The following is a 143759-nucleotide window of genomic DNA, read 5'->3' on the forward strand; positions in this document are numbered from 1 at the left end:
TCCCTAGCAGAACACCCCTGTGATGGAGAACAACTGGCTTTATATAGAAAAAAACCCCACATTTTCCAGCAGGGATTTATCTCCCCCAAAAGCAAATCACTGTCGCTAATGAGCACTGTCGTTTACACGCCAACACATTGACCGCCAGTAAAAAACAAACCATCAAAAGCAAAATCTCTGGTCTAAGCCAATCCAGCCATGAAGCCAAAGTTCGGTACCAAAAGCCACTGAGGTGCAGCAGAAACGCTTCCTGGCATCCAAAACATGCCTTGGCATGGATGCAAGGCTTCTCTGATTTAAAGGCATAATTTATACTCAGCTCCTGAGTTACTAAAATCCTGTAGCCCTTTCAGGATGGGTCAAAGCACCTCACTTTATGTAGGGGTCTCCAAGGGTGGGTTCAGCCGTTTGCATGGGAAACGTCTGTTCCCGGAGGATCTGGGCTCCCTTAATGGAGCGGGGAGAGGCAGGTGATCCAGGGAGTGATGGACCTCGCTGGGAAATCAGTACCAAAGGAAGGCAGGGTGGAGCTTAACTCTTCTGTAGAGATTATTTGGAAAAAGAAGAACCCAAGTGAAATGTCTCCTCCCTGGGGAGCTCAGGACCTTTGCTTCTCTCCAGACACACCAAGGACAGCTGTGTGATGGCTGTCCTGATGCCAGGTGCCCAGTGTGCCTCGGAAATGGGATTTTGTGCAGGAAAGGGAGAAGACCCGCCAGCCAGTACCTCCTGCATGTCATCGGCAACAAGGCCAGCACTTTGGACCACATGGAGCCAGGGCATCCCCAGGGCAGCCCCAGCTAACACCTTCCAGGGCTGTTCCCATCTCTGTTGAGAGCACAAGCTCGATTTCAGCCCTGACTCTCGCTTCAGCCTCCAGTTAGAGGGACCTTCTTTCCTGTCCCCAACAGCAGACTCACAAATCTCTCCCCAATGCAAACAGGCCTGGACCAGATTATTTCAACCCCTCGTGACCACAGGTCCTCCACCCCTCACCTTCCCCCAGGAACCCATTTTTCCCACCACAAACCCAGGGCATCGATTTGAAGGTAGCGAGAGAAACTACTTTAACTCAAAGAGCGTTCCCACCTCCCCTCTGCCCCACCGCTGCAGCCGGAGGGGTGATGCTGGCCTGACCCCTCTGCCGCAGCCACCACTCTTTCCCACCCATGTCGTCCCCCCCACCGAGACAATTTTGGCCAGACGTTTTCCAAAACCTTTGGGAAAGAAGTTGTCAGCTCAGCTTGAGCAAACCAAGCATGTCAGGCAGAGCTCGGAGGCTGAGCAGGCATCCCCCAGGGGCTCTGCCAGGCTGTGTGCCCCCCTCCCCAGGGGAGAACAGGTAAGGCACGGAGATGGGGGCAGATATGAGCCTGGCCTCCCACTGCAGCGCAACACTCCAGGCTGAGCCCCAGGAAACCCGGCATGGGTGGTGGGGGTCGCTCTTTCTTTGAGAGGGTCTGAGGGGGGGCCAATCTGCAGCCTCGCTGTTGGGAGGGGCATCCCCCATCCCTCCTGGGCTCATGCCCAGGGCGGCCCCGGGAAGGCAGGGGACACCTGCTCTGAGCTTGACTTTTGGAAAGGCACACATCAAAATGTGTATGTGTATATATATATATATTTTTTATATATATATTTATATTTATATATATAAAATGGGGCAGGGCTGCTGGGCGGGGCAGGGAGGCAGGCAGGAGGGGGAGAGCTGCAGAAATTGCTACCTGCAGCCACACGTCTCCACGACCATGTCCTCGTACTGTTTGTAAACCACATTGTTCCCGGAGTCTATGTAGAGGATGCTGATGGGGCTGAGCTTGGAGGGCACGCAGCAGCTGGGGGGGGTGGACTCCGGGTCCATGGAGTTCATCAGGGTCTGGATGATGGCATGGTTGGTGGGCTCCAGGTGAGAGCGCAGGGGGAAGTCGCAGACCCCCTCGCAGTGATACGCCTCGTAATCCAGGGGGGCGATTATCCAGTCGTCCCAGCCCAGCTCCTTGAAGTTCACGTGCAGGGGCTTCCTGCTGCAGCGGGTCTTCGCCTTCTTCCCGTGGCCTCTGCCCCCAGACCGGGCGGCGATGGTGGTCCGTCTCTTCCTCCGCTTGGGGTACACCTCCTGGCCTGGATCGGGGGGCCCCAGGAAGGGGGGGCTGCCCAGAGCCTTGATCTTATCCCGGATCTCCTTGAAGAGGTTCTCCTTCCTCTGAGTGCGGGAGAAGGCCACGAGCAGGGCTTGCTCGTGGGGCTGCGGCCGGGGCTTGCTGAATCCCAGCTGCCGGGGGGGCAGGAGCCGTCCTGACTGATCCGAGACGATCCTCAGCAGGAAGCACAGCAGCTTGCTGGAGGGAGATCTCTCCCTCCAATCCCGCAGGGCTTCCCAGACATCAAACACCTCCCATCTGGAGGAACCCGCGTCTAAAATGTCTGCAGCCCTGGAGTCCAGCAGCTGGGGCTCCTCACCCTCCTGGCTTGGGCAGGTGGAGAGGAGGAGGTGGTGGAAGGTGCCTTCGGGGGACAGGGCCAAGCTCTGGTTTTCTGGGAGGGAGCGTAGGACCCGCAGCTCTGCGCCTGTCACCTCCTCCGTCTCGGGCAGGCTGGAGATGTCGAAGAGGTACCGCTGCTCGGGGGCGGACAGGGAGGCATCTGGAAGAGATAAAACAAAAAAATAAAAAAAACAACAAAAAAGGAAAATTAAAAAATAAAAACTCAGTAAGCTGAAGCCAAGCTCTCATTACGGAGGCACAAGGGACACAGAGCTAACAGGGCAGATCATCGCCTTGCAGCAAGGCACGCAGAGCATCCCAGCAGGGACACAGCCTGTGTGCCCTGTGGCCTGGAGCATCACCCTGGCTGGAGACATGGAAAAAAAATGGGGAGGAGAAGGCGGGGAGACAGGGAGGAATCTCTCCAAGCAAGTGCATTCTCATCAGCACTCTTCCCTGCGTCCCAAGGTGACTTCTCTGCCTCCTCCTGGGTGTTTCAGTGCCCCAACTGCATCACTATCCTGCATCATTGTTTTGGCATGGAAAGCCCCATCTGAACCATCCCCAAGCAGCAGGTTATCACCGATTTTTTCCACCCCCCCCCAGTAAAATGCTGTGAAAAATCTTATCTTCCCTTGCAGGCACACCGATCAGGGATGCAGATGCTATGCCAGAGGGCGTCTGATAGAGGCACTTCCAGAAGCTGAAAGTGAGCCCAGATTGAATTTGTCACTATTTTGGTGGATCTAAAGCCCAAACACAGACTCGCGCAGTTTCTGGCAGTGATTAAATATACTCAATATGAATTAAAAAAAAAAACGACACCAAAAAAAACAAACAAAGGAGGTGGGGTTGGGGAGAAGAGATGAATGAGTTCTGGGAGGGTTGTTTTTTATTTTCCTGTCCTCTAACAAGAAACCTGAGCTGGGCACGCTGCAAACATTGCTGCTGTGCCCGAATCCCCTGACCCACTGCTGGCAGACCCCTGCCCGACACCTCCACACCGCAGCCCTCTCCCGCGGGCAGCGCCGCCGGGCTGCAGCCCGCACTGCCCGCCAGGTGGGCAAGATTTTTCTCCCTGTCATTTGCTATTATTATTATTAATATTAAAATTATTATTATTATTAATATTAATATTATTTCAAAAGCAGATCTGTGAGGAGCAGATAAGGAGATCCCTTTGAACAGTTCATCTGCTTTCGTTTTGTGCTGAAACTTCCCAGGACCTGTGCAGTTTTCCCCCGGCTCTCCCAAGCCGGGCACTGCCCACTCTCCCATCGGAGCATCCTCCCCCCGTCCCGTCTCGCTCCCCCGACGTTTCCCCACCAGCTTTCAGCAAAAATCTCCCTGCAAAAGCTGCCGGCAGGATACGGCTCCTGCTGGGTTTGGGGATGGGGCTTGGGGACGGGGTTTGGGGGGCTGCGGGGGGCTCCGCACCACCAGCCGCCGCTTTCCCACCCCGGGGCAGCCGGCGACAGGCACGGCGGGGGGGGGGGGGAAGAGCAGGGGCTGCTTTTCAGTTTGTCTCTTCATTTATTCGATCGGGATTCTATTTTTTTTTCCCCCAGCCGAGCTAACTTCGCCAGCAGGTCCCAATGTATATATATATGCACGCATATATAAAAATATATCGTTAAGTGCGTATATGTGTTTATTTGATTATTATCATTAGATCCGTGGGCATGAAGGGGCCAAAGGAGGAGGAAGAGGGAGAAGGGGACCGCGATGCCGAGCTCAGCCGGCTCCGGAGCACCGCGGCAGCGCGGGGCTGAGCCGCCCCTCACGGGGCACCGCGACGGGACGGGACGGGGAGGGAGCGCGGCCGCGCTCCCTCCCCGTCCCGTCCCGTCGCGGTGCCCCACGGAGTTTTTCGGGTGCAAAGGCTCTGGCGGGGCTTCTCCCTCCCGGTCCCAGGGATGCTGCTCGGAGAAGCTGTCCCCATACTGCGCCGGGCAGCGCATCAGGTGGCGGGGGATCCCGAGAGCTGCCCGCACCCCTGCCCGCCCTGTCTCGGCTGGGCTGTAACTTGCACCCCATTTCCAACAGCATCTCCAGCCCCCAAAGCCACCCTCGACCCCGACTGCATGTGCAAACCCCATCACCATCCCCGACCCCACGCTCATGCAGAGACCCATACTTATCTCCATCGGCAACACTTTTCTCCAGCTCCTTTGCTATCCCCATCGCAAGTCCAACCCTATGCCCACACACAGCCCCATTCCCACCCCGTCCTCATCCCCATTCCCATGCTCAAACTCATGCACAGCCTCATCCCCGTTAAACTGCTGCACAAGCTCCAGCTCCGACTGCTACCCATCACCACTCCACACAACCACCCGTGCTCAAACCAATGCACAACCCCATTCCCCAACCAACCCCCAAGCCCCATCCCCATGCACAACCCCAGCCCCAACCCCAGCCCAGGCACAACCCCGCGCTCAGACCAACGAGCAAGCTCCATCCCCGTGTACAACCACGTCCTTACACGCTCAAAGTAATGCACAACCCCGTCTCCATCCCCAAACCCGTGCAGAAGCCCCATCCCCAAACCCGTGCAGAAGCCCCATCCCCAAACCCGTGCAGAAGCCCCATCCCCATCCCTCCCGCCCAACGGCGGGTCCCGGCGGGGCAGCCCGTCCCGTCCCGGCTCCCCTGCCCCACCGCGGGCGTTGCGCTGCGCGGCGCTGCGCTGCGCGGATGGACGCGCGTCCCGCACTCACCGCTGCGCTCCCGTTCCGCGAAGCCCGTCACCGTGTCGGCGCGGCGGCCGGGAGCGCGGCGGGCGGCCAGGCGCTGGTAGAGGGCCACCATGTAGTGGTGCGGCACCACGGTGCCGTTGCGGAGAGCCCCGTCCCTCCGCGGCGGGGAGGAGAAGGGGGAGGCGGCGGCGGAGGAGGAGGAGGAGGCGGAGGAAGGCGCGGCTGCCGAGGGTCGCTGGGGAGCGGCCGCCGACGGGCCGCGCACGGCGGCGGCCTCCAGCCCGCGGCGGAGGCGGCAGGCGCCCAGCAGGCAGAGGCAGAGGGCGGCGGCGGCGGCGCGGAGGCGCATGGCGGCGGCCCGGTGCTCGGCGCTGTGCTGCTGCCGCCGCCGCTCCCCGCCCGCTTTTGAACATCGTCTTCGCCCGCCGCCGCCGCCGCCGCCGCTGCCGCCGCCGCCGCCCGCCGCCGCCGAAGCGCCCCCTGCCGGCCGCTCGCCCCTCCCCGCCGAAGCGCCGCCCGCGCCCCGGCCCCCGCCCCGCCTCTGCCCGCAGGTGAGACCGACCCCCCCCTCCCGGGCCGGGCCCCCCTCCGCCCCCGCTGGGCCCCGGTGCAGGGGGCACCTGCGACCCCGGTGGGGGCCCCCGCACCCCTATTTGGAGGGGGAACCTCCGTCCCGTAGCCCCGTGCTGCGGGGGTCACCGCGGCCTTATTTTTTTTTTGGGGGGGGGGGGGGCAACTCTTATTTTGGAGGGCGGCCCTGGGTCCCGAATTGGAGGGGGGGGCACCGCCACCTCTGTTTGCAGGGAGCTCGTATTTCTGTCACGGAACCCCACACCCCATACTGAAGGGAGAACCTTCACCCTGGGTGGGGGGCACCCGCCACCCCGTATTTTGACAGGGGGACCCCGGTCCCATACTGGAGACGGGGCAGCCCCGGCTCTGTTTTGGAGGGAGGAACCGACACCCCGCGTTTTGGACGGCACCCCGCGCCCCATATTGGAGAGGGACACCCCACCGCTATTTAGGAGGGGGGACCCCCGCCCCGGTGTAGGAGGACCCCGCTGTCCCCGCGGGGGTGGTACCGGGCGGCGGGGCCGGGCCGGGAGCGGCCGGGGGAGCGCGGAGCGACCCGCTGCGGGGCGGCCCCGGGGGCCCGGGCTCCGCGCTGCTCCGCGCCTCCATCAGCCCCGGTAATTCCGCCTCGGGAGACCGACACCGGAGCAAAACAAAGCCCCGGCCGGGCTGCGGGCTAATGTTTTGCCTTGCAGAGAGGGTTTCCTTGGTAAAATTCAGATGTTTCCTTGGGTCTCGATTAAAATAACAAAGTGGGGTATTTACTAGGATGTTATTTCAAGTCTCTTAAGTCCCTGGTTATGTCTGTTGCGATTTCTCCGCAAATACAAAAACAAGTGCTGCGATGATTTATTTGAAGGAATGTAGGTATTTCGCCAAAACAAGCACAGGTTTTTTTTTTCCATCTCCCCCCCCAAACAATCGCTTCTCACGAGCATTTGTCACTTCAGCCTCTCAGATTTCTTTCTGCTGTAATTTTACAGGTGCTTTGTCACAATATCGCGAGCGGGTTTCTAATGCCAGCCAGCGGATTTGCTCAGTACGTACACATAGCGCCAAGCCATGGAGGCAGCTCCCGTGACAACGTCCTGAGAAATCCCCGTCCCACGCGGTGTGGGATGGCTTGGCCCCAAGCCATTTGCACGCCTCGCACACCTCGCACAGCACCTTGCGCGGCATTTGCACGGTTCGCACGGGGCTTGCACAGCCTTTGCATGGTGTTTGCATGGCTTGCACAGTGTTTGCACACTTCGCGCAGTTTGCACGGGGCCTCGCACGGTGCCATTGGCACCACCCAACCAGCAATTCATGGCCACCGGGAGCCCTCACCTGGCTGGGGCAGGAGGCAGAGGAAGGGCCGGCAGAAGAAAGCTTCATTAACTGTTTTTCTTCTGCCAGCCCCTTATTAAATCCAGCCTGATGCTGTTCAGACACTAAAGGTCACTTTTAAAAAAAAAAAAAAGCATCCAATAAGACCTTCCACTCCCCAGACACCCTGCTCCCCCCTGGGCAGGGTGCTGGGACCCTGGCTGGGTGCCCCCGCAGCACCGGCGCAGGCGGCAGCAGGGCTGAGCGCTCAGGGGAGCCTTTTTCGAAGATGGGAAGGTTGAAATTCCCTGTCCTGTCCTGCACATCCCAATCCCATCTCTGGACCCGTGCCCCGGACTGGGACTCTCCGCTCCCCTGTGCCCCCACTGTGGGGTACAGCAGTGGTCCCCTCCCCAAGGAAGGGAGCAAAACAGTGGCAGGATGGAAGGATGGGTTGATAGATGGGAAGGACTGCTGAGCTACAGAAAATGGGCAGACAAGTCCATCCATAAACCTCCGGGCTTCTTGCAACTGTTTCTGGAGCCTCCTGCCTGGATTCCTCTTGCGCAGCCACTTTCATGGGAAACAGCGAAAGGTACAAAAAAGGTGAGTGCAGGCCTTGCCCCGGGCCACTCGGGTCTGTACATCGTCCCGCGTGTTGGGTGCGTGTACCTGCCACACGTGAGGAACCCCGGGCTTCTCCAAATTCCTGAGAACTGGAATTGTCACTGCATTTTTTCCATGTATCTTTTAAAAATTAAAATGATATTGATACAACAGCTGGCTGTGGCCCCTGTTTTTTCTTTCCCCCTAACTTTTTCACCCTGGTACCAGTCCTCAGCCCCCAGTGTGGACAGCAGGGCCAAATGCCTGCTTGGTGCAAGCTGGCAGAGCTGAACAGTAGGTTCCTCCACAGTGGTTCATACCACACCATCCTCGTCCCCGTGCACAGCCGTCCCCGTGGCGGAGCCGTGTGTTGCTGAGTGATGAGAGCCACATCCCTGTCCTCACTGTCTGTGTGGAGACCCAAACACAGGCACGCACATACCCACACAACCCGAGCGACACGTACACACATGTCTGCACGCACCAGGCACACATGTCCTCACCAGCTGGTGCACACACACACACGCGCACACGCACGGGTACACACACACACACACACACGGGTACACAGACCCAAGAAGCAACTCCTGCCTGGCTGTGCCGGAGGGGAGTCGTGAAATCCTGCAGCCCATCCTCTCAACCACACAGTGTCTACTGAGGTGCATGAGCGCTGAGTTTCCCATCTGTTCTCCATTGCAGCTTCATCTAAACCCTTTTGGGCTTTCTTGAATTTCCATCAGCCCAGCCCAGTCCAGCTGCAGGACCTTCCCAAGCCGTCCCAGCCCTGCGCAGCGGCACGGCAGCTCCTGCCCCCAGCCCTTCCCTGCTCCGAGGACAGGCTCCCTTCTCTCCCAGTGCAAACCTTTTGTGCATAATTTCACGCTGGCAAAGAGCCACCTTCTACCAGCCCCCTTCCAAAACCAAATTAGCACGCTGCTGCAGCAGCAGAAATTGGAGAGGAAAGGCTGGAGTTTTATTTTACAACTCAATTAGCAAGTTTATACAGAAAAAACACCCATATAACCAAGGGAGATTTTATGTCCATTTGGCTTCACCAGCAAATAGACTTGCTCCTCTTGAGGGCACTCCCCATTGCTGTGAGTACAGCGATGTCCTCCTGCCCATGGTGGCCCTCAACCAACATGGTGATGCTGGCTCCAGCCCTGCTCACTTGCTCCATCTCTCTTTGCTCTTACACTTACAAATCCTCTGGGTACCTCCAGCACAGACTGAAAAACACAGTTCTGAGACTGTCCTGTCACCCTGTCCACTAAGTATTAAACGAACCAGAAGTCTGCCAGAACCTAAGATGAAGATGAAGGGCCACATTTGCCTCTAATTTTTCCCTAAGAACCTGTCCCGAATAATATGAAGCCAATGGCTGTATGCCAGGGAGGGATCCTGATTCCCATACATTAACAGCTCACACCATGTCCCACCATGGTCTCTCCCTTCCTTCACCAACAGGCCCTTCTAGGCGGGTTTTTGGAAAGAAGGGGGCAGTCAGCTCTCTAAGCCTGTTTTTTTCCACTGGGAACATTTTTTGAATGCTCATTCCTTCAGGACGAGGAAGACATCATTCCTGCCTGGCTGAGACTTGGGCTTGTCCCCTCTGTTGCAGTCTCCCTCCATTCCTTCTCTTGATCCCCAGCACTGTCCTGCTTGCCCTCCTGCATTGTCCATGGTGATTGGGAACCTTTGTGTGCGGAGCACAGATTCATTTCCATGCATGAGGTTGAGTCCTGGGCAGGGTGGACTCAACCATGGTTGCGTCCTCTTTTGTAACTGTGGGCAAGGTGCCAGCCTGGGACTCTTGCCTGCCAGAGAGGGGCTGCCCTGCAGATGCTCTTCAGCAAAGGAAATAAAGGGGTATTTGATTTAACCAAACCCCACCAGCTGTGGAAGACCACTTCTCAAAGAAGGAAACTGAGGCAGAAAGGAAATCCTCAAGCAATAACCATGTACCTGGTGTCATAGCCACGTTCCCACAGCCCTGTACCTCCACAGATGTTCACCTTTCCTGTCATCAGCACTTTTTGATGGAATAAAAATAAACTGCAGTGACAAGCCCCCTCCACACTTAAAACTGGAGGTGTTTGTGGCTGTTTCCATTAGCTAAGCCAGTGAGACTCAACCAAATTTGCAAGTCTTGAGCAAGTTCAGAGCGGTCAGAATATTGATGCTAGTGGTTATTTGGAAGAATATGTTTTCATGTAGTGACCACACAAGAAGCCTCTTGTGGTTTCACTTAACAAATGTCTTCTAGCGAGATGGCTACAAGTGACAGCAAGGCCAGCTCAGCAAGTAAGCAAGCAACAACATCATTTTCTTTCCAAATCTTCCAGCAACTCCTTCCAAAACTTACTTAAACTGAAGCCAAGCTGAATTCTCCCTGATTGTCTGCACAGGGATAGCCAGGGAAGATAAGACAAATCAAGGTACAAAGTCCATGCATGAAACGTCAGAGGATTCAAAGACCCCATAGGGCTGCTTCCTTCAGGCCCAGAGACCTTAACATCATCGCAATCTGGACGTCTAAAGCTATGCTTGTCTCACATCATGGTCTGTTTGAACACTATACTCTAGCTAAGGGACAGGAGACTTAAGGAAAAGCTTTGCTGAGAGTTCAATCCTTCTGGAAACATAAAAGCTTCTTGGATTAGACTTTCCATTCCTGTGGGGGGAAATTGTCCTATTCAGCATCCGGTTGACAGGGTCTGGCATAAGCCACCTGAAGATAGCAAGTCAAAACAGAGTTGAGTGCTCAGACAATTTTTTAAAAAGCCCATTTGCTTTTTGAAAAGTGTAGAGTCAGCAGGTCATCTGTCAGTGCACTACGCCACAGATGCAGAGTCGGGGTGATGGCTCATCCCAAGTGTCCTTATGGTGGTAGTCTAGGCTAGCATCCAGTTGGAAGGGGTACGATTCACCTTGCTTCATTTTAGCTTCTTTCTCAGCCTAATTAATCACTTTCCTCCCATTAATAGTTACGGAGAGCCGTACCTCCAGAAGGTGATTCCTACAGTGTTAACCAAGGAGCCCAGCTAAGACAGCTGTTACAGAGGTTTTGGTCTTCCTGTGCAGAAAGACCTCAGCTGCCTCCCTACCCCTGGCTGTCCAGGTGAGATGTCACTCAGGGAAGTGCTCTCCTACAGCTCTCCTCAAGCTCTGCTCCATGCTTCCGTATTTTTACATATTTCACCCTTTGACCTCCATTCAGTCCCTTTTTCTCTCATCTGTCTCCCAGATTATTGTGTTTCTCCCCAACTTCTTGTCCTCCAGCTCCCAGCCCCATTACAAAGGCTTCTCAGATTTGGGAGGTATCAGTCAATCCTGAAGGGGAGACCTGGCTGGGAGAGTGTCTGCCAGCGGGCACTCAAAGGAGTGTCAGAAAGGGACCAACGCACACAGTACTTCACCCCGATCTATCCATTCCCAGCTATTCCCAGGAGACCCCTTCTCTGCCCGCTCCCCATCCCTCTGAGCCAGCACTGCTCATGGCTGTTGTGTCATCCTCAATTCTCTGCCACTTGAGACAGAGAATTTCTCTGTACCAAAACCAAGGGCTTTTGTTTTCTGCTGTAGACCAGCCAAATGGAGCTAAACTCTCAAGTCCTTAAGGTCAGCCCAACAGCTCACCAGTGACAGCAGTCTGGCAAAGAAAGTCCTTTCCCCAAGAAATGATTTCCCTCTCTTTTGTGATCATCACCTTGTGCAGGAATCAACAGGTGGATGCATCCTACCTAAGTGCAGCTAACAACGCAAGGTACCTAGCTTGAGGTATCAACTTTGGTTTCCTTGATAGTTACTCTGAGGACACCGACAAGCCACGGGGTCAGCTGAGGCATGCAGAGGGCGAGAGCAGACCTGCCATCACCTCAGCTGCATCCCAGTCCCCTTCACTCCTCTGTGCCTGCCACTGTGCCGGGCTGGGAGGAGGAGAAGTTATGGAAGCAAGTGGGTGTCTGGGTGGGGGAAAGGATGTGGTCCAAAGTCCTGTTTGATGTCAGCTTTTCATGGTCCGGATCACTTCCCTCAAAGACTGTGTCTTTCTGATCTTCTTGCCAGGGCAGTATGTCCTTCCATGATGGAGGGAATGTGGGTGATTTGGACCGGGCACCTGGCATTTAGGAGAGATGCTTCACCTAAAAGGCCCCACAGAGACCAGCATAGACCATGAGGCAAACTGAGCAGCTCATAAACCACTTTTTATCACCACTGGCCTCCTGTCCAGTTCTGCATTTTAACCCTACAATTTCCGCTTTCCTTTTCCATCTTGCCTCTTCCGACTTTTTTTTGTAGACATTTCATACCCCGGGCCTCTTTCTCCTTCAGCTGTTGAGTAGCATGAGAAGCTCAGAGGAGAAGAAACCATCCCACAAGGCGATCTGGGTGGCTGCAGTGGGGCCCAGCACCAGCAGAAAGCGGAGTACCGGGGGTGTCCCGGCGTGCAGGCAGGGATCACTCCCAGGGCAGGAGCACCATCTCCCGGCGAAGGGATTTATAGCAGCAAGCCTCCCTGTCCCGAGGTACAGATGACGTGTGGAAGGCACTAGCAGTTTGGAAGATACTTTGGTTTCTCTCCCCTTAGGCTGTGAAACATATGTAAAGCAGCCCGCTATAAGTATGTACCGTATATAAGAGGGAGATGGAAAATTGGCTGTGGACAGGAATACTTTATGTGGGCACATCCCTTCTTCTTTGTGCCATGCTGTCAGAGGGATTTCTGAGTGTGTAAGAGTTGCAGGATCAGCTGTTACAGAGCTCTTACTATAGGTGCACCAGGTGAAGCTCCAACTTATTTTGCATTGCTCCGACTCTGTCTCAAAGAGCTCTCAAGTTGATAACATGAGGAAATCACATATTGCTTAAGGGTCCTTTGCATAGTTTTGCTATTTAACTCAGAACAAGATTTTTGCCCGCATATTTTTGCCTAGATAGATGTATTAAGAGAAGATAGGTGCAGTACATTAAATCCTGTATTCGCTGCACATTTATTTAGTGCTCCCACTAAAGTTAAAGGCAGGCCTCTGGGCAGTGACAGCTGCGTGGCTGAAGCATTTGATACACGTTACTGGATGGGATGTCAAATGCCCTACTAGCAACACTCTTGCTTTCCTAATATGTTACAACTATCTACAGCTCTTCGCGGAGGTTGCAAGTTGATGTGGGCTGTGCAGGCATCCGTATTTAGGTAACATACATTTCTGCCTTTAATATTTGATGCGGGCAACATTCTGGCTTTGCCTTGCCCACCTGCTTGTTCCTACCCGCCCAAACACTCACGTGCAGGTTCAGGCACCTGAGACCATCTAAGATGCTTAAACATGAGCATCTGGTGCCACCTGAGAAATCTGGACCTCCAATTGCTGTCTCAGAAAAGACGGGGGACTGTCCTAAGACCTTCTGCCTCATCTGCCAGCACCATGTGGATGTCTTGGGTGCCCTGCAGCCTGCACAGAGACCCCAGGTGCCTATTTTAGCACCTGAGCAAAGCACTTTCCCTTATGAGAAGAAAAAACTATGTAAGATGGGACTTGCTGATATTAAAGAAATCCTTGAAGAGCACACCACTGTGGCTCACTTCAGCAGTGTATGGGGAGCTCTGCCTGTTTCTGTGGTTCACACGTTGATGCCACCAGGTTAGTAAGTCAAAACATGTCATTTTGGGCTCCTCACTCTGTGCCCAGAAGGAAAGTGAAGCTTGAAATGATTGGATATGACTGGCTCCTGTATGAAACAAAATGCCTGGTAGGCAGCTGCCTGTTTGCTAACAAGCCCTTTGCACTTGGAACAAGGAGGTGTTAAATAACAATAATAAATTATAATTTTATATATATATAAACAAAGTAATGCACAAATGCTCACCACATGTGGAAGGGAAAAAACCCCAAAGCCCAGTCTGTTTCCAAGAGAAGATAGTTGCTGCATTCCCCCTATAGCCGCTGGAGAAAAGTAGGCATTTTTAGAGCATAAATCATCATGTCTTGAAGTGAGCACCTGAAACAGATCCTAGTGCTCCCAGAAATGTGTCCCAGAAACACCCTTTTCTTCACTGACTACAAAGCAAGTCTACCAGATCAGCACAGAGGAAGATGCTGAGTAGGTCAAAATCTAATTTTAAGCAGGAATAATCTCACTGTGTGTAACTGGATAGGAAAACTGTTACTGCTTTACTACACCTTTATGATAGCAACCACTAATATCTTCCTCAAAACCCACAGATTTCAGAAGCCGATGTGCATGACCTGGTGAAACTCAGAGACTGACTGCCAGCCACCTTCTAAATAAGAGTCAGAGCATCTGACTTAAAATATTTGTTGTAAAACATCTGCGAGCAAAACTCAGCTCCTGGATTAAATAGCATTGATAGGACAAGGGGTAATGGCTTCAAACTGAAAGAGGGCAGATTTAGATTAGATGTGAGAAAGAAATTCTTCACTGTGAGGGTGGTGAGGCACTGGAACAGGTTGCCCAGAGAAGTTGTGGATGCCCCATCCCTGGAAGTGTTCAAGGCCAGGTTGGATGGGGCTTTGGGCAACCTGGTCTAGTGGAGGGTGGAACTAGATGGTCTTTAAGGTCCCTTCCAACCCAAACCATTCTGTGATTCTATGACCTGAAGAGATATTCACCTTCCTACTACTGCTGTGCATGAACAATTGGTTAATGAGACAGGTTGTACTGGTCACGCTACGATACAGAGGCATACTTTCAGATCTCCTTGGACAACTGGGTGACCCTATCCTGGCTTGCTGTCACCAAGAAATGTTTGGGTCATTGTAATCTCTCTCTCCTACAATCTGTCAAATTACTTATCTTGAATTAAAACAGAGCAGCAGAACTAATGCAACTCAATTTACCAAAATATCTGTATTGTACTTCCCTTATAGTTCCATCCCACACTGGATGTTCATGAGAAGTGACTGACCTACTGGCAAGCCAAACCAAACAGGTACCTGCCGAGTTTATGCTTCAGTCTTTCCCTTAGAGGGACACAAATGCCGGCCCCTCGCCTATCGAGCTGCCAGGTTTTTACAATAGTTGGAGGAGCTGAACGTTGTCCAGCCATCTCCTCTTCTGTTGTATGTGGTTAAAATTGGCCATCGGGTTACTATAACGTTATTAGGCGGGGAGCAGACACTTAGACTGGCATACACATGGAGTGACAGACAGAGCAATTGCATACACTTTTTTTTAGGAAGAGATGCTGAAGAATAGCATACTAACACTCTTTCGCCTCCTACCTCCTTCTCTTTTTCTTGTTAATTCAAAAAGTTGAAATTTTTCCATTTGGGAGAATTTCAGTCAGGTCCAGAATCACTCATAAAATGGAGGAATTGTTCCAACAATGTCCCTGAAAAGTTTCCTAATTTTAAAAAGAAATCCAGGAACAAAATCTGGCCAGCTCTAAGTCAACTGGCTCGAACTGCGTTACGATGGGTAGTTCAGTAGAGGAGCCTGGGTCTCTGTGAACCTCAGCCTTTTCTTACTCCTGCAGGCAGGGTCTTCATAAATGGAGTCATCTCCACGTTTCACGCAGGTAATGAACAACCAGGAGCCAGCACCAAAGCCAAGCAGACCTTGGGCTCTTGTTTATCTCCAACCAAATAAATTAGCATGGATATAAGCACCCCCAGAGCTCATTTGATGGGAGGGAGGGAAACCAAGGTAAAACCCTTGGGCAACAGCTTAGGTCAGGTGTGTGGTGAAGATATACTTGAAAAACTTGGCAACATAGTTTGGTGTCTGCCTGGAAATGTGTGAGATAACTGACTGTGCCTTCACTCTTCCTTGACCTCTGGAAGTACTTTTTTTATTGCACCTATGTAAGAGCCAACTACCCCAAAACTACCCTTTGTCTTTGGAAAGATAAATCTACTATATCTACTGTAGATGTGGTTTTGAATAATATGGACAATTTTCAGTATTGTAAGGCTTGGTTTTATTAAACTGGGGCAAACCCAGAAATCTCATCTTTTCTTCTTCACTGGCTACCATGAAATTTATCCATGATTTACCTAGGACCCCCAAACTCAAGAGAGGTGGAATTTTAATTCCAGGACTGCAGCAGGTCAAGAGCCAGGTTTATCTTTCAACAGGGATTACCTATGGTTTCTACTAGATTATTCCTGACATGTGGCTCATCATATTACAGGTTAACTGTTTAAGGCGGGGGGGGGGAAGCAAGAGGCATAATGAAGAACAGCAATATAACTCTCCTCTCCTCATAATAAATCTATCCTGAGTTTAGGAGGTGTGTAGATTAAAAGACTGCCTTGACAAGCTATCAACAGCCTTACCACATCATATAACAAGAGCGAACTTTAAATCTACCATTTTGGCTACCTTTGAAACTCACAGAGAAGCCCAGTCCTAATATAAAATCTCCTAGTGGTTCACATCTGGGTTTTGTAATTGTCATCTGAAAACAAATAGTGGTAGGAGTGATAAAGTGACTGGTCATCTCACTGGAATCCTATTACCCTAGTGCAGCCTTTTCCAGTAATTAAATAATATTGTATTTCTCCCAATATGAATCAAGGCTGAAAAAAAGGTTTCATGTTCAGCTTTTAAACTGTGTTTTCATAGCCAATTTATTTTGTTTTTAAGTACATTCCTCTGCCCTTGCTTTTTTTCACACCATTTTTTTACTATACCCTAAGCAGGGCTCTGATTTCTCCTCATTCTGCCATGATTACAGGCAGAGTCCTCCGCCAGGGATTCAAAATTTGGTGGACAAATCCCCCTGGGCTTATAAGGTCACTGTTGTTCGCCTGCTGTCTTGGGGTAGATGAAAAGCAAATCCACAAGCTGCCAAGAATCACACCCAGGCAGGGATGCCATGCTGTGGGAACTGGTCCTTGCTCAGTGGCCGGGAGACAGACATGACCCTCAGACAAGTTCATGAGGTCATACCCTGGCCCTGATGGAGACCTCCTGTCCCCCTGTGCCCTCACGGGGAACGGAGAGGGATCGAGCTGTAGGGATGCAGTCTGTTTGCATCGAACTGAATGAACAGAATGGACAGACCCCAGCCACAAATCACTCAATATTTTAACAGGCTTTGGGAGGTTTTTCTTCCTCACTTTAACCTTTTGTGGGAACTCAGGGCCTGCAGAAGATGGCTGGCAGGCAGTCCTCCAGCACACGTGGTGAACAAGTCTACCTGGTGCAAACCCTCTCCTTCCATGTTCCAGCCAGAGCGGAAGGGACAGGGAGAACCATCCCCTTGACCTCTCAGGTGCTACAGCTGCCCTCCAACACACTTCTCGTCGCTGGTGTTTCCCATTGCCTGCTCACCAAATGGGTCCCCAATTTGGCACCAAGCCGTTCCCCAAGGAGGCCAGGACCTGGTTGTCAGTTATCTCACAGGCATGGGACCATAAGCTCTGCAGAGGACCTGGCTATCTCACAGGCATCAGATCATAAGCTCTGCAGCCACCTCCCAGCTCCTGAGCCATCTGAGCCTGTCCAAGTCCTTGCAAAAAACCTCTTTCATGTGTTTTTTAGGTTGCCACAGGGAGGGCCAAGCGAAGAGCTTTTGAGTTGTGTCTGGTAAAGAACAAATGTGTTTGTGCCCCTTTCTGAGTGCTGGGGAGGGAAATAATTTCTCCTTGTATCTCCTTGCCTGCCCCAGGTCAGTGGATGAAGAATGATCTGTTCTCTGGCAGAAAAGCCCTGTGCCAGGTACAGAGAGGGGTTATGAAGAACAGTAGCTGTAGGCTGCTGATTTCTAATCTTTAGCATTTCTTACTTTCCCCCCCTTTTTTCAGCCCGATCCCACTTGGTCCCTCACAACCTTCTTCACATTGAGGCAGGTGGCTGAGAAAACTCCTCCGGGTTATGTGTCAGTGTAAGCCTCTTACAGTTTAGCTATTGAGAGTAAAACTTTGTATAAAAAGTAAATACAAACATCAGCACTAACTGCAAATGCTGTAATATCTGTAGAAAATCCCGGTGTGACTGGTCCCAGAGTCAGGTTTTGAGCATAAGCTGAGGGTTCGACTGGAGTCAGCGGGATTGCCTGTGCAAGAAAATGGTGCCAGACAGGAGCTGGGCATTTGGCTCCCAGAGGGTGAGACACAGCTGGGGATTGCAGTTAGCACCAGCAACACGTCCCTACTCTATAGGTTGTCTTTGAGTGCTCTCTAGTGGACAGAAAAATGAGTCCAGAGGCAAACAGCGCTGATGCTTACCCGCCCTGAGCTGGTCACGCTTACCTGGGTGTCTGAGGCATTGGGTCTGTAATATCTACACCTCCTGGGAGCAGGGTTTTGGAAGGCGGTTCAAAACAGGGTCGTCTTGATCTGTGACCCTGAAGGGCAGAGGTTTGATGTGGGAGAGATGCAGGGTGACGGGGGTGCACGCCTCATTGGATGTCTGTGATAGGAGCTCAGGCACAGAGCGCAGGGTAACATCCCACCCTTCCCCGCTACGCGGCTTTTCGGAGCTTCTCCTTGTGTTGAAGGGAACACCTGCAGGACCTGCTCCTGCATGTGCAGTCAGCAGGTAGAAGAGCAGATAGGTACTGTGGAAGGAGAGTAGAAACCATTTTTGGTCCCTAAGAGGTATTTAGTGAAAAGGCGGGGGGAGGGGGGGAATTATGGTATCAACTCACTTACCAGCTGCTCCAGGAGCCTTCTGCTCTGAGAGAGCCCTTCCAGTGCCAGACACAGTTGCTCTGAGGCAAGATAGTGCTTGTTTGATAACGCAGAGTGATAACCCACTAGACACAGAGAAAAATCTAAACTATTTCAGTGTGACAAGAAGGGGTTTATCCCATGGAAGTCAGCTCAGGGCACAGGCCATCAGGTGATTACATAGTGGGTGCTCCCAGATCAGCAGGTGTATTACTGAACCCAAATGTTCAAAAGGTGTCCCAAAATCATCAGATTTATCAGGATACTGTATTGCAGCTGGAATTTACCTGCATTAGGTGTCTGAGTTTTGAGTTCTGAAAATAACTCATCACATTTTCCTTTTATTTCTGTGAAATAATGACATCTAAAAATTTTTAGTGATGGTGAAAACTGAAACAGCCACTTAACTTATGAAATGGCTACACCAGTTATGGAGGTTTAATGTATCTCTCCTTAAATTCTTTGTTTAAAACCTGGCTTCTCCATTATGCCCATGGTCTGGAGGCTACTATTTTAGGTTTTCAGGAGGACACTGTCTGTCAGCAAGAGCTCCTCTTACACGGGCACTGCCCAATGCTCAGACATCTTGAACACAAATTAAGATCCTTCAACCACCTGCTGAGCTTAATTACTTGTCTCCCATTCATTCTTCTTCACGTTCTAGAGGCCTTTGACTGAAATCAGACTGGCCTGCTTTGCTTTGAGCATCTTCTTCCACTTGGAGCAGTCAATTTTGACCCTGCCTCATATAGTCAGAAACCACTGAGGCTCTAGCAAAGTACCACACATACCTGTAGTAAAAAACCAGGGGATTGTATATGAGCAGTTATACTATGCAAATTCATTAATAGTTTTGTTACAGAGATGCTACAGCTATGCATAATTTAGGCTACTGAATACTGACTGCATGAATATGTTAATTCAGTTTGTTGAGGGTACAGAAAGGAAGGGGGAAAAAAAAAGAATGGATAAAAATAAACAAACCAACCTGCTAAACCAGTCAACACTGGAGAGTTAAGAGGCAGGAAAAAAGCCAGCAGTCCCAAGGAAAAGAGCCCTTAAACTTCAGAGAATTTCTTTCTCTTTCCTTTGCTCATACACAACTGAAGGCAAGGGAGACCCATGAGGGTGAGAGGAGCAGCTGAGGGTAACTTAAATATTGGTAGAAAATAATAATTTTATTAGTGATGATTGTTACTGGTATTGGTTCTCAGATTTGCTGCACATCCTCCCATAAGCCTTCCTCTGCACATCTCCAACTGATGATCAGCACCACTGTGCCTGATGGCCTGGGTGCAGGATCTGGCCAAAGCTCATCGATGTGCTCTTTTCTGCCAGAAAAAAAAAAAAAAAAAGAAAAAAAATTAGTTCAGTGGAAGAAAATTTCTATGTAGCATCCAAAGCAACATGGGAATCAAACTCCAAATATTCTGGGAGGTTGCTTCTGAAAAAGGCAAGATTTTTGCTCAGCTCCAACAGACAGCTCTAGCAGCATATTAGAATTTTCTTCTGTCAGGTTTGATTTTTTTTTTCCACCTTTTCTCCCAAGATTCACTCAGAAATGCACTCTGCACATTCCCCATGTGATTAAAGACCCTACCCTAACGTCATGGGTAAGTCAATTGACTCTTTGCACAACTTCAGAGATTAGAAAAATGGAGGCATTTGTTTTATTTTCCAAACACATGATGCTTTTGATGATACAGGCTGTGTAGTTATAAAAATGCCACATATGATGAGCTTGCTAAGAAATCAGAAAAACGGGCAGTTCTTGGACTTCTCCACACGCATACCAAGATAGCACACACAAGCTCTCCAGGTCAAAGACAGAGCCCAGCAGCATACTGGGCTGAGCAGACACTTCTCTCTGGGGAGAAAAGCCCCAGTTTTTGAAGCATCTTCACAGGCACTCGGTGACGTTTGGATAGACGCTGCTCAGAGAGTGCGACAAGCACTGCCTCAGTGGGGGCTCATGGCTCAGGTCCTGCTCTATTTTTGCTGTCTCAGGCAGCAAACTGCCAGCTGCTTACTCCTTGTTACTATCTGAATAAATTGGATTATCCAGGAAGCCAACCGAGGATAAAAATACCATTAAGTAATTCATTTAGACATATAACTATTTAGGATATACTTATGCTTTCAGAAACTCCAGCCCAGAGTTTTTAACCCTTCAGAGGCCACATGAGAACAATTCACGTTTCAAAAGCATTTTCCAGTGGTTTGCAGCAATTCTGGCAACCGCGATTCCTGTGCCAGGAGGGCTGCAGCCGTGTGGTGATATTTACACTCTGCTTAACAAAAGGTTTCCAGTGTCAATAGCCAGGGAGAGAAAACAACCAGGATGTAGGAAGGAACTCCACTTATGAAGTCTCCCTTTTCTGTTTGTTTTGACTCATGAGTTTTATGCTCCAGACTTCTTGTTTCAGCAGAAGCAGCAAAAGATCTTTCTGTGTCTGCCACCTTTGGATCACTCTTGATTTTTACAGACTTCCATCACACCCCCAACTCCTCCAGCTGTTTCTTTCCAGGATGAAAAGCCCTAATACACTCACCAGGTCCTCTTTTAGGGGCTGCTCTTCTCTGGGGGGGGGGCGGACCCTGGACCCCACTGCATACCCACTTGGGGTGCAGAGCCTGTTCGGGGGGCAGCTGCACTGATGCAGCTGGTTTCTATTGCTCTTCTAATATTTCCCAGCATCTCCTTAGCTTTCTGCTGTGATATTGAAGCATGAGCAGCAGGCAGCAGAAAGCCGTGCTTGGTGCGGTTTTTTTTTTTTTTCTCGGTGCTTCCCTGCAGAAGTTTTGCACACCCGTGCAGAGGAGCACCGAGGGGGAAAAAAAAAAAAAAAAAAAAAAAAAGCAGCACCCAGAAGCACGAAAAGGAAGCTGGGCTCCCCAGGGCAGCCGTGGGTGTCAGAGAGGGGCAGCAGAGGGAGCAGCTGCTTGGTGCTTTCTTTCCAAAATAAAGCTTGGAGCAAACAGCAAGTCGGAGCACCCCTACGGCCCGGGCAGCGGGGGTTTGCAGCACCCTGCGCCCGGCTGCGCTCTTTGCCCCGGCGGAGGGCAAAGGGCTGCCGCGGAGGAGGCGGCCAAGCACCGGGCTGGTTTTTACTGCAGCTAACGCTCTCGAACAGCATTGTGTCGGTTATTTCAAGGAAGATAGAGGGGTACAAGCTATTTCCAGTTAGGGGGAGGGCACACGGATGTCACCGGGAAAATGTTTTGGTCCCATAAGGAAGAAAAGAAAGAGACGGGAGGGTGAATTAGTGGAGCTTCCGTGCCAAGACAGCCGCCCGTCGGTGTAGTCGTGGCCGAGTGGTTAAGGCGATGGACTAGAAATCCATTGGGGTCTCCCCGCGCAGGTTCGAATCCTGCCGACTACGAGCCGGGTTCTTTTTTTCTCGCCCGGCTCGGACGTTTTCTTCCCCCCGCTCTTCCTAGCTATCGTTTTGCACCAAAGCCGCCCGCCAGCAAACATCCGGCAGGGCGGCCGCTGCCAGCCCGAGGGAAGAGAGGCGGGACCCCGTGACAGCCGGACGCGGCCTCTCCGACCGGGCCGGCGCCGATCCGGAGCGACGCTGCTCCCCGCGCCATGCAGCACAGCCCGGCGCCCGCCGTGCTGGTCACCACCAGGTACCGGGAAGGGGCAACGAGCGGCGACCCTGCCGCCCGCCTCAACTTCGCCAGCCGCTATGGGCGCTGCCGCCGCGGAGCCGCCCGTCGCGGCCTTCCCTTCGCGGGACAGGGCCCGCGCAGCCGTCCCCGCGTCCCGGGGAAGGGAAGGAGCGCGGCGGGCGGCGCCTCACGGGGACCCCGGGGCGAGCGCCGAGGGGAAGCGGCGGGCGCGGAGGGGAGGCTGAGGGAGGTGGCGGAGCTAAGGCGAGGCCGAGGGGAGGCCGAGGGGCGGCGGGCGCTGAGGAGACGCTGAGGTGTGGCGGAGCTGAGGCGAGGCCGAGGTGGGCGGCTGCTTGCTGGTGCGTGGATTTGCCCCCGGGACACTTCGGCGTTATGGAGTTCCACGAGTTACGTGGCATTTCACAGCCGGGAGAGATCGCAGTTGTCATCTCGCCCGTCCCGTGTAACGCTGGCCGTTGAGTCCTTTCCTCCTGTGGTAACTTAGGGTCCTTTCCCTTCCGCGTGGACACAGCTGGGGATGCGACGTGTGCTCCCACCCTCCGGAAACGTATTTTCCTTGTCGATATTTCGAGGCAGGTCGGAAGGAATTAAAATTCTTCCCGAAGTGTAAACCGACATCTTTGAGGCGTGGTGTCGGCAGTGCCTTCAGCTGACCCCTGCGCCCCGTCCCTCCTGTCCACCAGGCTGCAGAGCTTGTTGGGCTTGAAGTTAGGCCAGGGATGGGCAAAATAAGTTTCTTCTGTTTTCCCACCTCTTGAAACCATGCCCTGGGTGGGTGCAGCGGCACTGTTTTCAGTTGCATTGAATTTTTAAAACCTGTATTTTCCTCAATGTGGCAAATGAACCTTCAAGAGAAACGCCTCAAGATGAAAATGCTTGTGGCCATCTTTATAGTGAAACGATGGAGACATCTCTCTCATTTTTTTACCCCCATGAAATATTTGAGACCACGTGAAAGCAGTTTCCTGTCACATGTGACATGAGAAACAGAAGTGTTAATTCAGCAAGATCTTGCCTCACACATTGACCTCCTAGGACATAAGTAGCAACTATTTCAATCATGTTAACTTCAAAGCCCTTATTTTAATCCTTAAATATTTGGCTGTATCAGGACCTGAATTCCTTTTGAGCAGTGGCCTTGAACCTTCAAACGTATGTGACTTAACTCACATGTTTTGTAGAACTGTCTTTATATTAGGTTTAGCCTTGGAAAGGGAAATCTGAACACCTGGATTTATTTTACGGTCAATAGACTTTGACACTTGCAAATTGTCCCACTGGTAGTGGAATGCTTTCAGTGATAATATTGGATATATATGTAGGCGTGGGATTAAGGCTTTAGCAAGTGAATATATTTTCTGTCTTGTGAGATGAGGCTTTGGGCAACCTGGTCTGGTGGAGGGTGTCCCTGCCCATGGCAGGGGGGTTGGAACTAGGTGATCTTGGAGGTCCCTTCCAACCCAAACCATTCTAGGATTCTGATAGCTGTATAGTTGTGATCTTTTTCCCTCTTTATACATACTGGTTTTGGGAATAGGGTTCCTGGTTGCTGTGGTAGTGTAAATTAATAATAATCTGTATACTTGTAGTTAGACTATACAGGGAAATAAAAATGTTTGCTGGCTAATTTGTGTCTGATATTTTGCCTTCTTTTAGTGAACAAACTAGTTGTACAAGTTGTTTCTCCCTTTAGTATGACCTGGGTCGTCAGAGTTTGGTCCCTTTTGAGGTCACCCATGGAAGGAAGAGAGTTGTGGGAGCTTGGTGCTGCTGATCGTGCTGACTTTATCATGGCAAAAAGTACAGAGTCCGCTCTCCTGACCTCCCAGGCACTGGAATAAAGTTTCTCCAGTCACAGCGCCTGCATCCCTTAGTTTGTTTTCTTGCTTAGCAATGGCTACTTTCCCACTCTCCCGTCTTGGCCTTTCAGCACAGAAAACAGATTAATTAAAGCACAAAGCCTCTACATTTTAGCAAATCCAAAGACAGGAATGGAAAACTGTGGAAGCTGCTCTGTCCAGCTGGCCTTTATATAGTCTCCCCTTCCTCCATCCCGTGCCACTCCTGCATGATCTGATTGTGCCAGCACAGTGTTACTGGTATGAATGGTCTTGTGTTTTAGGAAAGTTAACCATGTGCCCAACTCTCCCCTGCACCGTCTGCATTGTATACAAAAGTGTAACTTAGAGATACACAAGCTAGTTTTAAATAAGGAGTAGAAGCAGTAAACCTCTGTGTCCAATTTAAACAACCAGCTTTCTCCTTCTTTTTTAAAGCCACTAGTGTAAAAATAATTGTGTTTGATGTGAAAAATGCAATGAAACTATATTCTGTCTTGGGAGTTGTAGGTGCTGCTTCGATTTGAATAACAACAATAACAGTGTGGAAGGAATTGAAACACTGGGGCTGCTTATTTTGAAACTAAGGCGTTACAAGAACTAATGTGGGCTTCAGATATTACACTGTATCTGTCTCAGCCTCCCTGCTGATTTCTGTTCATTTAGAATCATATTTAAAAAAACACACAGTCTTGTTGTTATGGAAGAGATAATAGTGGAAACAGTGGTTTGGTTTTGTGTATGGGATGATAATGAAAGTGATCACAAAGTATAAAGCAAACAAACAAAAATGTAGCTATTCCCCCTCCTGCTAATAGCTTTCTATTACAGTCATTTTAGCTGAGACTTTTAGCAACTTTAAAAGAAAAACTCTGGGTGTAGGTAAGGTACTTATTAACTTCATGACATTTTTAGAGCTCTTTGATGCAGCAGCTCTTACAGTGAAGTTGTTGTTTCATCTCAGTACATCTATATGCGGTTGGTGTTTTAAGCTAAATAAGGCCATTCAGGAAGGATGGTTTTCTGGTGTTTTTTCCTTTTTTTTACATCAGAGGTGAAAAGCAGGTTAATTTGTCATTTATACTCTGTCTGTGGCAGTGTTAACAGAAATAAATCACTCCAGAGTACCAGCTGACAGACTTGTTTGCTGTCAGAGCTGTGGTCACAACTTTTGAGTAACCGCACATCTGGAGAGCATTTCCTCTGCTGCAGGTATGTTCTAAAAAACCCAGATCCAGCTGATTTTACTGCCAGGTATCCTCTGAGCCAGCATTTTGACTGCCACTGCAGAAGGCGACACTCCAGATAATGACTGTAACTTACGGGTTCGACAAAATGCTGTGTGAAAGCCAGGCACCTATGTATTTGTACATAAGCACTATTGATTCTGTTTACAGCCCCACAACGTGTAACTGAGAACAAAATTTTGTCTGTTAGTGTAAAGTCAAGTCCTGGGCTGACAGAAAGTGAGATCAGAATTGGAGCAAACAGAATGGCGTTCAGGTACCTAGTATAAAATCTTGTTGATGGTAGAGCTGTTGGTAAAGCCCTAATGTTTTAAACATGGCTTGCAAAGACAATTAGGTGCAAAATTTGGCCTGTGCCCTTGTTTGTTGCTATCTAATTTATAGAGAACTCTTGAGATACTCTCTTTCAAAAGCTTTTTATCCAGTTTTGCATTGGAAATTCAGAGGTTGCCTTCTTGGGAAAACTCAAGTTTCAAAAGAATTGGTCAAGTTTTAACATGATGAGAGGAGTCTTTTGAAACTTTGTTGGAAACAAGATTGTTTAAACTTCTTTAAAGTGTATTTTAAGTTCATACGCCTCATGTGTCCTTAGGTGAAGCGCACCTGTGTTAATGAATCTAAACTTCCTAAAGAAAGAGGCAAGAATTCCACAAGACACCTCTGCAATCTACAGGAGGTCCAGGGAAGATGGGACTTGATGTTCCCCATATGACTAAGGTTAAAAAAAAAAAGCAGAAAAAATGTTTAATGAAAAGAAAATTGTTTTTTTAAACAGTCCCTCCTGATTTCATTAAAAAACACTCACCCATACAAAGGACACAGTCAACGTGTTCAGAGAGTATTCAATGCTCTGGATGATAAACTTTCTGATTCTGGCAGAGTATTTGGTTCCAATGACAGGAGCAGTAAGGGTGCGGTGGCTTGGCACAGGGGTAACTCTGGGGAAAGGATCACTGTTTTGGTCTCCAGTCTACTGAAACAGACTGTTTGTTTCATTAAACACACTGTTCTCTTGTGCCACAACAACAGCTGCTCGGTCTTACTCTTGACGCTTGAGCATTATAATATGATCCTGGCATTCCTCTTGCAAAAATGGCATAAATAATTCCTTGGGTGGGAATCCAGGGGGAAGATAACACCATGGTTCAGTGGATCTGAAGCTGGCAGGAGAAGAAAATGCGTTGAGTAATCTGCAGCAGTAGCGCCCTTGTTGCATTTTCCTCCAAGAGGAGCCATGGGTGGTTCTGACTCTTGGCAGCTCTAGAGGTTAAGGCTGTGAATCTTTGTCTGGGTATGATAGGACAGGTAATTTTGTTTCCAGAGGGATTTTCTGTGGGAAAGCGGCGTTACTTTAGCTAGTGTACCCTTTCTGCTATTTGGCAACAAGACTATGAGTCAGACCAGAAGGCAGCTCAAAGACATCATGTACTCCTTTAAATTGCTCAGTCCTGGTAGGTATTTGTCTAATTTTCCTCAAGGACCTCCACAGACAGAAACTGTGTGATTGGCCCAGCAGTCTGCTCCAGCAACTTCTTTCTGTATTTCACGCTTTAACCTAATTTCCTGGCTGGCTCTTACAAGCCTCACGTTGTCCCTGCATTCAAGCAAGCTCCTTCTTCCTTTTGTGGCCTCTTTCCGCTATTGTCTCAGCCATTCCTGGGGATGTCCTAAGACAAAGGAGAGGTGGATAGGGCTTGGCATGAATTGTAGTGAGTAGACCTTTGCTTCAAAACAAGCCATGATGAGAGATCGTGGGGTCTTCTCATCTGCCCTGCTGGGTAGGACAGCACCTTCAACTCCTGTGAGTGAAGCACTGTTCTGAATGAATCCCCATCTTCTGTTCCCAGAAATACTATGTTCCTGGCATTTTGTCTGCAGTGGCCAGTGACAGATGCTCTGGGATAGAATATAGGAAGCAGGCCATGTCCAGCTTGGTATTGTTGCAGAGTAGGAACAGTGCTGGGGTAGGGTCTGTCTGGTGTCCTGCTGAAATGGGAGTCTTTACACTGACTTCCTTGAGCTTTGAACTGGATCCTTGGAGAGAGTCAGTTAAAAGTCTTCATGCCGATGCCTGAACTCTGTGTGTGTTTTCTTTCCTAGGCAAATTCAGAATACGCACACGGGACTGGATTTGTCAGTGCCGGAATACCAGGAAATCCATGGGAAGATGATGTCTGGCCATGTAGAGTATCACATTGTTGTTGTTACCCGACTGGCTGTCTTCAAATCAGCAAAGCACAAGCCTGAAGATGTAGTTCAATTTATGGTAAATGTTTAATCAGTGCTGCATTAATAATCATTTTTTTCTTTCTTAATCAGCTTTGATTATTTTGGTCCTGATGTAGCAGATGCTTTGTCATCACAGTCTCCGTGGGTCAAGGTCCTTGGTAGGACAATGCAGTCTGTACCATTCCTGCAATAGGAATATTATGATGTATTAATTGAAATTTTTATTCCAGGAGCTCAAAGCAACTTTACCTGTTTGTTGTTGCCTTTAAGGCATTTTGCATTATGGGTCAACAAATAGAAACCAATCAAGCTTTTTATAAGTCCTGCTACAAAGTTAGTTACTCTGATATACATATCAGTACTGGGACTTGGTACATAAATATGTAATAGTTTACTTGTATGGAGAGAGAATCATGTGGAGCAATAAGAGGAATTAACCTTGCAGTAGGTTAGCCTTGACTGATTAGCCTTGATCTATTAGGCTTGATAGGGTTTTTAAAATCCTTAGTAAAAGAGTTTTACAAGAAAGTATCCATATAAAACATTATTGAGTTGGATTGTCTTTTTCAAGATACCTGCAGAGTAAAGATTTGAAAACATAGGACATGAGATTCATTTCACTTGTTTTAAGTCATCTATATCATTTGCATGTCCACTCGAGGTGCCTCACCTGTGCCTGTCTATTGAGTCGATGGAAAAAAGTGCATTTAGGGTACATTTCATGTGATCTGATTTAGCTGTCTGCTCCCAAGAACTGTGTTTCCCTGTCCATTGACTCTAAAGGGGCTCTAAGGGAAAGTGCCCTGTTGCATGCTGTGAACATCTGCTCTTTTCAGATGTTTTGGGGATAATCGGAGTGATATGAGCACATGGTTACCTGGTAGATCATTAGCCCTAAAGTAACTCATACTCTGTAGGAGACAGCTGATAACTGGATATTTACACAGTCTGATTTGCAGATAAAGCCGTATCTGTCAATGTTGTGAAGAGGTGCATGGTGAGGAAATCTCATACATTTATTGCACTCCTTATGCTATATATGATTTTATAGCAAAAGCAGCAATGCAGGTATAAGAGTCTCTTCTGTTCTCCTTCCTTGTCCCTGACTGCTTGTTTTTGCTCCTGCAGTGCTTCCTTCTGTGTGCCAGTGTCCTGTGGCTATTCTGTAACATCAGCCGAGGAACTGGTCCTGGCTAAAAATGCGTGTTTGGGGGTTTGTTATTTAGTACTAATTTACACCTGTTTCTTGAGCCTGCAAGATGCACAGCCCCATTAAAGTTTGTTTTAGGACAGGAGAAGGGCCAGACATGGGCAGATAAGAGAAGGGGATGTGGAATTGGTTTTTTCCTGCTGTAGTGCTGGCTTATATTATGTAATATTTCCATGCAACTCTCTGCACGAAAGAACCTGATTCATCCCAAGGTGCTCAACTGGCCTGTTGTCATCTAACATTTTGCTTAAGAAAAAGTAGACAAAATCATCTTGTCTATAAAGAGGAGAAACTGCCTTCCTACTGTGGCCCACCTGCTTGTTGAGATTGTCCATTCCCATGTCTGCTCTCTCTAGGAGGATTTTCAGCACTTAGCTGCTCTTCTCAAGTGAAATGAACCTTTCTGATTTCTTCTGTGGTCAGACCTCTTGACATTTTATTCTTCATGAAGAAGAAAACTGGTGTAGTCTGATGGGAATAACATTTATCTCATCAGATACATTTTTTCAGCTGACTAAGTCTGATATATCATGTATTTTGGTGTGTGAGAGTAATTTAAAACCATGAGCTGGGAGGTTGGAGGATGGATGCTTTGCATCGATTCATTCCAATGAGTCTTTTCTATATGTATTACAGGAAGGAACAGACGGATTCACCTGTCCTAACTTATCTTTCTGTAAATTGGATATTTTAATCTGAGTCTGTCCCTGCTTTTATGGTCAGTGGGGAGAACGGGAATGAGGTGATTCATCCTCTGGAAATGCCTCTCTTCTTTGACCGTAAAGGGAAAGCATTCTACATTTTAGATAGCTGGGGTGGGGGGCTTCAACTCCAGGCTAAAATGCTTAAGGCTCAGTTGCATACAACTCACTGTCTATACCACTGGAGGTGCCTTGGGATTTTCAACCTAGCCTTCAGGAGGTTGCGGGTCTCCCATAGGTCCTGTGTGATATTTGCCTGCCCCACACAAGCTCCTTGGATACCCCAAAGCATCTCAGATGGCATGAGATGCCTGTCTTTAGGCAGAATGGTCTCTCTATGATTAGATGTCTACATTTGCTGCAGATTTCTAAGCTCCCATGCCCTATATCAAATTTGTATAGCAAGGGGCAGTGACTGTGTGCGTGTTTTGTATGTGAGCAGGGTGGGAGAGGGGACTTATTTTTGCTGCTGTTGAAATTATCAAATCTGAGAGGTTGGAGGAAGGAGCCAATGTCACACTGCTGAGATGACAGGTAGGTTACAGAAGATGGGTAGGCGTGGTAGGATTTTCATTGGCTCTGGATATGTTAATCCAATTTTGGCTGCCTCAGGAGCCAGGTCGGTGTTTTGAGACTCTTTGTCTTTCTTCTTCTTCCTCCTTCTTCCCCTCTTTCTCTCCCTGAAGTATTAGCTAAATTGATTTTCCTTGTCTAGCTGTTCTTCCACCCGCTCCCAGCTGAAGTGACTGCCTTCCACACTCTCAGGCCCTAGGTGGCAGCAGCGAAACTGGCTTTGAGCAACTGCATGCAGCGATGTGATTGAGCAGCATTTATTGCTCGAATAGCCTCTCTGTATCTCATGGAAAAAGATGGTGAGCAGGACGCAAGCATGCTCTAAGCTAGCTGTGACCATGCTGGATCGAGATATTTGGCCAGGACCAAAACCAGATGAACATAAAAAAAAGATTTCAGATCTGACCTGTGGAGTTCCTAGCCTTTACTGTGGGTCTAAACAATCCAGAGTTCCCTGTTCCCCAGCCTTAATGACACTATGCAAAATCAGTATCATAATGTTTCTAACTGAAATGTTTCTGAAACATAAACAGAAAAAGAAACTCACTTGTGTGGTGACTTTCAGATCTAAATTCTTAAAAACTGGAGGGATTTTTTTTAATTTAAAAAATGCCATTTGTAAAATAGCGCAAATGGGTTGTAGAACTGCTTAACCTTGAGGTTATATTTGATACTTGAAGGAAAACTCAGCTGCATGTCTTTCAAAAGTCAGAATCCTCTTGCCCTGTTGAAACAGTGAAATTGTTTTTATCTTTGGTATTGCATCAGAGATACTGCTGCAAAAGGATGATATAATTATTGCCTGTAGATCTGCAATTTTCTGTGAGAAAAAGAAAAGGCTTTATTTATCTTAAAGGCATTTCTTCTAGAAACATCTTGCCTTTTTTAGCAATTAACTTCTCTCTTCCTAGCCTTATTAAAAGTTCACCCAGTCTATAGTGCTTTCTCTTTCTCCCAGTGCCCAGTTTGCTTCTTTTTTACAAGTTACATTTGTTAGTCAGGTTCTTTCTTTTTCAAAGCTGAGCAAATAACTACCAGTGTTTGATAGGCACAGCACATTTTTGGGAGAAATTTACTGTAGAACTATCTTCTTCTCATAAAATGAAGGAGTGTAAGTACGTGGGTGTGTATTCATCTATGTTTTCATCATTGCCTGCTTGCATATGTTGTCCTTCTTTCTGTGGCCCTCAAAATCTGTGCGTTGGGGGTGCTATTTCCTGACCATACAGGTGTGTTGTGAAGATAAATTCCTTCACATTATAACCTCTGTGATGTGAGACAGGGGAAAAAAAGTCCCTGCTCAGTGTATCAATAGGTTCAGGAGCTATTAAGTATTCATGTTGATTAAACCGAAATAGTAGAGTGCTTGCTCTTCTGCTGGGCAAAACAGGTGGGGAGAACAGCATGTGGTCATGTAATTAAAATCCACCATAATGTGTACCCATGAGGTCACCAAGCAACATTAATTCTGGTATGGCTTGAATTGGGAGTCTGCAACTGAAAGCTTGGTTTGTGCTGTCTATGAGAAGGGATGCTTTTGATTCCTGAATCCAAAGCTGGTGGTTGTATAAAGGACAATGCTGCTGTACCTCCATTTTGTGATAGTGTTAAGAAGTGGGCTTTGTAAAAAGAAAGTCACAGTAGCTATAAGTATTTCATGAAATACTATAAAACCAAGAGTGCTCTTCACTAGTGTGCGTTGGCTGGCCAAAGAGCTTGAGGTAGCTCTGAGATCTCCATTTCGTTTAAATCCTTGCGGTAAATATAAAGCACACAAAGACACATTTGAGGTCAGAAATGGGGCATTAAAAGAAGCCGAGGGAGAGGAGGCATTAAATCCCATTATTACTGAGTGGGATCAAAATCTCGTACGCACATTGGAGAGTCCCAGGCTCGTACCCTACAGGCATTCCGGTGTGAGTACTTTCATGCAAGAGGTTCTCCTGAAGAAGGGGGCAAGGCACATGTGTGAGATTTGAGGCATTAGCAGCAAACTTCAGGCTTTCCCTTTGAACTTCCTGGTGGTTTTCTTAACCTTCTAGCTATATTTGATCATATTCAACTTACTTATTTGTTCCTGGTGCAAAAAATATTCAAACCCGTCCCTGTCTCTTTCAGTTCTATGTTGATTGTTAATTGTTACAAGCAAATAGGGTCTTGACCTGGCAAATATGCACATGCTTTGCCATATTTGCATGATTAACTCTTTTGAAGTGAAGTAGATTGAGCCTTTGATATTGTGACTTGACAGAACTCCTTGAAGTGCATACACTCAGACTGACTTACAGGTGGTGGGGGTTTAGCTCCACGGTATTCACAGAGTTCAGTTAGAGGCATGGAGGGGGAGAGGATAATTGGAAGATCAAGACCTAGAGGAATTACAGGCAGCAGAAGAAAAATATTTTAATATTAATAAAATAGGACTTTGTTTACTTAATAGGAATGATAAAATGATTTTTAGAGGAGCATTTATTTTTTATCCTGATATTTTACGCCACACATAGGATTCATCAACTCTTTTCATAGGGTTGTGAATGGTAACCAGGAAAAGCAAGATTTAATTTTGTTACATGCTGATATGCCTTTCTCCTGGAAAATTGTCAGAGGATGTCAGATTGAAAGGGTCCAAAATTGTCATGGCAGAGCAGTGCTTCCTGACTGGCAAGGTGTGAGAATGCTCTGGGTGACACGTGGGACTCAACCTGAGAAAATACACTCTGAGACCTGGCCAGCACTGTGTAAGGCCCCTGCAGTGCAGCTGTGCTGCTGCTTTGACACAGGGAGAGCCAAATGTACGCTTGCAGCCCAGAAAGCCAACCATGTACTGGGCCGCATCACAAGAAGCATGACCAGCAGGTCGAGGGAGGTGATCCTGCCCCTCTACTCCGCTCTTGTGAGACCCTACCTGGAGTACTGCGTCCAGCTCTGGGGGCCCCAGTAGAAGAAGGACATGGAGCTGTTGGAGTAAGTCCAGAGGAGGCCATGAAGGTGATCGGAGGGCTGGAGCACCTCTCGTATGGAGACAAGCTGTGAGAGTTGGGAGTTGTTCAGCCTGGAGAAGAGAAGGCTGCGGGGAGACCTTAGAGCAGCCTTCCAGTACCTAAAGGGGCCTACAGGAAAGCTGGAAAGGGACTGTTTACAAGGGCATGGAGTGATAGGATGAGAGGTAACGGCTTTAAACTAGAAGAGGGTAGATTTAGATTATATATAAGGAAGAAATTTTTTACTGTGAGGGTGGTGAGGCACTGGAACAGGTTGCCCAGAGAAGTTGTGGATGCCCCATCCCTGGAAGTGTTCAAGGCCAGGTTGGATGGGGCTTTGGGCAACGTGGTCTAGTGGAGGGTGTCCCTGCCCATGGCAGGGGAGTTGGACTAGATGATCTTCAAAGGTCCCTTCCAACCCAGAACATTTTGTGATTCTGTGATTCTAAATGCATCAGTCTGAGGTTGTTTGATTCGGCCAGTCTTATTGCTGCATTTCCAGCACCAAAACCAAGGTAAAGATGGCAGTAGTGTTGACTGAAGATGTAGAGGAGCCAGCAACAGCCAGGGTTTGAGGTGGAGGGACAGCAGGCGAAGAGCCTCAGCTGGCAGGGTCTTGCAGGGGCCAGTGTTGGGCTTAGGTAAGTAGGGAATGGTTTAGGCTGGAGGTTTAAGATCTTTCCTGTGTGGCAGGTTATCCCAGCAGAGGGCATCCCCACACTGTTGGATGTTGGCTTGCATGGTGTGCTGCAGGCTTTTGGGTAGCATATTAGTATGCTTTGGATATAGCGTTATCACACTTTGTATGCTGTGTCGCGTGTTATGGTTGGTGTTGTTGTTCAAAGCCCACGCAGATTCACAAAGGCTCAATTAGCGATAGGATGCGAGGGTGTGCATTTACTTTAGGTTCAATGGTGTAATTAGACATAAATTGAGATTTATGAATAATTTACAGAGTTTGATAGAGGAGGAATGAAAATTAAGTAGGGACAGATAAGTTTGTATGTCTCAGTTCAGTTTTTGAGTATTTTAAAGCTGTTTTGGCATAGTCTTGTTGGTTGGGTGCTGTCATGTAATGCTTTCAGCCACTAATTTGTTATTATTGAAATTAATTAGATGTTAAACATTTTTCACAAATCAGACTTGATTTTTTCTTTCTGGGTGGAGGGTAACATTGTTTATTCATTTGAAAAAGTACCAGTGAATTCCTCACTGCCCTTACATTTGTGCTTACAGAGTATTTTTGGGAGGGGCTCTGGTTTTGTACCCTGTTCACAGTGCTACGGGGACCTAGCAAACTAGAAATGTACAGCAATTCAGAAATTCCAGAACTGCTTTCCTCTCTCTTTTTGGGGTATCTTTCAAAGGGAAGATTGTCTTATTCTGGGAACATCTCTTTATTGCTATCACTTTAGTGCTTGACTGCTGAATTGCATGTCAGACCCTGCATGCAGGGCACATTGTTGCTTACACTGACTTCTGTTCCTTACAGGAGACAAGTCTAAAATTCTTGGTTTTCATTCCTCTGTCAACTCAGGTTTGTTTTTGTGCTTCAGATCTTTTGTATGGAGCTGCTTGCCTTTTATGACTGGACCCTGAACCCATAGTGAACATTGTACAGATGAAATGCAAATATTTTTCAAATCAGCTAGCTTGGTTGATAATTACTGCAAAAAGCAGGGAAGCATGAAAGCTAAGGAAGTTATTGCTCTTTATGCCTACATCTAATTCAGTGAACTAGTCAAGGTGCATCTGTTAGTGTCAGGACCTGTTCTCTGGCGTGGAGGGCAGCTAGCACAGTCTGGCTGCATCCATACTCTGAAACTTTCTTACCATCTGCAATGGGCATTGTTACCCAGACTGGCTACTGAGTGGTCTCTGCACCAGGCTGTCTTGAACTGAAAAGTTATCTGGGGGAGTGCTGGCTGCCCAGACTCGAAACTGCTGGACATTGTCAGGTTGCAGTAGACACTATAAAGTTCCTAATAGACACTCTCAAATTCCAGGGCCTGGGAATATGCCTGGATACTGTTTAGTTTGCTAGTACAGATGCAGTTTATGGATTCTGGGTTAATCTATAACTCATTTCCCTTCTACTTCTGTGCTTTTTGTTTGGTTGAATTTCTTTTATCACTGTGTTGGTGGAAGAACTCTGCCTTCTTCCATCCCAAGATGTGGCGCTTGAGTCTCTCCATCTTTTATGTTGCAGTATTAATTAGAATTCACTCCACTAGAATTCACCAACATGTGTGCCCTGGTTTTGGCTGGGATAGAGTTAATTTTCTTCCTAGCAGCTGGTATAGTGCTGTGTTTTGGATTTAGTATGAAAATAATGTTGATAACACACTGATGTTTAGTTGTTGCTAAGCAGTGTTTACAAAAGTCAAGGACTTTGCAGCTTCCCAGCCCTGCCAGCGAGGAGGTGTGAGCCTTCTGCAGGAGGTGCACAAGAAGCTGGGAGGGGGCACAGCCAGGACAGGTGACCCAAACTGGCTGAAAGGATATTCCATACCATATGATGTCACACTCAGTATATAAGCTGGGAGAAGTTGGCCAGGGAGGGCCGCAACTCAGGAACTAGCTTGGAATTGGGTGGTGAGCAATTATGCTTTGCATCACTTGTTTTGTATATTCTTCTTCTTCTTCTTCTTCTTCTTCTTCTTTATTATTATTATTATTATTATTATTATTATTATTATTCCCTTCCTGTTGTTTTAAACTTTATCTCAACCAACAAGTTTTACTTTATTTTTTTTTATTCTCTCCCCCATCCCACTGGTGGTGGGGGAGTGAGTGAACAGCTACGTAGTTGTTTTAGCTGCCTGCTGGGTTAAACCACAACAGCGTGTTACAGGAAGATAAGAACTGGACCTTAGCAGAGGATCTGTCCCATATGCACTCCACTAGCGCTAGTTTTTTGGGGGTGGTTTTTTTAATCTAACTTTGTATTCGTTGAAGCACGTTAATAGATTAGGGGCCATGGAGGGCCATGACGAATATATTGTCTATATAATACCACAGTCACAGAGCATGACAGTCACTCTCCATTATGCCAGTAACATCAGTCAGAGATAGTGTTTTGTTTGTGTGTGGGTTTTGTGTGTTGATTTTTTAAGGTATTGAATTCAACACTTAATGTGGCATAGAAGCCACCCCATTTCTCACCAGTGTTTCCATAGTTATTGCTTTCCTTGTAATATCTTGGGCCTTATTTCTCCTCAGGCTTCGTGTCTTTGTCTGCAGAAGGAATGACTCCATTCACTGCTGGCATCTTCTCCCTATATAAGAACCTGTAGGCCATGGCCAAGTTGTTGGTTTTTATTTTCTTGTGGATAAACTGAATAGTTGGGGTCAGCTGAGGGCTTTGCCCTTTGGTTTCTGTATTAGGTGCTCTGCAGGGCCAGTTCTTTAGGCCTCGACAGCCAGAAGGGCACTGAAACCCACCATGGCCAAGAAATGGGTCTTCTGGCTTAATGGTGGAAAGATTCAGGCCCCTTTCTCCATCAGATACCTACCTGGCTGGGCTTCTCTTCCCTGTCGTCTCTCAGAGCTGGGCATCTTACAGCTTATTTTTAGTAGACAAGGATTTTTGCTGTCAGAGAAGAGTATCTGGTACAGTGACCTTCCCAGTATTTCATTAGTTGATGAGTCAGACAAATGGATGCTGGGTATCTGGCAATGAACCTCAGTTCCATTAGGGAGTGGATTTTAATAACAGAATTAGAAGACCAGCAACAATGCTTGGGGATTCACCGTGTAGATAACAGGCTTTTACTAGGCTATATGTAAAGCTCCTTGGTAATGCATGTTTTTCCACTTGAGTTTCCAGGGTTAATGTTTCACAGCACTTAAACTGATGTTTGTTGCTCATGTCTCCCCTGTAAAGAAACTTAACCAGGCAGCATGTTTCATTGCAGGTTTCCAAGAAGTACAGTGAGATAGAGGAGCTCTACCAGAGACTGGCGGCACGGTATCCACAGGCTTCTCTTCCACTCTTGCCAAGAAAAGTTCTTTTCGTGGGGGAATCTGACATCTGCGAACGAAGAGCTATGTTCAATGATATAATGAAATTCATCTCAAAAAATGAGGATCTAGCAACGAGTCCTGAGTTACTGGAATTTTTAGGTAACTAAAAGATGTGAGTGTCCTCTCTCCCATGAATGTGCTTGATAAAAGCATTCTTAAGTTCTTGACTCATGGAGTCAAAAACTAGAAAATGCCAGAGTAAAGGCTATCACTGCAAATATCTTCTTGTGCATCTACAGTGCTGCAGAGTCATGTGTGATAGTGTTTTCCCCTCTTCTCAGTGGACACATACCTCATTTAGAAGTGTTGATACCACAGTGCTCACTTTGAAGGTACTATCCCACTGTCTCTGATTTCCCTAGGCATATACCTAAGCTGTGATTCAGAACCCCTAAGTTTGGAAAGCTAAATAATCATATATTGTCAGTGGCAAGATGGACCCTATAGAGACAGTGCTCTACCTTAGTGAACAACTGTTCCGTGTTTTGTCTGGTTTTCATTCCTAATAAAATTTCTGGGCCTTGCTGAAGAGCATCCCAAAGAAAATTATTGACCCTGAGAAAGATCTGAATAAAAGCCAGATGCTTTGTTAGTTAAACCCATTCATGGGCCTTTTTCCTTTTTCTTTTTTTTTTCTTTTAATTTTCTTTAGTCTCATGTCCAGCTCTTGCTGCCTCTTCCAGTGATTCGTATAGTTCTTTCTTATGTTCCTTGGGCATAGCAGGGAGTCATTGAATGAATGAAACAGATGGGCTCTCTGCTCTTAATTCATCTGGGAGCTACTGAGCAGGGAATACTCCAGCCTGGTGCTGTGCAGGATTCTCAGTGTAGCGTTAGTTTTAAAGAAGTGAAGTTGCAAGGTGCTAGCATGTCACTGCGTGTGAACAGCTGATTTTGCAAAAGTGTCAAGTGTGGACAGATTAGAAGTTCTGTGAGACTGGCAGCTTTCTAAAGTCAAGGGGAGCAAAACTGCATAATATTTGGCAAAATTCTTTTGCTAATAAGGTTTTGGATTTTTTTTTTCTCCCCTGGCAGTGTTCTCTTGAAAGTAGGCCCCTTGCACAGAGAATTCAGAATTCATGTTGATTGACCTTTGCATGCTGATTAACCTAACCATGGTGTAGATGCCTACAGCTGAATTAGTCTAGACTGTCTTTATACTGTGGACAGATTGGGTGCAAGTAATGTGACCTGTTCATCGAAATCTGCCTTAGAATAATATAAGTATCGTCCTACCAAACCAGGCAGAATTCAGTACATACCCTGCAGATCCTCAAGCTAGTTGTGTACACTTTCCTTATAGATGCTGGAGACATAGTCAATATATTCAGGGATGTTTAGGGAGAATCAACATGGTAAAACACAGATGACTGTGGGGATAAGATAATTAGCATCCTAACATCCCCTGCCTACCCTGACCATCACTCTCTTGCCTATAAGGGCAGCATAAGACCACTTGCTCAGTGTAGACACCCACATTTAGTCAGTGAAGCCTGCCCTGGGTGATTTGGCTGATGCAGGCATGAAAAACTGGGTGAGATGAGTCTCCCATGCCATGTTACTTTAACACTCAAAAGAATGAAACCATTAATTTTATCTATTGTGGTTTTCACTGGCCTACTTTTAGTTAGTCTCGTTATTTTAAATTGCTTTCCTGAACATCCAGAGACTCCACAGCAAGGAATAGTTCTCTCCTCATTCTCCTGGGCTTTGCGTATGACAAGTATAGTGAGAAGACTTGGTCAAAGCGCATGTTTCAGTTTGCTGAATTTGCATACGGAAGGGAGTTAGAACTTCAGGCTTTGGCTTTGAGTGTAAATTGAAGAGCTTCTGTGGACACTCTTTTTCATGCTGTCCAATGCTCTAATTTTAGCCCAAATGAATTAAATCAGTAACAAAAAGTTGACTTTATCTCAACTAGCTATATGAAAGTTAGCTACCTATATCTACACAGAGTATTTACAGCCTCTCTGTAGCCAGTGGAGAGAAACAGGCACTTCAGAGGGAAATTCCTTCTTGGACAACTTTGTCTGGATGGGATGAATCACCATGTGGAAATTCTATTGTCTCCATTGACTATAGAAGGAACATAAATAAGCAGATCAGACATGCACTGCTATGTCCCAGATAAAGTTCATTTCCTCTGTCCTTCTCAACTACTTTAAATCAGTAAACAGATCAGACACATAGTGACGCATCAGTGGATAGAAGGGACAGTCAGGAATGTTGAAAGAGTTTCACAAAAGCTGATCATGTCCTTTATTCCCCAAAAAAACCCGTCAGGAACAGGTGCAAGGTATTAAATAAAACATGGTTGTTATCCTGTGTACTCAGTTTCGCATCCTTTATTGTATTTTGCAGGAACAAAATCTATTAGTGCCATTGACTTCAAGGGTATAAACATTCCTGATGACAAGGAGAGAGAAGATGAAGAAAGTGAGGCATTGGATTTTTTCAAAGAGGAGAAGACACCTGACTTAATCTCACAGCTTTCATCAGTGGAAAATGCCGAAAAAGGGGACAAAAAGGAAGAGGAAGAGGAGGAAGAAATTTTAGACCCTCTCGGTATAATCAGGTATGGCTGGTCGTACCTTTGTTATTTAGTTTTTAGCATAGTTTTCTAAACAAATAAGTCTGTTCTATGTCACTATCCCCTCATCCCAACATTTTGTAATATCAAGCACTTTCAACTCCATTTCACAGAGCAGGAGAGACCTCTGATACCGTGTTCCTATCCGGTTCATGAAGGAGGTGCCTCAGTAGAGGAAAGAGGCTTTGTAGTGCCTCTTCAGAGTATCCAAGTGAGAGAGGGACATTGTGAATGCCTTGATAACAGTGTCAGCTACAGCAGGTACTTTCCGGGACACTGCAGGGTCCCACCACAAAACATAAAGCCACCAGGCTCCATTGAATGTGTTGCACTGGAGTACACTGGTGTTTACAGTGTCTGGTACTGCTTCTGAGCTGACTTGTGTCTACAAAGAGATAAAGTTATAGCATTGTAAAGACCAGAAGAGCCAACGTTTCAATCATCATGTTCACAAACAAGCTTTTCTTTTCTTCTTCCTTTATCTAAAGGTGTTACATGCTAAATGCTGCTATGGCGTAAGCAACAACAGCTTCAGAAACAGAATAACTGAATCAAAGCTTGCTGAAGTTAGGGTCTGGATTTGCTTACCTGTCCAGTAATTTTCAGACAGTTATTTTCTTCACTTCAAGGTGGAATTTTTCACTTAATTCCCAAAAGCATTTCTAACTACTGAAGCCTGGAAGCAAATTTAGTTTCTCAGTGGCTGGGATCATGAATAGTGACTACATTTTTAGGGTGTCTCAGGCTTTGGATGCCCAAGTAGCAAAGGCTTAGCTGTTCTTGATCTGCGGTAAGCGCTGACTGACTCAACTGAATTGTTTCAGCCACCCACAGTCATCAGCCACTACTGAATGTTCTTTGTCTTGGACCCAGACAGTGCTTTCAAAATGCTTCTTCATAGCAATAGGCAGTAACTGATAGTAACAAGCCAGAGCCCCCTCTTGGTGTTTCCCAATTTCCTTGAATCATTTCCAAGGGGATCATTCACTCCAGGCTCTAAGCCGGAGTCTCCTACACTAAGTTGGGTCAACTACAATGATTAATACTGGAAGTGCCGTTTGGACTTTCCTCCTGCTATTATAATTGTATGTAATTGTTGATGTCCAGATATGTTCCTTTTTACTTGAAGTATTTAGTCCTTTACGTATCACCAGAAAACTTTAAATATTATTATTTTGACAAAGCATGTGCTTAATTACTCAGCATCAAAATTATTCTTTTGTTGAAGAAGAGTTTAAAAAAGTTAAATAACTATTTACAATGCGAAGTCAGATAAAGCAATACTTCCCACAAAATAGTCCTTAGTTGGTAAGTTTACAGAAGAAGCTGTCCTTTTTTGGATAGGAAAATGATCTATTGGGTTAGCAAATGCAATGTTGTATTTTCCGACTTACAACAAGTAGAAGCTGTAAAGAACTTGCTGTGCCAAGAACAAGCAAGAAGTTTGCTTTTCTGTTCTGCACAGTTTGACATAGCATTTGAAAGTCTTGATTATTTTGGTCTTTTAATGCATTGAAGGATGACAAGATCTGGTATTTAATCCTCATTTAGTTTATTGCTTTCATTCCTTTTGGGAACAGAATTTGTACTGAATCAGAATAACTTCATTTACATAAGAAGTGTGGTCTCTACTGGTACAGAGCTGCAGCATGACATGCAGTCAGATGTTTTTCACTGTAACCTAGTGGTTGGCTATCTATAAAAAAAAATCTCCATATGTATTTACTATTATTTTCATAAGTCTCACATGTACAGTTGTTGAGGCAGAAACATGAAGGTGGAAATGAGAATCCTGAATCTGGTTGTACCCTATCTCTAGTCTCCTGTAACTCACCCTGCTTCCATGGAAGATATTTTCAATTGACATCAATGGAGATCAGATCAGACATAAGCATCGTACTGCAGCTTTATGCCATCTTACCTAGACACAATGGGTGTCTAGGTAAGAGGCTAAAGGCAGGAGCTTAGCTGTCAGTGGATGGGCATTTCTTGGGTGACCATTTTAGGGTGTCTTCTCTGTCCATTAAAATGTTAGGTGCTTACATGCTTTAAAGAGGGAGCTTGCAGGCCTCACAGCTTTAGTGCTTCACATGTGCTTGAAGTTACTTTGGGATGGGGATGAACAGAAAAGTAGTTAATGCAGACTGGATAAATATGTTTAGTAGTAAACTGCTCCCTAATGCCTAGTAAGTTCAGTTTTTTAAAAAAAAATAATAATCCATGATCCTTTCCCCTGTGAAAAAACATTGAAAAGATGTAAAGTCAGCAGTGAAACAAGCCATTCCATTCCAAGCAGTATTGGTGGCCAGGGTGCTTTGAGCAGCAGAGATCTGACCTAAATTGAATCATGTGTTTGGCATAACCTTACAGGTTTTTTTTCTTTCTGGATGAGGATGAAACTGCTCCAGTAGCACAGGCCTCCATATGTTGTCAGCACGCTTCATTTGGTAACAACTTTTCCTCCTGGGCCAGAAGGCTGTGACTTGGATTTGGCCCAGCACTGCTGCTGTGCTACTGAACCACCAGATATCCAGTTGAATGTACTGGCCTTAGGGGTAAAATGCTAAACTAGGGTCTTTTTTTCGGGTTTTGTATTGCTGGTGATCATCCAGGTGGAAGCTCATAATGGTCTGATTCCTTTTGCCTTGAGGAGACATCCTAGTTGTGCCGATTCTCTTCCTCGCATTCAAGGCTGTGTCTGAGTTGCTCTTTCATGTCTGATGGGCAACTCGCCAATTCTGCTCTTCAGCTTTTGTGGCTATAATAATGGTCTACAAACTTTGTGTTTCTCTGCTATATGATTCTCATGCCAAAAGCTTTCTTTTCTGTGCTAGCAGGGCAATCTTGGGCCATGTCTGGGATTCTTAACAACAGACAGACTGTTTTTTCCTTGCCCAAATCAAGGACACTTCAAAAACTGTAATACATGTTTCTGATGAAGTTTTCAGCTTTTAACACCCCTCCTCCTTTTTTTTTTGCCCTACGCCTAGTTCTTCCTAGAATAAGAGGTGCACAAAATCAGGTTGCATTTGTGGGGTGCATTGTTGAAATTCATTTGAAATATGTTTTTGAGGGGTATATCTTCTCTTTTCCCACTGCTGTTCTTGATAATTTGGAGCACTGTTATTCCAGTGTATTGTCACCAGTTACTCTGCAAGTTTTCCTGGACATTTGTAGTAATCTTTTCAGCTTTGGACAGAATATACAGGTCCTGTAAGAACAAGCACTCCTAATACTGAGTAAGATGGCCCTTTGACATCAGCTGTGCAGCAGGGAGTGAATGTAGTGTACTCACTTTTATAGCAGTGGCATATTTCTGGCTCTATTTAGTTTTTCTTGGCAGCCTAAGTGTACAGTGACTTCTAAGTCACAAGGTTTTCATAGCCAAACTATTTTTTTAAAGTTACCATCTCATTTTTTTTCTTTTTTTTTTGTAAGCCACAATCATTAGAATATCCCTTTGTTAAAATGTTTTAATTCCTTTATAAGTGGGAAATCAGATATGTATTTTACTCCACACTGTAGGGACAATAGTAGTTAGATTGACTTATCTTTGTCTCTACTGTTCTTAAAGAAAGTGCAATACCGCTCTTTATCACTCTTCTCTAAATCCATCTATCTCAACGTTTGCAGAAACATATATTTATGTGCTCAGTAGGCTACCGTGGTGCTTTGACAATATACCTGGATTTTTAGAGGTGCGGTGTCTTTTAACACTGCTGTCTTTTAAAGGATTTTCCTGGTAAATTACAAAATATTACTGTGTGGCTAGTCACAATTGTAGGGGTTTCTCCAACTGGAATGCCATCAGGAATGAAAGAAGCAAGAATACTAAATCTGAAAGAGGCTAATCCTGTGAAGGGAAAGGCATGGAAGATGGAGAAGCTCTTCACCCACAGCTAGGATATTCTTGATGATACTGCTGAAAATTCTACAATGGAAAAAGGTGCAGTTTGCCAGTAGTTTGAGAGAAGATTTGCATGCAGTGAAGAGAGATGTGTGAAGCAGAAATCCTGCATCAGTGCTAGTCAGCTGAGCCGTGCCAGGGCGCGTTGGCTGAGGCTGACTGGGCAGTATGTGGCCATGTCTATACCATTACATTCTCCTGTCTCCCAAAGTAGGTTTGCTACATCCGGAATGCCCATTGGGAATGGCTGTGCTGCCTCCTGGGCAGTGATTAGGATGATTTAGGAGGAGGCAGGTTGTCCCACGCCAGGGGAGTACTAGAGACTGTCCTAACAGTTGAATTGTGCTCAGGCCCAGCATGTGAAGGAATTACTAAAAAAAATAGTATGACCTTGAGCTCCTCTGCCCACAGGGGTTAGCTTTCTGCCTGCTGCTGTGTTTGCTCCCAGCCTGCCCTGAGGGTTTCCTAGGGTTTTGCTTTCTGTAGGGAACTCAGGTAAGCGGTTGTGGATTTTTTTACTTGATCCAAGTATCTAGCTCTGAATCTTAAAACAATTTTAAAAACACATCACAGTAACTGCATTAGGTCTTGTCTTCTCCCTCTGTGGATGAACTATGCAGTTTTATTGTTTGTAGGTTGAAGCCAAGAGCTTTAGCATCTCTCTCCTCTCACTTTTTAGTTAAAACAACTGAATTTAGTACTTGAACTCAGTTTACTCCAATAAACCTGAGACAGCAGCTGATTAAAATGCCTCTGAACAAAGCAACAACAATTTTGCAAAAGGAGCACGAGTGCTTCAGGGGTTAAAGCATGCAGCAGCCCTTTCAGTGCATGCACTTCTGCAGCTGCAATTAACTTCTGAGGTAATGTTTGTTCACCAACTTCGGAGAACCCACCTTTTCCTGTGCTTTCCTTTCCTGTCTTCATCAGCTCTCCGCGGCCCTTGCAGAAGCCTCTCCTCCACATGCGGTTCCCTCCCTTCCGTCCTTTTTCCTTTGCATCCCTAAATCTCTCAGTGACAGCGTATCTTCACTCAGCCCTAGGTTTTTCCTGGCAAACTGCACAGAGCCCAGAGGTAGGTATTCCCCAAGCGAGAGTTCTGTCTCCTCACGGATCCTGGAGAGTTTCTGTCTCCACTCTCTACCTTTGCTATTGTTTCAGAGCATTTCCCCTCGTGACTTCCTCTCATCCAAATTTGTGCCTTTTCAGAGGAATAAAGACACATGGGTAGTTGGAAGCTTTGCATCGGTTGTGTTTAAACACAGACCCTGACAATAGTTAGGAAGGGATGGGGCTGGTGAGGGCTGACCTTTTGGGGGCCTGCTGCCAAAAGTTTTTAAAAGCCTTGTAGCTAGCTGTTGCTGGGGTCAAGCTCAACCACGCCTGGTGCCAGAGGTTCGCCGTCGCTGGAGATTATTGAAGGACTCGGGGGCTTTTCTGGCTGCAGATGAAATGGGCAATGCCTCTGAGCAACAGATTGGCAGGGAAGGAGCAGCCAGGCAGCCAGCCCTGGCCTTGCCAGAGCCCTGTGGAGTCAGGCTGGCTGCAGGAGGTAGGTTGGTGCACAAGCCAGCAGTTCTTTCTGGGTTGCATCCTACACCTTCGTGTCTCCCAGCCCTCTCATGTCAGTCAGGCTAGAGTTTGACTCCTGAGCTGTTTATCCCAGTGCTCCCTTTCCCTTCCCCTTCCCCTTGCCTTTCCCTTTCCCCTTCCCTTTCCCTTTCCCCCTTAAGGGGAGTCCTGCATTTAGCATCTTTCCAAGTGGTTCTATTGATGGAGTGTCCAGAGCTGTAATAGGTGAGGGCAGTGTGTTTGGTGGATTTGCACCTCCAAGGAAGAGAATTTCTGCAGGCTGCAGTGGTGTCGTGGCACAGCTGCTGTCTGCTGGACAGATGGTCTGGAGCAAATTTGTCAAAATGTGTGTTCAGCTGCTGTGCCTTCTGGTCCTCGGTTGGCAGGGCTGTATTCCTGCCACTCCTCAGGACGCCACTCCTCAAGCATCCTTCTACTCCTCAGCCACTCATAAATTCAGAACTGCCTTTTGGTCTAGCCAGGTACGTGCATGACTTCCCCTCTGAATCCAGCAGGATTCATACACAGCAGTAGAAACACTTGTCTGTCTGTCCTGATGAGCTGAAAGAGAGTGAAAGTCTCAAAATATCAAAGAAGAGAGAAGATGCAGGTTATTTTTTCTTTAATGAAATTCAGATAGTTAAAACAATGAACAAGAAAAGAGTGAGTCTTGTTTCCCTAGCAGTGTGTGTATCCATGCTCACAGCTGTGAAGCCTTCAGAGATTTAAACAGGCGGATCTTTATTTTCTGTCAGTTGTTGAGTCACAAGCTTAGGTTGCAAGGCATGCTTGACCGTTGCTTTGCCAAGTGACAAAAGTATTTGTCGCAATTCCAGTCCAGCTGCTGTCAGATTGGCGACTTGCAAAATCCCAGTAAACAACCCTGTTGGTCTTTTACTGAAACATTTCTGACAGTTGAAGTTTTTCTGAAAACCAAGGACATAGTCTGTTATAGTTTTTTTCCCCATCAAAGAGAGGAAAAGGAAGAAAAGGCAGCAATAAGTCTGTATTACCCATCCAGTTAAAGGATAAGCCTTACTTACTGTTCATAAATTGCCTGCTCTCAACCCTTTTTAGGGGCAACCTTACAGCCTCTCCTTGGAGATGTTTTAACCGAGTGGCTAGGGAGTAAAGCAGGATGGCAGGGATGCTCTCCTTGCAGGAATTCAGTCCCTCCAGTTTGTCTGTCCTGAACTTCTTTTACATTTATAGTTGCTTTGAGCGTTGTTTTCCCATGCAATGGGCTTTCCTTTCTCTTCTGCCTCCAGTCCCATCTCCTGAGCACAGCTTCCCATGTGTTTCTTTACTGCAAATCTTCTTGTCCCCTCACAGATGGAAGGTTGAGGGTGACTGAAAGGAAACAATGGAAAATGAAACCATGTTTAGCTATTGAATCTCACAGAATCACCCATATTTGTTGTGTCTTCTGAGTGGAAGAAACATACTCTCTTGGAATATGTTTTCCTTGGGAGAACTTTACCAAGGCCTGTGTGGCTGCAAGTGGTGGAACACCTTTTCTAGCTGCACTTTCTAACCAAAGGAATTGAGTTGGATGTGTGAAGGACTCAGCCCTCTTCTCTCGTTGCTGTTCTGTGGTAGTGCTAACTGAATGTAAGTGCACTCAGGAAAACTGAAATTATCTGGTACTCGTTGGCATATGTTACATCCATAAGCACTCCTTCAGGACAGCATATTTGACAGATGGTTGCAAAACCCCTCCTGCTATGTCCACTTCTGGCAATCAGAAAGAAATGTACCTTGGGATCAGAGCTAGGGCACTCAGACTGTCAGAGAGGTTTGGAGAGGAGCGGATGCATAACTTACAGATCTAAAGTTGGCTGCTTTGGTTGAGTTTTCTTTTATTCTGGAAATAGTCACTTCCCTGACCTAAGGAAAACTTGTGAGTCCTCCCCTGTGCCAGCATTGTCCTTATCTGCATTCATATTTCCTGGTTTAGTGTTGGATTTTTGGTCCTGTAATATTATGCAGTCATTATTTCCCCAGGTTTTATGTTGCATGTTGAAGCAATTGCCTTGGTTAAGCTTCAGTGGTGAGTTTCTGTCATGGCTGGTTTGAGTGATTCCAGCACATACACAGCTGGAACATGAGGATCCTTTGGGAAGGAGTTTAAGTAATTATTTTAATATGCTTCATTTTCTTTCTGATTAGAACACTGAATATACTTTAATGGGCTTTATAAATAGTAAATCTGTGTTTATACCAACCATCATCCTAAACCCAAAGGATTGCAAATAACTCTATGGTCTGTGTAGTATTACAGCTGTGTATGCCATCCAGCAGTGTTTTCAAGCAGAACACAAATGTAACTACACCTGGAGTAAAATGCAGCAAGGGCTTGATAGCTTAGTGCAACACTTCATTGCAGCATCAGACAGTAAGTGAAGAACACGTAATTCAACTGGAAATACAGGGGGAATTGCACCAATGTAAATGTAAATACCCAGCTTGGAATTTGACCAGCTTGCTGAAGTAGATATGTCTGCTTTTAAGAAAGATATCATGGGATTTTTAATGGACCTGGTTCATTGTTTACAACGTATTAAATCAATACAACTTCTGTATATAGAAGAATTGTAGGGCCAAGTAATGTCAGGGAACTGGAATGAAAGCTGGCACCAGCTTTCAAATAATTCCCATAGTCCTCTGAGTGAACTCTCAGCTTTTGATTTTCCCATCCTGTTTAACAGCAATATGCGGTCATTTGTAGCAGTGCAGAACTAAAGAGTGATGAAGGCATGCAGAAGCTGCCGTGAGCCATTCTGCAGGCGTATTAAGCAAGTCCTTACTTAACTGAGACAGGTTCGTAGGAGGCAGGACATCCTTTAGAAGGGGTACAGGATAAATTTACAACTATATAAAATCAAAAGTGTCTTTTTTTTTATTTCTGCTTTGGAAGAGGATTGAACATGATGTAATTGGGCAGATTTAAACATGTTTTGTTTCATGGACTTTACAATAATAGGATGACTCAAGTCCTTAATTAGAATAAAAAAGCATTACCTCATCAATTCGCCTGCTCCTTTCACCAAAGCACGGGAAATCTTTAATCAACAGATGCAGGGAACTGCTTGTCGATGAGACAGACTGCTAATGAGGGATGGATTCTGAGCTGCCCTGTTGCTTTTCTGTTCACCAAGTATAACAGAATTGTTTGCTCTAGAAGAAGCTGTCTATGGGGTGAATGTGTGCTCAGTTTAAATCGAGATGGGAGACTTGCTTTTCCTTTCATCTGATGCTGTCAAGTTCCTAATTCAGCAGACTTAATAAAACCATTGTTCCCTTTTCCCCATGGATCTGCTGCAGAAATTTCTGTCTTGGTTTCAAAGGATGAAAGAACTGGGTTTTCGAAAACCATTTTTGGAAACAATCGTAAAACTTTGCCAAAAATGCATGAATTAGCCATTGTAACTATGAGCTGGTACTAATTAACACACCTGGGGATCACATCCTCTTGCTGCTACCCCTTGCAGCAGTTGGCCACATCTGGAATCCTCTAAAGTGCCAGCGAAAGGAGAGTGTCCTTAAGGACTGACACACATCTGAGACTCAGCAGCTCTTCATTCTGCACTTGCATTTCTCAGGTCTCATCTTGGGTACAGTACTTAAAAGTTAGATCTTGCCATTTTCGCTTTGGTAGAAGTAATAAAACTGATTTCATAGGTCTGCCTGGGGAAAAGTTTCCCTTTGCATAGAATGTGGCATTCAGATTGTTCTTAATAGCAATTGTCCTTAAAATGAAAGAAAGGCTTTCTATTATCTTCCATAAATTTTGGATAAGACTCAAAACCTTTCTTTCCGTATTGCCTGAGATGCCCAGTCATGTCCACATCATAAGGGGTAGTAAGATTTATCATCACAGTGAAATACACAGCTGTGGTAGGTGATTTGACTGTATCTAAACTAGTAAATAAAAGCAGACAGGAGCTGTAGTCTTGCTCTGTGCCAACTCGGATGAAGTAGCTCCTGTCCAACAACTAAATCTTTTCATTCCCCAGAGCATCTGGACATGTCCAAAACAGGAAGGGCCCTGAGCTTGTACTGAACCCTAAACTATGTCCGGGCATCATTTGGGAAAGCAGTAATTAGCCTGGGCCAAATTCATGCCAGGGACCATGCTAAAACCTCGTAAGACAGACATTGTGTGCCATTATCTCAGCCCAAGCCCTGACCACATTTATTTGCTAGCATAGATACTGGTTTTTCATTGTCAACAGGACAGCCTGAAGAAGGTGCACATTTAGGAGTCAGGATTGGAGCTGCTGAGGCCCTGTAACGAGGCTTTTCTTGGTGCAGGTGGTGCTGAGTGTATGTCTGGCACTTAAGGGTGCTCTGTGAGCATGAAACACCAAGGGCATTTTGCAGCAAGCATGTAGCTGGCTGCTGCGGCCCCTGTCAGCTGGCACTCTTTTGGGTGATGGTGGGCACAGCTCAGGAACTAGCCCAGGACTGGATGGGTGCAGCCATATGTATTTGGAGTATAACAGCATTCATCCATGTGGGTGTGAGCCATGGTGTGTCATTTGGCTAGGAAAAGGCCTTGATTTGGGTTTTTGCTAGTATAGGCTATTTTCTGAGGTCTGCTCTCTGAACCATGATTTTCTGTAAGAACTGCTACTTATTTGGCATGATACACAAACTGGTCAGAGTGGCTTGGATGGAAGATTTCCAAGCTTCTTTCTGCCTTGCTTTATTGCTTTTTGTCTGTAATAGCATCCGAGGCGTTCTTGAAGGCATCGTTAAACACAAAACATGGTGTCATGCCCTCAAAACCACCTTACAACATTATCTAGACCCATTTGCTAAAGATGTCTCATTTTTCATCTGTGTGATGCGTTATCTGCCAGCGTAGGTTGTTGCTGTGTATAACAGTCTCGTCCTGGAAACTTGTTCCCGAGCCATCCATCTTTCTCATCTTGGCTATGAGTGACAGAGTGACAGAGCCAAGGCCCCAACTGTTCCTGTAATATGAAAAGAAGCAAATGCGTTCTTAAGAGGCTCCTGAGGGCTAACCCTCACTTCCTCCCTCAGGGGCTGTGACAGCAAACCCTGACCTCCCTGGAGCTGTTTTTATTTGTTCAGTGATGCTGCCAAGAGACAAGGGCAGTGCCACACAATGCAGGATGCTCAACGGGAAGAAGTGTGTGGTCCAGAGCTGCTGGCCAAGGTCTCAAGGGAATTCGTTTCAATTCTTCGTTTCAAAGACATCCTGTTTAGGCTGCAGACAGCTCACTTCTGGTTTTCAGGACCATGTTTCATTACCGATCTGTAAAAGAAGAGTGCTGGCATGCCCTGCCATTTAGAGGTGCAGAGAGTGACTTCTGAAAGGTTGTGAGGTGTTTGGGGGCTATCCAAACGTTGCAGTCTGTTGGCAATAAGCATTGGGCGATGGTGGGAGATGTAACCCAGTCTGTTGTATCCCTTACTCTTGTTGTGCCAATTGTTTGCCAGCTGTTGGCAGCACAGCACCATTGCTCATGGGAGGGAAGCCATTGTGATGCTGTTGTGCACCACAAGATGGATGCTACTGATGAGTATTATGAAGGATGCCTAAACCCTACAGACGAATGGACAACATGGCAAAAGACAGTCTCCTTTCTCTGTTCTTCCTGGGAGGACCATTTCCAAAAGGTGAGATGGAGAAGACTGCATCAATTTGTCTCCGTGCACAGTCCTCTGGCAGTATTTCATCAAACTTTGCTCCTTCAAATACCAACACATGCCTTTGTTCAGTGCTCAAGGTATGTCATAAGCACCTTCTGTTTCAGGCTATGACTTTTAAGAGCTCTAGCACAACCCTAACATTATTTCAAGCCCTTTGAACTGAAAATTAGAGGCAGAATAAATAATAATTCCAGGACACCACACAGAGCAAGGCCAGGTGTTGTATAGTGTGGATACAGTCCTGCAGCAGGGTAGGGGGGTGTGCTGCCTCCTGTGCTCGTGGCACCTCTGCTGTTGAATTCTGCCAGCTGTGGGAAGGTGGGCAGCCTCAAAACCCTTCCCTTCCTTGGACAGACCGCAGGCAGGTACCAGTGTCCTCCCTTGGAGGTGCAAAGGAAGATGAACCGAGACAGGAGTGAGGCCACGAGCTGCAGATAGGAGCTGGGTGGGCAGCACGGAGGGGCTCGATGAGGGGCACAAGGCAGCCCCGTGAATCGGGACCTGGCATTTTGGCTATGTTTGATGTACTATATGTTTACAGCCACACTGATCCCGTGGTGTTGGTTCTCTGTTCTGGCCATGTGGCATGTGAAAAGTCTGCTGTGGCATTTCTCCTTATGGATCCAGATCCTGAAATGTCCTAGGTCTGTGTTTTCTGTCTGAAATCATCGTTCTTTCCTCCAATATTGCCACAACTACTGTAACACCTGGGAGTAGACACTTAAAACGTTGTGGAGTTATTTGGAGTTGCTACTCCCCTGCTGTCATCAGCATCATTTCATCACTTTTCCACTAGTCCCTCCCACTGACAAAGATTAGTGATTTAATTTCTGCTCCCCCGTGTATTCAACAAGAGATCCCCCTTACCAAACCTCAGTTAATTTCTCACATCTCTCCAACTTGCTAGATGGCTTAATTTCACCAGATTCTCCACTGATGTAAAATGATGTAACTTTAATATACTTTGAGTCTATTTAGGATTTGTGAGTCAGCAGACTGGCCCAAAGGATCGAGTTACTTGCCCAAGCTCACACCATGAGTCAACAGCAGCTAACCCTGAAAAGAGCTCTCTTTGGGCTAACAGAGCACTATCTACTTGCTGGTTTTTGTCCCTACAGAGGCCTGAGGTCTCACATTGTCTGGGATTTGAGAGCCTGAAATGCTTACCAGTTTTTCTACCCACAGTCTGTGTTCTCTGATCTGTTTTCCCTGCTGCATCCCTTGCAGCACATGAATCTTCAGCATTTCTAATCCAGCCGGCCCCAAGGGGGACAGCTGGCAGTAGCAGATCATCAGGTAGCTAAGTAGGAGCAAGGAGCAGGGTCTGCAATGAATCACTTGGGTGGATCTGCAGGCTTGTGTCGCTTCTGTCAAGTCGTAATTCTCTGGGGATATGAGATGGTAGTTGGAGGCCTCACTGAGATCATCCATCTGCCATCTCTGAAGAGTGCTGTGGGAATAGCAAGCATCACTCTGGGTGAGCTGAGCTCTGAGAGGTTTTTTGCCAATAGGAGGGGAATGATTTTGGTTATGATTTTAGAATATTATCATGGCTGTTAAATAACACCAGCGCTGAGCTGGATCTCATGCATGAGCCAGAACACTTGTAAAGACTACTTATTTCTCTTCTTTTAGTCGCGTGTTTGTGGATTACTTGCATTTTTCAGGTTTCTGTGATTCAGCATCCGACCTCGCTGTGCTCTGCAAAGGGCTCGCAGTGCTTCCCCAGCTGAACTCGTCCACTTAGCATGACAGCCAGCTGTTGTGTGTGCTGAGCTCAGTGCCCTGAATTTACTTATGTTACAAAAGCTTGTGTGCCGAGAAATCAGGCCAGTTAGCGATAAAAACATAAATAGGAATCCAATTTAAAAACAGCAGAACTATGTCAGCTATTTTTCTGCTTGTAGCAGAAAGAAGCGCCTTGCAGCTGCCACTGCAGAACCTCAGTGCCTTGCTTAGGAGGGTTTTGTGTCTCCAGTGCTCCCTGGTGTGACTGTTCTACAGTCTGACCTCCAGCAACATCTGCAACATCAGAAGTGGAATTGCTTCATGCAGTAGGCATATCCGTGGCCTGGGGAATATTTCACCCAGAGCAATTTTATCTTACCTCTGTTAGAAAAAAAAAACAAAAACAAAAAACAATGCAAGAAATCTCTAAGCAGAAAAGCCGCGTTTTCTTCTTATGGAAGAGGTTTTGATCTCGTGATCAGCAGGAGAGGCAGCAGCCAGAGCACAGGGCTGTGTCTGCAACAGTGGTATCATTTAGCTCTGACAATGTCTCACTGTGTCCTTCTCTATTTTATTTCCTCTGGAGCCATCTCTGTGTTGCGGTGAGAGGTTTGTTTTACCTGCAGCGCAGCCAAAAGAAAAAAGTGACCTCTGTGAATGGCAAGATGTGGGGGAGGGAAGGGCAGTGGGGAACCAGGCTCAGCCCCATCTTCCCTCCTCGGGATGGATCATGGAGCAGTCGAGACCCTGCGCTTTTGAAGCAGTCTGCCTCTGAGTGCAAATCCTGCTTGGCTACTGCTGGAATCTGCTCACTGCCTTGGTAACCAGCCCTTCTCTGGCTTTTCATAAGCTCTCTGGATGTGGTGTGACAGGTGTGTCAGGCAAAATTATAAACTGGAACATCATTTGCAGTTTGCTAGACATTTTCTGTAGGCTGGAGGTGGGTCTGTGCAGGTACCAGGTGAAAAAAAGAAGGGCATTCTTCAGAGTTTTATACGGAGCCTCTGGGATTAGAGAGGCCAGAGGTTTTTTGATGCAAACATCCTCTCTTGTTATGTTATCTATTTGAGGCTTTTCTGTTCACAGGCAGATAAAAATTAGAGTTGTGCCTGCAGTCTGGGTTCTTGTACCCATTCTGGATGCAGTGAGGAGGGAATTTACAGGGCAAAAGGTCTCCTCCAGAGGAGGACAATGTGATCCCGGGAGGCTGTCAGACAGGTGGCAGGAGATGCTGCTGGAAATGATGGGATTCTGTTTGTCAGGAGGTAAAGATTAGGTAACACAAAATTAAACCTTTATAAAGTAGATGTGGAACAGTCAGGCTGCCTGTCCTTGGGACGAGGCACCAAGCAGTTGCAGGTCCTGCTGATTTGACTTTACCAAGGCCTGTAGTGACAGGATAACTTTAAAACTTTCAGTTTTAACTGAAAGAAGGTAGATTTAGATTGGACATAAGGAAGAAATTTTTTATTATAAGGATGGTGAGGCACTGGAACAGGTTGCCCAGAGAAGTTGTGGATGTCCCATCATTGGAAGTGTCCAAGGTCAAGTTGGATGGGGCTTTGAGCAATCTGATCTAGTGAAAGATGTCTCTGCCCATGGCAGGGGGGTTGGAGTAGATGATCTTAAAAGATCCCTTCCAACCCAAACCATTCTGTGACTCTGTGGTTCTGTGATTTAGAGGTGTGGGTGCCCAACACTTCTGGAGATGAGGCATCAACTATTCATGTGTTCAATGCTTTTTCAGAAATTATTCAAATATAACTAACAAGAAGCTACAGTGGTACATTCATGTGTGTGTGTGGCTTTTTGCACCATTTCAGTGTTGAAAAAAACAATCACTTCTCCAAAATGGTTACTGTTTGCATTTGTCACTTTTATTTGCTAGTTGTAAGAATTCTTACCACAACATTGGATACTTCCAGTACCATCAATTCCTTATTTGTGAGGCCTTCTTTTTTTGTGTTTGCTCCTGAATCTGTTGAGCATGTGGCAGATAACAAGCTCACTAGCAATTTTTTTTCACAACCTGTTTGCTTCAGCTTGGTTGACTTTGGTTGTGAAGCTGCTCAGGACATTTTGTGAAGAATGTCTCATAAAGGGACAATGTTGGCAGGTTGATTTCATTACAGTTGTCATATTTATATTTTTGTCATGTCACACATTTTATTGCTGAGTTATACTGCCTGTAGACATCACTTTACAGGCATGCTACACAGTACTTGCCCAAGAATTTGTTGTCTTTGGAGCTACAGACTTGTAACAATATTAATTAGTGTAAGAGAATGGATTTTTTTCTTAGACTGTAATTTTTATAGGGTCAAAATGTAGAGCTAGGGCCTATTCCTTAAAGGATCAAGAAATAGTATCTGGCAGAGTTTGTTAAGTCCAAACTCTTCATCCTAACTTTTTCCTCATAAAGCTTCCTTTCTGCAGAAAGATTTTACGTTTATTTAATATTTAACATTAATTTTATCTTATAGTGAAAACTGACTGGTAAACATCCATGTTTATTTTTGGTGGTCAGCAGTTATTGCTGGTTATCATTTATAATCAGCTTCAACCTCTTCCCTTTCTCTTGCTTTGCTAACTTGCCTACTGTTACCGCTGCTTAATTTCATCCTTTTTTTCTCTCACCCTCCCTTCTGCATTTTCCCACTTTCCCATTGCAACTTCCTATTTGTCTTTCAGTTACAGCCTGTGCTCTTTTTCAAAAGCATAATTTGACCAACAATAGTAATTTTAGAGTTAAAGCAGAAAAAGAAGAGACCAGAATAGAGGTCTGGAGGGTCAGAGGTACAAGATGTGGACTGGGGGAGAAGAGGGATGAAGATGACAAGGAGGCCTAATTGTCAGTCTAGAGGGTAAGGCAATACATACTGCAGATCTGGAAGTGAAGCAAGAAAGTATCTGATACTGGCCAGAAATTTGGGGAAATGGATTGAGGAGGGATGAAAAGGGGAAATAGGATGATATTGGGCAGAAATTGCAAGAATGAGGCACAGGGAAAATAGAAGGTGGTCCAGAAGATGGAAGCAGAATAAAAATCAATGTTTCTCTCATTTTATCAATTTGAAATTAAGTCCTACCAAACATACAAATAGAGAAAGAGAATTAGGGGCACAATAAAAGCTGGTATACACTCAGCCCTGATGCTGCCATCATCATGCTTGCCTTGTAGCTCTTTTACTAATTCACAGACTAAACAGCAAGATATAATATTCTCTCGTCCTCGTCCCACCAAAACCATGGAGAAGAACCAAAAAGAGAGTGTTCTGTTCTCATCCTTCTTTGCTTGAGGTGTCTGAGTGCCTAAGTTAATGTAGGATAGCTCAGGCTTGCTTTCTACAGAGAAGCAGATACCTGCAATGCTGCAGTAACACCCCTGACCGCAGGAGCTTCCATTGTCCTGGTCCTGCTTTGGAAGAAAATAGTGGGAAGTCTCAGGACTGCTAAGTCAATCCTTGGGTAAGATACCATTTTTAACCAAGCCTGTAGGTTCATAAAAAGAAAACAGCGGCATGATTCTGGAAAGACTTTAGTCATGAATGCTCTCTTAATTGCTTACTGATTATATCTGATTATCTGCCTTTCTTTAACTTCACTAGGCATCAAGGAAATGCTCACCAGCCCATGCTTCTTTGTGTTGTACTTTTCTAATTTCTAAAATATCTTTAATTTTAGCCCTCTGTAACCTCTCTGAAGTTCTAAAATGTGTTGAGTAGTTACATCCAGGGTGCAGAAAGATGCCTGGCCAATTTTTATCAAAACACGTTAATGCATGTTATCTGGTACTGCATATTTGAAAATGTGCATCATTAACATGAGTATTAGGATAAGAAGCTTTTCACTGTTGTCAGAAACCCTGAAAGGACCATTCTGCTACTTTGCAGATGAAACCCAAAATACTAGCAAGTATTTTTGGCTTTTTCACATCATTATTGGCAACTTTATTATGCCTGTCTTGTTCTGGACCTTGCTATAGTTTAATTTAGTCATGATTATATTTTGAAATTTGTCTTTTGTTGTCCTTAACTTGTTTCAGCAAGTCTAACATTCTGGTTTAGTCTAGAAAATCAAAGGAAAACGATAAAGAACTTTCCTTTATATTAATTTTCTTTCTTTGCAATCTGCTCTCTAACCCTTGTTCCCTTGCCAGACATATGAGTTCCTGTGTGCTTTATTAGTTATTTAGTTGAAAACTTTTTAGGAAATGTTTGTGTATTATGATTATTGCTAATGAGCTGTATACTAAGCAAAAGTCCATCTGTGGTCTTGTCATCTGTTTTGAAATTATATTGGAAAAGGATGTAATCAGAAAGTTTAAGGACAGATTATAAAACCAGTTTGGCTTCTTTTAAGATGAACAGGTACTCCTGAGTGCTGAGCCCTTCAGAAAAGTCTCTCCACAAAAGCAGGTCCCTAGATGGGAGCAGAACTCTTGAAAATCTATTCCTTCAGGCTTTCTTTCCATCTGGTGCTCTGCAGGAGCAATAGTCCAAGGCCGACCTAATCTAGGGGCTTCAGCAGGAGAAATTTTGCCTGCAATTGCTCTTCTTCCAAATGACTTCTGATCGGAGATTTATTCCATCTATTATGCATTATCTTATTTGGGGACATGCTAGGGCCGTTTAAAACACTGTAAGTTACTGTGATGTCCGCAAGAAAAAGATTACTGTGTGAGGTAAAATATCCCTGCAGCCAGCACTTGTCACGGTTGTTTAATGCTTCGCAGTCAGGCTGTGTTGAGCTGACAGGCTTAGAATTTCTATTTGGCATCCCTTGCCCAAAGCAGATGAGAATGACCCCTTTTGTCCGGTCTGTTATTATCAAGCGGCTTTGGAAAATGAGCACTGTTGAATGAAAAGAAAGCGGCAGATGACATTTTGTTTTCTGCATAAACTAGTGTATAGGTTCTTTGTTTTTCAGAAATGGTTTTCAAGAAGATGTGCTAATATTGCTGCTATTTTAGCAGTAGTTCTTTTGTTCAAGCCTGAACGTAGATTTGTGGGAGTTAGGGTGTCCATTTATGTTAGTGAGCTCTTTCCTTGTAAAATCCCATGGATACCTAAACCATGAATATGTATATTCTGAGTAAGTCTTTTTTAATATTACTGTAACTTCCTTTCCTGGAGCATAATCTCATTTCTATGAAAAATAAATGGTCACATTTTCAAAATAATAAGTTCTGAAAATATTTGTTTGTGCTGAGATGACACCTACTCTGAATAATGATACACACTTACTCTGAATAATGACACTCACTTTTAACCCAGTAGTGAGCATGGGTTAGGGACTCCTGTCTGTCTTAAGCACAATAGACATGCCCTTTGATTTAAGCTACGTGTCACCAAGCATTAGGTCTGGAGATAAAATATTTCAAAATACAGCTGTCACACAAACAGGTCTTAGTCATCCTCGTTGCTGTTTTCTACAGCTGACCAGAAAGCTTTTCTGTGTTATTGATGTGCCAGTGAGACATGGAGGCTGCCAAACGAGTGACCTACATTATATCGGTAAACAATAGCATGAAAATTGCACTCACCAAATGGGTTAGGTTTGAAAGTGAGTTTGTTCTGCATACAGGGTTTTGTTGACATTTTCATGGGTGATTTGAGAATCATTTGGGAGCCAGGAGTCTCAGCCGGATTTTCAAGTGTGCCAGCAGCCTGACTAGATGGATTCATATTCCCTAATTTTTAATCATCCAGTTTTGGTCCATGTCAGTTAGGAGACTAGTCTTTATCTACGGTCACTTATGAGGCATTTTGGCTCCTTTTGGACTCAGAGCAGAAGACTGTAGTGTTATTTGAGTCATTCTCACAGTGCTTCGTGTATAGAAGTCAGTGAGCTCAACTGGGTAAAGAGGTTCAGCTGAACAAAGGATACCTCATCTTTAGGGCTTGTTTAGTTTTTGTTAAGATTTTTAAAATTCTCTAGAGGGGTGTTCCCAGTTTCACTTGTTTCAGCAACAAAGAAATAGCAATCATAGAATCACAGAATGGTTTGGGTTGGAAGGGACCTTAAAGATCATCTAGTTCCAACCCCCCTGCCATGGGCAGGGACACCCTCCACTAGACCAGGTTGCTCAATGACACCAGCTGGATGCAGGTAGTTTCAAAATGTCAAATGCCAGGATTATGAGTGTGATGTATGAAGAAGATACTAATGAAGCTCCCTTCTCCTCAGGGGAGACCTTATTGCTCTCTACAACTACCTAAAAGGAGGTTGTAGCCAGGTGGGTGCTGGTCTCTTCTTCCAAGTTATAAGTGATAGGACAAGAGGAAATGGCCTCAAGTGGTGCCAGGGGAGGTTTAGATTGGACGTTAGGAAAAATTTCTTCACTGAAGTGGTTTTCGATCACTGGAACGGGCTGCCCAGGGAAGTGGTTGAGTCATCATCCCTGGAGGTATTTAAAAGATGCATAGATGTGGTGCTTAGGGACATGGTTTAGTGGTAGGACTTGGCAGTGTTAGCTTAAGAGTTGGACTTGATGATCTTAAAGGTCTTTTCCAACCAAAATGATTCTATGATTCTAAGTGCAGAGCTTCAGTACAGTAATACTTTGGGAGACTAAATGTTCCTTCATTTCTGTCTTCCCAAAAGACTCTACATCCCTGCACCAGTTTACTGCACCCTGGCACATCATGATCATTGAATTAACTATCCTTGCAGCTTCTCCTCTGCATGCCTCCCAGCATGTCTTGATCCTGTCTTCACGATTAGCTCAGTTCCAGCTAAGTCCCTGGTCCCCTGCTTATGGGGAGGTAGCAGGAATATAGAGGGGGGATGAGTGAGCAGGCAGACACGCATTGAGGCCAGCTGAACCTGATTGTGAAACCAGAACCTCAGACAGGCTCCAGAACTTCTTACACACCCTTTCTCATCCATTAACCTCTGCTCAGCAGTGCACAGCCTGGACTGGCACAGCTAAATACAGAACCGTGGGAATCCTGTTTCCCAGTTAGAGACTGACCTCAACAGAGTCCCTGTATGGATATGCTGGAATTACTTGGCAGTCCAGCTGTGGCTTCCTTAGAAGGGTAGTGAGGGGAAACAACTTGAAGGCAGAAAAACAACTTCATGTTCCTACTGGTAGCAGTCAAGCCCTGTGGGTTTGGCCTGATGCCCTGTAACTGCCAATGGAGTCCCCTGGCAAAACAGAAAGCAAGCCAGTGTAAGTGGGCTGGTTTGATGGCTAGACTAAACAGAGGGTTATTACCAGGACCTTTCAGTTCAATTAATTTTTTTTACATAATGTTCTTTATGACACTCTTTATGATTCTCTTCCCTTTCTTTGGTATTTCCCACCATTCTGGTACTCTTTGCTGCAAATACTTTAGCTAACTATTAGTAAACTCCTTGTTAACTTCAATGAGGTGGAGACTTGTTGCTTGGAAATGTATTGGCTCATGTGTATAAGCACCTGTGGCATAACAGACTCTTAGGCATCAGGAGAGCTGTTGTAACTCTGTGAATGGACAAAGGATCTTGTCAAAGACGTTTTGGCATTCTGTAGGTTGGCAAATCCTCATCTATATTGTCATTCACTTCTCAAAGAATACTTTGCAAGGCATGAATTATGCAAATAAAGGTTGCTCCTTCCCCAGTAGATTGGATTTATTTGTATCTACTAATTCTATTTTTAATCAGTTTGTCAGCTCTGAAAGACTCAGTCTTACTGTTCTTCTGTTTTTGTTGTTAAATATAATGGCTCTAATTTTTTACCTTTTTCTTTAATACTTAGGTTCACTTGAGTAGTAGATTTCTTACCACTGTTAATAAAGCAATGAATTTGAGTTTGTGTAGAAATTCTGGGTGAAAGCTGTGTGGCTTGTACATATTATAACTTAAGATTTTGTCAGGTTTTGGAAGAGGGCTCTTTTACAAATGCTTCAGTTTGAGGCAGTTCCTTAGAGCTGACCTCTCAAAAGTAGCTCAAATTCAGAAGGCATATCCATGCTGAATATAAATGCAAAAAAAACCCCCAAGCTGTGGAAGTTTCTCCTGCTTTAAGAAGGTTTGTATCATAAATAGTTCAGCAAATTAGTTGCAGATACCTTTAGTATATTCAATAGGGTATATTTCCAAATAAGGACGTATTTAAGTTCTGCATGGGGCTTGCTGTTAGGCCTCTCAAGTGCAGCATTTCCCACTCCTAAGAAACAAAGTGGTGGTAGCAAGGTAATATCATCCACGAGTTCTATTTTGGTGATAATAAACTTGTGAAAATAACTGGAAGTAACTGGACTCCACTCTTTTGTGTGCAGCTGTAATCGGAAGAGGATTTTACAAGATTTTTTAATGTAGTTGGAATGTATGTGTACTCTTTTGACCTTATTAGTTTTTGATCACTATGGCATGTTAAGTGTTGATAATTGCGTTTGCTCTAGGCTGAAACCTGACCTGCTCTCTCAAAAGGAGATCAGATCTTCTATTGTAAGAGGCACTCAGAGGGGCTACCTTAGAAATTGCAAGGCCATGACTGCTTAAGAGTAAGGATCTCTGAAATACAGCAATTTCTTAGGAAGGACATGTTGTCCTAAGGAATGCTTCTCTTTCAGCTTAGTTTGAATTGGACTTTTCACCTAAAGGTTTTTTTGTCCTGTTCTCTAAATTTTCTTTTTTATGCCATCTGGTTTGCCTCAGAACTCAAGCTGCCCTACTGTGAAAGCTGCCTTATAGCTTCAGCTAGTGGAATGTGACTCCTATGTATGACAGCAAGAGGCACATGCTTTTCACTCTCTTCTTGGAAGGGGATTCAGCTCTCCTTGTTTAAGCCACGTGCAAATAAGGTCTGTAATACAAACTAGTTTTCAGCTTCCTTCTCCAGCCAGTGGGAAGAGGAGGAGATCTTCAGAGATTTATTGCATCCAAATATCAGTCTTCAAAATAGATGGGATTAATTGTCCTATGGAAATGTATATCTCTTTCCACTGAGTAGAGAAGAAGCCTAAAAATTAACTTTGTCTCATTGTCAAATTTTTAGAAGATTAAATTTAGAGGAAGTTAATCCTGTCCTTGGTTCAAGAAAGTACTGAGTGACATTTGTAAATTCTGCAAATAGCTGTCTGTCCAACCAAGTATCTTCCAGTCCCTGCTTGCTTCAACTTAAAGGTGATGTAGTCTTCATATCATGTCTCCTCTGGGGAGGACGAGGGAAGTGTCTAATACCTTCATGAAAGCAGTATGCAGTCAAAAACAGCAGCAGGCACTGGGAAGGAAATGGAGCCAAAGAGATTTTTAAAAAACTGTACAAAGGGATCAGTGCAATGGTCCAACCTGCACTTTGTTTTTCAAGCCATCCCTTTTCTGTCTGTCTATGACAGTGTGGCTGGAACTGTTCTTCTTTCTTATTTTAAGCTTTCTGTGTGGGAGGAGTAAAACTGCTTAAAGCAAATGTAATTGAGTGGTAGTTTGCACAGTGCAGCATTGTTAGCCCTGCCTTCCAGTTCCTCTGGGGTTCCTTGATGGTTCTGAAGAATACAAAACATGAGTAAAGGTAGAGTATGTCAGACCAACAGTCCCTCCAGCTCAAATCCTGTTCCTGCCAGCAGCTAACAGATGCCTGTGTACCTTTCTCTAATCCTTTCCCAGCCTCCATCTATTTTCAGCTTATGAGACTTTCTAGCCCTAAATCTCTCTTGTTAAATGAAGAATAGCAGCTGACTTTCTCGTCTCTTATGTTTTAGAACTAAAAAAACAAAGAAGGCATCTGCTCCTCCAACCAAGGAAGAGAAGCCCAAACTAACCATTTTTGAAGAGGAAGTAGATCCAGATGAAGGACTTTTTGGCCCAGAAAAAGATTTCTCATCAATTGGTCCCAGGAAGAAGATGAAAGAGAGTAAATCTGTTCTCTATTTGTATATACACAGATTGTTTTATCTAAAGCATGTGTATAACTGAGCTTTTAAAATGTAGTGATACAGAGTATACAGGCTAAATAATGACTTGGGAATGTTAAGACAAATCTTCAGCTGGGGCAGGATCATCTAGAATCATTCAGAAAGAATAAATAAGACCTGTAATTCCCACAGCTGTTCACTGTTGATATTTTGGACTGGGATATTATGGGTCTGTGGGAGCTGGCTGTCCCACAGTCACTCGTGCCACACTAACAAGAGTAATGTGACCTACTTTTGAGTGCAAGAAGAAAGCAGATTTACCAAGTCCTGAGAGTGCAGAGTATCACTACACTTTGTGGATTGGAAGTCCTTGTAAAAAAGAATTGTCTATATGATTTTTTTTTCAACCCAGTAGCCAGATTTACTAGCTAGTGTTAATGCAGGTAATGTGTTATGTAGTATGATTTAACTACAGCATGTTCTGGTTCCCTTTTCTAGATCTGAAAGTATTTGAAGATCCAGACCTTGGTGGGGTGGTAAGACTAGGTGACTCACTGCTGCTGCCAGCTGCCTGTAAGAACAGGGAGTATGTGCTGAACACCGGTCCTGAGGAGGACACTGAGGAACTGCTGAGGTACACATCTCAAATCTGTTGTGTAGGATGAAGGTCATCTGAGGAATTATTTAGACTTCAAAAGATATGAATTTGAGGGCAAATACTTAAATACTTGGAATGCTAACTGTGATAATCAATACTTGTACTTGCAAGTAAAAGGTAAGATATGTCATGGAGCTTGGTAATCAAACACATTAAAAAGGAAATTAGGAAGACCCTTTGAGTAAGGTAAGGTGCAAAGTGTTATTCTGTGACTCCAAAGGAAGGTCTTGAAAGCCCAAGACATGCCATCTAGTCCTTGTTTTCTAACATGACACTTCTGCTTTCTGCAAGGAATCCACAGGGGGTAAAAACTGACCCCCATTATGAAAAGTGAGAAACAGAGCCCAGAAACAGAGGAATTCAACTTCAGTGAGCTGAAATCAGGGGCTCTTGCCACAAAAGGAATGATTTTCTGCTGGTAGCTCACAGACCTCCATGCCCACTTCCACGAGGAATCCTGTGCACACCTCCACAGCTGTAAAGGACTCTCATTAAAATCTCTGTCAACCTGCATTTAATTTTTAGTCTAGTGGAAAGGAGGGTCGGAGCTCAGAGTTACAGGAGGGAATAACATACTTGCTCTTACTACTTACCTGCCCCCTTGATGGTGTAGCGCCAGAACTTACCGTCACATAATGTGTTTTATTCCTGACATCTCTCTCACAAGGCTAGTTTGCCTGCACTGATAATCCTCAAGAGATCAAGCAGGGAGCCAATGCTCAGAGAGACCAGCATCACCAGGGAATCTGTGCAGCAGTAAAGAGTCAAATTCGTGCTTTCTGGATCTTAGGCTGGCATCTGAATGATGATGCCAACCTGCTTCCAGTGCTAATTCTTGCCAGCCAGCTCCTGTTGGATGTGTGATTTGCACAGCAGATACTAAACCTAGGACAGAGAATCTGTGTGTGGTTTCAAACCTCTGCTGAAGCAGGTAGTTTTGCAGCTATTGCTTTCTACGCATGCAAAAGTGCTAGCTATCTCAGTGGTAATACCTAACTTAATTTAAACAAAGGTTAAATTGGGCTGGGTGCCATCTTGCATTACATCCTGACAGCCCACCTGATGTTTATAGAAGCTGATGGGGCAGGACATGACCTGATTTAGTGCTGCGGTATATTGGGAGCAAACACGTATGTGCTTGCAATATTTTCGTGTTTGCTTTCTCCTCTGCTAGCAATCTCAGCATACAGCATTTCCTCCAGATTGTTCATACAGCTAGAAGAGAAGAGCAGTCCTTGCATTATTATCCACTAATGGAGAGAACTTCTCCATCTGTCATGTTAATGTCCTTTGGGTTATATGTTTTCTCTTCCTCTGTGGCAGAGGAAGGTCTCTGAAGTCTGCTGAGACCAATAGACTTTCCTTTTAGATCAGTTTGGGGTTGTCACTGTTAGCAGCACACCAAGATGATTATGGAAACCCATGGGAAAAAATTCCATTTCTTTTAAATTCCAGTAGTTTTCATTTATTCTTGAATTGTCCCAGCACTTTCAGTAGCTGACAAGGCATCAAGATCCAATTGGAAATGAGTACACGTAAAGAAGCAGAAAATCATGCCAGTGGTAGCCAGTTGCTATGGAAATCCGGAGGCAACTGCTGGCTGTGCAAGGTATAGACAGAGGTATAGGTCAGGATCTGTTGGCCTGTTCAGGTGCCTAACACCCTCTGAAATCCCCTTGATAAACCTAGTTCACAGTGTTATCTGCACATCATAGAGAGCTGGTGGACTGAACGTGAGGCAATTGGGGGTAAAGGAGAAGCTGTTAAAAAGGGGCAAAGAGGAGTAGCAGTGCTGTTTTAACCTAGTAGAATACTTCACATTGCTTCTATGTAAAATCACCTGAAATCCTGTAGCTGAACTTTCTCAAGTGGTTATGCATAATGCACTTTGTTTTCTGTTCAGCTGGAAGCCTTAGCAGAACTGTCAGGTCACATAAATGTAGAGGCAGCGTTTGAATCATCTCCCACCTTCCCTTACCACCAGACTGGTGTTAAATGTTCTTGCAGGGCAGTGCCACAGTGTCTTTTCCACCCTTTATGGTGAGAGGCAATGTTCAACATGAGCTGAACCCTGCAATCTCTCTGGCAGGGGGGCTTGAGCGTATTTTGAGGCCTAAGAATAAATCTTCCCTTTGCCCTGTGGATGTTGACAGTCCCTCTCCTTTCCCAAAGGGGACTGAAGAAATCTCTCCCCAGCCCTCAGATCAGAGTAGGAGCTGTGACAACCCATTGCTTTAGTGGGCTAGAGCTGGCTAAGCTACTAGAGGAAAACTGGCAAATGTCTTGGTCTGTTGGACATACTCTGTTGTACCATACAGAAAATTTGCCTGGACACATTTTGTCAAGACCTAAGACCAGCCTGAGCTATGATGCACCAGCAGGTCTGTGGTGGGTCCATAAACCTAGATGTGTTCACTGTGCACAGATGGGTTAGCTGAATAATGCAGATGTGGTAGCTCTTGACTTACATAGCGTACCTGTGCATGTACCACACGGTCTGCTCACGTGCATGTGGTAGATCTGAGAAGTGTCTGGCTTTGGAAAATGTACTTTCCAGTGAATCATGGTCAGAGATAGGAGAACACTGCCTAAGGCAGAGGAAGGCAGAACCTTCTTCTTCCAAAGGGGAGATGGGAAAAAGATGATATTCAGAGCAGAACACAGGAGCATCCAAGTACTTCATGATCTTTGTGGTACCTGAGTGGTTGTAGCAGCAGTAGCACCACAGCACTGTCAGCACAGCAGTGAATCCCCAGCAGTGACTTGTAACTCTTGAGGAAGAGACTGTTACAGAGACAAATGAGTCTGCAAAATGTGCGTGGGCTGTGCTTGTCACAACATGAGGGAGAAGACTATGATAAACGTTCTCATTGCAAACTAAAGACTGTGCTCTCTGTGGATACGTGCTCAAATGAAATGAGAATTACTGTTTTAAATAGAATCACCTACTTTACATTAACAAGGGTTGAGCTTAGAGAAGAACCAATTGCTTTGTAAGTGTAATGAAAGGTTTCTTTTTATGGCAGAATACCCATGTCCATTCAGACAAGTATCTTCCCTCTTCCTGTCCGTTGACCAGCCTTTTACTGGTTACTAATTTCTTGGCCTACCAACAAATAATAGGTGATGGTGATGGAGCAACTACGTGAGCTACCTCACTCTAACCACTGGCGTTGTGGATGCAGACACTCTTTCCTACCAGTAGGTCTGCTGTAATACATCAATGAGGTGCCTGTACAGCACCATACTTGCATCTCTTTCCAGAACTTGTGGAAAAGAGATGAATTGTTGTGGTAGGAACCAGCAAAGTCAAGTCCCATCATGTTGCCTTCAGGAAAAAAGGAGGACATCATACTCTTCCTTCTTCGGATGTGCTTTGAGAAAGGGAGGGGTAGGTAACCAAGTCTTTTTGGCTTATCTCGTCATCACAGGGATACGGAGGAACCCAAGCTTTTCTGAGAAGTCTTGGGTCCCATTGCTTTTGACTCTTCCCAGGTGCAAGGTGACCATCTGCAGTGAGATGAAAGGGTAGCTGATCAACCCTTTCCCACACGTTAAAAGAATTATCCTTGGGAATGGATTTAGGACCAGGCTTTTCTTTTCTCCCGTCATTTTCCTGGGTCACATCATACTATATAAAGATTCCTTCTGGATGCATTCAGCCATTTATCTCCACTTTCAAAACTTCTCTTCAGGTCTGATTTCCATTTAAGCTAGTGACAGATGTCAACTTCTGCAGAAATCAGTATCCTGCAAACTCTCCCATCGTGGATTCTCATGCCGTCTTACTGTCTCATCTCTGTACATCCAGTAGTCACAGATGTGCAAATTAAGTTTTCATGCAGCAGGACTGTGGTCGACCTCTTCTGCCTCATTAATCTAAATTGTGCCTGCCTGGTGTGATGGATCAGGTTTTTGTGGAAAACCAATGCTAGAATTGATCCTGTGAATGTTGCAGCAGCTCTGTGGGCCCACAGAATTACATAAATTGTCACACATCCTAGCCTGAAATAATTATCACAGTTGTCTGAGCAGCTTTTTAGGAGAGATTTAATTAACTTCACCTTTGATAATGAATAGGGAATTGAACTGGAAGGAAGCAGCTGTCAGCATAAGATTTTTTTCCAGTGCTGAGAACAGTGTCAGCAGCAGGATCCCAGTTCTGCTGCCCTGTGATGGTAGGCCCAGTATATTCTTTCTTAGGATTACACTGATCTAAGACTGCTGGTGTTGAAAGGGACAGTCCAGCTCTTACCTTTGTGCTACAGCTGCATCATCCTGCCATGCCCTTAAAAGATGAATTTTGTCTGTATTTACAGGTTGATCTGTATTTACAGCTGCGAGCTGTTCCATCAGGGATGCAAGTGATGACCCTTTCAGGAGCATTATATGGTTAGAGGCTGAAGCTGTTTGTGAAACCACATCTAACAGTCACCATTTCTGAACACTGTTCAGTCCATACAGCTTCTTGAGAAGGTTTGTTAACTTCAGGTTTGCCAAGGAACTGTTGCCACCCTTGAAGCAGAAAAAGTTTGTAGGTTCTTCATTCAGCAGGCCATTAGCAGATGCTGAATTCGGAGCGCAACACTCCAGGCTAGCCAGGAGGGACACCACCTCCAGCACCACATGATGAGAAATGCTTTCTCACTGACCTGAGGATATGAGAGCAGCACCATAGTTGGGAGAAGAACTTTGAGAAACTCCAGGGGGTTTAAATCTAGATCTTTTGGGCAGAGGGTTGTTTGGGCGAAGGGCAGGTGGTAGCAGAGGTTGCAATAACTGAGTCAGAAATTTCCTGACCACTTCGGGGCAGTTTCCCTTGCTTGCTGTGGCCTGTCTGTGGGGAAAGAACCTTGATTTGGCTGCAGTAGTTTTCAGTAAACAAATAAATTCTTCTTTTCCTACCAGTTTTTGGTGGGTTTTCTTTGCTGCCCAAGAGCACTTTCTGTGATAGTTTTCAAGCATTTATTTTGTTCATTTCATTTTCGTGTGATGTATAGGGATGCTACTTACAAACAGTGAAAGGACTACAAAGTAAACTTGGCCAACAGAATAGAAGGCTTTTGCTAGAGAGGAAACGTTAATTCTTGACCCACCCCTATGAACATGTATGGATTGTACAGAATAATGCAGAGAGGTAACCTAGAGTCCTAGTCTCTCCTAATGTGGCAAGAGATGTTTTTGCTGGGCTTAAGAGTCACTAGATTTCAACCGTCTTGCCCTAAGTTACTTGCACTTTTGACAGCCATCTTCAGCTGGGGGGGTAAAACCTGCCTGCTCTCTGCTGCATCAACTATGGCTTTGCCTGGTGATTGGGGAACTTTCTAGAGAAGCAGGAGACAGAGGTTCGAACTTCTTCAGGCTGGGGAAAAATTGAACCAGCTCTCTGGTTCAAATTGTAAAAATTGAATTGTCTTATTTCCTGGGTGAGTGATCTAACCAGTAAGCTGTTTTCCTCAGAGAGCTTCTTGTGGGCATATGCACATAGTACTCACTTGTACTAATGAGCTTATTTTCTGGCCCTCAGCCAGACAGCACCACCAGGCTGCATCCATGCTATCAGACTCTCTCCAGCTCCAGATCAAGGTGACTGTACGCAGTTGCCTGCTGGGAATGATCCCTGTCCTGCACCAGGTCCGAGTGGTGCCTGGGAGTTTTCTGGAGGAGGGCTCATCTGTCCCAGACCAAAGTTGTGCCAGTGGTTCTTCTAGCATTTCAATCGTACAGACTCTCATGTTCCACTGTCCAGACATATTTCCTGGCACTGCTTAAAGTAGCAGTATGAATTTAGCGCTAATGGACCACAGGGGAAAGCAGGAGCAGGAGGGGAGACACCTCCTACACAGCCCCCTGTGCTTTGCACTCCTGTGGTTAACTCTAGCCTGTATAATTTTCAGGGGCCCTGTTACATGTCACGCTGTCTCTACTGACCATAGCGGAAGTGATGGTCAACAGATACTTCAAAGCTTCCTGCCTATTTTGGGGCACAAGTCTTTTCCCAAGTCATATATGTGATATTACACCTCTCCCCAGGGCTTCACGAAGGTCTCTCTCGTACTTGGAATTAACACCAGACAAAATAAAGACACTGATAATAGGACAGGGGAAGATAATAGTCTATTCTGCAAGAACTCCTGTGAGTTGCATAACCTAGCTTCAAGCACGATCCTTTTGGATACTTTAGCAAATTATGGGAGTCTTTGTCTCTTGCTTTCATTGCTGATTCTCCTCATTAGAGCATTCCCAGCAAGCAGAGGTCACTATCCCCATCATGCTAGATGCTGTACATGCACAGAGTCATTCTTGTGCCAAAGATCTTGTCCAGATAGATGAGACAGAGTTCAGAGAAGTGGCATCTAAAATGTTGATGTTCTGATGGCAGCTGTGTCTGTCTCCAAGTCAGAACTCGTTTACTCTCTTGAAGTCCACATGCTAGCAGTCGTATCACAGGGCTTTGTGACAGCCTTTCTTCAGTAAGCGTTTTGATTGCTTTCTGTGTCTGGAAACAGAGATTTTCCACCAACAGAGTCTGTGAATCAGCACAACAGTATGGCAGGAATTTTAAACAATGTGGCACTGCTTTTCTGTTACAGAAAAAGAAAGAGACTAATTAGAGAATGATTAATTACATGGATTCTGTGCCCGGTTGTCTATAAAAAAATGGGGGATGGAGATGGGAAGGTTCTTCCTTTAATCTCCTTGTTATTCCAGAATAGTTGCATGACTTTTTTCTTCCTCCTCCTGGCCTGGAGTTAAATATGGTGGTAGTTATGCACTGTAACAATTCATTTGCTTCTCAAGAAATAAAAGTCCTTGTTTCTATCTCTGCCTGAGGCGTTTTGCATTTTACCTCTTTAGTTTTCCAAAGACAGTTGTGTCTCACATGATCAAACAGCAGCAGATCAAACAGTTTGCCTAGCACTGCAGCACTGAAAAGCAGGTTGTGAGACAAAGTCCACATATTATCTGCTATGTTCTCTGTAAAAGACTTCTGTCTAACCAAGGTCTTGAAAAAATCCAGGACAAAAAAGGAAATTTACATGATCAGCTTCAGACTGAAAAATCATCTCCTGTAGAATTTCTGGGCTAAAAGCACACTACCAAAAATAATCCCCACCCCCAAAAATAACCCCACACCTACTGGACTGCATCTTTCAGGGGTATTTTATGATTGTGCTGAGTGGTTTTGTTGCTGTGGTTAGCACAGAAATTAATATATAGCCACAGAGGAGTAGAGAATTCAGGAGGCTGTACCATCTGATCAAGTTAATGAGCTGTATTTACTGCTGCCCCTTCTGGACAGGGCACCTAGTTCAAAATCATGCTTCCTCCATATGATCTGTATGTATATGTATGTATCGTTCATCTGGTTATTATGGTTTCTGTTATTTATGACCAAAACTTTATGACATGGACACTGATTCATTCAGTGTTTGTTTCTGTGAGGAAAGGAGACATCAGATCAGCTAAAGAAAGCTAGGCTTCAGAAATACCAGCCCTAACATGTTTTGTTTATTACACAGCAAAGAGAACAAGAACATGTCTTGGCAATGTGATCACAGGTGTGATATCTCTTGGCTATCAGAGTTTGCAGCAAACAAAAATGCCTGGGCTTAAATTAAATTAATTTCTTCTATGTATATGAGGAATTCAGAAGGAAGGAATACATTGACAAGGTGTTTTGTTAAGTTAGGTGGGATATGTCACCCATAGGGAATCACAGAAACTAAGAGACATCAGAAATCTTACTATCTAATTAAAAGAGAATATAATCTCCAGACTTACTTGAGGCATGAAATTTGAGGTAACAGCAGGAGCCGCCTGCTGGAATACAAAGTTCACAAGGTAGAGTTCAAGGTGCAGAGCTCTGGGACAGTGGCCCTATTCTGTCCATCAGTTGGTCTGTTTAGGTATTTCGTAGTTGTAGATATTAGTGTTCAGGCAGTTGGTTGTACAAGATTAGCTGTGGTTAAAACTGATCCTTTTTAGATTCCCTTTGGGAGTCGCAAAAAGATCAGACTTCAAGAATGGTTTTATCTTAAATGGTTATGACCATCTATATGGCAGAAAATTCAGGCTAATCCCTGTTCACTTTATGGCCAATTCATGGTGAGTGTAGTTTGTTTCAGCCTGGACAGTGCAGTCCTAAGTTCCTCACAGCTTTTAATAAGGGCAAACATAGAAAAGAAACCCTTGAAATAATGCCATTTTTCTTAATAATAGTGAGATCCTTAGCTGAGGGTGCTGGAGGTCTTTAAGTCCCTGTGATTTTAACATTCAAACAATGCGCACTAGGCATGGAGTAATAAAGTATCTCAGATACATTGATTCTTCTGTTGATCATGTTCCCCATGGTCCTGGCCAGTTACCCTAATCAGTTGCTTCCCAAATTATGGAAGAACTCAGCTTTGCTTTAACTGCCTACTTTGCTTTAACTGTCTGCAGAAGGCCCCACCAATTGTTCTGTCTGTGCTAGAGGCATTTATAGTATCTCTTCTAAGGCTACTCATGAACAAAGAGAGAAAGGAAGAGATCACAGTCCCATTTAGTCAACAGAAGTTATCCCAGTGGTTTCGCAGGGGTCTGGGTAACCCCCCCAAGATGGCCTCTTTGCATGGTAGTGAGGAAGATACGAATTACAAAACACGAATGAGTGGAAGTACCAAAAATTACCTGGCGTGAAACAAGGTGAGACTCATTCATGCTCCAGGGACTTCCTACCTGTGGGGCTTGTAGAAGAAACTAAAAAGGCACCTTCCTTAGACTCCATGCCCGGTACCCTGTTCCAGTGAGTGGAGCTGCTGGAGAGCTGCTCCAGCCAACTGCTTCCAGTCACCAGGGGCTCAAATGAGCAGAGAATCCTCCCAGAGAGAAACAGCCATTGTCTGTTCCCTTAGTCACGTCTCCCTTTGCTCCTTGCCATTTGCCATGAGATGGTTATGGGTGCTGTGACCAACAGAGAGTGTCCAGCGCATCCTCCTGGATGGAGGGACTGTGCCACCTCTTGATGTAGTGATGTAGCAGAGACAGAGGGAGAGGATGGGCTGCACATGTGCTGCCAACTCCTTTCTTGTTTAAAAATCACTTCATCAGACTTTCTTATCCTCACAAGTCCTCCAAGAGTGAACTATGTAAAAGTATTTGAAGGGAATTTTAGCACCGAAGAAAATTCCAGTCGCTTTGAAATAACTCCTGCACCTTAATTTTGTCTCCTAGTTCATTTGTAGCTTCCCTGTCTGCCCTTTGGCTGAGGCAGAGGGAGTTTTGCTGCTAGCACTGTTACAGCCTAATGGGCTGATTCAGTTGGTACTGAAGTTTGGTAAAAACAGTTCTTATAACAGTGCTTGTAAACAATTAAACAGTTAAATCATTTCATTGTTAAGACACGCTACGGTCATAGAGTATGTGTATCAGACTAGAGCTGGGGTCTGGCAAGGAGATACCCACATATTACAAATCTACTATTCCTCTTGATCTTTGGCTCTTGGTCCCCCATTTAAGAGTTTTTGCTTGTACATCTTAGGCTTTAGCTTTCTTGATTTTGTATGCTACAGTTAGGGGTAGAGCCTTTTGCAAGTCACCTGTTTTGTAAGCGTATATGAGGCATGCATTTTATCAGGGGCTTCACTTTTGTAGCTGGTCATTACACAGCTGATTATCTGCATGGATTGCTGGTTGGGTTTTAACTGCTTTAACAATTATTTATCTATCAGTCTTTTGGGAAATTAACAACTGTGATTACTCCTTATGGTATTTTGTTTGGCCACTGTGCTCAGAGGACCAAAACAAGAGGCTGTTTTGATTCAGTGCAGAAATTACTGTGACCTGTGAAGACTTCTCTAGCTATGCTAATTTTTACTTTGCCATCTCTGCTATATCTTTTAGAGATGTGATGTGTCACAACCTTCTTCCCCTTTGCTCCACATACTCACTTTCCAAAGGCAGACACCTCTTGGAGTCACAAGACGACGTGTTAGAAGGGTTCTCTCAAAATCTTTAACAGCTCCTATGGGAACAGAGTTGGGCATGCACAGCATGCTCTGTCTCTAGATAAGGTCAAACAATGCAGGTGGAAAACATCCTTCACTATTTCAACTGTTTTGGGTTATTTCGCTAGGAAATAGGGCAAAATGGTCACAACAAAGAGTTGGTTTATATGGTCACAGATTGCAAAACTCATTCAATTTCTTGGAAGCAAATGAGAACGCAATATTTTTAAAGCCATTAGTTTGTCCACTTTCTCATGATTGAGCATGGGGGATGCTCAGTCTGAGTCTTGGGGTATGGGGATGAAGAGGAAGTAGAGCTGAATGTGAAAAATTTTACTGTCCCATGAAAGCTTCTGGGAGGCAAATCATCCTGTCACAAATCAAAAGCATTTTTTTCCCAAACTAAAATCAAGTTGTTCTTCTTTCAATAATTGCAAATTGCTTTTAATTTAGACATTTGAAAACATGCTGTAAAATTAATTAACTTGTACAGTTAACTGAAAAACCACATTATAAAAAGACAGTTCTTATTTGGTAACACTGAAACTTTTATGGAAAGCTGTTCCTGAAAGAGAAATTGATCAAAGTTGATCGTTTCCTGCAGAAAGTTTTATTTTGCAAGATTGCATTTTCTCACAAAGCAAAAAGCACTTCAGAAATTCCCAAGATGTTACTGATGATTTCTTTTCATTCCAGAGTGGAAGATGATTTAGAGAAACTCTTGAAGGTAACCTCCAAACCAAAACCTAAGGTATCATCAAAACCACCACTGCCTCAGAAGCCAGCAGTTGCCCCCAGGAGCACTAATTCATCTCCACTGGCAAAGCCAAAGGAAAACAAGATTCAGACAATGAATGAAGCTGACATTCTCCAGTATATCCAGGAAAATGAATCTATCAACAACCAAGATACAAGTCTTTTTTGAACATTCGTGTTTTTAAAATGTAACGATGCCTTCTTGGCCCAAACTCCCGGTGATGTCAAGTGACAGCAGCAAGAGTTGACCAGATGTCTTTGCTGTCACAGTGCTCATTTGTGTACTGTGATACAGAGAGCAGCAAGTTTGACTAGCACAGGCTTGACGCGGTGTTTTCAAAACAGTGCAGTTGTGGTATAATGTTGCCTTAGATTTTCAGGGGTTTATAGGGAATGTGGACAAGGACATAGCACTACAGATTGTCTACTACTATTTTAGTATCAACATAGTACAGTTTCGGCCAATTTAGTCCTGATTGAAAATGGTAAGCATGTTGCACACACGGCAACTGTGAATAGTGTCCAACTAATGGTCTGAGGCTGGACAGGATGCTGTTCCCGTCATTTTAGACAGTATATTTCAGCTCACTGGAAAGGTCATTTTCCTCTTATCCTATGCATTTTTGTAGCAGTCCTTTCCTCCCTCACTGGTATTTCAGTAATTTATAACCCAGAACTGTTAAGTATAGGTAACAGTTCCTCTGTAATCCAGAGAAACACTGAAATCCCAGCTAAGCCTGACAATCTGCTGTTGTGCAAATGCCAACTTCTGGGACAACTTGTAGGACTGCAAACACTAGACACTATGCATCTCTGGCCCCTGGGGAGAACAGCAAATGACTGAAGATGGCTAAAAGCGCAGCTCCAGACATATGCGGAGGTTGCAGTGTGTAGGAGGTTTGGATGCTGTAGGACTCTTGTCAACCTACTCAAGATTCACAAGGGCTAATTTTTTCCAGGCAGGTCTTCCTGGGCTTCTGCTGTAGTTAGTGGAGAGGAAGAGATTTCTCCAGGAGGTGATTCAGTGCAGGTGTCCTAGCGGAGGAACTCTGAATTACTCTCTGAAGCCACTCATCTCTCTTTCTCCTTCCCTTCTCCCAGAACTTAGAGAAGGAGCCATGGTGATTAATTCGACTAAGCTAAAATTAGTTTTTTTGATAAAATAATGGTCTGTTCATTACTATGGCAATGGTTTAAACAAGGGAGGATGAACTTGGGATTATCCAGAGGAAAAAATAGGAAGAAAATATACTGGGGAATTTTTAATATGCAGGAAAAGAAAAACATGGTAGAACAAGCATCCCAGACTACCCCTCTTCTTCCCCAGCTCAGGCACTCTGGTTGAACATGCTGAATTTACATCTCATGTGGGTTGATACCTGCTGTCATGTAGAAAGAGATTCCTGAACTCATTCCATGTGTATTCTATCCGGATGTGAAGACAAGCTCCCCAGAGGGATAATATTAATATATTTAAGCCATATCACTATCCCCAAATTTTCCTTTCTAATATAAAACAAAATAAATAGAAAGCATTATATATATATTTAATAATGAAATTATCTCTATTAGCATTTCCTTTTTAAGCCAATGGAAAATATCATAAAGGTATTTTGGTTTGATGGGACAGATAAAACGTAACCATTGGCTCTCGTCTATGTACAGTATGTTTCAGTATAATAAAACATTTTGCTGACCTGCAGTTGTTATTGTTCTTCTCTAGGTTGTACGGTAGCAGCAAATCGGAGTTAAAGGATGGATTCCATTTAAGACATGAGTGTTATATGGTGTTAAAGTGCATGCTCTGCTAAACCCTGTGTAAATAAGTATGAAACCAAGAATGTAGCTATGCTCATATTTCCTCTGAAAGCAGCTAAAGGTAAAGCTATATGTGGGCAAAGGTAGTACCTGATCCGGTCTGTTCTCACAGTGTCCTGGTGCAATCAGGAAGCTTGTTTATCCCATGCTGCAAAAGGGGAACAAAAGCACTGAGGAGAAAATAAATGACTTCCCAGAGAGCAGGCAGAGAGTAGCAGGCAGGAGAAATTAATTCAGGACAGCCTTCCTGTTGCACTACCAGATGTCATGAAGAACCACTGTATATTTAACTGAGGGCTGAGGAATCTTGATCTCCACTTTATTCAGCACTATTTGGGGATAATGCTTGCATTTCTCTATTTTTGGCCTGCAGCCCATCACATGGCCTGAACAGTGCTAAAACTACCCTATTGGGGGCCATGGATTTAATGATCAGTAGACTGAGTGTGGATCTTCACCCTTGGTGGGGGATCAATAAAGGAAAAGGATTATGATTTCTTGAAGTAAATCAGAGAAATCACAGAAGAACAGAGCTGGCAGTGGCCTGGGAAGACCAGTTTGTCCACCACCCTGCCCTAAGCAGGAACATCTGGCCTGCGTCCTGCTGGTGGCAGTTCTTACTGGCCAGGACAAGCTGTTACTGATGTGAGGCTGCAACAGGAAGAGTAGGCAGATGCCAGAGCAGGACATGGTGGCTGAACATGGTTAGGCTGGAGAGATACCTGAGCATGGGCACTGAGTTATTCTTGCAGTGGCAGTAATTATGCCTCATAGTCATTATGCAGTAATTATCTCTCATAGACATTTTTCTAACCTGTTCTTAATAGTTTGTCTGGCTGGAGAGCAGCACTGGAGATGTCATAGCCTCCCTGCGTGTGCCATTACAATTCTTGCCATCCTATTAGAAATGTTTTCCTACTGTTTGACATAACTGTTCCTTCTTGCAACTTAAGCTCATTACTTCTAATTCTCATCACCACAGAAAGAGAACAAAGTATATTCCTTTCAGTCTCTTTTCTAGACTGAACAACTCTGCCAGTGAGGGTGGCAGCAAGACAGGTCAGGACACCACTACGGTACCAACTTCTCATGACTTGGTGTGCCCTAGATGAATGTTGTCACCTTGCATTGGATTTCTCCCGTTTTTAGAAGAATTTCTACATATCCACATACCAATTTACCAGGGGCAATAAAAGATGCCAGCATCCCACACCCTTTCATTAACAGTGCAGTGACACAATGTGCAGCCTTTGTTCCAGCTGAAACTATGGGTTTTTTCCACCGTTCCTCATAGCAATGTCATCTGTCTGCCTTCCACCACGTCTAAAAGCTCCACGCAGAAATGGCTCATGCTTTTGCAAAGCAGTGGGAGGGCAGATATTATATATTACCATCATAACCATGGGAACATTCCCAGTAATACTGATGTAACAACAGTATAGCTGTATCCATTCTGAATGGCCAAGGAATACTTTGCCCCCCAGCCCTCCCTAAAATTGTCAAATTACCTGAACAACGCAGGGAAGGAAGAGCTGTTAATTATTTCCTATGCTAGATTTTTCAGATGATTTTAAGGTCAATGTTGTACTTCAGAAAGAATCTATCTTTCCTGTCAAGGAACCAACATAAAAGGATCCTTCATAAATCCCAGTGTTACGCATTTGTTTTACAATGCAAATGTCTAGCTGCAGTAATATTTATAGGCACTTAGAGGTGAGTTACAGTGCTTGAATAAATTATATATGATGAATCATTATTATACAAGAGAAGAATGTCAGACAAATGTAGCCCAGAAAAATTGAACATATTATTTGAAATGACATAGGGAAACCACACAACATACTTTGCATCCTGCCAGACCAGAACTTTTTTTTTTTCATACATCAATTCTAGTAGCAGCTATTTTATTAGCCTGCTCTTGACAACTCTTGAAATTCAGTTATGGACTCTAATGTAGTTCTTGGCTGACAGGCATCACCTTTCGACATTAGTAATAGCTAGCTCATCAGAAGATTTGAAAAGCAAGAGTTATATTTAAACCCTTACAAAAGATATTTTCTTTAGTGATTAGAACTCATAATAGGTATCTCTATTGCTTTAGAAGCTGCTTCTTGTTTTGCATAGCCTTCTGCTTGTTATGTGGTATAGCGCTAATTAACAAAGAAGACTATATACTTCATTATCTGGGTCACAGTTAAAATACTGATTTAACCAAGCTGGGTATTTCACAGATGACCTGTGGGTCACCTGCTCAGGTCTGTTCTGTTGCTAATTTTTTAGGAAAGCTAATTCCCACATAGCATTTAAGGCCTAGGTCTGTCAGTGACCATTTGGGTTGGGTCTAAAAAAAATCTATTAATTGAAACTGGTACTTCTGCTAATCTTTGTCCAGATGTTAGCTTCTGCAAAGAAGCTGAGCTTGCTACAGCAGAATACACATGTCAGCCTGTGATTTAAGGTCATGAAAATCCAGCATGCTCATGGGGCACTAAGGCATTAGCTAATGAAAGGAGACTGTAAATGACCCATCTCTGTTGTTGTTAGAGTGAATATAGAGTACAGGAAAGCACTGATATTTCAGTTAAAGATGTGACTGTCACTAATGTCACCAAGGACTCTGGAATCTTTGTGTGTGTGTGTGTGTGTGCATCAGCCACGCTTCTTATCAATCGATGTGATCACACATTTGTGACAGTTTAAACCTCTCTAACTCAAGAAGAGAGGGGATTTGCAGGGAGGTTTTATCTATATTCTTACTTTTCATCTCAACAGCAACAACAGGACTGAACAAAGTCACTCAGTTCCTTGAGTCATCTTTAAACCCTTGTGATCCAATTTTTTCAGCCCTCACCATATCACTGATCTTCCTGGATAGCCTTCTGCATACTTCTGGTATTTAATGTCATGCATTGAACCTAATGAAGAATTCAAGTGAAAGGAAATCATATGCCTGTGTTTCTAGAGAACCATCTGTAGGGTACACTGCTATGAGTAAAAATAGTAGCAGTGAAAGGTGCTGATAGTAAATTAAATTAATAGTCAAAATAAGTCCCGCTGTGGGAGTTCAGAAGTCAGTGAAGCTGCTTAAAGGATTGATTAGTCATAGATATTTAGGGACTACATTTTATTCATACCATGATGTTATGTATGCTAAAAAATTATATGGGGTCAAGGAGACACTGATTAGATTCACAGAAGAGAAATGTATCAAGGGTTCTTAAAGACACCGCTTAAAGTCCTTGAGCTACAAGTTGCTGGAAATGAGGAAAATACTCAACAAGCAAATATTTTCATAGTTCCCTACAGCCATCTGCTTTTGGCTGTTGTGAAGAATACTATACTGGGCTAACCCCAAACTCACACTGAATGAGTCACTCTCAGTAAGGATTTGGTGACTGAAAGGACAGAACATCCTCAGTGCTTTATCGTCCCGCTTTCCGAAACCCTCAATAAGATCCGTCCGCTGGCCTTGTAACAACAAAGCCATTTCTCTGATTTACTCAGAAGCGATTCCTGAAGTCAGTGGAAATTTTGATTTGCAATATATACCTTTTCAAAAGTCACTTTTGACATGCATATGTTATATTTGCAGTGAGCAGTAAAAGTCTTATTGATATCAGAGGAAGATGTCAACCATTCTTGATTGTTCTTCCAGATCCTACCTTGAATGGTAAGATTAGTAGATATTATGATTTGCCTAGGAAGTCAAATGTAAAAGATTTGCCAAGGGTAACTAAGCAACAAATGGCATCATCAAAACACCCAGCAAATTTCAGGGGAATAACCCCTAAATAGACCATCAGATGTTATTACGTTCTGCTCTTTTTCAGTGCGGTGCTCAGGCACCTCACAGGTTGAAGTCATCACGAAACACAAAAAGACCTAACAGCCCCCTGGCCCCTGCTGCATTAACAGCCACCATGGTTTGTTACCCTCAGGTATATTGTTTTTATTATCAAGTACCTGGGAATCATAGTATCAAATTTGGAGGTTTGGAGCTGCTAAAGCCATGGGGAAGCATTGTGGCCAGCGTGCCATCTTAATGTGGGAGTTTCAGTCACCCAGCCAAATCAGGACAACGTATGAAAACCATCATTTTGTTGGGTTTTCATTAAAAAATGCAAGCCAGTCTCTCCTTGAACTCATTAAAATACTCGCTGAATACGATTTAGCCATTTTCTGCCAAAGGCAATGTTTCCATGCCATTTCTGTTACCAAAGGGTTGCTTCCTGCGACTGCTGGGAGAGTTGTACAGTCAATCTTATCTGTCAAAATCCTATGCAGATCATTAGAAGCTTGGTGATGCTAATGCTTGGGAGAGGAAGTAAAGGAATAGGATGTGACACCGCTGTTCAAGCCTGATCGACTTGGAGAGCACCACTGAGAATGTGACAAACAGGACAGTGAAAGAAGGCATCTGCCTGATTTATACACAGAGCTCCAGAGCCTCTCACTTCCTTTGAAAGACTGAGGCTGTAGAGCTGAAAATTTGTTTAATGGTTCTTTGGTGAGATGAGCACTATGGTTTTTCAAATGAACATAAAAGCAAACAAAATAAAATTACAAAATTCCTGGGGTATTTACTGAGCACTTTTCTTACTTCTCTGCTAATTTTGCTGCCTTTTAAGTTTGTCCAGGGAATTTGTGCTAACAATAGCAAACTTCTGAGATTATTTTGTTGGTAATAATCATTTAAGGCCACTGATTTCCCCTCAGAGGAGCTTACAGAAATGGTTCTGTTTGATAATGTCCAGGTATGTTAACAAGTTCTTACTGTGAACAAAAATAATCATTACCTTGAATGCTGAGAATCAAAGCTACCCGGTGCTTTCCCCCCTTATGCAATCAAATCTGCAGGCTACTATGATTTGTTTTCCTGCTTATGCCTTCCTGTGTCTTGACCTTTAATAGCTTAGATATTTAATCTTATGTACAGTCCTCAAAAGGCATGTTTTGTGTCCAAAACTGGTGGCTAATTATAGTTGCAATGCCTTACTTAAAAGGAAAACCTAATTCTACATGGAATTACATAGAAAATTCATCTTTTTCATGAGGAATGAAAAAGAAATCTGGGGCTGTCTTCATCGGTGGTTTAGTTTATTTCAAATCTCCTGATTGGCTCCACTTACCATATGCTGGTTCCCATCCCAGAGCTGCCATGGAGCAAATGGGACACTTGGGTCCAGAAAACCCAACTAGAAGTAGAAATAACTTCCCCCAGATGTGTACATGAGGGCAGTGGGTACTCAGCACCAGCTGTTTCACTTTGCAAATCTTCTCCTGTTGTGCTGCTGCACTTGCTGATGTCATCATTGCATGTTCGGTGGTAAATTGAGCCCCAAATCCAGCTGACCTCAGCCTGTTTCCTTCCACCTTTGCAGTAGGGGATTGTACTGAGGGAGCAAAGGGAGGAAGGGGGAGAATCACAAGGAGGTTCAGGTGTCCCTCGGTCTGCAGATGCTGGAGTGGATTTCAGAATACCCAGTCAGGTACCCTTAATATAACAACTCGGTCTCCACACGTCTTTCTCTGTTCTCCAGGCTGTTAACGAGTTTTGCAGTAAGCAAACATGGGCTAAACTAAAGGAACAATGTGGGAGTGGCAGGGGGAGACAACAAGCCCCCGTATCTCCTGCTCCCAGGGAGATGTCCTTATTACTGGCTATAAAATCTCTGTTTCTCCTTTCAGGAATCCTATTTCTGTCCAGTATCAGCAGGGAAGGTAAAGCATGATTTTGGCACTGCCTTGCTTCCTGTTTGCTGGAGAAATTGGAGATCGGGGTTCAGAAGTCCCTGAGGCTGAGAAAGGCAAAAGGCCCACATTTCTCCCCTCGTGGGTGAGTACTTTAGGCAGCGTAGCAGCAAAAAGCTAGAAGAAATAAAAATTTCCTTAAGCAACAAGACAGGAGACTGTGTCCCAAGCCTGGCTCAAAAAATAGTGACTGAGCATGACGAGATGCTGTTGCTTCCTCCTGTGTCCAAGCTGGCAAGACAAACCCAGCTGGATCGGGCAGCAGGGTGTTGGTCTGGCTGTGCCCCATGCTCCCAGGCTGTGCCTGGAGCAGCACTTTTGGCTGGGGCTGAAAAGCAGCAAGGCTTTTCCGAACGGTGTTGCACTTGCTAGATTTACCAGCTCCAGTTTTCCCATATTTGCAAGTCTGTGCATGACGACTCTGTTCTGCAGAGTAGTCGTGAGCTGACCCATTTCCTTTTAATGCAGTAATTACCAGATCGACTGTCTTCCCCTTCAAGGAACTGACCTGCAGTGGCTCATCCAGTAATTACTGTGGATGAAATCTGTAATGCCTGCATTTACCACAGCTCTTTTGATGCATTTCTCTTGCTGGGTTTTTTTGTTGGGGTTTTTTTTTCCCCTTTTTCCCTTTTCTTTTTTTTTTCCTTTTCCCACTTGACCTGCAGATTTACCAGCTTTGTGAAAGAAAATCATGGGGGTTTTTGGGTTAGCCATATGATAAGAGAATGAGAAAAATGGAGAGTTTAGTGGAAAAAAATAAAACTGTTTCCCTACAGCCATGTTTGAAAAATGAATCCCATTTAATTCTACCAGAGATCCACACAGGGAATTATACCGGTAAGCATTAGAAACCAGTAGGAGATCCTGGGAGAGCAGGTATCATTGTCACCTTGCTGTGAAGACTGTGCTGTTTGGCAGGGGCATTTCAAAATGTGCTGGACAAGGTGACAAAGTGAGCACAGCACCGTGTCCCCCGGCCCAGGGGCTGGGGTGTTCACCTGTGCGTGACTGTCAGAGACCTGCTGCCTCCCTTTCCTTCTCCTGTAATTATTTTAATAATAGCTACTTCATGAGAACAATATTCAGTGATTTTAGACACTTCAGTAAAGACTGGGATTTAGGACTTTGGAGTCTTTATTGGCTCCGTGTTTCTCTGTGTCCGATAATATGTAAGTATGTAGTACATATGAGAACATGGAAAAAACAGAGAGGCTCCTTAATCTTCCCACAGTTAAACAGGGAGTCTGCAGCACAGCCAGCAAAACATTTGTCTAGTTTCCTATCTTGGCCATGAACCTAAAGACTAAACTAAAAATACAAACAAAACAATCTTGTGGGTTAAGGGATTTTCTGATTTGTTTTCACTTTTTCATGATATGCATAAGGATGACCTGAAATATTTTCCTTTTGAAAAATTTTTGCCTGCCTTTTCTCTGTTAGAAATTCAGGAAGACGCTTTGACTGCTGAACAGGCTGTGAACTTGTGACATTGCAACAGATGAAAGGGAGGGAAAATTAGCAATAGGACAGGATATTTTGGTATTGCAAGTCTTAATTTCTTTTCCAGTTGAATTCCTGTTTCATTTTAAAATGTCTAACAATGTGCGTGAGAAAAACAATATTTGTCTGGATCACTAATGGGTTTTCCCAATAATAAGGGTGTGAGAATCTGGGTTTCCTCCTATTTTTTTCCAATAAAATATAAGAAGGAAATGAATGGCCTTTAAAAATAAAAAAGGAAAAGCTTAACTGTTTTCTTTATTATGTCAGCAAAATAGGCCCAAACTGCAAATTCCTTTAAAAGTCACCTTTCTATTCCCCATCCAGTCTCTCATCCCTGAACCAGTCACAGTTCAGGCACTACAGACTACTCAGAATTGGTGTGAATAAAGCGTTTACTGGATTTGTGTCAGAACCCTGTAAGGCAGAACTTTTTAAAGGGAAACTTTTTTTCAAAATCATTATCAACTTGTCACAGCACAACACACAGATATCTTCAGGGGCGTACAATCGGGAAAGCTGGCTGTGTGGCTTTCCCCAGGATTAAGCACTAGGACTATAGCCTTTGTGGTTTCCTAAAAAATAGGTACCGGATACAAAAATGGGATAGGCCTCTTTTTTTTTCCTGAGGTTTTGCACGGCTTCCCAGACCCCGGGCAGCTCTCTGAAGAAAACAGAAAATCACTGCTGCCCCTTCAGCACGGGCACGGGTGTAACCATGCCTGAAATGGAAATGGCATCAGCCGCCGCAGAGACAGAGCCGAGTATTCTCTTGTTGCAGCCAGAAAGCAATGTCCTGACGGCAGTCCTGATTATTAGAAACACAGCTATGAAAATACTTAAAGAGTGATGAAATGCTGACTAACGAGCAATTACGTGGGAGCATGAGTGTGCACTTCACAAGCAGAGAAAGCAAGGTCAGTGATTTAACCCAGGCTTTCAGGTCACTGAAGCACGGCAGGCTGATGGCAACGGGGCTTTCTGCCATCGCTGCACCTCGTTACGTGGGTGTACAGGGCAGAGCGCTTACAGGGACAGTGAGAAGTGACAGTCTGGAGTATGAATAAAAGCATAGTTTGCTGAGATCTGAGTTGTTTCTAACCATTGGAGGCTTCCTGTTGCTCTTTCCTTATTAATTACACATCGCAAGTGAGACAATAATCCCATTTGGCACCTGGTTAAACCAACAGGAACATGATCGTTATTAGTATTAAGTGGCAAGTTGTTCCTGCTGCAGACTAATATGTCTAGTTGTTTCCTTTATAGGACATCCTTTTTAGTTCCTCAAACTTTGCCAGGTTTTAATTGTTCAGGGTAACATGCTCAGTTATTTGGCTCCAGTTGAGATACTCAGAAAGCCGCAACTCCAACAGTCCAACAGTCTTCAGATGAAGAAGTTGTAGAAAGTTCTTCTTTTAGTCCCTATAATTTTTTCTTAAAACTGTAGATGAGAAGGCTTTATAGTCCCATGTCTTGAAAGAAGGATTTGGGAATTGGCGTAGAAATCACTTGGATGTCAGAGTTGTGCCTTTTGCCTTATGGATTAGAAGCAGACAAATAAAGCCTAAACCTTCCCAAATCTATCTGTATGATAAAAGGAAAAAATAATTTTAAAAAAAGGAAAGTAATGTATATACTGCTGGTACTAAAATATTGTGGGCAATTCTGTAAATTTTCCTGTGAATGTGGTCTCCCCTGACAGTGCCCATCTGCAGCCAGCCCATGGACACAACATCTCTCCTCCGTAAGCCCAGCAAAGGAGGAGGCTGAGCCAGACTTTCCCTGCAAGCACATCTCTTGGCCGCAGATGTCCAGCTCCAAAAGGGCTGTGGTGCCTAGCAAGTGATTGTCTTGGAGCTGGGGGGACCTACAAGAAAGACTTTTGGGGGCCAGCAGCTGCAGGCCAAGCAGATATTAGACACCCGTGTTTAGGCAAAGGAACTGAACCTCAAGAGTGGTGTTTCCTATATCTGAGAGCTGGCAGCTGAGAACCCTTTTTTAGTCAATGAAAACAACTGGTGTTTCCAGGCTGCTTCATCTGACCTTCATCTAACCTGGGGTGAGATGAAATACCCTCTGGAACTGCCTGTTTTCCTCTAACAGGGACCCTGGCCAACTCGCTCAGCTGCAGACTGTGGGCATCTAAACTTAGGTGAAATGGATCCTGCCCGAGGAGACTTTCTCCCCAAAAGTCCTGCTGGGTCTCCCCTGAGCAGAGGAGGCGGCTGCTGCCGCCTGCCAGCTGCCGGGTGGCTATTCCAGGCTGGGACCCATCGGCTGGAACTGTGCCACGAGCATTATTTTGGGTCTGTTCCTGCACATGTGTTTTGGGTCATTTGTTAGCAGACAAGGCAGCCAAAAAACGTACTGGCAGAGGGTACGCGAGGAGGTTCGTGTCAGCCGACACAGGGAAAATGGAGTGGCGGTGGTTTGTCCCAGGTGGGACTTGTCTCCTCTCAAGTGGTGATGGGCCATCTCCTGTCGGTAAGCTCCATGTGCTCGTCTCTCAGCAAAAGTGCATTTTCACAGAGAGTCTAAAAAAAATTCGATTCATACATGTTAGTCCAGGGACAGCTGTGGCTGGGAGTGTTGGGGTGGTGGATCTATTTGCAGGGACATCTGAAGGTTTCAGAAAACATCTCAGTTTCAAATCGCCACAGAAAGGCAAAATCTCAAGCAGACAAACACAAGCTCCTAACCAAAACTGTAAAAGAAAGCACCGACCAGAAACAAAGGAAATTTTCATTTAGAGTATCACTTTTCCCCTAAAACTACAAAATTATAATTTAATTTCAATTTGAACCAAAAGCCAGGAATGAGATATGTGAACAATTGTGACAGCTTTAAAAAAAAAAAAAAATGAAAACCAGAAGTTCACTCAGAAAGACACTGCCCTGTTTCAATTCATTTTCAATAAAGTTCCATTTCTGGGTGCTAAAACTGAAGCAATTTTCTGCCGTGCTGCAGACCTCGGCTCTGCTGTGCCGCTGCACCCTTGGAGGGCTGTGACTGCTATCCCACTTCAGCAAAAGGAAAGGAGCTGAGCGCTGTCTCCTCGGGACTGGCACCTCGTGTGAAGACCTGCCTCCCTAAGCAGAAGAGCAGAGGGCTCCGAGACCTCCTGTCAGTGGGGAAGAAAAAAAAATACATTCTGTGGCTGTGAAGCCATTAAATATTTACAGTGTCAGGTGGCAGACCGCGGCTGTGGCGTGACGTCGGTGGATTACTTGCCTGTTATGAAGGTGGTGTGCCAGGGATGAGTCCAAACCCAGGCACGGTGCCTCGTGTGCCATTAACCCAACCAGCGTTTCCTCGTCACCGTGACCCAGAGGGGGTATGAGATGGCAGGAGCCGGCGAGGGGAAAGGAGGGTGTCTGCGTGTCTGGGAGCGGAGATGGGAGAAGGCACAAAGCATCCGAGCTGCGCGGTGGAAAGCTCGTTTTTCAAGCTTGCATGAAGGTGATGGGAAAATCTCTGCAGAGGGTTTTCACCCTGCTCTTGTGCACAGTTCGTATTCACTCCAAGTTCCTTTCAAACCCAAAGTGAAGAATGTTTTAAAACCCACAAGGAGGGACACTTGAGGAGAAAAATACCTTTTGCTCTCCTGCAGTCAGTTGGATTACTGTATTTATTGTATTTTGAAAAGCCTGGGTGATAAATATTTCAGGAATAATGAAAGGGAACTGTAGCTGCAGCTGGCCTGTGGGGTTCCAATGAGACAAGCTCTCTGATTTGCATTGCAGCATTTGCACCCAAAATCTAAGCACCATCCTGACTTCCTTTTGCAGACAGGTGCCCCCGCCTGCCTCATTCCCCCAAAGGGCTCTTTTTCCTAATTTTGCAAAAGGTGCATTTGGTGTCAGACCATCCAGCCAAAGATACGAGCTGCTTACCTCATGCAATGATGGAACAATATTTCATTGACAAGTTATCCAAAGGGCCATGCACCTACATAAATCCTTGTACGTGTAAAAATAAGATCGTGCCTTTCCTCCATGCGTCCTGTTAGAGAAGTGATTAGTCTCAGTTTGTTGAAAGGAGCACAAGGCACAAATAGCCCGTCATGCCTCCTGTCACACCAAAATGAATCTAATCTGATGTGAGCAGATGCCTCTCTATAAAACAAAACCTCTAGGTTCTCTTACAGAAATGCAGGGGCACCAGAGAGAGCTCTGGGGTGCTCTGACCTGCTTTGGGCGCTTCATGGATGGCCTCCAAAGTTACCTGGAGATGATCTCTCAGCAGCAGTGCTGGGCTGAGGGGCTAAACCAAATCACACGTGTGTGCCCAACCCAGGCCATGCTACTCCTGCTCCCCAAGCTGGGACAGCAGAAGTTATGCCCGGCGGTGGACACAGAGGGAGCCCTTGGCCCGTTATTCCATTTTTCATGTACATGCAAAGAAACCCAACCCAACTCCATCCCGAGACACTCCCTTGAGAAACCGAGTCAAATAACTGCAACACGCTCTTGGCAACGGACCCAGGGGCCCTGCCTTCACAAACAGTCATGGGAGGCTGGAAATCAATTAGCGGGGTTTGTTCCAACAGCAGCTAACGAGGAGCCCTGCTTCTCTTGCCAGCTCCCTCCGGGGCTTCCTCGGGTGTCGCTGCGAGCGGCGCACCCAGCCCTGTGGCCATGTTGTCTCCTGCTGCCACAGACTGGGTGGGAGAGGCGCTTGGAAATACAGTTCTGCAAATGTGCAGCGTCTGACAGGGAAGGGGAAACGTGGGGGGTCTGTGGGAGATGAGGGAGGCAGCGTGGGGTGAGGGGAGCAGGGTGGGCAGGTGAAAGACGATGTTGATGTCCCACCGTTCACTCTGCATGGTTGGGGGATTCCCTTGGGCTACCTCTCGCAGGTCCCATGGAGCAAGAGCCCTTCAGGAGTGCCCTCCGGGGCTGCAACACCCAGTCATTTCATCCAAGACTCGTTATTTGCTCTGGGACCTTTCCTTGATGTGAACTGAAGTAGAAGGTTGGGAGAAGAGTGAGAGTCTCTTCAAAAGTTTATACTTGATCCAAGGCAAAACACTCAGGTAGATGCACCCAGATCTCCTTTGTGGTTCCAGTGGGGGGGCTCATGTGGGTACAGAGTTGCAGGACAGGGTGTTGTCTTCGGACACGGGATGAGATACATACATTTTTGATGATTGAAAATATCTGTTGCTGTTAACACCAACACAGTGTCACCAGGGGAGGGACAGAGATGGAAAACAGCAGTGCTCAATTTTACTATAAAAAGGCTGAAGCACTGTCAGCAAAACCCAAGCACTTCCCTCACTGTCTGGGTGCCCCTGCTTCTCCCCATGGCTTTCAGGACTAGGAAGCTGTGGGTGCTGCTTTGGCAGTTTGCACGTCCACTGCTGCAATCGCTTGTTCCTTATTTATTTGTCTGTTTTTAATGACCGCCACTGTTGCTACCTGCCTGGGGACAGCCTGCTCATGAATGTGCTCACAGGGGAGGGTTTGCCCTTGGCAAATTTGCAGCCCAGGGACTCTGTGACCACCTTGTAAAAGTAGAGACAAGCCCTTGGGAAAGCCCCAGAGAAGCTAAAACATGAGGCTAAGCCAGGCAGAGCGTTTGAGGGGGCAAGGCAGGGTGTGCAGGCGTGGGGCAGAGGGCTGGAGCCGCTGCAAGAATTGCAGCTGGGCACCGAGACACCTCCCTTGTAGGTGTCCGTCCCAGCTCTGGAGTATGCACCCTGACAGGCCTGGATTTTGCAGATAAGAAGCATTAGCTGCAATGTCGTTGCAGCAGTAGTGATCCAGGGATGCAAGCAAGGGAAAATTCGTAGGGAAGGTCTGTATTTTCCAATAGTCCCATTGATGTAACTGGGGGGAAAAAATGGATTTCCTTTTAAGCATGCGATCTGGGCCTTACCTCTTGGAGGAAAGTCATACACAAAAGCAAATGCCTCAAAGAATAGACCTAAGCTCTTGATCCTCCCGTCTCCTCCTCCCCTTCCCTCCTCTCCCCTTCCCCGCCCCACAGCAGGGCTGGGAGAGGCACTGTCATTTGCTGCTTGGCTAGAGAGATATCTCCAGACATGGGAGACCATAGTTCATTTCTCCCCTCTCTGAATTAATTTTAACCTAATTCACTATGTTAAAAAGTATTCTGGAGTTTGAGGTTTCCCTAAACATAAACATTATTTCATGGTTTTTGTATGCATAGGAAAAGTAAATGTTCTTCAGGCCATCGAGTGCATGTAAATAAGTACATCTCCATAATATAGACAGGAGGGTATGCATCTGATTTTAGTCCCCCCCTAAGATGAATGGAAGGATGTGTATTTTTACACTAGCTCTCCCCTGAAGCGGGGGTTGATAGCAGGTCTCCCTACTCCCAGGCGTAACTCAGCATTCACACCTTTTTTTTCCCCCCAATTAATACAAAATCAAGCATCTTTCACAAGCAAAACTTACTGTATCCCTGTCGAGAGTCTCTGCTGACCGGATACTTAAAGCATCTACGCATTAGGAAGGAGGCACGAGTCCGTCTCCCCTAAGCAAGGCACGCTGTGCACGTTTCCCCCCGCAGCTGCCTATCCACTGACCTAGAACATAAACCACAAAACGCGGGTCTTGCCACATCCTCCCCAGACATGTTTTAAACGCAGTTTGATCCTACTCAGCAAAGAAGAAGGCTGAGGCATTTCTGGGTGTGCCCAGAAACATGCTGAAATCCCTGACACTCAGTTTCACCAGTTTACAGACCTCAGGGTGGATGTCCGCCTCTGTGTGATGAGAATAAGCCGGCTGATGGCAGACCTGGTTTTCAGTAGCCGCTCTGAAATTTGAAGAGGTAGACATCAGCTCACAGAGGCTGTGAACCACGGATGGAAAATCACTGACCTGGGGGACCTAAATGTCAGTGTCTGAGGGCTTTGCAGACACTGGATGAACCAGGACCAAGCAACTGATGAGTCTTCAAAGGTCAAACTCTGAAGCTACCTCCTTCAAATGGCATTTGAGAAGCCCAAGAGGCTCCCGAGTATTTTTGTGCATCATAGTAAACTCAAAAGATTCTCAAATTTACATACTTTTTTTTCATTCTTTGGGGCAGGGGTTTCTAAGCCAATCTGACACATTTTTGACATCTAGCTGGATGGCTGGGCTCAGAGAAACAAGGAGACCCAGCTCCCACTGGCTTCCATCTTTAATGAGGAAAGTGTGACCGTGCCCCGGGGACTGAGAACAGACGATGCTGGGGAAAGGGAAGGTGGTTTATGCCTTGCCAACATTTTCTCATCATTCTCATCATTCCCATTTACATCTTTAAGAATGTGGTGCTATAATGCAGCATGCAAATTGTGTGTGAGGCTGATAAACACGAGAGAAATCTACATGTTCCTAAACATCCAAAAAGCTGCACGGTCTCCATTTCCCTAGAAAAAAAATCCATCTGTGTAGGGATGTGCCTTTGGGATTGTGCAGCAGATTTTCATAGCCAAGGACAATGCATACATTAAATCGGTTTGTTTCTTATCTGATTCTGGGGATTTTTCACTCTTTTCCGTATGTAAATTGCTCAATCCTTTTTAAAGCTGTTCTGTCTATGGTCTGAGCCGCTCAGGATGTCTCCTGCAAAGCTCCATAAACTGAGTACAAAGGGTGGTCCCTTTTCCCTTTAACATCATTCCCTTCATACGGTCTCTAATAATAGTCAGTCACCTAAGTCCTCCTGTAAGAGTGTGAACGTAATGACAGCCCAAAGGAAGCGCTTACAGGAGCCAAAAGCAAAGTGTGCTCTGTGCTCTGCTGTTGAAACACTGGCATTTCCAGCAATGAGCCCTCACAGGCACGGGATGCTGGAGCCCGGCGGCTGGGGACTGGTGACAACAGCTGCTGGCACAGTCCGTGGGGCAGACGTGGCCATGCAGCGGTGCAGGCGATGCTTTGCTGCGGGCAGCGGGATCTGCCTTCCTCCTTCTCCAGTCCAACACACGTGAACGCGAGCTGCCGCACCGAGACTCGGCTATTGCCTTTCTGACACCAGCCTGGCACCTCAACAAAATAAATACAGTAAATGGGAGCAGAAGCGTCAAGAAAACCTAAAAACTGAAATCCGTGACTGCTTTCAAAGAAAATCTCCACAGATATTTTGATCTTAAAGGGATTGTGATGTGGCTTTTGTATCTCAGGCAATTATTTGGCATCGCCTTTGCTAAGTCCTATAGGAGGGATTGGCACTTAATTGAAGTACTTCGTAGTGAATTTAAAAACAAAGGGAAAGATCTGTATCTTTGTTCCCAGGTTTTCCCCGCTGCTGAGGTATTTCTCCTTCACAGTGGTGGGGGAAAGCCAGCGTCCAGCCCCTGGGCTCCAAGCGGACAGACACAATACTTGTGTGATTTGTAGCGTTACGCAATTAAAATGGCAAGGAATGACTTGCTGGGTGTTTCTATTGTTCATGTGCTCCTATAGCCACCTTCCATTTTCCCATAGAAACAGCTAACGGTAGAGAATCTAATAGGTTTCCAAATGTTTCCCTGCCCTTCAGGATTAAACTACTGGGTTTAGAGGTTAGATTAAAAGAGTCAGGAAACTGCTTCAATAAGCTGAAATTTCTGTTGATACAGAAACCTTTCAGAAACCTTTGCTGCATTCTGCCAATTTTGTCCCTAATCTGAGTAACTCCTCTACCACCAGAGTTTAAAAGAAAAAGGTCAGGTTGAGATGAACGCAGTCTCTCCCAAAGCTAACGAAACCCTCGGCTCCACGTCTGGCCTGGGTCCATGCACTGAGCCAGAGCTGGGGAGCGCTGAGCAGCCGGGGTGCATCGGCACATCCCTGGGACAGCAAATGCCACTGCGGCCATGTCCTGGGGACCATGACACTGGGTGTCCCAGCAGAGGTGCTGGTGCTGAGGGTGGCACCTCCTAATCACAGGGGAGCCAGTGCAGAAGAGTGTGCTCCTTCAGCACCCCTCCAGTGCCTGCTGCTTCCTGACCCGCATTCCCCATCGTCCCGGTGGGGTGGGTGCGGTTTTGTGCAGAGCTGTGCTCTAGACCAGCCCTGTCCTCAAAGGTGATTTACCTCTGCCTCATCACCCTCCATTTGGTAGGAACTGTCTGTTCCTAAAGCCACGTGTCCCATTCTTGGCCAGCCTCCCCTCCTCACTGGTCCATAACCACCTTTGGTGAAGGCAGACCCCTCCCTGCTGCCATGCTGAGAACAATTTTTTGGTCTATTAGTGCACCAGAAGGATAAAGACATCGTTGCTTCAGCACACAAACATGGGACCGAGTCTTTATTGGGATGGCCCAGGAGTTTTCTCTGGCTTGGGGTTGCAGGTGAGCAGCTGTGGCAGCCCTGTCCACCTCCCCATCCCTGCAGCAGGGGAGCAGGGAGACCCTCATCTCCCAGCTTCAGAGCATGGGGCTGGACAGCTGTGTACAGCACTGGTACACGGGAGGAGTTTGCACCTCAGTTGCCTTTTCCTATGAAATTATCTGCTATTACTAGTGTCTACAGCAAAGTGCCTTTGCCCCCATGTTGCCTTTTGTTCCTCCCAGCTGCAGGAGGACACCTGGAGTCATGGTACCCTTTGCTAATGGTGAAGAGCTCCTTTTCCATAGCCCCAGGATGTCTGACCCTTCAGGAAGAGCCTCTCCCAGGCCTGATCTTTGGATTTAGTTGTGCATAACCTCAACAAACACTTGGCAGTAGAGCGCCATGACTGAAAAAAACAGGGGATGCCACTGACTCCTGTGTGAAAAGGTCTCTCTGCACAGGAGCATCACCCCTGCAGGTCGGAGCACACGTGTGGCCCTACCTGAGCTGGGCCAGATTTTTAATTTATTACAAGCTAATCGAGCCAGGAGATATCCATGAGCTTTTCCAGCCAGTTTGATTAATCCCCTGCAGGGCAGGGCGGCTTCTGAAGCCACCTTTGGTTGTTGCTTTGGTCTGTCCATCTTGAATGACTCTGGATCCAAACGCTGAAGTTCTAGGATGGGATCCTTGGTGGTAGATGTTAGGTCCACGCAGCCATGCTCAGCTCTGCAGCAGCCAGCAATGCGGAGGTGGGACCGAGGGTCATGCTGCTGGTTTCCCGAAACTGAACTTGTTTGGCTGTAGGCTGCCTTTGCAGTGGGTTGGGCGTATCTCTTGCTGGTAGGCACTTTGTTCTCGCACAGCATGGAAGGGTGGTGGTGTCAAGCCCCTCTTTTCCCTTTAGAAATGCTGCGTGAAAGAGTTCCCCTAGAGAAGACAGGTGGTTATAAATAACCCTGCGGGCAGCGGTGACTAATGCGCTCATACACGCAGAGCTGCCTCCCCCTCCCTCTGTTGACGATGGTCACATATGTCTCCTGTGCACGTCTATGGTCTGCAACCTCGGCGGGGGCTGCAAAGTGAATGATGGATTTACATTCACTGGGAGAACATCCGTTATCAGCAATGCTCTGGGGTTTAATGTCTTCATGTCACTACCTTCATAACTGCTATAATCTGGTGGGAAAACTGTTAGGTTTCTAGCAAACACCCTGCTTGAAGGTCGTGGTAGCCATTAGCTTATGATGCCACCTGGTCCTGAGTTCAGCCCCACAAAGGAGAGAGCATTTGCTGAAGAGTGATTCATGTGTGCAATAGGAAAGCAAGCTCCGTGTCCTTTTTCAGGATCACTTTTCCATGCCCGTGTGCTTCAGCAGGTCTGGTTGCCCTCCCTGGAGAATGTCATTTCAACACTACATCCTCCATAACTCCTGTCTGGACAGTGAAATCTCATCCTGTGAAGATACGTCCTGCCATGAGAGCGATGCTGCCTCTCGGCCTCCAGCAGTGCTGCCTAACCTCTTCTCGCTGCAGGCTACGCTACTCCCATCCTTCCTCTGCTGGCTCACACAGCAGAGATGGTCCTGTGCTCTTCTGACCAGAGTCTGGCGAGGCATGGCACAAAGCAGAGCTGCTGCTAGTCCTCTTCCCCCTGCACAGCTCAGTGTTTAAAGAAACCATCCAGGACTATTCTCCCTTAAGAACAAGCTGTGGCATTTGAGCAATTTCAGTTGGCCTGTATCTGCCATACAACTTAGGCTGTGCTCTTTTCTTAAGGACAGACTTTCTTTAGGTCAAGTCTTTCAAGGACAGATTGCACCATCACTGCTGAGAAAGCGTTTGGCTGAGAGACAACGGCTTTCTCTTTGCAAGATGGCAAGCGCATCTGCCATGCCAGGGCCTTTCTCTCCTGTGCCTGCACCTGGGCACTGAAACACTTGGGTTTTAGTAAGAAAACCTCCAGCACTGAAACCCAGGACATGGAGAAGATCCATTTTCAGGACTGCAAGTTCTTGGGGAGGAAAGGAAACGAAAGGAGATGGGTTGGCAAATGACCTGATCATAGTCTATTAATATTTACAGGAGGAGCCCATACCTGCTAATGAGCAGCTTTTGAGTCTACATCTCTGGGGAGCCAATATCGTTCCAGACTGAGAGGTAGGCACAAGAGTATTCAGGTGTTTATTAAAAAGCACCTTACAACCTACTGGTAGATGAACCTCTGCAGGACCTCCAGACCTGAGACCAGTTGGCACAAGGGGACCATGCCATTGCAGGAGCAGTCCATGGTGTGAGCTGGCTGCCAGACCTGGGGAGACCATCAGGGCCAGATGTGTGCTAGGGACCACCAACCACCTCAGCATCATAAGCAAAGTCCTTCTGGGGCCTGGCCCCCAGGGCTGGTGCAGGTTGCCTTTCCCCAAGGGTTTGACCAAAGTGCTGGGACTGCAGCTTTTCTGGGGCGCTTGCTGGAAGTTGCAATGTGAGGCAAGAGCTCATCCGTTCTCATAATTGCCTTTTTTCTTGCTTTGCTGCACGAGCTCTTTACATTGACTCACTCCCAAGGAAGATGTTTTCTAAATAAAAAAAATTCCCAAGCTAACCACGACTTCCCAAAGGATGTTAATTAAAAAAACAAGCCCTTATCATGACGAAAGATGACTGGCAAGGACAAGGAAGATAGTAAAACTATTTAGTGGCACGTGAGCTCAGAAGGAAAGACCTGATTCCCATTACACAGCCCATTTCTCATAAATCTTAGCTTGAAGCAGTTACTTCAATGAGTGCCAGCCAGGCTCTACAGTTTTGAGTAACGCATGACTAACGGACCTAGCCTTGCTGATAAGTGCACAGAGGCCTCGATGCTGATGCTTTGCGCTGGTGTAATTGACTTTTATGGAGTTGCCCCTGATTTGCACTCATTAAGAGGCTCTGAAATGTGACTGCAGATTGGCAAGTTATCACACAGCACCTCCGCAGCAGCAAGTGCTCAACTGTGATCTGAACCTCTGGCAGCAGAGGTGAGGTTTGACATCATTTAGCTTGCAGTGAGAGAGGAAACAGATACTCGAATTGCCTCATATCTCCTGCAGGCTGAAATGTCGGTCCAGACAGTCATCACAAATCCCACTAGGCATGGGAGTGAATGTGTCTGACCTTCTGCTGGGCAGAATATGCCTCCCATTCCTTGGGATGCTCTCCATGCCCATGTCATTGCCCCTGGCTATTTTAGGATGTTGTCTCTGCTCCCATCCAGCAATGCTGGATCCAGCCATGCTACATGTCCTGCCACAGACACACCACATGCTGGCTGGTGCTCACCAGACTCTCATGATTGTTTAGCTTTATCTGTAAATCCATGCCTGCTAAGGACAACGGCTGGTCTCCAACCATTGCAGCTGGAAAGAGATAACTGACACGAGGAGTGGCACATGGGGTGGCACATGGGGTGGCACATGGGGTGGCATGTGGGATTGCTGTGCACCTTTTGGAGGTGCACCGTTTGGTGGCACTGCCTCCTCAGAGATCTCCAACATCAGAAGCTTCATCCAACGGAGATGTCCCTGCTGAAACTCAGGGGACCCTGCAGTAGCAAATGCAATTTTAGGAGGTGAGACCAAAACTACAGGAGGGCAGAAGGAGGAAAGCACTTGCGCCTGTCTGTTTGAAGTCAGTGAGAAATGAGCCTGGTGTTGGGCTCTGCTGCCCCGTAGGGTTAGCCCATCACTGGGACTCTGTAAAACCCGCTTCCCACTAACTGACCCAGCCACTAACAACCTCCACCCAGTGCCTCACCATGCATGTTGGGGTTGCAGACCACAAAACTGCACTGGCTGTGTGCTGGCCTGCCAGGGACCTTCCACATTAGGCAAGCACCCCATCCTGTTTCAAGCAACGGCCTTTCTTTGTTGAGCTGCAACCTATAGCAAAGATATATTTAGTGCTTTTTTTCACCCAGATCAGGCAGTGGGTGCTGCAAGCTTGGATGCAAAGAGGAAACAGGAGAAGCAGCAAGGATGGTGTAGAGGGAGTAGTTAAGCTCCTTCCTAAGGGAATGGTTGGTAGAGAAAGAGAAACATTGAACTTTTGAATGTTACTGGCAATTAATAGTTCAAAACCTCCAGCAAAATAAAACATTTTAAAATATTGTATGTTTCATGAAGATTTGATACGTGACATTTTTTCCAACAGTCCCAAGTGTTTAATAAATTGTATTTATCTCTCCTTGAATCTGCCTTTTTGTTCATGAACTAGCTAAGTGAGGTCAGAAAGAATGAAAGAGCATTTTTGGCAAAGGGAAGCTTTCAATATGTCACATTTAATAGAAGTAATAAGTGCACAAAATCCCAGGATCTCTAAAGGGATTTGTACAGAGCGGTTAATTTGCATGTCTGTTGGATATCTTTCCCTAATTATCTTTTTTGTTGTTCTTCTTCCTCTTTCGTTTACTGTGTGGATGAGTATCAAGGCATTTCCTCTGCTAAGTGGGGAATGGTTGACACGGTTCACTGTGGAGCTGGAACCCTTGAGCACAGACTAGTCATGGAGGGTGCTGCAAGCTCCGTGTCATGCCAGAAGTGAATCATTAGGGAGAGATGCCCACAGGGACTTCCACTTCTTTTTTCCCATCTTTGCACCCACAACATTTTATAGCCTGTGAGATCGCCTGAGCAGGGGCGTGCTAGATGTTATTTGTGAATCTGTGGATGGAGTCAAAACACAGAAGGCCGGACTCAAAATAATCCTGTTCTGTGCCAGCAAGGCCAGGACAGAAAACCCCTCTGGAGTCTCTTCAGTAATGATGCTGTTTTACCATGTCTTTTAAGGACTGGCATATTTTCTCATAAAATAGAAGTGAGTACCCAAAGCCTGAAGAAAAGCAAATGTCGCTCCTTCAAGACAGAGGACCCAGGGAACTACAAGCTGGTCAGCCTCCACTCCATCCCTGGAAACTGTTTCAAGGTTAATGGATGACAAGTCATCAGGAGTAGTCAGCGTGGCTTCACTAAGGGGAAGTCATGCTTGACTAACGTGGTAAACTTGTATGACAAAATGACTAGCCTGGTAGATGAAGGGAGAGCAGTGGAATACTTGGACTTCTGTAAGGCTTTCAACACTGTCTCACATTAGATCTTCACAGACAAGCTGGGCTGGATGAGCAGACAGTGAGGTGGACTGAAAAGTGGCTGAACAGTTGGGCCCAGAGGGTGGTGATCAGTGGCATGAAGTCTAGTTGAAGGGCAGTGACTAGCAGTGTACCCCAGTGGTCTATACTGGGTCTAGTCCTGTTTAATATCTTCAGTAATGATCTGGATGATGGGGCAGACTGTACCCTTAGCAAGTTTGCAGATGACACAAAACTAGGAGGAATGGCTGATACACCAGAGAGTTGTGCTGCCATCTGGAAGGACCTCAGCAGACTGGAAAAATGGGCCAACAGGAACGTCCTGAATTTCAGCAAGGAGAAGTGCAAAGTCCTGCACCTGGGGAGGAACAATCCCATGCACCAGTATATGCTGGGGGCCAAACAGCTGGATGGCAGCTTGGCAGAAAAGGACCTGGTGGTCCTGGTGGACACCAAGTTGAACATGAGCCAGCAATGTGTCCTTGTGGTAAAAAAGGCCAATGGTATCCTGGGCTGCCTTAGACAAAGTATTGCCAGCAGGTCGAGGAAGGTGATTCTTGCTCTCTACACAGCACTAGTGAGGCCACACCTGGAGTGCTGTGTCCAGTTCTGGGCTGTTCAGTACAAGAGAGACATGGATGTACTGGAGACAACCTAACAAAGGGTCAGGAAGATGGTGAAAGGACTGGAGCATCTCACACATGAAGAAAGGCTGAGAGAGCTGGGACTGTTAAACCTGGAGAAGACACGGGGGGAATCTTATTAATATATATATAAATACCTGAAGGGAGGATGCAAGGAAGTCAGAGCCAGGGTCTTCTCGATGGTGCCCAGTGACAGGACAAGAGGCAATGGGCACAAACTGAGACACAGGCAGGTCCCTCTGAACATCAGGAATGATTTTTTTACTGTCAAGGTGACCAAGCGCTGGCACAGGTTGCCCAGGGAGGTTGTAGACACTCCATCCTTGGAGATATTTAAACGCTGTCTGGGCAACTAGCTCTTAGGTGGTTGAGCAGGGGGCTTGAACCAGATCACCTCTGGAGGTCCCTTCCAACCTCAACCATTCTGTGATTCTCTGATGGCCCACAATAACAGGAAAGTCACATATGGAGGTATTTTGGTGGCCCCTGTTGAAGGTGGTTGCTATGGAGGTCACTAGCTCTTATCAGCTCAGCTTTGGAACTGGAAGAAGAGTGGTGAATTGCCGCAAGACCCAGTGCCTACCAGCGCCCTGGGGATAGACCTTCTTTGCATTTGCTGCCCAGCTCACCTTCTTCACCCACTCCCATGTGCTGGGGGGTCTCCCTTGCCTGCTGCCCCCCTTGCAGCATCTATGGCAGCACCTTGCCAGCTCCCACTGAGCATTTCTGCGGAAGTCAAAGAGGACTGAGAGCAGGATGGGAGCCGCAGCTTCCCCATCAATTTGGCCTTTGTGGCTCCCCGCCGCTTGCGTTACCCGCACCTTCGTTCCAGATGGAGAGGCTGCTTGTTATCACAGGCCTCTTCACTTAAGCTACCATGCTTTGCCTGCCAACTTGCACTCAAATCCCATGCTGTTTATCAGTGTACTTATTTTCTCTGGAGGGAGGTGAGCAATTTAATTAACACTGAATTTCAGCTTGTAAGAAAGCAGGCTCTCTCATAACAGATGAAGATTAACGCAGATCCTTTCCCTTTCTCAAGACTTTATACTTGGCTGGCTTGACTCCTTGCATGGATGCAGCCTGCATGTTTGAACAGGGAGCAACTGTTTTTCAGGCATCTTTGGCTCCTGCTGTGCTGAGATCTCCTTTGTTTTCTACAGCAGAGTGGTGATTGATATATCTTGCACCCATGCCAGTGCCTGAAGCTCAAAAGCTGAGGACACTGGGCAGGCTGGAGCTGGTGAGCTGCAGGGACAGCAATCTTTAGCACCCTCCAGCCATCTAAATTAGGAAAAGGAAGAAGCACAAAAATTGGCCTTTTCTGAAATACTGAGACAATACTTTAAATGCTAGCTGTTTGTCAGCAGCAGAGTCCACACTGTAGTTTGAACAAACCCACAAACCTCCTCCGGCTCCTAATATTATGCCCACATTACATGGAGACCAGCCCAGACTCAGACATGAGCTAGGGGTGAGATTTGGTGCTGTCTAAATGGGGAAAGCATGAACCCAGGCCACCTGGGAGCACTGGTTCATGTTCATCCCTGCCTGCAACTGGGATGGGGTGGCTGTGCTGCTCACACCCAGGCTGCCACTTACTTTCTTACCTGTTCTTGCACCAACATGATGCAGTCAAGGTTGGGCAGGTAAAATGGCCATGAGGTCCTTCCTGGGGGACACACATGGGCATCTGGGGTTTATAGGCCACTTTTTGTTGGATTGCCTTTATAACACCAAAGACTGGTCTTATTTCCACTTTGGCTATCCAAAACTGGGAGGACAAATCCCACTACCTGCTGTGATTCCTTCAGATGTTATAGGTCTACAGTCAAGAAGAGGAAAGGAAGGACCATCTAGGGGAAGAGCTATGATCAGTCCAAACATCGTGTCCCCTGAATTAGAGGTCACCACCACTCCTTCCTGGGATGCTCTCCTCCCCCTGTTCTGCTGCCTCCAGACCTTTTGAGAAGAAGCTACGGTGGAGGCTGGTGTTGCTCTGCAGGGACACGAGCTGTCCTGACCCTCTTGCAGATGCCAGTGGAGTCAAACTGTAATGGCAACGTGGGTTTCCCCCTTCCATTTAAGCCATGTGTGCCCTTGAGTGCAGCCCCCACTTATCCAGGCTGGTTGTCAAGTGGCATATTGCAAAGGCATCCCTCCTCCATCGCAACTGCATGTCCCTCAGACTGTGATATCCCCTTATGGCAAAGATCAAAATTGGATCAACGGAGAAAAGGAAACTCTTGTACTTCTCATGTCTGCTCTATGAAAAGAAGGCAGCCCTTGTTCCACTTGTTCTGGCAGAGAAGAATTAGAGGTGGGTTAGGGTAAGAGGCAGCAACTGAAAGGAGAATAAGAGAAAACTTACGGAAATCTACCAAGGCTACTGTCATACAGAGCATCAGTAAGGACTGCTGTTGACTATCAGGCCAGAGGAGCAACTGTGAGGACACAGCCCCTGTTAAGACACCTGGCATTATTGCTGGTACTGGCCTTTCACCTGCTATTTTCCTCCTCCATCCCTGAAGGAAGGATGCCAGGGGAAAAATATTTGCAATTTATTTAACTTCTATCCATGCAATATCTGTGTCTCCAGAACAGTTTTCCAGCTCTGCAGGGTCCCAGAGTGGTGCCTGCAGGAGTTTGCTGCAGCTCTGCTCTTGCATGGTTCTTTCTATTTTCCTCTTCACACTTTTTTGCTTTTGCTCCTCCCTCCCTCCCTTTTAGGTTTCTACTTGATCTTGAAGCCAGGATTGCTACAGTGAAGGGGGAAGGTTTGATTCAACTGGCTACTGGAGAGACCCCAGACCAAAAAAATGACCCATAACAACAAGGGCTGATACTGTGTGACTCTGACGATACAGAACCCCCTACTTCCTTTCCTTCCTCCCCACAATAAAGGAAAATAGGTAGATAGATAATACATAGATCCTCATAACACCAGCTTTGGAGGGGTGTCAAAGATATCTCAATGATCTCCCTGTCACTACCACCACCTCGACAGCAAGCCTGACTGGGGCACCACTCCTGGCAGAGGCTGCAGAGGAAGAGGGTGCTGGAGCCTTCCTCCACCTCTGCAGCATCACACCCCACTCAGGGAAGAACTGAGGCTGGGGAGGGAGCTGGTCTTCCCTAGCATTTGCAGAGCTATGCAGAGCCAGGCCCAGGAGCTGAAGGACCAGTATGATCAGCCAGTACTTTTGGTAGCTCTTCACATTGCTTTGTAGATGTGGGAAACACAACACAGCTGTGACACTGGGGTATCACCCATCTGAAGATAACACACAGCAGACCTGTAGCAGGCGAGCATCCACACTTGCCCCAGTGCCTTGTAGCCTGAGAGGCTCAGCAAAGCAGCGATCCCCCCTTTCTTCTGCTCCATCCATCCTGCTTCTCTGCAGGAGTCGAGCCAAGTCCCATTCTTGGGAGGTAAGAGCTTGCTTTGCATCCAACTTGAAATGCAGTGACAGAAATAACACTTCCCTAATCCTTCCTCTCTAAGAGGGACTGAATCTCCTCTTTTCAGCAGGGAGACTGCAGTTTGACTGCCCCTGCCTTGCCTAACCCTCCACTTCAACATGCTTTACGCTCTATTTTGATTCCTTTTCCTCTTCACCTCCTAGAAAATTCTGCTGTTGCTGTGAGTTTTCATATATGCCTACCTGCCTTCAAACGGGCCTCATTTCCACTTCTTGAACTGTTTAAAGTTTAAATAGTGACCTGTTAAGCCAAACCTTTATTAACATCACACAGTGACAGAACTAAGAGAGTCTTGTGCTCAGCACATCACTATCAGACCCTCTGGGTTCAAGAGGGCGATGAGCAACTGACATTCATATGCTCAGAGAGAAGTCATCCTGACACACTGGGTGCTAAAAATAAGTGTACAGTCGTAGCTGGTTACCTGAGCACTGCCAAGATCTCTGTATAATCCACGGGGAGAGACAGGAATCTCCAGAGGATAATTCAACCTCCTTAAGATAAATCTTGTTTTCTGTTTGTCTCCATTTTCTCAATCTCATCTTATCTACCTTCCTAAACATTTCTGCAGAATTTAAATTTTGTTCAAGGTGGCATTTAAGGTAAAATATCCATGCAAATTAGATTAGTTCCGGATCATTAGATCTCTTCCCAATTAATGAGCAAACACTGTCAACCATTTTCAGAAGTGCCAACACCCAATGAACAAACCACTATTATCCTTGCCGTTTCAGACTTGTCTTCTCCCAAGATGTAAGCAAACAGCCGGTGTTATTCTACACCGGTTAAATAACATCATTTCACAGATAATTTACACTAAGGGAAAGCATATCAACAGGTGTTTTAATACCTGCAAATATACTTTCCAATTTGGGAAAGTGAGAACTCTGGGAAGTGGCATAAGCAAAACACCATTAAGGAAGCTAAAATGTAGTTTATACTGAGCTTTGGGCTTACATTCATAGACTAATCAAATTTGGGTGCCAGACTACTTTTCCAGATGCCAGGTTATACCCAGGCTGCTGACAGCACACCATGTCCTCCTGCATCCAAGGCCTCTGCAGCAGCTCCTACCTGGCCATGCCTGGCACAAACCAGGTGTATTGGTGTCAGCAGTGCCTTAGCATAGTGCAATGTCTGCGCTCAGGAACGTACTAGCAGAGCTGCTATTCATCTTCAGCGGTCAGAGCTTTCACCTGGAGGAAAAATATTTTCTTGGCATCCTTTGCCCTCTCCTTCCCAAAACCTGCACCCACAGCTCCTGTATGCAGGAACACTTTAACCCACTACAGTATGAGGATATTGCAGGTAAAAAAGAGCCTTTCCCTGTCGCCTTAATGGGTCGCGCTGTCCCTCTGTGGTCCATGGGGATAAGGACGCGGTGGCCAAGAGTAGGGAAGTCTCACCTAGTAAGGCAATTTGCAGTACATCCTCAGTTATCTTGAGTGAAAATGAAACGTGTCCCAAGAGGGCAGAGCCTTGCCTACCTAATTAATTACTGCGTGGGGATATGCTACAGGCAGCTTCATATAACGTGCTACAGGCAGCTTCATATAACGTACAACAGGCAGCTTCATAAAGCATCGAAGTTAAATCGGTGACCAAAATCCCACTGTCGGAGTCCACAAAGAGCCAGCTGCCACGTCCGTACACACGGAGTCGTTGCGGTATTGCCTTTCACAGTCCCAGGGGGCACACAAACATTGCCCATGGATAGAAGATCTCGGGACACGAGGTCACATAAATCTGAGCGGCACAAAGAAAGCCCGTCAGCTGAGCCAGACTGCTGCAACGAACCTACAGTTCCTGACATTTACTATTCTGGGACAAAGCAGCCCTAAATGCTCCATTTAAACTCTGGCTTTGAAAGGCTCCTATTTAAATCCAGACGGACGCTGCCGAAGCCAGCGCGAGTGACACAAAGGCACATGGGTGCCTGGCATTTTCCCACGTGGTGCTCCAGTGACCCCCTCAGAATACGCAAAACCCAGCATCCCGTTTACCAGAAATGGTCTGGAAGGGCTGAATCGCCCGTGACTATTTGTGGAAAAGGCCTCTCAGCTGAAAGCATCCTCCCAACACCCAGCACATAGAAACCCACTTGTCCCCAAAACGGGGTGCGCCAGCCACGGTGCTAATGAATGCGTCTGGCAGAGTTGCCTCTCGCCCTGCTAAATGGCCAGCGAACACAGACATTTTATTTTCTGGACTCAGGGAGGCACAGGAGGAAGGTGTGACGCCTCTCATGTCCCCCCTTGCTCAGAGAGCGCGCGGTGCTGGGAAGCTGCTGCATTAGCCCTTGTCGTGGGGACTGGACTGGATCCCACAGCAGCAACACAGTTCCCGCCTCGAGGTTTGCAGAACAATAGTGCTTTCAATTAGTGATTAAACCGGTATCTCTGCAAACTCCAGTTATTTCTGGTTTGCAATTGGCATGGATAACAGTTTGTTGCTGTTTTTCTTCTAAGCTGGTTTTAGCATAAGTGTTTTCATCTTACTGAGCTCTTTTTAATGAAATACTTTGTTCTTATTGAACTGATGCCCTGGCTTGTCTGAAAGCAGTTTGATTTCTGTTCTGTTATTAATGTGTCTAACTAAGTATTGCAAACAAAGGGAAGATGGGTAAAGACACTTGAAAATTGGTGAATTGATTGTGGTCTCCTTCCACCTTCAATCTTCAGCTGTTGCAGCACGAAACCTAATCTTCCCTGTGAAATTGAAACGCAGGAATCTAATACTGTTTATGAGATTGTTATCCTCAAAAATGAGGGGGTGATGACCGAAGTTGAAGGAAGCACAGGCTCCCCCTCTTATCCTAGCAGGACACGACTCAGACATGAAGAGGAGGAAAGGAACACTGCTGAACTTTAAAGCCTAAAAATAACTAAAAGTCAGAGAAAAGCCTGGAAAGCTTTTGGCCTGTAAAGACCTCAAGCCTGTAACAAAAGAGAGAAAAATTAAAGGGTGGTAGATACTGGACAAACCCTGCTGAGCATGGTGGGAGCAGAGAGGCGGGGGTATTCCCGCTGCCGATGCTGGCCATGCTTGCAGGGACAGAGACATGAAGGATGACACATGAGGGATGACATGAGGGATGGCTGGGACAGGGAGTGCTCCGGGCTCTCTCCTGCACAGGCTCTGCCCTCTCCCTTTACACCGCAGCACTGGACAGGAGCAAGTCCAGTAACATCCCAGAGGTTGATGTTAGGGAGTGCCACATTCTCACATATCTGCAGTGGCAGCTGATGCCTCGGCAGCCAGCTGACTTTTAAAAATAGTGTGGAGGGGAACCGAGAGGCAGGTGCTTTCTGGCTTTCACGCTGGTCATTCAGCTGCAGGCTCAGGAGAGGCTGATTCAGCCTGAACTTGGTCTTCTGTCTAGTGAAAGAAGAGCAGGCTATCAAGACTAGGTCCAGGGCTTTGTGCTGTAGAACTAAATCAAATGAATGTAAAGTCATTGCTGAGATTCAAAAGATGAGCCTGGGCTGAAGTAGGCGCTTTTTATTTAATGAAAATGGGAAGAAAAGGAAGGTGGGCTTTTAAGACGCTTGATAGCACTTTTTTTTCTGTTCCTGGAAGGCTCTTGTCTGTGAGAGTGTTGTTTCCCAGGAGCGGAGGCATGCAGAAAGGCACAGGGCCATTCACTGCAGGGTCATAGAGCTCACAGAAGGAAACCTGTGCACAGGAGGGCCTGTAGCTATCGACTGCTAAAGATAAATGCACAGGAGAAAACTACTGAATAGCAACCTTAAGTGGTAAGCTGAGGTGGCAAGCATCCCACCAGCTGGGAAGTGCCAGGTCCTGGCACCAAAACCCACCAATGCCTCTGGTCTCTGAGCAATGCCTGGACCCCCAGCAGCAAACTTCTCAGTGCGTCTGTGTCACAGCGATACACACCCACCACTCCCCAGAAGCCCTTTTTCAAATACTTAACCTCCTTAGCCAAGAAAACATCTGCGTAAGAAGTCATGTTTCTGAGCAGCCCAGCTTGTGGGGTGTCCCGTCCCCCAAGCTGCTGGCACTGTGGGTAGTCCCTAATGCCTCCATGTGGGAAGCAGTAGTGTACGCTGACCCCGAGTAGGCAGCAGCCAGGACAGATTCTGTCCCTACAGATTACTTCGGTGTTTTAAAAGCCATTAAGCTTTGGTAGAACTCAGCCAGCCAGTACCAAACTTTGATGGGACCAGAACTGCATCCTGCTGATGACGGCAATTAACCTATAAATGGTTTTTCTGCACCTTGAAAAGTGCAAAATAATGTATGAACACAAGGTCTTATTATTGAAACCAATCTGGTCCACATTCCTCCCACAGAGCCATTCTTTTTCCCAAAAGTATTTAAACCTCAGCTTGCTATTACCACAAAACAGGAAAGTTTAACAGTGGTTAGAATGCTTCCCTGGTTCACTTACAGCCTGTCTGTATCCTCCTTGTAATAGACAACATGATTTAAATTAGTGAGAAGACAACAGAAACACGAGTTTGATTTTTTTCTGAAAGGCTGTGTGCATTCCAAGCAACTTTTAAGAGCACTTCCAATGCTAGCTTTTAAGAGAAACTTTATCACACTGAGATTAAAAGATTAGAATTTAAAAAGAGTTCCTAGAAAAGCCTGAAAATATACAAAAAAGGAAGAAACATGTTAGAAGAAAAGATTCATTGTGAACATGGCAACGTCTGTTTCTAAAAATTGTAGAAGAGAATTATGTTCTCCACTACATGATAAGATGCTTCTTCCTTTATCCGTTATGATTTGAGAAATGGAAACCATCTGAAATGAATTTCATCTGGCTGGATTAAACGGGCTCCGCAGGAAGTTCTGTTTTCAGTCACTTAATGGCAGGGATTACACAGCATACATGTTCCCAGCAGATCCTTTTCCATAAGCCTTGATTACCTTACAGCGGGAAAGCCTGCTCACCCCAGCAGTCCCTCTGCCCAAGGGGCACAGTGCACTTATAAAAATGCATAATAATAACCAATTACAGTGACATGATACAGAATTCTTGATAGCTGAATCTGTAGTTTATTGATGGGATCAGATTAGAGGCTTAGAGCATGCCTAGGTGAAGGAGCTTTTTTTTTGCTAATGAAACTCCAGGTAAATCCTGCAAGTGCCTCAGGAAGCCTTCAGGCAAATTTGACTCTGCTCCTGGCACTACTCTTCTCCCTCTGGGCAAAAGTTCAGCAAAGTACGTAAGTACATAAATATATACTCAAAGCTAAGCAGGTAGGTAATGATAGCTCTGAAAATGAACAGGAGGTTTTGTGTTTTTCTGAGGTATCAGTCTTGCTTGTGCCCGGGATAGATGGTGTCCTGCAAGCGTAGGAGCTCTGAAGAGGTGTGAGAGGCACAGATGCTCTTCGACAGTGCAGCCAGGGAGTTTGTGTCAAAACTTCACCAGGACAAGCCTGTGAACCCGGGGGGTTAAAACATACTCCTGGTGTATCTCCTACTTCCAGATCTCTTCTGCTGACATATGAGTGATGGAGAAGAAAGCCTCCACTAAGAACATTCTCAAACAGGAGAGGAGAACATCATCCAGCTGCATCTTCCCACAGTCTACAGGTTGGTGACCTTCCATGCATGCACCATCCAACACGGGTGACAGTAACAGCCCTTACCTCCTCTCAGCCAGTTTCTAGGCAGGAACAAGCATATCTAGACCATCCCTGGTGAGGACTTGTCTAACCTGCTCTTAAACATCACTAGTGGAAGAGGTTCAGGAACTCCCTGGGCTGCTCCTCCCCTGCTTCACCACTTTACAGTTAGAAATATGTTCTTACTATCTCATCCAAATGTTGTTTGTGGCAACTTCACTTTGCCTGGTGCTACCAGACAGACAGAAGAAGCTGCTTGCTGTCGTCCCTATTGCATTCAGAGGGACTGCTGCCCACTCCTCTCCCCTCAGTCATCTCTTTTCCAGAGTAACTTGTCTGCCATTCCTCCTGACTCAAACTTCTTAAACCTCTGCCACAGCTGCCCATCCTGGACAGTAGCCAACCTTTCTTAAGGTGGATTTAGCACACAAGCCCGAAACTCATCAACAAAGAGCAAAATCACAGCCTGTGACGTTCTTACTGATACAACCCAGAACATATTCTCCCTTTTATTTAACATTTAATCTTCTGTGTAATATAAACTCATGCTTGGGGATGTGGGTGGGTTTTTTGGGGGGAGGGGGATGCAGTTTTTCTGCCTGCTTTGTATTTGCACATTTTATCCCCCCTTCCCAAATTCAACATTTTACTGCATTTGACTTCATTGGTTGAGCTTTTCCCTTGACTTGCAGATTGCTCTGAGTCCTGCTGCATCCCTCAAGTAGGTTTGCAAACTTCCCTACAGGGGCTTCATCCCTGCACAAATAAAAGTGCATCCTCTACTCCATTGTCTGAACTGGAAGTGAAAAACAAATTGACTAAAAACTCTGAAAATTTTGTAAAGAAAAATTTGTTGAGAGTGAACTATTGACAGCTTGCCTTTGCGTGCCAATTCTCAAACAGTTCAGCACCTACCTCATCATGATTTAATCTCTTTCACATTCTCTTAGAATGTATATAAGAACATCATCTACCTGTGACAAAAGCATTTCTGAAGTCATGATGCAACATAACATCTACTTTTCCTCTGTTCACCGGACCAGTTATCCTGTCAAAGAAAGGAGTCAGACTGGACTCATGTGACTTGCTTGTGAAAAATCTACTTTTGATATATTTGCATTTTATCCCAATGGTGCTTATAAAGTTGTGAATAATTCACTCAGAATCCTTCTGGGAACCAAAGCGAGTCTGACCAATCTGTCTTCTTTTCATCCACATCCTTCTCCCTTTCCTCCTGTTGGTTACTCTTCCCAAGCCTGCCGGCATCTCCTCTTCCACCCTTGTTGTGCACTCAAAGATAACTGCTAATGTCCCAAGGAGTGCTTCAGCTGGTCCCTCACTAACCCTAGGGTGAACATCATCTGTCCCTCCTGGTTTATCTAGTTTCTCTAATTTAAACCTTGTATTTAAAATATTTAACTTATCTAAACATTTAAACACTGAGGAAATTACAGGGAAATACCAAATAATAGTTATTGTGCATTGATTTATCAGTCTGATGACTCAGGAGAAGTAATGGATCTTTTATGTCCCATTACTTTCAAAGATACTTTCAAATAGAGATAAACATTAGATTTATTGGGACTTATGGTAACAGTATGTTTATAACCCCATTTTGAAAATAACATTTTTACTACAAAGAAATAACGAAAGATCAAGTTTGAATTTCCCCTTTACATAGCTGTGACTCCTTCAAAGGCTATCCTTTATCTTTTGTAAAGCCAAAATCTGCTGTATGTTTGCTTTAAAATCAAACTATTTTTTTAACCCAATGGTAATGGAAGTTCATAATTTTGTTTCTTTCTCAAATCATTCAAACTGTTGCCATGGAAATAATTCTATATGGAGATGGGTCAAGAGAAAATAATCTCTCAGAGAAGATTGCTACTTGAAAAGCACATAAATTATAATAATTTAATCAAAAGCATAAAGTAGTCGATCTAAAAACCTATGCAAGTATAATAATTCAATTCCACTGCCTGATCTTTCTCTCCTGTGCATATCTTCCACACTATTGTTAAAAATCCATTACTAATTAACCTGCCAATATGGTTTCCCAGGACACAGCCCAGTTGGCCACTGAAAGTATTCTGCGAAGGAGATGAGAAAGGATTCCTGTTCGATAAAATAAGGAACATTGTTCTCGCACTTGCTTGTCGCTTTGAGATAAATGTGATTTCTCCTGGATATAGACTCCTTTATCTTCCCCCTTTCTGCCCTGCCGCACTGCTTTGGGAAGGCTTGCGACACTTAATCCCTGTCTCAGATGTGGCTCCACATCCAGTTGTGAGTGTTTTATCTCCAGGAACCTGGTCCCAAGCTCAGTGAAAGAAACAAGAATCTCGGGAAAGAAAGCATTGCTTTTTTGAAGCTCGAAGTGGTTGTAGATGCTAGCTGAACTGTAAACAATTTTGCTGTTGAAAATGGTTTCATGTTAAAGTAAGGAAATCTCATATTAATGTCATCAAGGAAATACCTGATGATTTTAGGGTAAAACTAACACATCCCAGAAGTTCCAATTTACTTTACTTTTGCTCTTCTCATTAATTCTCCTGTGAACACTTGTGGTGTATCATCTGCCACATCTGTGCCTGTGAGCCGTACTGTCCATGGGCCTTCTCCTGAGAGGTCACATCACCATTCTCATCGTCCATCTCACTATCTATTCTCTGCATAAATGTTTTACCTGCGCCCGGCTAAATTTTTAGCTGAGCGCTATCTGGTGCCCTTCACCCAAGGCTGTTCAAGGTGTTATGTTTGAAATGAGCTGCAATAAGAGATTGGCAAACATTCTTCCCATTTCACAGTCAGCTAAAACAAGACAGATTTGAGTGATTTGCTCCTGGCTATTGATCCCGCTCTGCCAAAAGTGAAGAAAAATCCAAAGCACCCACTGCCAATGTTATCCTCCAATTCAGCCCCAGTTCATGGGGTGACCCATAAATGTGCGAGACCTATCTTTGCCTAAAAGCTTTGGAGAAAGGTGAAAGGAGAATAAAACTTGAACAAAGTTACAAAATATAGGAGGAGAAAAATGACAAAAATAAGACCAAGTGTCCCAGGACAGCAGGATTAACCAAAAAGATCTGAAGGCTTTTGATTAATGTCACTAACAGAGGAGAAGTGATTTTTTCCTAGCAGGAATGATATAGGGTTAAGTATAAACTAAAAATAAGGGAATAACAGAGTTATTAGGCCATTGTTTATCTGGTTTTAAAGCTGAGAAGGACAGGCTTTTACCTAAACTGGTGATAAGATTTCTAGAGAGAGAGAAGCAGGAAAATAAGGAAGTCTGTAAGATAAATCCTAAAATAGCCTGTGAAGGCTTCGAGCCTCTTGGTATTGACAAGGCATTAAGTGCAGACAGCATCCGTCTGAGGGTGCAAAGGGAAGCGGGGGCGGGACAGGGAGAGGTCCAGCAGATTTTTTCCAAGGTCACGCATCCCCCAGGGCTGGGACGGACGAAGTAAATACGGATGAGTCAACGGTGCCAGCAGCTGCCAAGTTGTTCAATAGCAGCAGTGGAGAAAATCCCAAAGTTTGCAGGAATATGTTGGGAAGGGCTGGAGAAAGGAGGTTGGTTGGTACCAAAAGGCAGATCTCAGCTTTCTGCATCCCTTCTCAGCAGCCCCCAGCTCTCCCCATTAACGGTGTGGGGAACACCAGGAAATCAGCTTCTAGCAGAAGTACCTAAACGGGGGCAGCATGAATATGCTTCTCCTCTTTGCTTGTCCTTCTTGCGCTGGGCAGAAGGTGGTCAGAGTGAATGACAGCTCACAAACATACACTCCAGCTCGGTAAAGATCCAAATTTAGGAAAAACCCTGGCCATTTCTTTCAGTCTTACTGAAGTTAAAGGAAGCAGATGCATGTCGTAAGAGTTTTATATGAATATGACTCCCAAATTAGAGTCAAATTAATTTAGCTGATGACTTTTTAATCAATGAAAGCATTCCTGAACTAATAAAAAAAAAGTGATTTATTACTAATATGAATTTCCCAGACAGTTTCACAATTTTTTTTCAGATGATTACTTATTCTGACATGACAGTTCTGAATATTGATGGTTTCATAAGGGGTTACCTAAAGGATGCCTTACTCTTCTTATTTTCCAATTGGTTTTGGTTTGCCAGTAGAATAATAAAAATTAATACTATTAAGAAGTGCTATAAGAAATTCAGACCAGTAATTCTCTTGTGCTAAAATTCTAAAATACTAAACCACCTCTTACCTCTGAATAATTCATAGTTACCAACAATCAATTTAATAGCCCTAAAGAACAAATATCACAACACAAGTGACAGGGTGGTGAAACATCCTCCAAATTATTCATACATTCACATATTTTGCTGAACTTTGTCACATAAAATTCAGCACTTCAGGTAAGAAGGTAGCCTTATCCCTGGAGGCTTTAGAGTTTTCTTCCTTATTGACCTACCATTGTAAAGACATATTGTTGTAAAAGAGCACTATTGATTTTCAGAAGCTCTTTGGAAAAGCAGTATCTTGGCTTCATTAAAAATTGAACAGTGTAGTATAGCAATAGGTCTGGAAGACAGCTAAGACAGTCTGCATTTAGCCACCAACTGACTAAAGAAATAAGGCAAAACCCCAGTAAAAGGTGTAGGAATCCAACTGGGACTTGGAGATTCAGTCTTAGTCAAATTTAGAACCGGAGGTCTGAAGATATCTCCGCAACTGCTGTCTCTCTGTGGAGGTACCTGAATTGCATAGGCATCTCAGGATTTTACCTCAGATTTTCTGAACAACCAAAACTTCTCCACTGAGTGCCTAGATACATGAATTTAGCTGAGCTAAGTCCACCTTATACCTAAAACTGCTCGTGATCCAGATGGCAGATGTGCACCTGCCCTCCCTGGCTGGCTCCGGGCGCTCGGGGTTGCTGCTGTAGTAGATGCTTGCCTCCATGGTCGTGCTGCTCATCTTTGATACCTCAATGCCTCATTTCAAGGTGTCCTGGTTTCAGCTGAGATAGAGCTAATTTTCTTCATGGTAGCTAGTATGGGGCTATGTTTTGGATTTGTGCTGAAAACAGTGCTGACAACACAGGGATGGTTTCGTTACTGCTGAGCAGTGCTTACACAGAGCCAAGGCCTTTGCTGCTCCTCACACCACCCCACCAGCGAGTAGGCTGGGGGTGCACAAGGAGTTGGGAGGGAACACAGCCGGGACAGCTGACCCCAACTGATCAAAGGGATATTCCATACCTTATGATGTCATGCTCAGCATATAAGGGGCTGGGGGAAGAGGAGAGAAGGAAGGGGCAAGGGGCATTCAAAGTGATGGCATTTGTCTTCCCAAGTAACTGTTATGCGTGATGGAGCCCTGCTTTTCTGGAGATGGCTAAACACCTGCATGGTGAAGGGAAGTAGCGAATTAATTCCTTGTTTCAGTTTGCTTGTGTGCAGCTTTAGCTTTACCTGTTAAACTGTCTTAATCTCAACCTGCGAGTTTTCTCACTTTTACCCTTCTGATTCTCTCTGCCGTCCCTCTGTGGGGGGAGTGAATGAGCAGCTGCATGGTGCTTAGCTGCCAGCTGGGGCAAAAGCATGACACAGTGTCTCTTGGGAATGCAGGCTACTTCAAACGCCTCTTTAGGACTCAACTGTCCCACGCACGTGTAAGGTCCCTGTATCTCATCCAGAATCCAGACATTGCAGCATGTGGCAGCAGTGATGAGCAGCCCATCAACAAGGCCTGTTGCTGGATGCTCACTCTGGTCATTCCTACTGGGTTTTGGCACCTTCAGGAGTTAGACAGAGCCTGAAAGATAAGTTCTCCATGGCTTTCTAGAACTTTCTGGTGTTTAAACTGCTCTGGTGTAGCATCTGGCACTTACGAGAAATCAGTTGAGCTCTGGGTTGGCAACTTGGTTCCTCTGTGACCTGAAGGTTCTTGATGTTTATTGTCCTGTCTGATGGATAAGACTGTACAAATGCTACATAAACCTCAGAGGTAAAGAACAAAGTAAAAGTCTAAGACAGGATTTCTGAAAGTTTTAAAACTTTTTCCATCAAGCCATTCCCAGCAGGCAGAAAAATCCTGGCTAAAGAGTAAAGGCTCCTGAAATGAATAGCATAAAAAGATGTCTTTTATTATCTTGCTTCAAAGTACAGATCATGACCATTAAGTTATTCAGGACTACAAGTTCCAGACCTTCTTTTCCCCCCTTTTCATCTAACCAGCAGAGGAAAAGGCCATAACTACTTCAGCTAACGCATCTTTCTCTAGAACAAAACGTAAACCCTCCAACCCCCCCCAACCGAGCCCCAGCCCTCAGTCAGCCTTATTTCAATGTCTGTGCGATGTGCACAATGACAGACCAGAGACAGTGGGATTTGTCAGCTGTCTCCTCACTGACCTTTAGATAAGAGCAGCCTTCCCTGCTTCTGGCCACCAGAAAGGAAAGGTCTGCGCTCCAGACGTGCCCGAGCTGGGGAGCGAGCTGCAGCTTACGGCTTCACTTTCCCAGTGTGCTGGGCTTTTTCACAGCTGCGGTTTGGAGCCTGGGAGCGAGCCCCCCTCCTGCCCGCACAAAGCCGTCCTGATGTCATCGCTCAGGCATCTGATGCGTAAAGCTAAAAATGTGAGTGTCTGCTGTCCCTGGGCTCCCGGGGGAGGCTCTGCCATGGGGCGCCAGGCTGATGGAAACCGTCCTGCCTGCCAGGAAGGGGTGGGAAACACATCTGGTCCCTCAAAAAGCAGCATGTAAGTGTCCCTCTGCCATCCCACCAGGCACCTGGGACAATCCCAGGGGCTGACACATGGCGTGTGGATGCGCCTGCTGGCATCCCCAGGGTCCATACGCCTGGGGTGAGGACACATATCCTGCTCTATGTGGCATGGCTGTAGGATCCCGCTGAGTGCTAGCACCCTGAAGACACACGTACACACCTATGCTGTGGATGTCAGTGCCCCTGACCCCATCCTGCCCTCTGCTATGCATTCAAGCTGAAACTCCCACAGTCTTTTCTCCTGGGGGTTGCTCTCCTCCTCTGCTGCTGCTTTGCTTTCATAGAGTTTGTTGGAAGTTAGCACCTCTGGTGCCTCTGCACCACAGTTGGCTGAAGCTGCTGGGCAAAGGTCTCGAAAAGGTGGTCCCACAGGGAGCAGGAGAAAAACCATAATGGGTATGTCATTGCTGCCCAGAATAAATGTCTTTGCCTGTATGGCAGGCAGGAATGTGCCTGAGGCAAAGCAGCAAGTTGAGGAGCTGAGAAAGGTCATCTCAGTGCTTATCCTCAACCCCTCTCATACAGCTGACAACGGGTTCATGGCAGCCCAAGCGGGTCTCATGGGTGTCCTGCCTCCTCTCCCTGCCTTCACCCTCAGCACCCTCATCCAACAAAGCAAGCAAGTAGCTTGCAATGGCATTAACACTCCAAATTGGCTCAGGCAGGCTGCAGTGAAAGCTGGAGTATGGGTCTACAGGAGAAGAGGGCGGTGAGTTATTGGGGTGAGGCAGAAGGCATGCCCCCGGGAACGGGCAATTAAAGGGGTGGGGGCCACCGCAACGACTGTGAGAAGCAGGAGGGGAGCCCGGGCATCCGGAGCTCTCGCATGGGTGTATGCAACGAGCATCCTCACTGGTCTCAAAACTGGTGCAGCTAGCCAAGCAGAATGAAACAGGGTGTTTATAGATAGTTTCACGCTTTTTGCAGCAGCCGACTTTCCAGTTTAAATGAGAGTTCATTTGGTTTCTTACTTCAGATAAGACTACAGCCTGTTGGGCTTAATAGCAGGAGGTTACGTATGGAAATGTAGAGGAACATAGATGAAATATAAACTATCCAGTCTAATACATTAGCATATTTTGAGTGATGAATGGTCATTGCCTTGTGAACAGCTTGCTGCTACATCAGCCTTCTGCAGCAGCAAATATATAATATGAGCTATTTGCTAGCATCATATTCAGGATTTTTGAATATGCGTGGTTCCCTAGTAATCTGGAACAAGCCATATATCACCTTCATGCACTCAAAGGACTGAGCTGAACTGGTCGCCTTGTGAGATGATGGGCATCTGAATGCCTCCAGCTCTCCTTCGAATGAGCAGAGAGGGTTTTGCACACCCTGGATGCGCCGAGGCTCAGTGCATGGATGTAATGGACAAAGGCTGGTTGCCAGCTAGTGTTGCCCACCTCGGCGAGGCTGTGCGGCGGCTCCCTGCCTCCCTGCCTTGCGCTTCAAGCTTCCGCAGGGCTGGAGGTGAGGCTCATCTAGCAGCACGGCCAGCTCCCACCCCTCAGGGCTTGCGATTAACATGTGTGACGGGAGAGCAGGTGGAGGCACTGAGCACGAAGAGCGCCCGAGGACGTCCCCGCTGTCAGCACGGTGACCGCCGTGCACCAGCTGGCTTGCCACTCTCGGGGTACTTGTCACCGGGAGGTGACGGGGCTGGTAATGCCAGACAGATGGCCCTGCACCGGGGCTGGTGTTTCTGCGGCCTCCGCGGTGCTTTTAAGGAAACTAATTGGCGAGGAAGGTGCCTGCATGCATCGGCAGTGATACCACAACCACTAACACCATCAGCCAGCACTGGTGGCTGCCTGCAATGAGCTTAATAAGGCGGTGGGGCTGGTCAAAGGGGCAGCACGTCCCCGCTCTGCTACTGCTGTGAAACACTTTGGGGCAGGACATTCCCTGAGAGAAGCTCAGGATTGCTTGGGGCACATGCTGGATGAGGCCAGGGCTGTGAGGTGCCACAGGACACTGTGCCGCAGCCATGCCCCGACCCTGCATGGCCAAGCCCACGTGCAGAAGCCCAGGCAGCTTTGTGAGCTTTGTGGTCCAGGGTGCAGCAGGATTTTGGAGAGAGGAATGCTGCCAGTGGCATGATGGAAAAAGAAAGAGATGCTTGCTGGTTTAGGCCTCTGCATCCGACACCGCATGGCTGGGAAGGCAGGTGTCTCTATGACCCTTTGCTTTTGGTCTTCATGACTGGTGCTCCAGCCAGGGCTATGGCAAAAGCAGAGAGGGCTCTGGTGAACTCAGTGCTACCACTGCCCAGAGGTCAAAACAATGCCTAATTTTGTTGGAATCATCCCAAAAAATGCTGGAGGAAGTTTGAAATATGAGAGGAGAGAAAATTTAGTGGGAGGTTAATGCAGGAATCATAGAATCATAGAATCATAGAATGGTTAGGGTTGGAAGGGACCTTAAAGATCATCTAGTTCCAACCCCTCTGCCATGGGCAGGGACACCCTCCACTAGACCACGTTGCCCAAAGCCCCATCCAACCTGGCCTTGAACACTTCCAGGGATGGGGCCTCCACAACCTCTCTGGGCAACCTGTTCCAGTGCCTCACCACCCTCACAGTAAAGAATTTCTTTCTAACATCTAATCTAAATCGACCCTCCTTCAGCTTAAACCCATTACCCCTTGTCCTGTCACTACACTCCCTGATAAACAGTCCCTCACCATCTTTCCTGTAGGCCCCCTTCAGAAACTGGTTCAGCCGCAATGAGATCTCCCCAGAGCCGCCTTTTCTCCAGGCTGAACAATCCCAACTCTCTCAGCCTGTCCTCATAGGAGAGGTGCTCCAGCCCTCTGATCAGCCTTCGTGGCCCTCCTCTGGACTTGCTCCACAGGAGTGGAGCTTTATGTCAGGACATAGAAGTGCAGTGTTGGTGCTCCCCAGCAGACCTCCCTGGTGCAGCACTACGTGCGAGGCATTTACTAGCCATTTTTCCAAACTGCTTTCCCAACCGTGCCTCTGATAAGCTCCAAGGCCAGCGATGGCCACACGTGCAGGCTGGTAGGTACCAGGCAGAGAGTTTTGCTGTGGCTGCACCTTTGTCTTTACGGCACAAAGGAGGGAAACAGCCCTTGCACAAAAAAGGGCAGCATTTCCATTTAAAGGCAGACTGAAAAGATACGAGACAATTCGTGTGTGGCCACAAGGCAGCTCATTCGAAACAAAAAGGAAAGCTGTATCAGTGCAACTTTCCCAGACAGACAAGCCATAACTCAGAGCACCCTTTCGTCGTCTCCTGCAACGAGCTTCCCTTTAGCTGCTGCAATCTCCGCTCATTCATTTCCTCCCCTCCCTCTCAGCCGCTTCTTTCATTATCCGTTACAAGACCTATTCATGGACATCCCCTGAAATGTCCCATTTGTCGAGGGGGTTACGGCGCTTGCCTTCGCTCCCCGCTACCGGACATTTTGAGCCGTGGCCCAGTCCTAGGTAATAAACATCGCTTTGTCAAAATGAAGCACAGTTTAAGTACCAGGGAACAGTGTCTGTCTGCTAGATAGGGGGCTGATCTGGCCTTAGCCAGCTATTGAGATGTCTTTGTGCCATGTTGCCATGGCTACCCTCCAGCTAAATAGGGAAAGAGCTCCTTTGTCCCACATTAAGACCAGCAGACTTTTGGAGCGGAGCCTGCCGGAGACTGTAGGGAAGGAGCTTGTCTGCAGCTGCCAGGACTTTTGCACTGCTGTTGTGTGTGCATTGGGCTGGGCGGAAAAGGAGACAGGGGATTGCTTGAAATAAATTGATTTTATATACATATGTATGTATGTATGCATGCATATGTACATATATTTTATATATATACAAAGAAGGCTGTGAAATAGTGGTAGTTGAGGGACAGGTTTGCCAGCAAAGGAGGTGAAACCTGAAGTAAAGAGGACTTGAAATAAAACAAGCAGGAGCCCTTGCAGCACTTGCCATGGCCCCCAAGGACGACAACCAAATCCCTTGAAAGGGGATGACATGACAGGTCCTGACCAAATCGGGCATTTCCAGATGAGGCTCCCAGAAAACTCACATCAAACTAGCAGGCACCGTCCTTTCTCCTGCCTTGTGCTATGCAGTGTCAGTGCTGGCCCTGCACGTCCTCACTCATCCATCTTTGCAAAGCCATCGGTGCCTGGGATGGGGGGATACGTGTGTCTTTGCAGCCAGTGCTGCACAGGCAGCGAAGCATGGCCAGACGAGGTCAGCAGGGCAGGCACAGCAGCTGAGGACTCAGGAGGGACTGCAAAACCCCATGGAGAAATAAGGAAGCATTTGCCTAAATGCTAAATACGAAGGGGATCAGCCCACAATTGATTTTTTTCTGCCTCGACTGGACCTTTAGCTCAGTAAAAGTGAGGCTGAGTGTTCCCACACTGCACAATAGTGCAGAGACCAACACGGGCAGGGTAAAATCACAGCGAACAGTGAATGCTTGCGTCTTGTGCTTGCCATTTTGCGCGTACACTGCAATGCCATGTGCAGCCATTGCTTTCTTCCTGAGTGCGCTGAACGAGGGGATGTTACACAGCGCATTTGCTCCCATTAAAAGGTGGGGGTTTCCAGAGAGGCAATGCACAGCCTCGGGATCCACAGGCCTGATCTAGCTCCATCTCTGAGTTTTGTTTCTGCCCACTATAGACTTCCTAAAACAACCTAATTTCTTGAGGGTGCTCAGGCAGCAGGGAGAATTTCAGACCTCAGGTATGCAAGTAACACAGGCTGTTTGGGGACTGAATTCACATGAATTGAGACAAAAAGGGCTGGTTATGTTTAGCACAAATTTTGGATGACATGTAAACTAATTTTGAAGGAAGGACTGAAGACATTGAAGTAAAGGAAAAAATATGATAAAAATATAACAGGGCTTTACCAAGGTCACTTGAGTCAGGCTAACTTGATAGCTTTTGGTGATAAGAAAAGAAAAAAAATAAAAGAGCAAACAAAGTATTTCATGGGCTTTTTTAGACATGGGAAATGCTTTAGATCTAATCTGTCTGGACTTCAGCAACACTTCTGATAAAAGAGCCACATGGGAAATTATTGTTTGTGTTGGAAGAAGCGGGGACTGGTATTCGAGCTGAAGGTCTGTCAGGAAATAGCCAAGAACAAACACAACAGGTTCTTCTGAAAGGAAAATGCTAGGAGCAAGGGGACATAATGGGTGAAATTCCTTGGAGCCAGTTTTAGTTAGTTTTCTTCTGGAACAAAAAGTAAGCAAGGGCTAATGAGATTTGCAGACAATACACAGTTGGGAGGCATCAGTGAATTGGGAACATCATAAAGAAAAAACATGCTATGTTTGAGACTTGGAAGAGAGGACCTGGAGCAAAGAGTTCAAAGTGCCTGTCATGCACTAAGGCTCCCTCTACACTAATTAATTAAACTGAGCCCGGGCACGTTTATGAACTGCCCTGTGACCACTGGTGAGGATAAATGTTTATGTGCCTCCTGGCACTGTTTGACCGGGGCTGACCAGCTCCCTGCTAGACAATGCCCAGGCACGGTTTGGGGATTAGCACCGGCCAGGGACTGCTTCCAACAGGCTGTTTGGATGAGGTCACTCTGGTTTAGAGATTACAAGAGTCGAGCTGTGTGGATGTGAGCCATGCCACGCCATCCAGCCCTGGCTTGTTTTACTGGCCTGACGTAGATGTGGCCTAAGAAATTACATCGTTTTGCTGTAAAGTGGAGTGCACTGATCAACTGCAAAATGGCTGTGAGCACCTATGCAACACGCCTGCACATGACAACAAATACAGTCAAAGCTTGTATCAGGAGAGAGACTTCTGAAAGAGCAAAGGCATATGTTTTTGCTCCTTTACAACCTTTTTCTGGAAAAAAATATGTGTAATCACAGACTTCCCTAGCCCAGAAAAAGTAATTCCAACTGGAACAGGTTGGCAGGCAAAGAAGAGATGTTGGAGGGACCAGCAAACATGTCCAATGAGAGGGAATTGTATGAATTTGGCCAGTTTAGTGTGGCAAAACAAAAGCTGAGAAGCGATTCACTTGCACTATTAATACATCAAGGAGGTAAACACCAGAGAAAGAAAAAAAAAATAAGCTAAAGGCAACTGTTGGCACAAGTACAAATGTGTATCAATCAGCCACAAATAAATTTAGGTTGGAAATTAAAAGGTGTTTTCTAATGCTGGAGGAGAGTGCTTCAGCTGTAGCCTTGCAGGAGCACTGGAAGCAGAAATGAAACTTGCTTTAAGAGGTGATGGCTGCACACCTGGGGATACATGTGACATGGTGGCTTGTGACAGCAGAGACTGGCCTCACTGACCCACGAGGGCCCCCAGTCCAGCTTCTTCTCTTCCTAAATAATTAATAGGAAAGCCTGCCAATAATGACCACAAGAAGTGATGCAGAGCCTAATTGTTCCCACCATCCATTGAGCTCTTTCATTGACCACAGCCCTTGTGTGCATTAGATGAGGCAAGGCTGCTAATGGAAACCAGTGTTACAATATTCACAAGTGCAAAATCATAGACTCATAGAATTGTTTGGGTTGGAAGGGACCTTTAAAGGTCATCTAGTCAATGTGCTTGCTGTGCTTGCTCCTGGGTACCTGCTTGAGCATATTGCTTCCTGAAAGTCTTGGTCTTACACATTATTAGAAATGAAAGCAAGTGAAAAAAAGAAATATAAATTTTTTAAAAAAGAGGTTCCATAGTGTATGTAATAAACTGCAACCTGAAGATGGTTTAGAAGGCAAGAAATTGTGATAATTGCTCTGGCTAATAACTCTGCACATCCAATTTACTTCTTTATGCTTTTTCCATGCTTTTAGTAGTGTTTTGTTTATGAAACCAGTGCTTTTCAACCTGTGGTCTACGAATCCTGGAAGGCGTTTGGGCTACTTGTAAGTAGTTGTGCAAAAAGAAAGGAAATCTGTTGTAGGAGCCCTACATGTGCTCTACAGAAGTCTCTGTTGCAGAGCAGTCCAAAACCCTAACTGGCAGTGTTCAGCTGTCCCCCAAACTGTGTGTGAGCAGGACTGCATTTATACCGGGTCCAGCACAATCAGACTCTAACTCTTCCAGCCTCTATGGACACATCCACAGGCATATCCTCTCTCTCCTGTAGCCCAGACATGTAGGGCATACCCTCAGTGTTTCCAGGATATAAAACATACTGCATACAAAGCCTGCAGCTGGATAGGGAATATATAACCATGTGAGAGAAGTCAGATAAAGGTCTTTGCATGTCAAAAGGCAGCAAAACCAAATTATTTTGCCTTGCAGTACATCCTATGCTCTCACAGTGAGAGATGTCTCTTAGGGATTTGGGGAGCAGTTGAGAAGCCCCAACTGTTGTGGAGGAGGAAAGACGGCAGTAAAGCAGCTGCTCTGTGTCAGTGCTTCTTTGGACACTTGCCTTTTAGCCAAGTCATGCAGCCCCCATATGCAATAGTCATAACATTGCATAGTTTAGTTTTTATCTGTTATTTAGTCATGACCTAATGACCCAAAAGGCAAAATCAGCAGCACCATTCAAATCCTCCAATAGGAGTGTCAGTAGTTATGAGATGTCTCCTGAGACACAATTTACAAATCCCTCCTGCTTTTTAGGCATCAGCCACAAGTTTGCATACAGATCCAGGGTTATTTGGAACCAAGAGCTCGAATCTATTTCTAAAATTTGCAACTTGAAGCCAGGTACATGTGCCAACTTCCCTTTCTTTAAAGCTGCCAATTCATTACAGGTGATACCAGAATAGAGAGGGAAAGTGAACCAATGTTTCAGGTCTGGGGCTCAGGTGAAGCCAGTTGATGTCCCTGCTGGGTCTCAGGCAGGGACAAATAATTTAAACTCTCTTTTTCCTATATCCTGGGCCACTGTGAAGAAAAAAGGTTCAGGCTACAGTGATGGGAGCCTTACAAACAGGCTCCACATCTACAAAGGTTTTTTAGGTATGACTGATTTCAAAAGCATAAAGGCTCCTAAATACTTTGGTAGTTCTGGGGATGACAGCCTGCATATATGTTGAGTATATTTCTTCATCAGTGTATCTACACCACAGAAGGAGTTGCCCCCTTCACCGGAGGACAGCAGAGAGGTAGAGGCATTGCCTTGGCCATCCACGTGGGAGCAGAGCATTACAGCGGTCATGTAGCTTGGATTAAAGCAAGTGCTGCTCAGCCATCACAGGTGGTTGCCCAAAGAAGTAATGGAGCCTTAATCTTTGGAGACATTCAAAGCCTGACCAGAGATGGCCCTGAGTGACCTGCTGCAGCTGACCTTGCTCTGAGCAGGGGTTTGGACTAGACAATCTCCAGAGATCCCTTCTAACCTCAGCCCTTCTGTGACTCTGTGAAACATACATACACACACACACACACATATATATACATAAATAAAATATACATATACACACACCCCCTCGGGGCTCAGATGCACAGCTGAGTTTCAGTAGCTCAATGAATTACCATCCATCAGCTGACGCCAGTGGAGCTCAGGCATCCATCTGCAGACATCTGCATGCGCAACATAGAGTAAACATCTTTTACTGAGGTTAAAAAATCAGTCGCATTACTTCTCTCCAGAGATGGGCTGGAAGGGCAGACCTGGGCTGCAGCAGCACAGTCATGGTGGCTCAGCTGGCACACAGTAGCCTGTGAAGTTGTCATAAGCTGAGCAGGTTTCTGAGCCTTGCAGGTAAATAGATTCAACTACAGTGATCTGTGTTGTCAATGAGGAGAGGTGGTGAAGGGGTGGTTAACTTTAACTTGATATAAATTCAAATCCATTTAAGAAAACAAGGCATAGACATGTTCTGCCACTTGCTGGAGCATATTTCACTAGTAATTCTTGTGACACCTCTCCATAGGCCTTTATGGGAAAAACAATCTATAAAACTCTGATGAATAAACAAAACTTTTTTAAGATACAAAGAAAATATATTTTTGAGTAATAACGCAGTAATACACAAAGCCCTGTTGCCAGCAGTAAAAGCTCCTAATCTGGGTCAACTAGTGATTTAAAGAAAAAAAAAAAAAAAAGGCTCTTCAAGAAGATTGCTCTTTAGCAGTTGAGTATCGGGAGACAGACTCACCACTGAGCTCCATCTGCTTTGTATCACGCTGTGACGCAAGCCCAGATCTGAGCATCACTGAGACTGTGTGGAGCAGCTGGAGTAGATGGGGGAGGCTGGGCCAGGAAGCCTTCATCAATTCTTAAGAGTTCTACACGTTCTGGGTGGGGTGTTCTTTGGTCTGTTTCTTATGGCTGATCTTCAGATACCACAGCGACGGCCTCCCAAACACCAAATCTGCTGAGCTGTGGGATGGTACAGTGGCTGGCCTGACCTCCCAAGGAGGAGATTTTCTGCTTGCAGGACAGTGAAGGGAGACCCTGCTATGGGGTTTCCATCCTCAACCAGGATCCGTATATCCCCCTCTTACCGCCTCTTTCCCCATGCAGGAAAAATTCACTTCACTATTTCTTCTCCAGCCACTTTTTGATTGTCTCGCAGACCAGAAGACCTCTGAGAACAGAATATCTCTTGCAAGGCTTGTACAGTGCCCAGAGCCCGCAAGGCTTGTACCACAAACAGTAAAGGAAGATGCTTGGTAGGAATTTGAGCAGTGTCGCCTGCCTCTAACAAGAAACGTTGCTGGTGCTGTCTGCAGAAAGCCGGTATACATAACCTTCTGGGAGGAGACATTTAGTCAATACACTTGGTGTGGAAAGTAAAATGTAGGTAGGAGCAAGGAATGAGAGCTCTCTTAATCTTTGTCATTGATTTTCTGAAATGGCTCTTTGTCTGTTCATAAGAAGGATGCAGTGACATCCTATGTTTATTCAGTGTCAGCTCTGGGTGGGAGGAGATGGCCATGCCAATTAAGAAGTTTAATTAAAGCAGCAACCTTTCTGTTCCAGAGGTGGGGGCCTGTCATCTGCTAATCTATTTTCATTAATAAGTCATTAAAGCAGGAGGTGCTAAGGACTTACTCATACAGCTCAGGTTTGTAGTGCATCTTGGCTGGTTGCTGGAAATCATTGCAGATATGATATCAAGGCCTTGAGGTGAAACTCAAGAGTGCCAGTCTAAACAGATCAGAATTATGTCTGTGATGTTTTACTGCAGTATTGAAATCTCCCAACAGCAGGGACATGCTGTTACAGTCTATGCCAAGAGGACTATAACTGAGTTTCAGATAAATGTCACACCCAATAAATCTTCAGGAGCACCCAATTCCCATTTTTTGTCTTGTTGCTCACTGTGGTGCTTACCTCTGTTGATCACATTGCTGCATCAGAGAGAGGAGGTGCTTATCATTTCCGAGCCACAGTCAGCTGACAGTCCATCTATGCGTGATGTGGTAAGTTCCTCAGAGAACAGATGTGACCAAACTCAGATGGTCCTATGAAAGAAGACTCAGAAATGACAGCTTATGACCTTGCTTATGACTACCTGATAGATGAATTCTGCATTCAGATGAATAAGCTCACCTCTGAGTTCAGGCTGCTTTGAACCACCTCTGGAGGTTACGTCACTCCACCTGATTCACTGTCTTGAAGCCAGTACCTCCTGTCATAGTTGGTAGAGGAACACTGGTCTGCAGCTTAAAGTATTAGTGTTTTGATGCAGGGAGGTGAACTCATGAGCCATAAAATCACCTATTTGTTAGAGATTTGTTAGCACTTTGCAACTATTCTGCTGCTTTCTAAAGTAACTGAGTCATCTGTACTGAACTACAAAGTTCGTCCCCCTGGACCAGGTGAGACCTGAGTCAGCATTTGAGTGCTGCTCATCATCTCTGTGGGCTCCTCCAACCAACCTGCTTCTTTCACCATTAGGACAGGCATGGTTCTTCCAAACCAGTCTACAGATGAGAATAGACTGGCATTAAAGGAGAGCAACTACACAAGAAGCAAATGGGGTCTGCTTCCAGGAGCAATAGCCAGTCTGGATTTGTGGGGATTTGTCATAAACAAAACAGGCAGAAAGGCCATCACCATTTCAGTGTTGTTGGCTTACACATCCTCATGCTTCATCGTAGTCTGTTGAATGTCTACTACACTCTGCAGAGGAAAAAAACCAGTCATTTTGTGGAATTGAAGGGATCCCCCCTGTAAAATGTCAGTCCAAAGAAATTTAACATGCTTATAAACACAGATAAGACAAGCCCCATGGGTTCATGCTGGTACATGCATGGATTTGTGCAAGTGCACATATATGTCTCTGCATAGAAGTACTCATGCATGCTACACAACATATTAAGAGTCAAAATTAAGCCATTTGGGAAGCTGGCCTAGTCATTGTATTGACAGCAATGTTAAGGAGATCTTTAAGCATTGGAGGGGACTCAAAAAACCTTAGGAAAATCAAGTTGGAGGCTGTGAGGGATGTCCACTCTCTGGAATGACAGGAAGAACCAAACACCTGAGGTTTCCAAAGCTAATTTGGGGTGGCGACTACTTGACTTCCACAAATATAAATGAGAGTTATATGACAATCTTCTGGTCTGTTCCTGTTTTTTTCCATTATAGCTGCAGCTGAATCCCTGAGCCCGCTTTGAAAAACTGATCCAAGTGTCCAGGCTAGTCAGACAACAGCAGAAAGGCTCTGTGTTGGAGATTGTGTAACACTGGGGTTGGAGAGCCAAAATTCAAGCTGATTCAAGCAGGTATAGCTGGAAGCAGTGAGGTGAAACTGAAAAAAAAGTAGAAGCTGCAGATTAAATGTCAGAACTGCTTTTTCCAAAGCCAAGGTCTATTAGCCTGAGGGACATCGTCCAAAGAGAGTTATGGAATCCCCATTAGCCGGCCCTTTTGAAAGCTTAGCTATACCAATAACACTCAATAATACGTTTTTTGGAGCAAACTTATGTTGGCAGAGAAACAGGAGGTGAATTAATAGATCCTTTCTGGCTCTGATTTTTATAACTCTTCACGCTGAATCCTAATACAAGAGGTTATCTTTATAGCAGGCAATGAAAGGTTTTCCCTGTAGATTACCACTTGAAAAGTACATGCTGCACGTCTTTAAAGTACAGGACATTTTATACTTTCATTTGATTTCAAGTGACTGGAGTACTCTATAGCCAGCTTCAAGTTAATATTTTAGCAAGAATCAATGGCATAATTAAACTTTATGGATGTCCCTCATCAACAGTTCCATGTGACCAAGTTTACAACATGGTGGTACTTGGATAAATCATTTTGTATTTATGGATGGCTCATAAAAAGGCAGGATGAGGACTTAGCCACAAAGGATGATGGAGTAATTACACTGAGTGGTGTGGTTTTAAACATAAATGCAATTTGTTATTAGTGCCATGAACTGAAATGTGTTTGACTTAAAGAGACAGTGCTATGTCATTAAAAAAGCCTCATGATGGGGCCTGGTGTTTGGGTTAGCCAGTCTTACACTTCACCTCCAGAAGGATGTTCCCTTCTAGCTTTCTGTCTCCTTTGGCTTGAACTGTCAACATGTGAAAAATGGTCTAATTGTTAGAACCATCCTGGGATGGTATCTTTGTCCCGGTGGAAACCGCAACTGGACATGGATATCAGATTTAAGCGCCCAAGTCAGGCACTGTAAGAGATGGCTATTTTCCCCTCTGAGAGGCTGATGGCCTCTGAGCGATCCCAATTGCTCACATCAAGGCCAGGACTGTCTGCTCTGGGCAGCTTGTTCTTCCTTCGCCGGTCACCCCTCTTCAATCCCACAGCTACCTTCAGGACCTTTTCTAAGCCCGTCGGAGGAGAAGGATGTATTTTGTCACACCATTCCCAGCAGATTGGGCACTCCCTTCCCCAGCTCCTTTCCTGGCATTGAGTAGCACACGCAGAGCCCAGCCTTAGCACGGCTTAGCCCAGTGGGAGCTGGGCTCTCCGGGATGGAGAAAATCCTTGCTAAAACCACCCACACCAAGACATGTCTTCAAAAGAGAGACAGCCTTCCTTGCAACTAACCCTGACAGTGCCTGGAAAAGCAGGTGGGTTTGAGGAACCACAGCTGTTTTGCCGGTGTGTGGGTTTGGGTCAGAGCAGAACACGATCCCTGAGGAGAAGCAATGTCCCAGGAGTGGTGCAGGCTGATTTCCTACCCCTCAGGTCTCCCTCTCTGCATGGGGAGACTTGTGTCCCAACCAAAGTGCAGACTCAGTGCCGCTGGACATCGCACCTCCTCTTCCAGCCCAACTTCCCAAGTATTTTTACCAAGGACTAGCCTGCAGTGGAGGCAGAGACAGCCTTTGATTCCCAGGAGAATCAGTCATCCTGCCATGTAATAGTAGAGCAACAGCTTATTCCTGATTAATGGCAGTATAAATTAATTCTGATAAACAGATGAGGAGAAATTAAAAATGAGCAAGCAGAACATCACTGGCAATCCCTGAAAGGTTTTTCTCCAGTTTACTCTTACTGCTTCATCATTGCTTCCCTTAAAAAAAAGGTAATGGTTCTGATGTGCACCTATCTTCTGATGAGTGTCTTTCTTAAGACACAAGTAAATGAAAATTTTCTCTCTGCCTAATACACAACCGTGCTATCACTGGCTCCTTTTGCTCACAGTGCAAGGATTTTCATGGGGTCATGCTGGCAAAGCTGTAATTACAAAGCATTGCAAAACAAGGGGCAGATCATGTTGCTGATCTTGAAGCAAGTGAGGAGATGGAAGATAAAGGATGAAACAGGTTGAAAGGGAAAAGCAGGGAGGAGGGGGGGAAGTTAATGTTATAATTTGCTACACTGGAGTAGCCATCTCAGTTAATAAAACCTATAGTACAGAACTGTGATTCAACAAGTTCCTTGTAAACCTGATGTGCTCCTTGCATGTGTGCATGTTTGGGAGAGAGGGGTCTCTAGGTGGTTGCTGGCCAAAGCATAAACACCTCTAAACTGAACACTTGCCCAGTGGGTGCTACTGAAAGAGCACACCGCTATCAGGGAGCAGGTCTGATGCATTGAGTCCTTCCATTTTTTGAATGACAAGCATGAAAACCACTGAGCTGTGCAGCCGGAGCTCTGTGCATGATTTTTGAAGAGACAGAATCCCTCGGTGCTCAGCAGGAGCGGGCATGGGGTGGTGGGGCTGAACAGGTCTGATCACCATCTGCAAGAGCTGAGCAGACCTCCATCTCCTACACAGGCACCACCAGCTGCTGACAGAAGTAAATTTGAGAAAATATGGTCATCTTTGGTCTCCTTTGGACATAATCTGAAAGCTCTATCAGGCCCTATGTTATATGTGTAAATATCATCATCAATATTCCAGCATCCTTCCTTAACATGAGCCTTCCTGTCTCTGGTAAGGTATTAATTTCAGATCCTTGTACTCTGATGAGATAGCTGTGTCCTGGGCCATGCTGACCTCTGTTTATACCAGCTGGCTGCCAACAGCCTACAGCCTTGCTAAGGTCCATGTTAGTCTTTTGAAAGCTACAGATAACGTCATTGTAAAATTTATCTGAATTTATTTAAGCACAAAATAACCTGTCAGAAGGAGTTTGAGTTTTCTCTGACCTTCACCTGATACACACTACAAGCCTGGCAGTGTGTTAGCATATTTAAACCTGGAGTGTAAACACAGCCAGCCTTGCTGTGCTTCCCTTTTAAAGGACTGCTTAGGTTTCAGAAACCAGCCACAGACTGAAAGAAATTTGTTCAACCAATTAATTGTGTTTCCTTCCTAACTAACTGCAGCTAATCTGCTCAGAGGAAAGGTGCCCCTTTTTCTGTTTGCTGGAGGTTGCTATATCAAGGCGCAAAGCTGCCTGTAGGGAAAATAATCACTTATGAGCCGAAATACACTTATAGTGGCATTTTGCCAAACACAATGCATCGCTACTGCCATTCCAGGGACCCTCTCACTTTGCGCATCTTTAAGCATCCAGAAAGGACTTAATTACAGAGTGGCTCATATTCTGTTGGGGAGGTTGAAAATGTTCTTGGCTGGGTTTTTTTGTTTCATCTAAAAAAGCTTTTTCCTTAACCTCTTTATGAAACTGAAGCTTCCCTGGCAGCTTTAAAGCACAGGGTTAGTGGCTTTTTTTCTGTCACACAAATTCTTCAGTTCTATCTCCAAATATTTCTTGTTCATTTAGAAACATCTTGAGATTTCAGTCTGTTTCCATGGACAACCAGGTCCCCAGTGGCAGTTTTACAGGCTCCTCAAAACAATGATAATCAGTGTCACACAACACTGAGTATGAGAAGGAAAATAGAAGTCTGTTAGGAACCTAAAATCCCAAATTTGAATTGCTCTGGCTGGTTTCAGCAAAACCAGGGACTGAGTAGACTTGTAGCTGGAGCTTCCTTCTTACCCCTGAGCTTGTGCTCTCTGGCCAGGTGCTTGAGCGCTTCCTTGGGTGATGGCACAGGGAGATTTGTCCCACCACTGCTCCCTCCTGATACCTCAGGTCTTGTTCTGGAACCCCCAAAATAAGGACACCATTTGCTATAGTTTTAACTCGATGGTGTATCCCATCGGAAGCACATCACTCATGAAGGTGATCCTGCCCCTCTACTCTACTCTTGTGAGACCCCACCTGGAGTACTGTGTCCAGCTCTGGGGGCCCCAGTACAAGAGAGACATGGAGCTGTTGGAGTGAGTCCAGAGGAGGGCCAGGAAGATGATCAGAGGGCTGGAGCACCTCTCCTAAGAGGACAGGCTGAGAGAGTTGGGGTTGTTCAGCCTGGAGAAGAGAAGGCTCCAGGGAGATCTAATTGCGGCTTAACCAGTACCTGAAGGGGCCTACAGGAAAGATGGTGAGGGACTGTTTATCAGGGAGTGTAGTGACAGGACAAGGGGTAATGGGTTTAAGCTGAAGGAGGGTCGATTTAGATTAGATGTTAGAAAGAAATTCTTTACTGTGACGATGGTGAGGCACTGGCACAGGTTGCCCAGAGAGGTTGTGGATGCCCCATCCCTGGAAGTGTTTAAGGCCAGGTTGGATGGGGCTTTGGGCACCCTGGTCTAGTGGAGGGTGTCCCTGCCCATGGCAGAGGGGTTGGAACTAGATGATCTTTGAGGTCCCTTCCAACCCAAACCATTCTATGATTCTATGATTCTATGAAACTGGAAAGGACGGTGGTTGCTGCACCTCACTCATGCAGTGGTACCTCACCCAAGTTCTGACCACAAGGAAACGTAAACTATCACTTGGCTGATAGCTTGGTGGCCTGAAATAGGGGGCTAACCTTGGTACTCACTGATGAACCAAGCAAATTATTTCCCTACAGTCAGGGTGGTCTCACTCCAGACTGCTCCTTTGCTGATTCAGTAATTCGGCCTTCCTCTTCAGCCATCCTCTTCCGCACTACCTGGACAGAATGGAGAAGACAGCCCTGTGAGAGCAGCCTGCCAAGCTGCTTGCCTGGTCAGTGGGAACTTGTTCTGGAGCAACATCCTGGATGGAAAGGGGAATCCTTTGGCTTGTCTGGTGTCCAAAGGGAGGACAGAAGTATGGAGAAGGGATCATTTCCAGTTTGGTGATTTTTTTTTTTTTTTGAGATTTCAAAAAGAGAAAGGCAGATCAAAATAGCTTGTAGTAGTAGCTAGTGAAACAGTTCCCTGAGTCATGGCATTTCCAAAGTAATCTTTGCTCTGAATAAAGGAAACAGAGACCTGAACCTAATCTCTAATTTTCTGAGTGAACAGTGTATTCGTTCAGGAGTGACTGACTACCAAGCCTGCTGTGGAGCTACAAATCTTTATTTGACCAAAACTAATATACTTCCATTAAAAACTTCTATTTCAAAAAGCTGATACGAAACAGTTAAAAAATGAGAGTTGAAAAATTCTCAAACAGCTCCATTTTGGATATTCTCTCTTCCAAATATCAGGATACTGTGATAAACTGGAAGCCTCTTGGTATAATTTGTAATGTCTTAGACGCCTCTGGTTTAGAACAAAAAGCATTCCTTGCGATTAAATAGCAGCACTTGTCAACATTTTGGAGTTTCCACTCAGTGAATACAAGGATTAGTTCAATGATCCAGCCAGCTCAGCTCATTGCCAATAAGAACATTATAAATACAATACTAACATGACTTTTTTTTTTTCAACTTTTGACCTCAAGGTAGCAACTGCAGGAAAGCATGAATACAGCTGGACATGGTTTGCAATGGAGCCCTGAATTATTTTCCTGTTTAATACCAGCTGATATGTGTGTGTTTGTAATATCTCTTGTGGGGATGCATTAAGCAGAAGAGTTAACTAGTGTCAACTGATGATAATGCTCAGCGCTTCCTCTTGGGAGAGCCCTAGAAATAGGTTGGGTAAACACCACGCAGACTGCAGACAATATGGCATGTTTGCTGAGGGGGCCTTAAACTGGTGATGCACAAGCAGTCTGGATAAGCTGGTCTCTTCTGAAACAACAGGCTCTCACTCTAGCCAAATGTGAATTTGTTTCCTCCAGATGAGTTAAAGGCACCAGCAAAAATGATGAGTTATTCAGTTAGTCTTTAGCAACAACTTCACAAATGTTGTGCAATCCCAGCTGACTCCTGTTAGCCTTGGAAGCCTGCAAACAGCAGGTAAATGACACACATAGTTGATGAGTCAGGGAAGTATTTTTCATACAGTTTTGAAGAGGTCAAATATGCAGTTTTTCTATGTGGGTCATTCCATTGTACTTTGCCTTGTGCCAAGCACTTTCATCAGTTTATTTTTACCTGACTTTTTTTTTTATATATATATAAAAGGTGTTAGATCTTAGTCTCAGCATGTCTGGAACATAAAGGTTATGTTAATCTTTTGCTACCAGGAGAGCATGGGAACAAGCCGCAGAAGCCTCTTTTGGGTGGGCAGGATGGATGTTTTGGCACATCTCCATGGGATCAGGGCTTGAGAGACTTCTTGCTTGACCTTGCCTAAGCTACTGAATTTCTTTGTATCAATTTGTAAGCCATAAAATGGAGTCATAACTCCTGTGTCAAACTATGGATCATATATTCAGGCTGCAGGGCAGGTCCTTAAAGTTGTCAGGTATGTAACTGGAGAACAGAGTTTCCAAATAACGTGGAGGACTCGGGCCAAAGCTCTTTTCAGACTGGGTGGTTTCTTACTACACATGGGTGTATAAAACTTCGTGAAACTTGGTCTTAGCTGAGACCTACTCTAAGCGCTAATAATGGTTGTGCAAACCAAGAATCCTGAGCCCGCACACCTCAGAGTGTCTTGCATGCAGTCCAAAGCATTGCAGACTTTGACTAAAGCCAGGCACATCAAAGTGGAGGGAGCCAACCGAGAGCCTCACCGCTAGCTCATTGCCCCAAGCCTCATCGGTCACTTAGCTGTGGCCTCCCAGTGAAGGACAATACCTGACTATCAGTGTGTTTTAAACCCACTCCTTTATGGTTATGAGTTTATTTAAACTTTATTTATGTACATAAGTGTATTTCTAAATTCTTTATTACTCATATTTTATTACATTTTGTTTGTAAATTATTTATACATTTACTTATTTACATAAATTCTTTTTTACAGCAATTTTTTAAGGATAGGCAATTTACCGCTCCCTCCCTTTACATTAGGTACCCACTGAGCCATCGAACAGATGAGGTAAATCCACCCCAAAGGGCAGGTGGAAGGAGCTGTGCTTTTCCTGCACAGAGCTGTGATATGTGTAATCAACTGGGGCTGACACCACTTAATCTGTGCTGGCAGGAAGGCCATTTAGCAGTGTGTCCTTGATGCAAGTATCTCTCCTCTGTGGTTATCACGGAGCCCAGACTCACTGGGTTTCAGGATGTGCAATATGGTTCAGACATGGAATTTGATTCTTTGAGGCTTTCCCTACTGGAATATGTGTGTGCGGAAGGGAGAAGCTGGATCTCAGCCTGCTCAGTACGCATATTATTGATCTTGAGCAGGGAGGTTTTATGTGCTAGATGGGGGGGATGTGAAGCTAAGGAAAAGGGATTTCTTTTACTGTGGTTGCTGCTTTCACATGGATGTTGATCCAGCAAAAATATTGCTGTGGATTTATAAATTATGGGTGTACGAAAGGAAGGACTGGTAAAACCTCCCTTTGTCATCGTGGCAGTGTTTGTTACATGCAGATGGATTGGTCGCTCCTTTTGACATGAGTGATGAGGCCAGAATTTTCTCTCGTTATAATTGATCAAGTAAGCGGACAATAGGAGAAGACATTTCTCCAGCAGATCTGTATTCCTCCTCTGCAGCACTGCAGTTTGTTACTACCTATACGAGCATTTAAGGAGAAGCTCTGAGCTGCATGCCTGAAGCCAGCTCCGCAGCCTGCGCACCCCTATCAGCCCGCTGCCTGGGCTACCCAGACCTCTGGCATGCAAAGGTTAACTCCACCATTGTATCTCAGTGGTTATTTTTGTGCAGCCTGTTTATCTTCAGTCCCCAGGTCATTAATAAACATCCTCTTTGAAATACTTTGGACATCTGGAATATGGCTTGCTTGTCTTCTGAGACAATGGTATCCTTTTAGGCTGGTAAGGGAAGGATGGAGACTAAAGCTCCCCTTCTTTGGAAAAACACAGTCTAAATTGTCTTCTTTTTTACTCCAATTAATTTACCTGTCAATTGGGATTGCAGTCTTCGGGAGCATTTAAGCAGGTATCTAACTTTAGGGCACATATACAGCCCCACTAGTATCACCTCCCTGTCACCATCGCTGCAAAATGTTCTATTTGCGCCCTCAGTGCAGGCAGAGTCATTTGGAAAAAAGCAACATCTGCTCCTGTTATACAAGACTAATTACTAATATACTTGCAGCAGGACAATGGATCTGGTAATTTTCAGTTCTCTCTACTTTCTTTAATACTTGCTTAAACAAGAACAAAAAAAGGTCTTTTTTTCTTTTTTTTTTCTTTTTTTTTTTAAAGAAAAATAGCCAACACGAGAAGTTCTTCAGACGAGCTAGGAGAAATTCAGAGGGGTGTTATGGGCCTGTTCTGCTCATGAGGGTCAGCAGCCAGAACTGTGTCTTGGCCTTTTCTCCAGCACCTTGTTGTGAGGAGGCTGGAAACTCCTGTGCATGTGTGCACCCTCTCTCTGCAACCCAACAAGTTGTGCATCCCTGACTGACCACATCAGATATATGGATTGAGCAGGCATGGAGCTACCTTCAATATTGCACTTCATTTTCTACCTCTAATAGCTTTTGCTAGAAACATTTTAATGAGGTCTTCTTAGATGGAACACATGGGCTGGCTGGACATGACGGCATGTGCAGCCACGCACCCCACTGAGGACTGTGCTGGCTGCTTGCATGTGTCATCTGCTTAGGAAATGGTTCCCAGACAATCCTCTAAAGTGTGAGCTGCTTAGGCTCGTAGCTGCCTCCAAAGTACCGAACTGCCTGTGTAGCACCAGCAGCTAGCAGAGCACCTGGCTGATCATCTACTGATCATTCATTAGCCCCCAATAAACTATGAAGGTTGAAACCTCCCACTGCATGCTCTGCAGACATCTGCCACTGCTGGGGAAATGTCCTGCAACATTAACATGCTTTTTGGGCCACTCTCCATCCCCCCAGGCCGGGGCAGGGGAAAGGAAAAAAGCCCCTTTGTGAGCCATCTACCACCGAGCCCTCCCAGCACAGGGTTGCCTTAGAGGAGTCATGTTTTATAGACTTCAGAGATTGCTTTTCATCACTTCTCTTTGAGAAGACCCTCTCTCTCACTGAAGTAAGGCACGAAAATCAAAAATCGTGCCTGGAGCTGTAGCAGGGTTAGGGGTCAGCAGGCAGCCCCGGGGTGACTCAGGGCTGAGGAATGTGCAACCAGACCAGTCCTCCCACGACGCCCACTCCCGCGATCTCCTTTCAGGATCAGCTCCCTGATGTCACCTTTGCTAACTGGAGCAGCTTCCACGGCACGCTGCAGACCACAAATGGCTCCTAAGGCTTTGCCAGTGTTATTTCCCCATGTGTGGTGCAAATGGAAGAGGCATTTGGCTTGGAAGCCTCTTGGTCAGGCATATACCCCCACCCCAGAGCGAGTGACTGGGGACAATGGCTGCAGACGTCTTTGCTGGAAAAGACACAATCAAACCAGCTATTTCAGCCGGGGGCAGTCTGTTAGCAGTGGCTTGTAGCTCCAGACAGTCATCCTGGCCTCTCATCACTTCCAGTCTCACTGCCAGAGGTTACTGCCACCTCGGTTTTGCCAGATTCATTTGCTCAGCTGTGTAAAATGACCCAAGTTTAAATAACCCTGTTAACCTCCTAGAGAGGGGCTGCTCTGTGCTCCTCACATAGGAGAAATTCCTGGAGATGATGATGTCAGTCTTGGCTGGATCAGAAATATGGTCTTTCTTCTCACAGCTTTTCGCCAGATTGCATCTTTGTTTACTGCCTCAAAACCAGAGAAAAATTAGTGAAAATTATTTGCTGATAATGCCACTGGGGCTTGGCTAATTCCCCTGCCGTGTAGGAACCGTTTGTGGCAAATGCACATAGCAAATGCTAACATTAACTCAAGCGGCGTGACAGATGATGTAAAAGGAAGTTGTAATGCCTTTGATTCTTAGAGGTACCCTGAAATAGCCAGGTTCCCCCAGGGCCTCTTTAAAGCAGCACTGAGAAGCCGGGGCTCATTGAAACGTGGAGCCTGCAGCAGAGCTATTTGTGCAGGACCAGCTGCAGCTCTCAAGGTGAGAATGAAGGGAGACCAGTGGTGCATTGCTGAGCACAGAGGGAAAGGATCTGGTGTGATTGTGAGAGTTCAGGGTTCAGCTATCTCCCCTTTTTGTATGCCATATCACTGCTCCTAAATCCATAGGTTTGTCCTTGAAAAATGAGCATATAAATCCAGATCATGCATGCTCTGGGGAGTCATCTAATCGCAAACTAAAATGGCCATAATATGTCAGGAAGGTTCTTGTGCCAAAATGCCCACACAATCAAAATACGCCAGGCTGGTGTTCCTCACAGACTCAAAGATATTGTGGGATGCTGAAGCAAATGGCCCAAAGGCAGCATCTCGCCCCCATGAAGCACTGCTTGGTTTAGCTTCTGCTTGGTGTTCACATGAGAGGCGAGAGCATGTGTGTAGCACCGCCTCCTCCTCTCCCACCTTTTCCTTTGGGTCTGCGCTCTCTTCTCCAGAGCGTTCTTTCCTGTGGGGCCTGCTTCTGGTTCCAGCCCTCCCTGCAAGAGGTACAATTTCAGCCCAGATCCAGTGCATGCTGCCAGACTGACTATGAATGTTTTGCAATGGAAAAGGAATTACCAGGAGAAAGTCTAGTTTCAATAGAAGAGTCAGCTCTACCACCTCTGCGGTGTATTGTATCTGCTATGTTTCATCTACTGTGAGCTTGGCTTGTCCAGGATTTATCTCAGCTCCTAATGTGTTTACAGTGAGATAACTCTTGGCATGCTCTTTTCCAATTACCTAGACAAGATCTATCACTCTAGAGATGGCAAATGAAATGCAGGACCCCAATAAAGAATATGCATTTCCATGGCATTCGTATAAGAAAAGCCATTTGGCAGATGATGCATTTGTTTTTAGAGTTCCAAACTACTGCAGACGTCATGGATCAAGGTTTACTGAGCAAAATTACATTTGCTGGTGACTGGTCGGGTACATTTGAGATAGACGAGTTTGCACTGGCTTGCTAGGGAGCAAGTCTTCTTTGTACAGAAATGTATCATCAAGGCACATGATTCATGGTCTTTTGGGAGTCTGCAAAGGCTTTGAGCCTTAGGGGAAATGCACAACTCCCACACAACCTGATTCCCTGCAGAAGTCAATGACCCCCATTCTTTCAGATCAGGCACTTAAACTGAGGTCTTGACCATTTGCTGTTTTTAAGGACTGCGGGACACCCTCCTCAAGAGCTACACTGTTAATCAAAGGCTCTCAGTCAAATTCTAGCTTTGCATTCCTGTGCTGTGTCTGTGGGCTCTGCACTTCTGCTTTGAGCAGCCATGCACTGCGAAGGTGCTACAGCACACCCAGTAATACCACTTGGCTGCATCTCACTTGTCCGGGAGAGATGACTTTCGACAAATTTCCACAGGATAATAGCATCAGAGAAAATCAGCCTGAAAGGAAATTTGAGAGGTCACAGCGCAGCTCCTTTGCCCCAAGACAGGATCGACAGTATTGAAGCTAATCCTGACAGGTGCTCCTCTAATCTGTCTTTAAAAAAGGCAGTGATGTGAAGACTACACAGCTTCCATCAGTAATTCATTATTTTTAAGCTGAGAAATTTTTTCATAATTTCTCACTGAAATCCTTTCGCTGCAGTTAAAGTCCAAAATCTTTGACCCCTTTCCAGGCACAAAGACAGAATATTCCCTTCCTTTCTGAGGGCACTTTTGCCTTGTTTGAAACATTTATCTTTCCCTGGCAGTCCTCTGTCCCCCAAACTGATGGTCCCCAAGTCCTTATACTCCACAAACCTTATCTGCTAGACCTTAAAACATTCATGCTGCTCCCCTCTGAAGCCCTTCCAGCTGTTCTACATCCTTCTTCACGTGCAGTGACCAAATTGCATATGAGGTCCCAGCCAAGTCCTGACAAATACCAATGCTCCAGCTGTCATTGGGATCAGCCCCTGAAGAACCAGGAGACCAAGGGATGAGGCTGCTCAGTGTTATCACCATCATCAAGAAGGAGCATACTGCCAGTGCACTCGCAGGCACTGTGGGCCTGAAAAAATGCCCTCAGCATGTGAGTCACAAATACAGTCGTCATGTGGATCAATTGGCTATTGTTGCTGGTACATCCCTCACCTTGCTCATTAGCTGTTCAGATTTAACAAATTAGAACGAGCACTGAGACATCTAAGATGGTGACTAAGCCATGGGAAGACAGGTTTCAGGAGGTTTTTACCATTTTTGCAGATGTTACATTGGACTGAGACTGTGTGGACAAGGAAGGTTCTTAACAGCTCACTTCTGCAAAGCCTTTGCATGTCCCTTAAGAACGAGCCATGCCCTCATACCCAGCACTAGGCTGAGAAACACAGACTGGTTCTTAGGGACCCTGGAATGTCACTCTGCCTCTCTGCCTTCGTGCTCCCGTCCTGCTCCAAAACAAAAGGAAGAATTATTTGCTGGCCATACTAGCATTGACTAATGAAGAAAAATCCATGCCACCAGAAAGTGATTCATGCAAGGGGAACATATGAGCAAAAAAATGTGTATTAGTTCAGGGAGCTGATCCATTAGAAGACAACATTTATTTTTTTTTTTCCTCTGAGATAGTTTTCGGTCACATCTGTTCCCTGAGGGTACAATTGCACGAGCCCTAAAATGTCACACGTAGCCTGGTGGGAATGAGTGGCCGGAGCCAGGGGAGGGAAGGTGAGGATTGCCTGCCCCTTTTAATAATGACTGCAACTTAATGCTGTCTAAGTTTTTGTGATTTCGGTGATTCCCATCCAAACCACCTGCTATCTCCTCTGAATGCTTTGACATTGCACCCTGTATTGGAAAATAGGGAGCATATTTCTGCAAGGGATACAAGCATCTCCTTCGCTCCTCTAAGGTGTGGTGAATCTCTGCAAAAGCTTTGCTCTTTCAACACAAAGAGGCACAGCAAAGCAGCAGATTTCCTTTTTGATTTCAGAGGGTTAGAGGATCTAAAGGTTCAAATAATTTTTTTTTTTTAAAAACCCGAACAGTCCAATTTTGTGAGGCATATGCAAAGCAAGCAAATAAAAATATTGTATCTGAAAAGAGGCATATTTTTGTAGGTGCCTTTTTTCAGTTATACAGCAGCCAAGGCCTCAGAGTAGGCAAAATTTCTCTTTAAGAACCTGCATGCTAATATGTTTAAATACAAAAGAACCCTCATCATTGTACTTGTTAAACTTCAGTCTTGACTACGCCAGTGTAATGAATTTATTAAGCCATGACAGAATTAATTGCATTAAAAGTACAGGCTCCATGATGTCTGACTATACAATAATTGCCATTTCATTCTGCTGGGTTAGGCTGTTCATGGACTTTTTCATCCTAAATTGTTACCTTCTTACATAGCCTACAAAAAACCCCATATTTTTAGTGGAGCGCATCAGGTAGCTATCAGCAGGGAGAATTAATTATCCTACTTTAAACAGTGACTGCCAATAATTTAAGTGCTGAAGCCCTTTAAATGCTGACTCTGTGCTTAGGTTTCACATGACTCCCTTGGCCCTTCTGCTTTGAAAATTTGGATGACAGCCAGTGAGATATGCTTCTCCTTTCCAGTGCTTGGGCATGTGCCCCAGCCAGGATCTCCATCCGTAGCTGGCCAGGATCCAGTCAGCAACCTTCCCATCATCACAAGGCAAAGGACGAAAACTCAGCCATAGGGCTCAGGTGAGGACTTTGGCATGAAGAGGTGCTGTGTCATTAGCTAAGGGACAGTGCTCAGACAGCAGTGCTCTAACCCAAAGAAGAACAGATGCAACCCAAAATTCCCCAAAAGTGAGGAATTTTTCAATCCAGAATTGCAGTGTGCAACTCCCACCTCACCCTGGGGTGTCTAAACTCCACCAGTGCCTTGTGGTTTAGCTTCTGAATTTCTGGTCTTGGCAGAGTCAAGTGGATGGATGTGTAACTCCTGCCTTAGGCCCAAGGTCCGGGAGCCCTTGACCTTGAGGCTAAGGCAGCAGTTACACATCCATCCGCTTGACTCTGTCAAGATCTGGATCCCATGAGATTTCTCAAAGCACCTTGAGCACTCAGCAACCAAACCCAAATGCGGCTGCACTCTCTCCATGACGAGCTGGAAGAGCTCAGCTTGAGGTCAGCTCAAATGACAGCCCTTGCAGAAGCAGACCCAGGCTTTGTGCTCCAAGGACTTAAGTCCACACTGCAGCTCCCCAGAGGAATGCCCTGAGCACTGGGGAATGGGCACAAAATGAGTGCTGGTGGTTAAGGATCAGGACCAAGGCATGCTCTACACCTTGAGTGAAACCAGTGAGGGATCAGAAGAAGGGGAGGGTGACCAAAATGTGGTGAGCTCTCGCCACCCTCTACTGCCACCTCTTACTGTCACCTGTCCCTCCATCCCCTGTGGGGCCAGGGCCAGAAGAACATCTTTTGCTGATTGGGGGCTATTTCAATTTCCAGAGACACTCCAGGAGTTATGATGAAGTATTAAAATCCTAGTGTAGACAAGATTGTTTTAAATGATTAATCAGCTTAGGGGAAGCCTATGAGGGAGAAGGGAGTTGCAGGTAACACCTGCTAACACAATGACAGGCCTTGCTGACACCTTAAAAACACACATATTTCCTCAGGGCTTTGACTGACAAACTTTTGTGAGTCTCATTCGTGCTGTTCAGACATCACAGTTTCATCTAAAGAGCAAATAAAATACTGCCAGAGCCCATTTTCTGTTCCTGAGAGCAGCCTGCATGGTCTGGCTGGGTCTAGACCACTGAGCCCTGCTGGCCTTCAAAACAGGAGGGGATGGTCCTCGGCTCGTGCTGACCCTGAGGTGCCAGGAATTGTTTAAAAAGGACAAATTAACCTCAGATAAACCTGAACCAGGGGTTTTTAGCAATTTAAGAGTACAGCTGGTACAGTTGCAGTGCCCAGGTTGAAGGCTTGATACTGAAATTTGCTAGCAGAGACTACAGTGCATTTTCCCCACACCTCTGGCATGACCTTTGGGGTCTTACCGAAACCCATCCTCACCACTACTTCAAGAGGAGAGGCCACGGCATGGCCCAGACCATGGCCTGCTTTCCTCTGGGGACAATAGGGGCATCTTGGCCTGTGGCTCCAGCACCTGCTGGTCAATTTAATGTGATAATCTGCTTGTCCTAAGAGACCCGCTTGTGACTGGTTCAGATACTGCCTTTTCTTTCAGTATGTCTACCCTCCAAAGCCTGACCAGCACGTACAGCAGGTAAACACACCTTTAAAGGTACTGTGCGTTTCCTAGCAGAAACCGCCCCCAAACAAACAATGTTTTCTCAGTGACTCAGGAAAGAAGGCCGTTAATTTTAGGTCTCTAAAAATAATCTTGACCTCTGCGTGCCTCTGCTCGCTTGCAGCTCTACCTCTTGTGGCGGCTGTGTTTGCAGGGTGTGGTTCTACGTGCCGTTCCTGTAACGCCTGGTGAGCACAGGGGCAAAGTCCCGCTGCCCTGCCCGGCGCTGGCTGGCTTCAGTGTCCCACTCCTCTACCAGCCTTGGTCATGACATTTGTTTTTGCTGCCACTTCCCTGCACTTCATGATTCAGCCCTAGACTGTGAAAGTAATCTTGTGCAGGAGTGGTAGACAGTACAGTCATTAAAAGGGGACAATCATCTCTTATGGCTGGAGAGGCCAAGCAGAGGGTTAGGGGAGTTTATGTTGCCTTAGCTACAGCAGCAACACCATGTCAAAGGCCACTGGAGCAAATGATCATCTGATCTTTTCCTTACTTTGCGTTGGTTTATTTCTTCCTTTCCGTTTCTTTCTTGGTTGCTTCACTATGTATTGCTTAGCAACTTTCAGAGCCTTAAGCTTGGACATTGCTCAACTACACGCATGTTGGCATTGGATTGTTACCTAGCTGCTGGGAGTCTATATTCAAGTAAAGAGATTTCTGGGGAGTGGCAAGAAGTCTGCTCACACATCAGTATTCATCAAACTTCACAAGTTGGCCTGGGATGTTTCTGAGAGAGAAATTAACATTTCTAATTTCAAGGGGTTTTTTTCCATTGAGAGAGCTGGAATAACTTTTGTAGTCTAGCCTATTTGTTTAGCTTGGCCTAAGGGAAAAGATGGAATTTCTGGCCTTTGGTTGTTTATTACTGTCCAAAATTCAGATTAGAAAATTAAAATCTTGCAATTTATTCTCTAAGAAAATATCTAAAAACATTTCTATGGTAGCAGATCATTTCACTTAGTCATTGAGTGTTGGATTCATGTCATTTAGCATTAGATACCTACAGCAAGATATCAACATCTGAGCCAATTTCTCTGCTCTCCTTTTGCAATGTAGGGAGACAAATAGGTGTTTTCACGTTATGGTTCGTCAGATTTATTTCAGACCCCCATTGCTGGACTGCCTACTTACAGCTCTCTATAAGAGGATTCTAGACAACTAGGACTAGATTCAGCCACCTTCTCATTGTAGTCTAGCACCCTTGCAGATTCGCTAAGGTATCCTTCCTAGTTTTTACCTTCTACTCCAAAAGGGTCTTCCATAGGTCTTGTGTCATGTCTGGCCAGTCCTGTGTGGATATCTCAGACTGCCCTGAACTCCTCAAATGGCACCAGATACCTATTAATATACACAGTCCTAGTTTGGACTGTGGTTGCTCAGAGTATGCATTGGCCAGTTGAGCACCCTTTGAGTCTGAACCACAACATTCAGATAGTCCCAATGCTTAAATGCTTGTTGCAGTTGGTGGCACAGCTGTCACCTCCCAGCAATGATCTGCTTTGAGTCAGGATCAACATTAAACTTCATTTTCCCTTGATGGCACAGTGCTTTATGGGACTTATAGTTTATGAGATTGCACTTGAGTTTGTCTGGCTTCAGTTTCCAGCCACTGCTTCTTGTCATGTCCTTCTCCATTAGATTTAAAAAGCTCTTTAACTTTTTAACCTTTTTATTGACTGTAACTGAGTTGCAACTAAATCTTCTTTTCCTTTATAAATCAAACTGATCACTTTAACGCTCTTAAGATATTTTTCCAGGTCTCCAAAGTCTTTTTTTTTTTTTTTTTGCTTCTTCTGAATATTGGCTCCATTTTGTCAACTCTCTCTAGAAATGCACGTGCTAAGATGCAGATCTCCTTCTATTAGGCATCTCAAAGGTACACATCTAAGTCTGACCACATCATTCAAAGCAGCTTCCAGTTGGTGGAGGGAAACAGGCCTCTCTGGAGGGCAATGCATCTGGCTTGAACCTTTGTTTTTTGAGTGAAGTGAATCACTCTCTGGATGAGGCTGTATCAGTCATGAAGGCAGCAGAGCAGATGGGAAATGCATGAGAAACAAAGTCTGCCAGGAAAGCGTCTCTGGGTGCAGATTCCCTCATCAGTCAACCTCCACCAGGGAAAAAACAGGAAACCCCAGCAGAGGTTGGACCCCAATTTTCTTATGTGGTCAGGGTAAACTGAGATAGTTTCCTCTGTGATGTGAGCTGGTGTCTCTAAAACTGAAGTTCAATGGGACAGTAAACCTGGATTTGGGAAGTTTTAGTGCTAGACCAAAAAATGTGATGGAGACATGTTCTTTACAAATTTTTGCAAAATAAAAAATAATTGGAAAATATTTGCAAAACTGCAAAGTGCCAGCAAGGTCCAAATGCATTCTGTGAGCTTTCCCTCATCCAAAGCTTGTTGATATTTTACTACAGCGGCCTGTCTAAAGCTGCCTTGGGCACTCAGGTTAACACGATCGTGTGCTCACAGGTGCATCAGAGCCAGCTGTGCACATGGCGATGCTACCAGTCAAGAAACCATGCCAAAGTTTCAGGAGGGCAGGAGTGAATGGCAGGGGGGTCAGGCAGTGAGCAGGAGGAAGCTGACCACCAGGTCATTTGTACTGCTTTGTGCCCATGTTTCATACACAGGAACGAAGAGAAACTGTGCCATCACAGACAGCACCCATGGTACGAAGTAATGACAGATCCTAAGGAGTGGTTAGATAGATTCAGCTCCTTTCCCCTCCCCAGCTCTTCCTTCCCTGTGGGCATTACCGATAAGGAGAGCGATGCTAGCCCCCGGGGTACTGGGCCGTCCTGCTGACACTGCCTGTGTTCGGTATCGGGACACCACGGTGGCAAGGTGCACGTAACATTAGCACTCTGGGGGCTGAAAATAGTAAGGTAGCTGATTCTGGTGATACAATGACAGGATGATAATTTTGCTTTATGCCTGTTTTAGCTACAGTTTCTCTGTTTGCTATCATGGAGGAAAATACCAATTACCCCCTGTAGGGAGGATAGATTACTGGATGCTGCATCAGTCACTCTACCACTGGTAGCAGGATAACACAAATTCATTTCCCAGAGGTCTCCAAACAGCCGTCAGAGAATAATGACTTTCAGTTGCTACTAGCCCATACCAACTCTGAAGCAGTGACCTAGAGGCAAAAAGACTGAGTCACATTACAAATCTCTTCAGCTTTCACATGTGCCTCCATTTGTTCTCTAACACCAAAAGATTTAATTAATAGGGATTATCATTTTTCATGGCACCTCTCATTTGTGCAAAAATTGGTCTGCGGACCAATTTCCAAGAACTCTTTCTCTTTAGGATTTCTCCTGTGATATATACTAGTACTCTCCCTATCAATATTTTTTCTTCTGTTTTAAGGCTTCAGGAATGAAATCTAACCACTCACTACAAAAGTAAGCTTCCTTAATTGAAAACTGGTATTTTTACATGGAAGAGAAGGCATGTAAAAATATAAAAAGGCATATATAAAAATA

The 143759-nt window shown here is 45.5% G+C and overlaps 2 protein-coding genes and 1 non-coding gene across 3 annotated transcripts; 2 read left to right on the plus strand and 1 right to left on the minus strand.

Annotated features, from left to right (window-relative positions):
• Nucleotides 1-1673: 1673 nt before the first annotated feature.
• On the minus strand, nucleotides 1674-5598 carry GDF7 (growth differentiation factor 7). The gene is made up of 2 exons (XM_054821550.1): nucleotides 5201-5598; nucleotides 1674-2640 (listed from the first exon to the last, which is right to left on the minus strand). Exons 1-2 carry the CDS (start codon nucleotides 5526-5528, stop codon nucleotides 1718-1720), a joined length of 1251 nt encoding a protein of 416 aa, XP_054677525.1. The 5' UTR covers nucleotides 5529-5598; the 3' UTR covers nucleotides 1674-1717.
• A 15843-nt stretch (nucleotides 5599-21441) lies between these two features.
• On the plus strand, nucleotides 21442-75176 carry HS1BP3 (HCLS1 binding protein 3). Its single transcript, XM_054822017.1, has 7 exons — nucleotides 21442-21939; nucleotides 27128-27293; nucleotides 36639-36846; nucleotides 39109-39322; nucleotides 61919-62070; nucleotides 62570-62705; nucleotides 73415-75176. Exons 1-7 carry the CDS (start codon nucleotides 21899-21901, stop codon nucleotides 73641-73643), a joined length of 1146 nt encoding a protein of 381 aa, XP_054677992.1. The 5' UTR covers nucleotides 21442-21898; the 3' UTR covers nucleotides 73644-75176.
• TRNAS-AGA (transfer RNA serine (anticodon AGA)) lies at nucleotides 21608-21689 on the plus strand. The gene has a single exon. It is a non-coding gene; the product is annotated as a tRNA-Ser (tRNA).
• Nucleotides 75177-143759: the final 68583 nt, after the last annotated feature.

This window comes from Grus americana, chromosome 3 (assembly GCF_028858705.1).
Source record: "Grus americana isolate bGruAme1 chromosome 3, bGruAme1.mat, whole genome shotgun sequence".
NCBI classification, from domain to species: domain Eukaryota; kingdom Metazoa; phylum Chordata; class Aves; order Gruiformes; family Gruidae; genus Grus; species Grus americana.

Coding starts and splice junctions, on each gene's coding strand:
- GDF7 (XM_054821550.1), bottom strand. CDS start 5,528: ATGCGCCTCCGCGCCGCCGCCGCCGCCCTCTGCCTCTGCCTGCTGGGC. Junction 2,641..5,200: donor CGCGGAACGGGAGCGCAGCG/GTGAGTGCGGGA, acceptor TATCTCTTCCAG/ATGCCTCCCTGTCCGCCCCC.
- HS1BP3 (XM_054822017.1), top strand. CDS start 21,899: ATGCAGCACAGCCCGGCGCCCGCCGTGCTGGTCACCACCAG. Junction 36,847..39,108: donor TGAGTTACTGGAATTTTTAG/GTAACTAAAAGA, acceptor TGTATTTTGCAG/GAACAAAATCTATTAGTGCC. Junction 39,323..61,918: donor GACCCTCTCGGTATAATCAG/GTATGGCTGGTC, acceptor CTTATGTTTTAG/AACTAAAAAAACAAAGAAGG.